Source organism: Ochotona curzoniae, unplaced genomic scaffold (genome assembly GCF_017591425.1).
Source record: "Ochotona curzoniae isolate NIBS_2020 unplaced genomic scaffold, NIBS_Ocur_1.0 contig_883, whole genome shotgun sequence".
NCBI classification, from domain to species: domain Eukaryota; kingdom Metazoa; phylum Chordata; class Mammalia; order Lagomorpha; family Ochotonidae; genus Ochotona; species Ochotona curzoniae.
Window position 1 is genome coordinate 20200476 of NW_024466599.1, and position 142220 is coordinate 20342695.

The 142220-nt window shown below is 47.8% G+C and overlaps 2 protein-coding genes across 2 annotated transcripts in view; one reads left to right on the forward strand and one right to left on the reverse strand.

Annotated features, from left to right (window-relative positions):
* The first annotated feature begins 11480 nt into the window (after nucleotides 1-11480).
* CLIP4 (CAP-Gly domain containing linker protein family member 4) lies at nucleotides 11481-89769 on the forward strand. Its single transcript, XM_040993972.1, has 16 exons — nucleotides 11481-11723; nucleotides 32244-32391; nucleotides 43396-43535; nucleotides 44490-44583; nucleotides 46705-46866; nucleotides 48917-49035; nucleotides 50484-50720; nucleotides 54982-55117; nucleotides 59736-59876; nucleotides 63334-63423; nucleotides 64078-64221; nucleotides 66643-66777; nucleotides 70891-71014; nucleotides 75306-75370; nucleotides 81960-82032; nucleotides 89448-89769. Exons 2-16 carry the CDS (start codon nucleotides 32259-32261, stop codon nucleotides 89767-89769), a joined length of 2115 nt encoding a protein of 704 aa, XP_040849906.1. The 5' UTR covers nucleotides 11481-11723; nucleotides 32244-32258.
* Nucleotides 89770-98067: 8298 nt separating this feature from the next.
* ALK (ALK receptor tyrosine kinase) overlaps nucleotides 98068-142220 on the reverse strand; it is a 667016-nt gene continuing 622863 nt past the window's right edge. The window contains exons 12-29 of the mRNA XM_040993973.1: nucleotides 139870-140032; nucleotides 131576-131726; nucleotides 126113-126244; nucleotides 124513-124657; nucleotides 123713-123895; nucleotides 122410-122508; nucleotides 121767-121919; nucleotides 120683-120787; nucleotides 118932-119118; nucleotides 118537-118627; nucleotides 118364-118428; nucleotides 117107-117236; nucleotides 113299-113396; nucleotides 110320-110412; nucleotides 108293-108394; nucleotides 101834-101968; nucleotides 101089-101179; nucleotides 98068-98789 (exon numbers count right to left, since the gene is read on the reverse strand). Of these exons, the coding sequence (XP_040849907.1) occupies nucleotides 98070-98789; nucleotides 101089-101179; nucleotides 101834-101968; nucleotides 108293-108394; nucleotides 110320-110412; nucleotides 113299-113396; nucleotides 117107-117236; nucleotides 118364-118428; nucleotides 118537-118627; nucleotides 118932-119118; nucleotides 120683-120787; nucleotides 121767-121919; nucleotides 122410-122508; nucleotides 123713-123895; nucleotides 124513-124657; nucleotides 126113-126244; nucleotides 131576-131726; nucleotides 139870-140032 (2843 nt within the window). The 3' untranslated portion in view covers nucleotides 98068-98069. The remainder of the gene's footprint in view (nucleotides 98790-101088; nucleotides 101180-101833; nucleotides 101969-108292; nucleotides 108395-110319; nucleotides 110413-113298; nucleotides 113397-117106; nucleotides 117237-118363; nucleotides 118429-118536; nucleotides 118628-118931; nucleotides 119119-120682; nucleotides 120788-121766; nucleotides 121920-122409; nucleotides 122509-123712; nucleotides 123896-124512; nucleotides 124658-126112; nucleotides 126245-131575; nucleotides 131727-139869; nucleotides 140033-142220) is intronic.

Below are 142220 nucleotides of genomic sequence, written 5' to 3' on the forward strand. Positions count from 1 at the left end.
TATGCAACACTGGAAGCCATTTAAGCATTTAAATGGATGCAATCTTTCTTTCAATATGGTTGTATTGAGTATCATTTACGTCATACACGTCAATAGTTCATACCTTTTTATTACTGAGTGGTATTCCCACATGATTAGCATTTAAATTATTATTATTATTAGAGAGAAAGCGAGAGCACTTCCACTCACTGGTTCACTCCCCAAATGCCAACCGTTGCTAGAGCTAGCTGGATTAACTTGACTATGACTTGCTGCTTCCTAGGGTCTTGCACTAGCAGGAAGCTAGAATCAAGAGCTGGAGCTGTGGCTGGCCCCAGGCACTCCAACACAGATGCAGCTATCTAAACTGGCATCTTCACCACTGGGCTGAGCCCTCACCCTTCATAAGCTTTGGATGAACAACTTGACATTTCTAAGAGGATTTGTCCAGAGAATGAACTAGCTTGCCTCTAGTGCTGACTAGCAGCTTTGAATACAGCCCTGTTACATCGAGAGAGTTAAATGCAAATTTCATTTAGTTCATCATTGCCTGCATGACACAAGATATTATGAACTTCAGTAATTGTGGATGAAATTACAAAAATCACCTTTTCCCTCCAAACTAGCCAAAGGGAAATGTAAAACACTAGCTAATATTCAATATTATTGTACCAAAGCCTTGCAAAGCTTCATCTAATTCACTTCATGTTTTGTGGGTGGAAAATAATAGTTATTCAGATTTAATTTCTATTGCTTTATTAAAGAAGATGTAAAAATAGATTTATTGAGGCTGGCACAGTGACACAGCATGCTGATCTTCCTGCAAGAGCCAGCATCCCACATGAGCACCATTTTGTGTCCTGGCTGCTCCACTTCTCACACAGACCGCTACTCATGGCCTGAGGAAACAGTAGAGGATGGCCCAAGTCCATGGGATCCAATACTCTAGTGGGAAACCTAGAAGAAGAAGCTCCTGGCTCCCAGCTTTGGAGCAGCTCAGGTCATTGTGACCATTTGGGGAGTGAACCAGCAGATAGAAGATCTCTCTCTGTCTCTCCTCTCTGTAAAATCTCCCTTTCAAATATAGGTAGAATCAGAGAAAAAGAGAGGAGACAATCTTCCATTTGCTTGCTCATTCTCCAAATTATTGTAACAACTGGGGCTAGGCCAGGAGTCAGGAACTCCATCTGGCTCTCCCGCTTGTGCCAACTTCCACTGCTTTCGCAGATGTGTTAGCAGGGAGCTGGATTGGAAGTAGAGCAGCTGGGACTCAAACAGGAGCTTGTACGGCACTCGTGCAGGATGCCAGGATTGCAGGTGGTGGCTTCACCACAACACTGCCCTACTCCTCCACCCTCACCCTCCCACCCCCTGACAAATTAATTTTATTTGAAAGGTAGATTAATAGAGAAAGACACACACACACACACACACACACACACACACACACACACACACACACCACGGTGGGGGTTGCAGAGAGAGGGAGAGAGAAAGAGAGAGAGGTTGGTCTTCCATCCTGATCCACTCCCCCAATGGCAGCAGCAGCTGGGGTTGGGCCAGGCTGCAGCCAGGAGCTGCTTCTGGATCTCCCCGTTTTGAGTGCATGGGTTCAAGCACTCGTAGCATCTTCTGTTGTTTTCCCAGGAACATTAGTAAGGAGCTTAGTCAACTAGGACTTGAACTGATGCCCAAATTGGAGTGCGGACATCAGAGTTGAGGGCTTAACCTGCTACTTCCAGGAACAGTTTTTTTTTTTTTTTCAATTACAGAGGCAAAATGGTCAAATAGAAACTTGTATGTGACTGCTCATAGCTGTATAGTCCATGGTAAAGGGGGAAGCAACCCGAACATTTACTGATACACGGATTAACAGATGGGGGAATACGAGGGAAAATGACCCAGGTTTATAGGGCGAACTTTGAAAGCATGATACTGAGGGAAAGAAGGCAGACACAAAGGTCACATTCCACAGACTTTTCCAGAATGGAGACAGAAAGTAGATTCAGGAGTGTTGGTGACTGAGTTGAGGGAGAAAGTTACTGCCAAGGTGGAAATGAGAATGTTGCCAAACTTGGTAGAGATTTGCAAAATGTTCTGCAAAATGTTCTGCATATACTAAATGCTGTTGGAATGTATACTTTAAAATGTTAACATGATAAGCTTTTTGTCATGTGGCACTTGGCTACAACAAAGTAGCAATATATACCGTGCCAACAAAATTATAAATCAAAATAAGCTGAAAGGGCAATAATTTTCTTTCTTTTTTTTTGATGGTCAAAGCCCAAGTTTATTAGTGGCATCAGACTTTGTACACTGAGGGTCATATGGGATAAGGGAGGAGGTATTGAGCTCATCAACAAACCCATCCACTGTTTCTAGACTCTTGTTTGGAACTCCTTTTGTTTTGTATGTTCTTTTTTTTTTTTTTTTTTTTTAATAATCTTAGTTTATTAGGGTACAAAGGGTCACGGGCTACAGGGTGAAAGTGGGTAATATCATTGTTTCCACACTAATATAATCATTTTGCCCTGTATGTAGGGTTAGGGGAGTAACAAAGGGGAAAGCCCCACCCTACCTCCCACCCATCCCCCATCCCCAACATGAGGCGCGCTCCAAGGGTCCTGCTCATACAGTTTTGATAGTTCATCAGTTCTGGATTGCTGCCAATCTCTCCGTCCCAACCGTAATGAAACCTATTCAGAGTCCACTGGCTGACAGTCTCTTGATGGTTGGGGTTCCAAGATCAGCAGTTCAGTTGGAGAAATATCCAAAGAAACTTCATCTGAGTTGATCCCAGATCTGATTCTTGAGTGAGTTTGCTAGTACAGACTCCAACACTGTTCGTCACACCAATCAGCTTATGCATATGCTGGTCGTTGCGATTACTGGGTCCGTTCGGCTTCCAGCCCTGTCTTCCTTGTGAACCAATGGGTGTTGTAGTCCAGCTCGATTCTACCCACTTCATACTCGGTCTTCATGCAAACCAGTTGGAGCTGCAGCCTAGTTGAGGCGACTCCCCAAAACCCCTACCAGTTCTGCCCCCTACCCTGGTTCCCATGCTTGCCAGTATGCACTGCAGGCTTGTCCAGTCTGTCCCACATCCCAAGTAGCTCTCGCACACGTCAATGGACATTGAAGCCTGGTTCAACCCAACCAACCTATTATCCAGCCCATACACCCACTGGCAGGTGCCTTTCTGTCAAGCCACCCCTGCTCCTAGCCTGGGTTTCCTGCTGTCCAGTGAGGGTGGTAACCCTGAGGGAGGTGCCCACTATTTCCCTACTAGGCCACACCCACTCCTAGAGTATGCAGTCTCCAGGTAGTTTTGGCATTTGACTTGTCAGAATTGGCTCCTAGTACCAGCCTCTGCCAGCTAATGCTGTGGCTAAGCCCAAACACCCCTCAACCCACTCTAATTTTAACTTGCACCAGTCAGAACAGTCAGCTCACCGTGAGGCCCACAGGTGCTATAGCCCTGCCTAGTCTGAACTGCCCCCATCCGTATTCACACTTTCCAATGGAAGTAGTTATCCAGCAGGGGTGCCCACGTTCCCCTGTTGGCTTTGCCTCCTCCCTGATTGTCACATGTGCTGGTTGTGTGCTGCAGCCACATCTGGTACGGCTCATCTCACCTTGGCATTACTTGTTGTGTACTGGTATGTGTTGCAACCGAACCTGGCTCGACCCACACTCTGTTCTGGTGCTCGGATTCACCAGAAGGTAATGTGAACAGATTCAGGCTGGTCTGCCCCCAACCCATGCCATGTGTATGCCAGTGGGATAATTTTCATTGCCTGTTTTGGGTTGTTCCCTATTGTGCTTGTTGCGCTTACCTGCATGGGACTGTGTCCTGCCAGAGGAGTTGCCCGGGCTCCTCCACCAGAACCTGTCCCAATGCCAGTTTTCGCGCATACCAGTGGGTCCATGAGCCAGCACTACTCAGTTCGCCTGCTATCCTAGGAGGAACAGTGGCTTTTCCTGCCTGGCCTCCGACCCAAGCTGGTTCTTGTTGTTGGATATTTCAACCCAGCCATGGCTCTTCCATACCCCTACCAAGCTCACACATGGTTCAGTAAGGGCTGAGACCTAACCTAGTCTGTCACACAACCCTCCCCGGTCCTCCAGAGCACCAGATGGTGTTGGAATTTGGCCTGGCTTGGTGCTTCCCATCCCAGTCCACAATTGTGCCAAGTGAGATTACGATCGTATCCTGATCAGAATGTAGCCTCAGTTCCAGCCCATGCGCTCCTTGGTGGGAAACTCAACCCAGCTAGGGTGTCCTGTTATTTCCCCAACCGGGCCTCTGCCCTGCCATAGAGCAGGTGTAGGCCGGTGGTTGTTCTGTCTCTGTTTGGCAGAGCCCCTCACTTGTCGTGGCCCCTTGGATGCTGTGGCTTAGTGCCTCTGCCTCACACAGATCAGTATGTGCAAGGACCTACCTGGCATGAGCTGTGCTCCAACCTGATTTCTGTTGTTACTTGTGAGTTAAGGTTTGTTCAGCCTTGCCCCTTCTGTCCCCTTCCAGTGGCAGCCCGGCCCACCCCACATCCTGTTTAAAGATGCACATTTGGGTGCTGCTGCCTTGACCTACCCTGACTGTTGTGGATTCCTTTACCCATGAGTGATGGCAGATGTCGTGGTCACACCTAGCTTAGACCATTGCAACCCCAGCTTGGGAACTAACCCGGGGGATTTGTATTCCAAAGGGTTGGGCCCACACAACCCCACAGAACCTACCCCCAGCCCAAGTTCTCTTGTGTGCTGGAGAGTGTCTTGATTTGCCAAATGTGACCACTCCACAACTCCAACACTCAGTCGGGCAATGGTACCCAACACTGCCAAAGAGGCCCCCATCCATAGCTTCGGTGTGGGCTAGTATATGGTGATCAGTGATGTTCTATACTAATATCCCATTTCTGTATTCATAATTGAGCTGTTGCATCTGTCTTACTAAAATTATCTTCTGGACACTTCCCCCAAACCACTAGGTCTTGGTCCCCTTGCCTGCTTGTATCTTTCATGACACTGTCACTGAGAATACCCGAAAATTCACTTTGCACCTACACTCAACCTAGTCTTAGTCATGAGTGACCCAGGCAGCAATTATATATCTTGAAAACCCCAGAGTTTGCCCTTCCGGGCGGCCAGCAGGCAAAGCCTGGCACCACTTGGTGCACTGGCCGCCCTGGGGGAGGCCGAGGACTCGTTCACTGCCTTGTGGCAGTGTCTTTGGCGTGAGTCCCCCGCATTGGGTCCGACCCGGCAGGGGCACCCCCCACAGTCGCCACACTGCAGGGAGCGTCAGTTGCCCCCAAGCCCAAGGACCGAACTAGGGCAATAATTTTCTAACTCATTTCTGTCTCAATACTGGACACGTAATTTATAATAACTAAGTTTTTCTCTTAATATGCCATCATTTATATTCATCTCACCAAATATTCTTTACATCATTTTTAATGACCACAACATTCCATTGAAGTAAGGAAAGATAAATTTCTTTGGCTAGACAGTTATTATTGAACATTAAGATTACATGTATTATAAATAATTCCAAAATACCCTTGTAGGTAAGTCTTCCTTCCCCTGTGCGATTATTTTCTCAGGACAAATTCTGGGAGGCAGAATTGCTTAATCAAAACTTAAACATAGAAAAAAGTTACAAAGATTTTATTTTTCAAAAACAGTTCTAGATTGCACAAAAGTACAGTATTTCCCATTCCTGCTTGTCCCTGCCTGATTGCTCTGTTATTAGCATTGCCTATTCCAGCAGGCTTTTTGTCACAATTCGGGAATCTGTGTTGATACATCACTATTAATTGGTGCTGCTAACGCTATTCAGATTTCCTTAGTTTTGGCGTAAGGTGCTTTTGGGAGAAATCCAATGGGTCACATCTCCTTAAGCCCCTGGGGGGCTGTGACAGTTTTGCAGACTTGCATTGATGACCTTGGAATTTGGTGAATACTTATCAGGTGTTTTATAGAATGTTGCTCCACTGGTGATTTCCTCCCACCATTGGATTGGGCTAATGGTTTTGGGGGAGGAAGCTGTGGAGGTACCATGAAGCCTCCAGCAGCTGAAATCGGGGGTGCTTACAGTCAGCACGATGCACAGCTAGAGGTGTTGCCCCAGTCACCTGCTACAGCCGCCAGTGTCAGGGTGCTCCACTCTGCAGCGACTCTGCCCACCCCATCCTCCCAGGCTGTGGTCTTCTGGAAGTCGGTCACTGTGTGCAGCCACACATAGAGTGGCAGTTAAGTTTCCCTAAAAGTAAACGCGGACAATGCTTTTGCCACAAATTGTGCTATTCTTCTCCAGAAACGGGAAGGGGGGCATATTCACTTCCAGCAGCCGTGTGAAAACGTGTTCACTTTACTGCACGCTTGTCAGTGTTGGACACTGTCCTTTAAAAAGATTCCTGCTCATCTGAAAGGGGGAAAAAATGGCACTTTATTCAAGTTTGCAGCCACTGGTTAATTGAAGAGTTTATATTTAAGTAGAACATGTTTTGGTGCCAGCATTGAAAGCAGCGGCTTACACTGCTGTTCCACAATGCTGACATCCCAGATTGGAGCTCTGGTTCGATTCCCTGCTGCTCTACTCCCAGGACGGCTTCTAAGCTAATAACTGCACCTGGACTTTAGAACTTCGCAGTGAACTGACTTCAGTTGTGAAACAATACGGGGCCACCCATTAGTGGCCCCCCACATGTGACACAGGCAATTGGAATAGACAGAGCACCCTGGAGCAGGATGGGGAATGTAAATGGACCCGTTTTTCCTCTCTGGTGTGCCTTGAGTGCCTTTCTTCAATGCCCAGGCAGCCACGGTTATTGGTTAGAAGCCGCTCCAAGAATGATGGAGCTTTAGAGCCGAGAGTTACCGTTGGTGTCTGATGTGTAGCTACACCAGGACCCAGGAGCAGAAGAGTTGGAGTGGGGGAGAAGTGCAGAGCACAGCCACACGTCAGACCTAAGTGTGGGCCCCCTGTGCTCTCAGTGCCTCCTTTGAAAGTGAAGGTGCTTGAGCCTCTGCTATTAGCCACAGCTGAGGCTGGGGAGACACAGACCAACAGACCGGCAAGTCCTGGGGAGCAATGCCTTCCACTGTCTTTTTTTAAAAAGTTATTATTTTTTTATTTACCAGAAGGGCAGAGAGACACACCGAGCAAAAGAAAGATCTTCCATCTATAGATTCACTTCTCAAATGTTCTCCAAAATCCAATGTTTAATCAGGCTGACATCCAGGAGGCAAGAACAAAATACAGGTTTCCCTTGTGGGTGGCAGGATGATTCAAGTGCTTGAGCCACCATCACCTGGGTTCCACCCGAGGTGTGCATCAGCAGAAAGCTGGCGTCAGGAGTAGGGCGTGACCTTGACCCCAATATGGGATGGGAGCATCCCAAGTGGTACCTTGGCCACTGCCCCAAACAGCCGCCCTGTTTCCCATGTCATTTTGATATGGTAGAGCAGGAATGGGGTCTAGACACAAGATAATGTGGTGCAGGTCCCCACAGGGCATGGTGGCATGGGAGGGCACCCATACTGTCTTGAAAGTTTCCATAGAGCATAAAACTCAGCAGCTACAGGGGAGAGCCAGTGAGCTGGCCCAGAACAGCACTGCACTCTCAATGGGGAGACTTTGAGAATCCCTTTGGGTCCCATGGACCATCCACCTTTCAGTGGGGTACCTGGCATCTGTGATGGCCAGAGCCAGACAGAGCAAATTAAGACCAAGAAGCAGATGGCCATCTTGGGTAGGCCCTGGAGAGCTTAGATTCAATTTTAGGGTTGAGGGGGGGAGGAGATCAGGAGACCAAAGAAAGAAGAGTTTTCAGCTCAATTGTGGCTGAATTATAAACTTGAATGGAGTAAGAAAAAACGGAATTTGAATGAGTTTATCTGAAAGTGACTGGATTAAATTCTCGCTGCTTTGAGGCAGAATGAAGGCTCCAGGCGGAAATTACACTCAATTATAGGAGAATAGAGAAAATCACATTTTTGCACACTGAAGTCAGTGACTGTGAAATTTATAACTGGCTCCAATAATTATAGGCAGCCAGGTGTCGGTAAGATCACGAGCCTGGACCCAGGACTTACCGTGTGTGTTCCTCCAAGTTATTACCTGACCAATGACTGGGGCTCAAGAGGTCAGCACACAATGTTTTATCACCAGGAATCAGGATGAAACTTGTTCACATTCCTGTTGCAAATATCCTCTTTGTGTCAGAAAGCAGAGGCTGGTCTGGGGAGACAGAGAAAGCGCACCGGTCAGCGAGAAGCCTAACCCCGGTACTAACCCTACGGCCAAAGGAGGAAAAATCACAGTTGTTCTGGATGTGAGATTTTTTCTTAGCCCCTGCAGCTTCGCTCCTCACAGCTGTGTCCCCACACGTCTCTCTGTCCTGGGAGCAGCTCCCTGTGGGCAGAGCTGTGCAGTCAGTATATTTGTGTTTATTCAAGGTGCCCAGGTGTATTCCCCAGTTGGGAATGTTGAGAGGTGGGGGCACTTGGGGAGGTGGGGAAAAGTGGCAGGTCCTTGGGTCATCATTGGAAGTGTGAGTTTTTCTCCCATGCAATCCTCTGGTTGTTCCAGAGGGAGGGCCGTTGTCAAAGGAGCCAGTCTGGCTGCACCTGTTCTTGCTGTCTGCTCCTGATTTGAGATGCGGCCTCCTACCCTGACATGGGCTCCCACCACTGCTACCCACCACCCACCATCATGAGATCCTCACCAGTACTGAGCCGATTGGTTACTGTACCCTTGAACCTCCCAAACTGTGAACTAAGTGAACTTCTCTTGTCTTGTAAATAGCCTGTGTCAGGTATTTTGTTGCAACACAAAGCTGACCAAGACAGAGGGTATCATTGGGCAGGCAGGAGTAAATTAGGGTGCTGATTCCCACATTCTTTTTACACCATTCTCATAAAGGACCACAGTATCCATGAGGGACCCCTCTCCACATAGTCATCCCCTCTGGGTCCTGAAATAATTCTCTCTCTCATCACCCCTCTTCAGGCTGGGGCAGGGTGACATATGCTGTTAGCACTGCCTTGCCCTTGGTGGCTTTCCCAAGCTTTGAAAGTCATGTCTTTGTTAGATCCTTCTCTAACTACCTGTAGAATCTACTATGGTGTTCTTGATTCATGTTTTGGGGACCATTAGAGAGAGATGTGCTGCGTGCATGGACATGGAGATGTGGATCATCTGTTGAGCAGACAGTCAAGTCAGCATCTCTGAGTGAGAGGACCCACAATATCTTATGTGACATCCCAACCTAGTACAAGTTCCAGCTTTTTCTGGGGTGTGTGTGTACAATTCTGAATGTACTTTGAGATAAACTTTTTAGAGTCTTTGTTACAAACAGAAATTATTGTTATCGATATAAAAAGAGGAATCACAAATTCATTGCAAATAGAAATGATTATAATCAATATAAAAAAGACAATAGAAAATTCTAGAGATTATAGGTTAGCTAGTTTTTTTTTTTTAAGATGGAGCAGTATAAGCTTCTAGATTACATATTTCTATTACGCAGACAATGACTCAGAACTCAAGTTCAGATTGAAAGAGGGGAGGGAAAAGCCACTCGGCACCTGTCACTTCTATTTCTGTCACAACCAGCAGGGTTATTTTAGTAGGAACTGTGATCTTGCCAAGCTCTTCACTAGTGGCTTCCCATTCAGAGTCCCTGCAGCTCCACCCTCCCTCACCTTGATACGCCCGACAACGGTGACATTTTTAGATGCTGGACTCTTTGCTTGGCATATGCTTGCAATGAAAGAACCTCAACTGAATTTGATCTGTAATACTGCCAAGAAAGTGGGGGAATCCACCATGGGGGAAGGGTATGGGGAGGGGTTGGGGGAATCCCAGAGCCTATGAAACTGTATCACATAATGCAATGAAATTAATACATTAAAAAAAGAATTTGGTAATAAACGAATAAAAAAAATGGTGACATTTCTCAATTTCTCCAATGTTTCTTTTGCCATTACCTCAATACTTTTTTATGTTTAAGCACATACATGATTCTGAAAATTGGAATTTTAAACCAGAAATTGGACATTGATGAGGTTTGCAATTCATTAAGAGCTGGAACCACACACTGTGCTAAGGATGTCAGGCATACTTCTATAGTGCAGAGGAAAATGCTTCCGCAGGTCCTCTGCAGCTAAAATGAAGGCAGTTAGACTTTCCCAAGTCTCACCACAAGTGGAAGAGCATCCAAAAGCTGTTCTCTCATGGCATGAAGGGTGGCTCCTGCTTGTAGAAGAGAAACTCAACAGTGACTCCGCAATTTCTGTGGCCCCATTTTAGTTCTGAGGGTATCAGCAGACAGCATCGTTTCAAAGCACACTGGACCCACTTACCTCTTATTAGAGAAATTCCTGCAGCCTCATCCTAATTGAAGTGGCCATTTAGGCAAAGATGAAATAATTTTGCCCTCTAAAATGGTGCCTCTGGTAGTAACAACATCATAGCCGAAAATACCTGGTTGTGAGGGTAATTCAGAGTCCATGGAACATGACATTAAAAGAGACATTTATTTTTGGTGCAAAACATTTTGAAACCCATGCATATGTAGGTTCTTCAAATGACCATGGAAAACTCGTATTATGAAACAACCATGCATGGGTATCAACATTTTATTTGCATCAAATAAACTCATCTTTTAATGCTACTTTTCCACCTGTTTTTAAAATAATAGTTTCCTCTAAAAAAAAATTTTACTTACTTATCTGAAACAACTACAGTGAAAAAGAGAAAAAAGGGAGATTCCATCCACTAGTTCATTCTCCAAATGACTAACTGGGCCAGGCTGAAGATGGGAGCCCATGTCGGTCTTCCATGTGGGTGGCAGGGACCCAAGTTCCTGGACCATCTTCAGTTGTTTCTCCAGGCACGTTAGCACAGAGCTGGATAGGAGGTACAGCAGCTGTAACTCAAACTGTTGCTCAAATGAGATGCTAATGTCATGGTTGGTAGCTCAACACAGCACAATGCGTACACCACAGCGCAGGCCTCTACATTGTTTTTGACATGCCCTCATGTCTTGGGTGGGCTACCACTCCCTCAGACTTTGCCATTCAGGATACCATGATATGATATTATGACTGTGTCCTATAGGATCCAGGACACCATTGGAGCTTACTTCTTAGTGACGGAACACCCAGTCTTGGAAGTCATTTTTACTTCTCCCACTCGAAGAAATTAAACAAAGCTCTAGGAAAGCTGACATGGAAGGAACTCTGGATTGGGATTCAGGATGGCCAGGGGCCTTAATGGCTTGGGACCTTAGAGATGTCTCCTAGAGCTCTCTGGGATTCTTCCTTGGCAGGGCCTGACTCCACTGATGATTTTTCTTCCTTGGCCATTGCTGCTGGCACTCTCAGAGGTAGGGTAGGGTAACAATGACTGGCCTCTAGCCCCTTAAATCTGGTATCCATAGCACTGAAGGTCATGTCATTATTATGTATTTGCTGCCTGTTGGACCCTGACTGGCTGATGCACTTAAAGGAGGACTCCATCAAAGGGAGCAAGCCAAAGCTACCACTACCACTCAGGCTTTCCCTGCTTGGAATCTGGAATCTGGACAGGGACTCCAGGCAGCCCATAATGAAAACCCATACATTCCCATAAAGCAGACAATGCCCTAAGCAGCTGGTACTGTTATTCAGAAAGACCCATGAGGGCCTGAGTGTTCATTTCCTTGTGACACTGAGAAGACAGTCGCAGGATTTGGGTAAGTCTTACCGCGTCGCCCTCTGATAGAACTCATTCCCAACTGAGAGGGTGCTATGTGTGCTGATTGGAGCACTGGGTATTTTAGAGATATAAATATGGGTCGTGGTCACTGGACATTTACCCAAAGGCCATTTAGATGTGTCTGATGGAAACACATCCTTTTCTACAAAAGAACCTGACCACAAGGTCAGCACAGGGCTACAGATTCGAATGGTGTGTTAAACATACGTCACAGTTCACATTTTTTTTCATTTGATAATCAATTGATAGATTACTATTAACTCAAAGCCATATCCTACCTTAGGGTTCACTCTTGGTGCTATACATTCTATGGGTTGTTTTGATAAACGACACCCATGAAGCCCTGTACCACTACGGGCATAAACAGACTCAATTCTCTGACCTTAACAATCTCTGTGCTCCAATCACCCACCCCTCTCTTTCTCTAACCTCTGCAGCCACGGATTGTTTCACTGTCCCCATAGCTTTGCCCTGTGTAGAATGCCTTAAATTGGAATCCTATGGTATGGAGTCTTCTCAAACTGGCATTTTCCAAGTAACATTTCAGAATTTAAGATTCCTTCATGTTTTTTCACGGCTTGAGCACATGCTGCTTTTTTTTTTTAATCAATGAATAATGTACCATTGTAGAGATGTATCAGTTTATCCATTCACCTATGGAAGTTGGTCTTGATTACTTCTGGTTTGGGAAGATGATGAATAAAGATGCTATTCATGTGAAGACTTTTGTGTGGATCTAGGTTTTCAAATCGCTTGGCTAAATGCCTAGGAGAGCAATTGTTTAGGATTTCAGCCATTTCAGTTGATACATGGTGATATCTCATTGTATATTTATAGTTCTCTAATGACATATGATGTGAGCATCTTTTCATTTGCTTATCCACCACCTGTATGTCTTCTCTGGTAGGATGCCTATTTCTTCCACTCATTGTAAAGATCTACTCATTTAAAAAACTGAACAAAGCTTTTTGGATTTTAGCAGTTCTTTGTATATTTTTGGATGACAGTTCTTTATCATGTATGTGTTTTTACCAGAACTTTTCTCTTTGTCCTTTTTTCATGATCTTAGCAGGATCTTTCCCAGAGTATAACTTTTTAATTTTCATGAAATATAATTTATCAGTTCATTCTTTCATGGATTGTGCCTTAGGTGTTCCAGCTAAAAAGTCACCACTATACACAAGATCATCTAAATGTCACCTTCTGTCATATTCTAGAAGTTTTACAGCTTTGCATTTTACATGTATCGCTGTGATTCGTTTTGAGTTAATTCTGTGAAAGGCCTAGGGTCTGTGTCTGGACTCATCTTTTTGTTAATGGTCCCAGAACCATCCTTCTTTGCCCACGGAGTTGCTTTGCCCCTTTGTCAGAGGTGCATTAACTGTGTTCCTGTGGCTCTGTCCCAGGACTCTGTTCTGTCCATTTGGTTTATGTGGCTCTGTTTTGCTGGTACCACACTGTCTTGATGACTCTGGCTTCATGCCCACTGGTGCCAGTCCTCTAATTTTTTTTTCTTAAATATTGTGTTGGCTGCTTTGGATCTTTTGCCTTTCCAGTTTTTAGGGAAAATAGTGAGGGATGGCTCAAGTCTCTGGGCTCATGCCTCCCACGTGGGAGATACAGATGCAATTCTAGGTCCCTGGCCTCTGCCTGGCCAGCCCTGGCCACTCTTGGTCACTTAGGGAACGAACCAGTTAATGAAGAACTCTCTCTTTGTCTTTCTACCTCTCTCTATCACCCTTTCAGATAAATGACATAAATTTTTCAAAACCCCATTTCTAACTTGTAAAATGTATTTTTTTTGGCGGGGTGGGGGGAGTCCAACATGATACATGTATGCATTAGGTAATATCTCCATTGATTTTTGATTCTTTCCTCAGAATTTTAGAGTTTTCCTCATATAGACCTTGTACATATTTTGTTAAGTTTGTACATATCCTTCTCTTTTTTTGGTGCTAATATCAACGTGGTATTGTGTTTTTAATCCTAAACTCTAGTTGTTTGCTACTGGAATATAATAAAGTGGTGGACTCTTGTGTATTATTAGTCCACCTGTAGAACATTGCCTTTGCCTTTTTCTCTTTTTGTTATCTTTGGTCTCTAAAGACACTTGGGAATAGATGTTAAACATTGCTAACGTTGGTAGACTTATTGTCAGGCCTACAGGAGAATGGATAACATAAAGAATTCCCATAAGTCTCTCTTAATTGTTAATAACATGCGTGAGTGTGATACGTGTATTGTGACTTTAAATTTTAACTCAGATAATAGGAAGGGAATATTGAATGCTTTTGGGCAAGCACAAGACATATCTCCTCTCTCTCCCCCATGAAGTTTACAATTTAAGACAGGACAGAATATTCCCAATGAACAGCTAGGATGAAGCAGGAAACCATGGGTTTTTACTGTGTCTCCCTCTGCACAGGGAGGAATCCTGATGACTGGTAGCAGTTAGGGAGTTCTTCATGAGGAAGTGGAGGGTTAGGATTTGGACAAGTGCAGGTGGCACAGAAGAGGACTGCTGGAAGGATGGGCTTTATCACATGGGACAGAAGTGGCAAGTGACCTTGAGGAGCAAATAGGAAGTAGGTCTGGATGTTGGCGAGTAATCAGAACTTACTAAGTTCTAAGCAGACCATTTGAGTCTGGTTGTCCTATGAGCACTGGGTTTGAGTCCCACATAACAGTAGAACTCTGGACAGATGTTCTGCACCAGATGATGCTGCATTGAATCAAACAAAAGGTTCATGCCCGAGAGTGTTCTAGAGAGAGGTAGTGCCATCCTGGTGGGAAAGCTACCAAATGGAATCATGGCTTTTTATTTGTCTAAGATTTTGTGCCACACACATTAGCAAGAAAGCCATGCATTTGGGAGCTCACAAACAGCATCACAGCCCTGCCTAGGGGAGCTGCCCTGAGTTCTTGGGTACCTTGCAGGCATTGCACGTGCTGTCTTAAAGAGCTTTGCTGCTTCTGGTGGTCAGGAGAACACTGTGGGGCTTCTCAAGAGGAGGACAGCCAGGAGAGAACTAGAGGAACTCTGTTCTACCTTAGGAAGTGCGAGGAAGGCATTCGATGCCCTCTCTTTTCCCCTCTGTCTCTAACTTCCCTCTAGAGGCCTCTCCAATCCTACATGTATTTGCTGACATTCAGGTCATCACTAATGAGACTGCAGGGACAGGGAAAGTTCTGGTAGTGAAGGATGTATTCCCATTCAGAACGGTGGCGGTGCCTTCCCTGCCACACACCCCTCTTTCATTGTAGGTCTGTGTGTTTGCCCTTTGTCATTTCACCCGAGTTCAGGCCTCTGTCTGACGACTGTTAAGGCCGAGACTCTAACTTCATCTCTCTGGCTGGCATCCCTCTCCCAGTGGCTGGATTCTAAATGATTGGTGGCATCTTAGATCCCGGCTTTTCCTTTGCTCCCAGCTACTTTCCCTTTATATTCCCTCCTTGCCTAAGACCCCCAGAGCCTGGCCTCTGAGTCGCCAGTGCATGCTGCATGATCATTTGATGCTTTGGATCTTAGGTCCTTCCTCTCAAAACACAAGGCCCCTCTCTGTGGTCACTGCTGCTCATGGTTGTTTCTTTGCCTTTATTCCACCTCGAATGAACAGTTCAAGGACTACCTTCTATCTTCTCTATCATGAGTTGCCATTTTTAGCAAATAAAAATATCATCTACCTGGTTAAATTTTAATTTTAGGTACTTTTAAAAATAGTGGACACAATTATACAGAAATTACTTATTTGTATAATTTTAAATTTAGTTGATCAACATGTATTTTATCTGTCAATCCTACTATGGAAATTTTTCTTTAAAAAATAGATTTATTTATTTGAGACAGACTGACACATAGAGGAGAAATGAAGACAAAGTGAGATAGAGAATCTTCCATCATCTAGTTCACTCCCCAAATGCCTGCAACAGACAGATCAGGATGGACCAGGCTAAGGCCAGGAGCCATGAACTCCCTACCAGTCACTCACATGGACGACTACAATACTTGAGCCATCATCTGTTGTCTTCCAAATGCATTAGCAGGCTGCTGGAGAGCAGGTCAATCACAGGAACTTGAATATGGGATGCAGGCTTCCCAGAATGCAGCTTAAGGTGCTACACCACAATGACCAATCCAGAACCTTTTCATAATGATTCAATTTTCTCTGACCTTTTGTTTTCATCCACTTAATTTAATCTTTATCTTTCTCTCTCTCTCTCAAACACACATACACACACATTTAAAGGGCTTTATTTATTTATTTGAAAGTCTTAGAGAGAGTGGGCATGTGCGCCAGAGAGGTCTTCTACCTGCTGATTCATTCCCCAAATGGTTGCAATGGTTAGGCTGAAACCAGGAACCTGGAAATCCATTCAGATCTTCCACATGGGTATAGGGGCTCAAGCCCTTGGCCCAACCTCCCAGGCATTAGCAGACAGCTAGATTGGAAATGGATCAGCTGCGACTGGCACTGGGACTCACATGGTATACTGGCTTAGCCTAACAACACCACAGCACTGGTCTCTAAATATCGTATCTTGCACTTATTAATCATACACATGTATTGATCACTTTTATTGAACAGTTATTTAGTATGAGGCACTGTGCTAAGTTCTGTTCGCATGACTTCATAGAATTCTTATAAGACCCCATGTGATAAAGTAGGTACTACTGGGATACCCATTTTATAAATACAGGAACTGAATTTCTGATGCTAACTTACTTAATTTTATCTATTCATAGTCCCGCAGTTAGTCAAGAACTTCAACTTTTGTCTGCCTAGAGGACAACCAATTAGTTCCACTTTGCTTGGTACTGTTCTCTTTTTTAAACCAAGTCCCACTTTCACTCCTGACTTCGCAAGCAGGAATCGAGGCTTCCCTTGCCACTCACACCTCTTCTTCCTGGGTCTCCAGGTTGCAGGAGCGGAGGACCATGTGACTCTGCTTGCTTAGGGTGGCCTGTCTCTGCTGAGACCCCATCAGGGCCTTTGCAATAGAGGCACTGAGTATTGCGTACAAAGATGCCAGGTGCCTGGGGCCAATGTGGGGGTGTAACAGGGTAATACTGCATCTGCCAGTGCCAGCATCCCATATGGAGGCTGGTTCACGTTCCAGCTGCTTCACTGCCTGATCCAGTTCCCTGCTTGTGGTCTGGGAAGGCAGTGGAAGATGACCCAAGTCCCTGGCCCCCTGTATCACATCGGAGACTCAGAGGAAATTCTTGGCTTCTGGCTTTGGATGGACTCAGCTCTAGCCATTGTGGTCATTTGGGGAGTGAACCAGCGGATAGAGGATCTCTCTGTCCTTCTTTCTTTGTAACTCTGACTTTTCAAGTGAAATAAATAAATCTTAAAAGAACTATGCCAGGCTCCTGCTGCCAGCAACGGGGCCTTTGACTTAGTGGAAAAGCAGGTCTCTGGCAGACATGAGGGATTTCACTGACCAGTACACTTGAGTGACTCCCTGCTGTGGAGTCTGAGGTTGGGCATTTAAGATGCTGGGAAAGCAGAAGCTGGGGTGGGGGGTAGACATTCGTCTTAGTAGCTACGATGCCCATGCCCTCCACCACCAGTCTCCCTGCATCTGCTTTGATACCTGACTTCAGCTCTCAGTTTTAGCTTCCTGCCAGTGCAGACCCTGGGAGTGAACAGTGATAGCTCAAGTGACTGAGTTCCTGCCACCCACTGGGAGACCTGGGTTGAAGTCCTGGCTTCTGACCTTGGCCCAGCTAAGGTGGGCATTTGAGGCATGAACCAGTAGGTGGAATCATTCTGTTTCTCTGCATCTCAAATTAAACTAACTAACTAACTAAAACAGCAAAAATTCATCTTAGAAGCTAAGGGATCAAGAGAAGCTGGGCACCTTGAGTGGGCAGCAAGCTGGATAAGACAGGAAGTTGTATGGCTGTTGTTTGCTGGGATTTGCTCTTGTCAAAGGACTCATGTCCCAGATATGGTGCCTTGTTATATATTATGATGTAATAATCAAATGATTAGCAGGATGCTATATGGTTGTTACTGTTAGCTGCTAAGAGATTAATGAGGAGTGATGGGAAAGGCAGAAGCAATGAATTTCCACCCACTAAGGGCTTCTGTAGAACTTGTCTCAACTTCATTTTGGATGTAGATTGTTAGCTAAGCTGTATGTGGAGAAATCACTTGTACAAATCATTTTCTATTTTGAGAAGGTCCAAGTGGAATTGGTAAGGAGTAAGAATCTCAAGGCAAATTTTTCAGCCGACAATTTTCATTGCAGGTGCTTGGAATCTCATGTAAGAATCTCAAGATCAGAATTTTCCTTCCTTGAGTAGGGGGAATAGGTATGTGAGGCCTAAAGTTCAGGCAGGAAGTTCAAGGTGGGCGGTGCTGGAAGGTCCGCCCGTTCCTTCCCTCTTTGGGAACTTGTGGTGGCTTCTCCATGTCCTCACGGCACAATCTCAGAGCATCTTAGAATGACATTCGAGGTTATTCTTTATTGAGCCCTCTTGTAGCTTTCCAGCTGCTCTCTGGCTTAGCTGCTTACTGACAGCTCCACTCCAGCCAGGGACTGAATGCTTGTCTTCTTCTGGCTTCAGATGTGTGTTAGCCTCCAGTGTTAGGGTCTTAGAGGTGGGACTCCCTATGAAAGAGAGCCCAGAGAGCTCCAAGGATGCCAGAAAAGGTTGCTTATAAACCAGAAGGAAATTTTGCCAGCGCCTTGGTTGCGGACTTCCCAGCCTCCAAAATGAATCTGTGTTTTGTATAAGTTAGCCAGTTGCTGATGTCCTGTGAGAACAGCCTGAATGGACTACATCGCAGCCCTTTCATGTCCTCTAAACACATTGGCCTTCTCTGCCCTCAAGCCTTTTCTTTTGCAAAACATCGATGCCACAAAGTTCATTTTTGGACTCCAAAGATGGCTCAGGCTCAAATCCTGGTTCTGCAAATGACTGTGTAATCTCAGGCACACTAACTACTCTGAGCTTCAATTTTCTAACCAGGAAGATGAATCCGAATGGGTATTGATCTTGCAGAAGAAATGGAAGAATGAAAGAACTTAAACTAATGCCCAGCACCTACACAGCATCCAGTGCATGCTGGGTCCTTGCACACTAGCTCTCATTGTCCTTTCCATTTAGCTGCAAGGCCTTTCCTGGCCACCCTACCTGACAGTGTGTCCCTGGGAAATCCTGTGTCCTAGGCTGTCTCTTCAACAGCTGGTTGGTCTCCTTTTCTGCTGCTGCCTTAGCAGCACAGCTACTTGTCAGGTACCTACTTTGAGTCAGGCCTGTGCTGGGTGTTCAATACCTCGATGCAGGCAGGTTAAGTGACACTAGGGTTGCATGCAAACTAGTGAGAGATGAGTCAAAGCTCCTCATTTCAGCTGCAACTGCAGCCACGACCTTCTTATTCCTCTACCAGAAAACAGAGAGAGCCTTACATGCAGTTGCAGTTCCCATGTTGCCCATCAAGTAGGAGCATGCAGCATATTTCTGGGGATTTGATGGATAGTAGCAGTTTTGTTGCCTGACTCAGTGCCATTCAATGCCTTATGGCTATGATTATCTTCGTGATAATAAAGCTATCGCATGATATATTCTGATGAGCCTTCAGTGGATAATCTGTAGCTAACTCATCCTTCTTGTGTTAAACCCCGTGGGACTCTACAAAAGCAATTAACATTGATTTTTGCCTTGACCAGTCCCTGCTGTTTCAAATATAGTTAGATAAGGAATAACAGGAACAGTCTCACTCTCAATGCTGTCTTGGTCACCCAGGAGAGCCTCTCGACTCAGTAGCCGTTAATTTGGCTGTCAGTGGCTTGCTTTGGTGTGGCGAGTTATTTGGTCCATGGTTGACAAGGTTTGAGCTGCCTTCTACTCACTCAGGGGCAGCTCCAGTGGGTCTGGCATTCTCTCAATCCCCAATCATGATGTTATTAAAGCTGCTGATGGTTTACAGGAATCTTGGATAAAGTGGATGGGTTTTGTTCATAGCTGCTGGGGAGACAACTTGATGGAGTTTTGTGGTGCTGGAGACAAAGCCTTGCATGTGTGTGATACAAAGTCAGCTTCTAGGATTTCCCAGTTCTCTAGACAGAACATTCCATCTCACTGAAAAGGAAATTGTAAGAATCTGCCCTATTCAACCAAAACATATTTGCTGGATTCATACTAGGCATTTGATGCCCTTCTAAATACTTAGGATCTAGCAGAGACACAAATAGGACAAAACTCTTGCCCTCTCAGGACTTTTTATTTTAGGCAAAATTTTATTTTGGAAAAAGATTCAAACTTCCACTTTTTTGGGGGTAATATTGATGGATTTCATTTGATAGCAGAGTTACAGAAAGATGGAAAAAGAGAGAGAAGCAATATGCTGGTTCACTCCCCAAATGACTGCAATGGCCAGAGCTGAGTTGGTCCAAAGCTGGGAGCCAAGAGCATCTTCCCACTCTCCCGTGAAGATATAGGGGCCCAAGGCCTTGGATCATCCTCTGCTGTTTTCCCAGGGCATCAGCAGAGATCTGTATGGAAAGTGGAGTAGCTAGGACTAGGATTGGTGCCCATATGGGAGAGCAGGCAGAGGATCAGCCTGCTATGACACAGTGCTAATCCCCCAGCAAATTTTCAATTTGTTTATGTGCATCCATATGCAGATAAGATGTGTGCATTATGGGCTAGGGATGATACTCTGTGTCTCTTGGATCTGTAATGATTTCCCTAAGCTAGCTTTTTGTGGTTGTCAGAACCAGGTTGACTGTTCCGTAGTGATTTCCCTGGTTTGGACACGGATGATTGTGTTTTCCTGGTATCTTTTCATGATAATCCTTTATGCTGCACATCTTTTACAAAATGAGAGTTATATTAAGGAGCTAGGTCAGAGGCAGCTTCAATGGAAGTGACATCATCATGGCAACTGGCTGGGTGAGATTTTTCTATGTCACAGAAACTTTTGGACTTTGTAGTCACGTATGAGAAACTTGGGTTCTTGTACCATAGTGGCAATTAGATTCTGGAGTCATGAACCATTTCTTTTTTTCCTGTTTTCTTTCTGTTGACCTAAAAAAACCATGTCTACTAGGAGTGGTGTCTTGTGATGCTTAGGAATGGCACCAACTGGAGGGCCTGGGAACTAGCTTGGTTTGGAAAACTCATATGTTCATGTTTTCTTAAGAACGAGGTCTACCAAAGAAAAGAAGTAAAGAAGTTAGGGGATAGTGTAACTCTAGGGTGTCTTGAGGACTTGGTTTGCAAAATACAGAGGGTGATTTGAGTGTGCATCCATGTAGAGAGCAAGGCTTGTACAGTCCACCTGAGTCTTCTGGGGTTTTCTGTCCCCTCAGCAGGAGGTCAACCTCTGCAGCCTTGAGAAAGAGAGGACATAGGTGGGTAGACAGCAAGCCCAAGGACAAACAGTAAGATGGTCCTGGCTTCAAGGGCCATTGGCTTGTAAGAATCCTTGAGGCCCTAATGATTTTTCCCCAGAAACAATGCCACCATTTTTAAAAAGACATTTAAAAAATTGTTTATTCATGAGACAGGGAGAGAGCACATGCTTCCCTCAATGTTCCCAAGGTCACTCCCCAAGTGCCTGACAGCTGGGGTCGGAGCCAGGAGATGGGAACTCAATTCAGATCTCCCCTAGGGGTCACCATCACCTGCCCCCTCCCAGAATGTTCAACAGCAACAAGCTGGGATCGGGATTCAAGTTGGGAATTGATCCAGGCACTGCAATACGGGATACGATTATGTTCACAGCTAGACCAAATGCCTTCTCAAACTTTTTATTTGTAATTGGCACATAATAATATTACATGAAAATATTACATATTCATGGAGAACAATGTGATATTTCAGTATATGTATACAGTGCCCAATGATCAAATGAAGGCAATTAGCAACTCCCACTGTGTGCATCGATCATTTCTTAGTGTTGGGAACATTCAAAACCATTTCTTCTAGATAGTTTGAAACACATAATAAATAATTGCCAATTGTAATCACCCTGCTGTGCTAGGGAATGCTGGTTATTCTCCTGTCTAATTGTGTTTCTGTATCCAATAACCAATTCTCTCTTTCTTTCCTCCCCAGGCTCTCAGAATCACTATTTTCCTTTCCATTTTTTTTGAGATCAATTTAATTAGCTTGCACATATAGGTGAGGGCATGCTATATATTTTTTTCTGTGTCTGGCTCATTTCACTTATCATAGTCTTCCAAGTTCATTCATGCAGTTGCAAATGACAGGATTTTCTTTTTTTATGACTAATTTTCCATGGTGTAAATACGTCACATTTTTGTTATCCATCAACCCCTGGATAGTTACCTGGGTTGATTCTGCATCTCAGCTGTTGAGATGTTTTGTCTTTTAAAGGACAAGGACCTTAGTTTGGGGAAATCCAGAAACAAAAGAAGGAAGAAGGAAGGAATGGCTCCACTGAGCTCACAGGACAGAGCTGCTTTTTACTGACCTGAGAAAGTGATGGGGAAGGGTTCTGATTCAAATGTTATACCCGAGATGAGTTCTGTATGCTGTAGAGTAGGCGGTACGTAGCAAGCAGCTGAATATTTAGGGGCAATTCAAAAAGTTCATGGTCAATAGAATAAAAAGTCCCTGTAGTCTTATTTTATAAAGTGAATTCTGACCTCCTTTCTGTTGAGCTCCTCTGCTACACCATCTTGCCTAACTCTGTTACACGGATATTCACTATTGTCTCTGGTGGATGTGGGCCACTTGACACCACTCTTCATGCACTAGGCCAGTTTGCCTCAACACCATCTTCAAGTAGCTTGCACCTTCTCATGGGTTTGTGGCATCACTTTACTCCTCTGGAGGTCCCATTTACATGTGGATCTTCTCTGAGTCTTCCACTCTGCCACAGCTCTCTCACTTCCTGCAATGGCACCATGGCATCATACTGTACCTTCTTCCACGTGCCTTCCTATCCCAGTGGTTGGTTCAAACTCTTGTCCCCATATCATTGCCCAGCTTCACTCTTGATAATTGGGAAGTGCCTAGCTCTTGGACATTTCTGAGGCAGGAGGTTGTATTCCAGGAAGCCTAGCTGCCATGAGTGCAGGCATTCTTGACAGTGGTTGATGGAGTAACTTTAGGTTTTGGAGAATTTGCCTACGGACTGTACAGCGTTTGGGTGTAGCAGAAAAAGCCAGTGGCCTGACTGGTTCCAACAGGGGCCTTCATTGTAGACAAGAACGTAGCTCAGCTAGTCACACCCTGACCCCTCCTAGTAGCTGCAGAGGGAAAATTTCAATCAGCAACAAAAGCAAACTGATGTGCTCTGGACACTTTGCCAGGAGCTCCTTCTGTTACACACTGGGTCTCTTTTACAGGTGCTAGCACTTCGTCAAAGGCAGACTGGCTTCCTGTTGCTGGCCAGTGAGAGGGGTGGGCGGCTCAGAGCAGAGCAGGGTGTGATGACAGCAGGGAAAGGTAGAAGGAAGCATTGTGTCACCTTATCACTCTTGAGAACGCATGAAAACGTCAGGCCTGCAGGGACAGAGAAACTGGCTGCCTACCAGGGGCGTGGGATGGTCATGTTATTTCAGCATTGCATAAACACTGTGGGGTTGAGTTGACAGCTGCCCCACCCAACTCCACAATGTGATGTGACTGCAACAAGCAACTATGCAGGTGTTTTGCGCCATCTTTCCAGAAGCACAGGGCTCAGCAAGAGGTGGCAGCCTCTCTCCTCTGCATACTCACTCCTAAGCACCATTCTTGGGAACTCTAGACCAGCTGAGCGACAGGCCCTTGACATGATGGTGAGTAGGGCTGTGACCTGGGTGGATAAGGAATGGGCTGTGTGGGTAGGGAATGCGTGTCCCTGATTCCTTGCAGTCCAGCTTCACCTGAGAGCCCCTAGGGTAGAAAGAGAACTCATGGAAGAGGAGAGTTAGGGAAGACATTTTTTCCACCAAAAGTCTCGTAGAAGACAAAGTGGCTGCTTTAAGGGGTGAATGCATTTCTTGTTACTGGAGCGGTTTAACCACAGCCACTCGGTGGGAAGTTGTTGTAGCAATCAGGCAGCTGGAAGAGGTCTTTTTCCAGTCTCTGGATCCAATGTTTCTAACCTGAAAGCCCTGGTGTGGGAGACCATTCACCTCTACTCTTAAAGAGACCCTCATTCATTCATTCATTCATTCACTCATTCAGTCATTCAACTTCCGATGCCAGGCTCCGTGCTGGGTGAGCAGAGAGGTGCAGCAGGCTGTTGGTGATTTGTGGGTCTGGCCTAGAGCGCTGAGGGGAGTGACATGATTGATTCAGGGCTGCAAAGTTCAGCGCTGATCTACTCTTTGGGTTCCCCCAGTAGTGGACTTGGCAGGCGTCAAGCACCAGCGGAGGAAGAACCAGAATGTCAGTGTTGGATCTGGCGGGGTGGGGGGCAGGTTTGCCTCCCAGTTCTTGGTTGATGGGAAAGGGGCTCTGCAGGGAGGGTGGGTGAGGAGCGACAGGAACTGTTGACTCCACCTTGGCAGTCTCTGCCCCCGGCAACTTAGGCATGGCATCTCCTAGGCTATGGCAAGTGCTGCAAACAGGCATCGAATTGAGGGACCTGCTCCAGCCCTGACCTCCTCCCAAGAATCTAGAAGCAGCGACTCCAGCGCAGGATGTGGCACGGGGACCTGCTGGCTTGGAGTTTCAGGGAGGGTGAGGGAAGGGTATGCGCACGGGTCCTGGGCTGCTGTCACACGTCCCAGTCCGCACGGGTCCTGGGCTGCTGTCACACGTCCCAGTCCACACGGGCCCTGGGCTGCTGTCACACTGTCACACGTCCCAGTCGGAAAGCGGAGGAGGGTTTCTCCGGCTGCCTGCCAACTGCCTGCCGCCACCCTTTCAAGGGTAATCCGCGAAGCCCACCTGGCGGCCGGCGCCTTTGCTGGGGGCAGCTGACCTTGCACCACCTGAGGGGTGCGCGGCGGCCGAGTTAAGAAGAGGGCGCACGCTGCGGGCCTCCGGGGGCCCCACTCCCCGGCGCGTGCGCGGGGCCGAGGCCGAGGCCTGCGCGCAGTCCCGGCGCCTGCACTGCGCGCGCGCCGACCTCGCGCGGGGCCCGGCTCCGGCGCGCGGCGCGGCGCGGTGCAGAGGCGGCGCGGGAGGGGCCCGGGCGAGGTCGGGCTCCGCGCGGAGGGAGGCTCGGCGACGGGCACGGGAGACCGGCGTCGGGAGGGCAGCGCGCCTCCGCCTTTCCTCCGCGACCCACGTCCCCTAACCGGCCGCTCTGACAGGACCCGGAGGTGGCAGGTGCGGCGCGGGCGCGCGGGCCTTCCCCGGGTCCCTGCGGGCGGGCGGGTTCCGGGCCCGGTGGCGGCTCCAAGGTCGTTGGTGGTTTGGGGAGGGAGGAGCTGGGGGATCCGGAGGCCCGACCGCCGCCTCCCATGGGTGCTGGGGTCGCCGGCCACCCGGAGGCCTCCCTGGGCTGGCGCAGTGCACCGGGTGGGGACGCGGAGATGTGGTTTCCGTTGCTGGCGCGCGACTCGTTTTAGGATCAGGTGCGGTGAGGTGAGCGCGACAGACAGGTGCCAGTGCGGCGATCCTTCTGGCCCACGCAGTGGTGACCGCTGCGGACATCCTGGGCGTCTCCTGCGCAGAGCCGAGCTGCGCACTGTGCGCGTGGGCTTTGCCGACGCTGCCCGCTCCGAATCCTCCCGCGTCTCCCCCTGCTGATTAAGTTGTCGGGAAGCCTTTGCCAGTGGGTCCTCTCCTCAGGCCTACCCGCAAACGACCTGTCCTTTGCCACCCTGAGCTTCCACAACTCTGCCCCGTCCTCTTGGGGAGTGGCAGGCTCATCGCCCAGACCCGCCCTGTGCTGTCAACCTCTTCCCTGCGGGATGTAGGACTGGGGGTGCTCGCGTCCTTTGTAATGGGGTGTCAGGTGCTTCCTCCAGAGCCCGGACGTCCTCTCTGGAGCCAGTGTTTTGCTGTGTATCCGAGGATGATATTCTCACAGGGCGGTAACTTGCTGTCTACTGCCAGCTACACTGTGGTTCGAGTGTAACAGTATCACAGGATCAAAGATTGTCTTTAAGATGTGTCAATAAAGTAACCCCCTTCTTAGAAACATTGCCGTTTACTTTGCACTTTACCCTCATCTGACATTTTCCCCTGTGACTCTTCTAAACAATTCAAGTCCTTTAAGTAGCAGAGATCTGTTAAGGGTCATGGGGACACTGCTGGAAGAAATGCAGGGACCTACAGGTGACACAAGTCTAGCTTGTTACGTTCTTAGGCTGAGCAGCCCTCTTGGTTCCGTCTTACTTTGCTAACATAAGTAATGTTATTATTATTATTTTTAAGTTTAAAGAGAGTTTAAAAGTTTCCATAATTATTTGACAGATTTTCTACGTGCTAGTTTACTGCCCCAACTGCAAAGCCAGGAGCTGGGAATTTATTCTGGGCTTCCCACGTGGGTGGTGGAGACCCGGGTACTTGAGCATTACCTGCTGTCATCTGGGATGTGCATGAACAGCAGGTGTCTGGCATCTGAAGCAGAGCCACTACAGGAACCCTCTGGACTTGTGACGCAGGCTTTCTATACCACCGGGCCGAATGCCCACCTCCAGATGATGCGTTTCTGGAATACTTTTATTTGGTTATGGACTGTCTGGGCTGTGAGAATGAGACCGGGAAATTCAGTGTCTTTATTTCTGATTTGTAAGAGATTCAGCTCATGGCATGCAATGTATAGGATTTATTTGCATGGTTTCTAGTTTACCACAGCCATACCAGTAAGATCTTTATAAAATAGTGATTTTTATGTGGTCCATTTTATTGCTGATGACAGTTCCACTTCTGAGACCTATACTAATGGTGTTGGGGTTATAGTCAACCTTATTCCTTCTCCCTGTTGAAACTGGCACACATGTGGTTACTTTTAGAGCACTGTTCTTTTGTTAGTTGTTGATCAGTAGCTACTGCTGTGGGCTTGCTGATCCAGTGGGCCTGTTATAGTTCTTGTTTCAGGCATGCACGAGCTGTTTTCTTGTCTGGAGAGTGGGCTGCCTTGTTTTTCTTCAGTGCTTATTCAGCAGAACTTTGTGTAATGAGGGACCATTCCTTCTTCACTGTGTGGTGCAGCATCTGAACTTTTAGATGGGGCTAGAGCAATGGGAGAAGTAATTTCAAAGAGAAATAGCTGCGTGTAGCTAGCAGCTACCCGGTAGGATGTCTCAGTGTTAAATTATGAATTCTTCAGGAAACTTGCCCTGAGTTTTACATATTTAAATGATGCATTTATTTCAGAGGCAAGAAAAAGAGGGGGAGAGAGGGAGGGAAGGGGGAAGGAGGAAGGGAGGGACGGAGAGAGAGAAACAAGAAGAGGAGAATGCTCCACCAAGCACCATATGGTGGTTGATAACCCTAGATGTGTGTAGTGGCTGGGATTGATTCAGGCTAGGCCAGGAGTGGGGAACTCAACCCAGGTTTCCTACGTGGGGGCAGAGTGGAGGAGGAACCTGGCTGTTTGAGTCAGCCCTGCCTCCCAGGGTACACATTAGTAGGAAGCTGGAGTTCAGAGCAGAGCCACGTGTGTACCCTGGTGCTGTCTGATATAGATGCGGGTGTCTTAACCACTGAGCTAACTGCCAGCCTCACATGAACTGTTGAATCTGTGCTCTCCTAGTACTTGGCTGTCAGTTACAGCAAAATGCTTTTAGACTCTAATTGCTGCTTTGTTTTGGTAAGAATACAACACTGGCTATAATTTACATGAGGACAAGGACATGTCTGTTTTTAAAGCCACTTTTTATTTGAAAGGCATAGTTACAGGGTGTGGGAGTTGGGAGAGGTAGATCCTTCCCTGTTGGCTCTTTCTGCAATGCTGGCAACAACGAGGGCTGGGCTAGGCTGGAGTCAGGAGCCTGAACCTCCATCCTTGAAGACCAGTATCATCCATTTGATATTCTCTCTAGGTCTGTGGGCTGTTTAGTGTCCCACAGTATCTGTAGATATTTCTACTTGTTGAGTGACTGAGTGGATATTCTGTTGGTAGCAAAAGGCTAAACTTATGTTAGACTCATGACAATCAAGACTCATGACTCACTGTGTTAGGAAACTGAGTGAAAGGACCTCATGATTGCAATGAAGGTGGACATGGCTTGGATTTTCTGTTAGCTGAGCAGCTCAGGGATGCTGCTCTTGGCCTCAGGGAGACCCCTTTTTAAAAATAATAAATTCATTTTATTTTTGATGATGTTTGCATAGTTGAGAGGAATGTATGTCTGTGGACACCACTGATTAGGGTGGGGAAGATCAAGGAATGGGGGAAAGTAGATGAGGCAACTGCTTTCAATCTTCTATTTCTTCCTGTACCTGGGGGAAGTGGGGAGAGAAGGAGAGGGGGCCCCGCTCAGCAGCACAACTGTATTAGCAGCCGGGGAGGGGGTGGGAGACGGCCACCCAAAGTCATCCCAGTGTCCCTGATGTGGAGCATGTTCTGAGGTTCTTAAGTGGTTTTGATAGTTTTGAGTTGCTGTTGATTTCATTGTTCCAAGGTTGGGGAAATCCTTCCAAGGTCCATTGGCTGACATAGTCCACCTTAGAGTCTCCATTCTCCCAGTTACTTGTTGTCAAAGCCTGACCGGGAGAGTTGTCTGACTTGTTCTGCCTTCCATGGTACTAGATGTCCTCTGCAGGCTTCAATGAACTGATTGTCACCAGGGAGGCCCTTTTGTAAGATGCTGAGCTACTGTGAAAAGGTTGGTAGATATCTCCACAACAGTACTTGGTACTGTTTTGTGTTAACTCATGGACCAGGGGTCTTTGGAAAATCACAAGATGTGAGAGCCATGTCACAAGATGTGGTTGCTCAAAGTTGACTTGGAGTGCTGGAGTAGGGTAGAAATTGATTGTACTGTAATCATCATGACATCATTTCATAATAGTTAATTGGGATTGATTTTTCTCTCTCAGGCTTACTTAAAAAAAGATTTAGCTATTTATTTGAGAGACAGAGAAGGAGAGACAGAATGGTAAGAGAGAAAGAGGTGGAGAGAGATTTTTTCCATCTTTTGTTCACTTCCCAATTTACTGAATTGGCCAGGGCTGATCTAAGCTGAAGTAAGGAACAAGGGGTGTCATCTTGAGTCTTCCACATGGGGGGCAGAGGACCAAGTCTTTTTGTCATCTTCTGCTGCTTTTCCCAGGTGCATGAGCAGGAACTGGATCAGAAATGGAGCAGGCAGGACATAAACTGGTACTCAAATGGGATGCTGGCATCTCAGGCTTAACCTGCTACCAATGCCAGACCCTATAGGCTTAATCTATTCATCACGGGATTGGGAAGGAAGTAATATTCAATCTGTATCTCTACATTTGACCAAGATTCGAGGTGTCATGACCCTTCAGACCCCAAATCACTGTTAGGGGAGGATTCTGAGACTCTGGCAGCTTTTATAGAGAGGTATAGCATGCTTTGGTGGAGGACAAAGGTGAATGTTTGAGTTTTCATGAATGAAAGGAAATGAGACAGGGAAAAATGCAGTGAAGACATAAGATACCAAGAACTGTCCCTCTGTTCAGATAATAGTGCAGCTTCTCAGGACATGAGGTGTCCAACATGGGAAGCCATGAAGTGGGTTGAGTCTCACTGCACAGCTGCTCTCACCACCTGGAGTCTGTTTTGGTACTTTGTAGTTGTGTAAGTTACAGCTCTTACCCTGCAGGATGCCAACACTCTACAAGGACGTGGAAGGTGCTTGGGGAATCACATTCCAGAAACCTTGGGGATGGGAAGCTTCACCCTTTGGAAGCACTGACATTTACTGGCTCCTGTTAATGGACCTCTAATGACTCTGTTGAAGGATGGAGAGTATAAAAAGAAGATCTATTTATGCTGGATTAATCTTCTCCAAACATAGCTTTCCTAGCACCATTTCCCAGTGCCTATAGAGCCAAGTGGTTTGATACTTGGTCAGGTGTCTCAGTACTTTTCAGTATAGCCCTAAAAATCCATGGTAGCGGTGATTATTTCCCAGCTTGTGGCCGGTCCAGCCCTGCCCCTTTTACAGGCTCCCCTTGAGATCTGTGTGCCTGTCTGTCTTTTGGAACTTGTTTCAGGCATCACTTTGTTCTGCACAGTTTGTGGAAGCTTGCAGCAGCTGCTCCTTTTATTTCTGAGATGGAACACATCCCATTCTGGCCTGTAACCTGCAACTACCTGAAAATCCTGAGTCGTCTTTATTCTTTATTCTTCAGTTTTGTGTCCTCAGCTACATCTAGAATAGTGCCTTGTGTGGGGTGGCTCCTTAACAGATACTCAATGTTTCTTTTTAAATTTTTATTTTATGTTGAGAGGCAGAGAGAGAGAGACAGATGTATTTTCTATCGATTTACTCCAAATGGCTACAATAGCCAGACCAGTGCTGTGTCAGGTCAAAGCCAGGAGCCCAGAATACCATCTGCTAAGTGTTTGACCTGCCTCCCAGGGTGCACATTGGCAGGAAACAAGATTGGAGGCACAGAGGGTCTGGGACTGGAGTTGTGCACTGGAAATATGGAATACAGGTGCCCCCAGTGGTGATTTTGTGTATCAACCATTCACTCCTTAAATTTTATGTCTGTCTTTACTTCTGAAGGTGACTTCATTCTTCCAGGAGAACATCTGCCCAGATTTAGTGCTGAGTGAGTGAGGGCCGAGAGGCAGGAGTCCTGAGTGAGTGAGGGCCAAGAGGCAGGAGTCCTGAGTGAGGGAGGGCCAAGAGGCAGGAGTCCTGAGTGAGGGAGGGCCAAGAGGCACGAGTCCTGAGTGAGGGAGGGCCTAGAGGCAGGGATCCTGAGTGAGGGAGGGCCTAGAGGCACGAGTCCTGAGTGAGGGAGGGCCGAGAGGCAGGGATCCTGAGTGAGTGAGGGCCGAGAGGCAGGGATCCTGAGTGAGGGAGGGCCTAGAGGCAGGAGTCCTGAGTGAGGGAGGGCCGAGAGGCAGGAGTCCTGAGTGAGTGAGGGCCGAGAGGCAGGAGTCCTGAGTGAGGGAGGGCCTAGAGGCAGGGATCCTGAGTGAGGGAGGGCCTAGAGGCAGGAGTCCTGAGTGAGGGAGGGCCAAGAGGCAGGAGTCCTGAGTGAGGGAGGGCCGAGAGGCAGGGATCCTGAGTGAGGGAGGGCCGAGAGGCAGGGATCCTGAGTGAGTGAGGGCCGAGAGGCAGGGATCCTGAGTGAGGGGTAGCTCTTGTAACTCAGGAGGACTGGCTTTGTGATGTTGCCTGACTGCGTGAGTGGTTGAAGAAGAACCAGTTCTTTGACCTGGTCAGGTCTGCATTATGTGACAGGGTTAATGTCCGAAGAATTCAGAGTTTTGAGTGGCAGGTAATTTTAGTGTCTGAGAAAATGTTGTCTTCAGAATACTAACAGTTGGGATTAGGTTATCCGGACTATGAACTGTCCATGCCGATTAAATAAATGCACACTGAGAAACAAGCATATGAGTCTTTGAACAGTTGCTGCGAGAGTTGACAAAAATATGTGGATTCAGTTTGGAAGAATCCAGTTGGCATGGAGAGGGGACTCAGCTTGCAGTGGAGTGGCCATGGTAAAGATAGTTAAGGTAGCTTAAGGTAAGTTAAGAAAGCAGAGCATGCATGGAGTAATATGCATGACCTTGTGTGTCAGCTGCCAGTTTTTTTTTTTTTTCACTTGTTCTTTCTCTGAGAAATCTGAGATAAATTGTATTTAATTACATAAGATGTTCTGCTTATATTTAAAGACAAAGCTTCACAGTACTTTGGGCTTTAAAGATCTGGTATAAAAGAAACTGGAAGGTTTTTAGCATTATAATTGGGCATTTTACCTAGTTTTCTCTGCTGTCCACATTGTTTGTAGGTTGCAAAAGTGTAATTTAGAGCAGGTTTGTGCTGGATGCTCATACTTTCTGGAAAAGAGAGGTAAGTGGAAATGATATGCTTTGAAAGGCCAGGAAGGAATCAACAGAGTTAGAATGTTAAGTGGAGTCCCAGGACACTTTTAGATTGAGCAGAATGACACGATTAATTTGCAGTCCAGTTTTCTGGGGTGTCAGAAGATAATGGAAATGTTCTGAAGCTAGATTGTTTTCCTGTGATGAGTACATGGCTTGAGCTGCCGCATGAGAACCGGGAGTTCATCAGTATGATGAGATGCTTGGGTTCAGACTGCAAGGAGTTCATGCACCTGCCCTTTTGTGTTATCCTGAGTAAGAGGATGTCGCCCCATTAGATGTGCTCAGCGTGTGAAGATGTCCTCACCTATTGTTGGGAGAGAAATGTGTGTGCCTGTTATGGTTTGTTATCCCCAAACATTTTGGGAGGACCCCAGGCTCCACTTGCTGTGGCAGAGTGTGTGAAGCGCTGTGCAATTCCTAGCCATCATGTACTAAAAGGGCCTTTCTTATTCCCTAAGAGAGATTGTTGAAGACTGAAGTCAAAACGGTCAGTAGGTTGGTTGCCTTTGTGACTGAAGGTGAAGAAGTCCTTCTAAGTGTCTCACTGGCTGAGTGGAAACCCCTCTTTGCCCTTCCTCAACCAGGTGGCTTTCTAGAAGATGACCATAGAGGACCTTCCAGATTTCCCACTAGAAGGAAACCCTTTGATTGGAAGATACCCGTTCCTGTTTCCAGGCGCTGAAGCACCAGTTATCTTCTCCATCTCGGCAGCACCAATGCCTTCCGACTGCGGTATGTCAAGTAGCTGTGCTTACGCTCTCACGGCTGCTGGCTTTGTTTTGTGAGCATGTGTGTATGTTTGTGTTTAAATATACATTTGTTTTTGTAAAGGCAGAGTCGGGGGTGGAGAGGGAGAAACAAGAAAGACAAAGATTTTCCATCTGCTGGTTCATACCTACCAGCCAGGTTGGGTCAGGATGAACTCAGGAACTCTGTCCTGGTCTCCTTACATGGGTGGCAGGGTCCCCGTTACTTGGGTCGTCTTCGGCTGCCTTCCCAGGCATGTTATCAGGGAACTGGATCCAGAACAGAGCAGCTGGCATTCTGATGTGGGATGCTTGGTGATGCAAGTGCCAGCTTAACAAGCTGTGTCACCATGCTTGTCCCTGAACTGGTGGATTCTGTCTTAGGCTCTTTATACTTTCATAATTTTTTTTTCCCTAAAACTATTGGTTGTGACTTTTTTTAAAATGAAATTGCCAAACTTTTTCAAAACTACAATTGCCTAATGCCTTTTCTGCTTCTTAAGCTAATATGCCTTGTTTTTGCTGTCAGCATTTTTATTATGTAAAAAAATGTTCATTTTAAGCATGATGATGGGTTGAGAAGACTTTATTTTTGGAACGCAGTGCTGCTTCGGCGTCTCACATTCTTCTGCTGTCGACATGTTTATTTTGGCTGAGTGTACTAACCTGCCAGAACGTGATGGACTGAGGCGGTGAGGGGAGGAAGCCTGCCCCCTTGAGACGTGGGAGGAAAGCAGTTCAAATTTAAACTGGACAGTTTAAATCTCCTCCTTAAAGCTTCAGTTCAGAAACACTCTCTCTCTTATTTGTATCAACTCATTTCCCCAGGATGGTATTTTGATAGTTGATAAGCAAATAGAATGAAATAAATTTGAGAGAGACAAATCTGATAGAATTGAGACATTTCCAATTTAATTAGAGTTTTCCAAGTAAGATATTGGGTCATTGTTTCAAATCATCTCTGGAGGTAGAGCTAACAGACTTTTAAAACATTAGTAGATGCAGAATTATTGCCTAGGGAATTTGTCTTCTTAGTCACATCCGTCCTGGTAAGTCATCATGGGTCAGGGCCCTGCGTTTCGGTTCGAGATTCTGTAGTATCTTACCTGGAGCCATCATCTGAAGTTCTGTGGAAGACCCGTACCTTGATTTTAGGAGTTATTTGCAGCTTTCCTAACAATTGTCTGGATTTATTTTCGGGTATAACAGAGTAGTTATGCCAGGGAAACCTTGAGCCAAGTACATTGTACCTTGCTTCTGACACTTGTTTTACCTTGAATTGTAGTTGCCTTATTTGCTTTCCTAGACTACAGTTCTTTGGGGGGTAGACTAGCAGTCGCATTCTATTTTTGCTTATTTCAGAAGGCTAACATAGTTGTTTTTTCAGTACCAGTTGCTCGGCATTTGTTGAGTATATACATCCAGAAAGGTGATGACAGATAGTGACCTTTTTGTGTCAACTTAAATATCGCCCGTATTCTGAGAATTACAGCTTCATAGAACTTATATGGACTCATATGGAGCTCACTTTCCCCTACTCATCTTCCAGTCTGCAAATCCTCTTTTCAGAATCTCTAACAAGTCATCATCGAGCCCCTTACAAATCTTCAGGAGTAGAAAAATAATGAAATAGTCAGTTTCATTGCTGAAGAGATTTAGTAGTAACATGATTTTTTATGTGTGTGAGCTCAAAGTATGTCTCTCTGAAACTTTGACCAACTTTAATGCATGGAACAAAGACTTCATTATGTGGTAGCCTTCAGATAATTGAAGACCTTTATTTTGTCTGTGCTTCCTAGTTCTGGTTCCTTCAGACCAGTCCAGCATTGTCAGAACTTCCTCACCCTCTAGTCGTTGTGTCTTGGGCAGTGGCATCAGAGTCCCTTTCCCAGAGCAAGTGTTGACCAAGGGCCTCTTAGCTGCTGAGGACTGCCCCGGATATTGGGGGTGCCACGGCAGCCAAGATAGATGCTTGAAGAGAGAAGACAGAGAAAGAATCAACAATTGAGAAAAATGTAGCAAAAACAGATCATAATGAATTGCTTGGGGAGAAGAAGCAATGAACAAGAGGACAGAGTGGTTGGCTGAGATGGGCGGTCACTGGGAACATCAGAAGGTGCTTGTAGGAGGACCCAAGGAGAGATGTTCCAGGATGAAAGGACAAGATAAGGCTCCGAGTTGAGGAAGCTCTCTGGTCTATGTTGAGAATGACTGGCAGGCCCAGTAGCTGAGCAGTGCAATGGAAGGCAGAATGGGAGGAGTGGAGGTTGAGAGGAAGGCAGGAGCCTGGTCACGTGGGCTCATTGAGGGCTTCAAAGACTTGTATTGAAATGCTATTCATGTAAACCTATTCATGTAAACACCTATAAACCTGTTACATGTATGTTATATATAAACATTGTAGTACATTATTTATAAGTTTGGTTAATTTGCTTGTTGAATGATGACAAACCTTTTTTGTTTTAATTGCTGATGCTCTTTATTTGTGCGAATCTAGATTACCGTATGACACCATCTTCCTTGTGCCTCAAGGATTTTTCTCTAATGTTTCTTACAGAGAAAATCAGCCAGTAATGAAATTTTCCAGTTGTTTTATGCCAGAAAACATTTGTATTTAACCTTTTTTTTTTGAAAAATATAATTTTTGGCTATAGCATTCTGGATTGGCAGTCATATTTTAAAAATTTCTTTAAAAATTTCATATTTTAAAAAATTTCATATTTTAAAAATTTAAAAAATTTCCAAATTAAAAAATTTGGAAGGTAGGGTAGGGGGAGAAAAAGACATATACTTCCCATTTGCTGATTTGTTGCCCAGAGTCCTGCATGGGCTAGTGCTGAGTCCAGGAGCCAGGGTCTCCATGCAGGCTCACCATGCAGATGGCAGAGAGCCAACCACTTGAACCATCATCTGCTGCCTCCAGTGGTGTGCATTAGCCGGAAGGTTGAATTGGGAGTGGAACTGAGACTCAACTCCCAAGAACGCCAATACGGGATGCAGGTGTCCCGAGTAGCACTTTAATTACTGTTGGAATTGCCGTGGCCTAAATGCATAATTGTTTTCTTTCTGTTTTTCTTATGATTTACTTGTTTGAAAGAGGCAGAGTGATAGGGAGGGAGGAAGGGAGAGATAGTGAGAGAGATGTAATCTTCCTGCTGCTTGTTCACTCTCCAAATGGCCTGAACTGATCCAGGCTGAAGCCAGGAGCCCAGAACTCCATCTGAGTCTCCTTTGTGGGCAGCAGGAATCTGAGTCCTTGGGCCTTCTTCTATTCCTTTTCCAGGTACAGCAACAGCAAGTTAAAAGCAGTGCAGCTGGTGTTTGAACTGGCAGTCTGATAAGGGATGTCAACATTGCAAGTAGGGGCTTAACCTGTTGTGCCACAAAGCCATCTCCGATAGTTTGTCTCGATGCTTTAAAAATGTTAGCTGTCATTTTGGGTGCCGTGGCACAGTAAGCTAGGCCTCCGCCAGTGGCGCCAGCATTCCATATGTGCACTGGTTTGTGTCTTGGTTGCTCCACTCTGATCCAGCTCTCTGCTTATGGCCTGGGAAAGCAGTGAAGAATGGCTTAGGTCCTTGGGACTCTGTACCAATATGAGAGATCCAGAGGAAGCGCCTGCCTCCTGGTTTTGGATTAGCCAAACTCCAGCCATTGTGGCCATTTGTGGGGGAGTGAACCAGTGGTTAGAAGATCTCTTTGTCTTTCCTTCTCTCTGTAACTCTACCTCTGAAATAAAAATAAGTCTTAAAAATGTTTCCTGTCTTCCCATTGTATTGTTTCTGATGGGAAATTTACTGACATTTTCTCTGTACATAAAGTGACTTTATTGTTTTTTTTTTTCCTGGCTGCTTTTAAGATTTAATTATTGTTTTTGAGCAATTTTACTGTGATGTACCTGGGTATGATTTTCTCAATTTTTTTTCTGGTTTTTTTTTTTTTTTTTTGATTGCTTGCAGGGGTGTCTGTTAACTTGTTAAATGTTTGCATCTAGTTTTCAAGTTTGAAAAGTTTTCACTTCAGATATTTTTCTGGTTTTCCTTCTTCTCAAAGACTCTAGTTGAATGTCAGATGACTTAAAGTTTCCCATGGTTCACCGATGCTTTTTGTGTTTAGAAAAATCCTTTCCTCTCTGTGTTTCATCTTGGGTAGCTCCCACTGCCATGTCTTCACTTTCATTAGTCTTCTCTTTGGCAGTGTCTAATTAGCTGCTTATCCAGTGCAATTCCTATTTCAGATGGAATTTTCATCTTAATGTTTGAATTGGATCTTTTTTTTTTTAATGATATGTATGTCTCTTTTTAGCCTTTGAACATGTAAGACACAATTGTCATGGCTGTTTTAATGTCCTTTTCTATTATGTGTGTGTAAACTCTCCATCTGTTTTGATCTGTTGTCCTCTAGATTTGGGGCCATGTTTCCCCCTGTGTTTGCATGCCTGATATTTCAATTGGATGCCAGACATTGTGGATTTTACCTTAGCTGCTGGGTATTTTTGTTTTCGCTTCCCAATATTTGTGAGCTTTGTTCTGTCTCTTCCTCACCACACGGCTGGAGGAGGCCCCACTGCAGAGTTCTGGGTGGGAGAGGAAGTCCTCTGGTCATGCATGCCTCTTCTCCCTAGTGCAGTGCCTGGCCACGCTAGTGACCTTGGTTTTCCTACATTCTCAGCTCTGCCTCAGGGAGTCCCTGGGCCTTTGTCTGGGTGGGCTCTAGGCCGGTGTGTGGTCTCTAGGCCTTCACACATGGCACTGTAGTCTAGAGACCCTCCCAAGGCCCTTGGATATGATCCCTCATGGACCAGCATCTTTCATTGTCTAATATCCGGGTTCTTGAAAACCACAGTATTTCCTGGGTATGGAGTCATATTGGAGGGAGTGACAGGTTTGGCTGCCATTACTCTATTTTGACTTAAATCAGACATCTTCTGTGTTTTCTCTCCCCACCCCATTTTCTTTAGATGACGAATTTGTGTGGGAGTTTCAGATTTGCATGCAGTTAGATATGCTCATGTACTGGGTGACAGCATAGAAGTGAAGCTGGTGAGTCAGTCTGTCTGCAATCCTGGCTCACCCACGTATCAGCCGTGTGGTTTTGGGCAAAGTGCTTATTTCCTCGATCCTTTTGTTCATTCATTAATACAGCGAGAATACCTGCCTACCTCATGGGGTTGCTATGAGCACTAAATAAACTCATGGAGTTTCTGGAAGAGTCGTTGGCATCTATTAAGCACCAAGCATTCCCTAATTACCACTATCATTTAAATCAAAGCCGTGTGCTGTTTTGCCATTACCTCAGTGTTTACTTGCTAAAGCGTTGTTACATGTTATTATTATTATTTTTTGAACAAACATCCCTCCCTGTTTTTTCTTTTTTTCTTGTTTTCTTGAATTCTTACTTGTCTTGTTAATCTCTGCCAGAGTGTGGTCCTTAGTGCAGCAGTGTTGGCGTCATGGGACTCTTGTTGGAAGTGTGAGCTCAGATTCAGCTGAGGTGCACTGGATCAGACTGGACGTGTAACCGACTCCCTGGGGGGCTTCCTAGCCACATTCATGTTGGGGGATCTCTGGTTGCAGTGAACGAAAGAATATATATATTTTTTCTTATTTCCTCTTACAGAGAAATCCTGGTGAAGCTATGATTCCATTGAAGTTATTTAACCAAATAAATTAATCTTGGGAAAATTGACAGCTGTAATATCTTCCACTCCAGGAACAAAATGTATCTTTTTTCATGCAAGTTCCCTGCCCCATTCCTTCAGTTTGCTCTTAAATAGCTTCATACATTTATTGAAATTTCATTCTTAATGTGTGCAGGATCCTTTTTTTCTCATGTTTCTTAAAAAAAAAAAACCCTAAAATATAGAAAGTACAGTGATAGCAAACAGATGAATCCAACATACCCATCAGCAGAATGAGCCAGTCAATGTTAGCATTTCATCGTATATTTAGCTTCTGTTTTCTATTGAAACAAAATAAAAGCCTCCATTTTCCTTTTTTCTTTCTTTTTCTTTCCCTAAGATTTGTTCATTTATTTGAAAGGCACAGTTATGGAGTTAGGGGAGAGAGAAGTCCTCCATCTGCTGGTTCGCTCCCCAGGTGGATACAAGGGGTGGAATTAGGTGTTGTGCCGCAAGGCTGGATCCTCCCTCGTTTTTCTTCCCACTAACTCCCCCTGCTTCTCAGAGGCAGGTGCTATTTATTGTTTCCTGTGACTCCTCCAGGCCACGTTGTCAGATGTACACCCCACGTGAAGGTCTAGCGAGAATACACGTGTTGTTTATTTCTAATTTTAGGTGGAAAATTGGTAGTCCTTCAGCTTGTTTTCTTCACTTGTATGTTTCTCGAGTTCCAGTCTTCTGTGTCAGCAGATCTTTTATTGCATTATTAAGCTTGGAATCCAAGTTCTTGTTTGTGTTGCTGGGCCGCTCACAGATTTTAACTTGCCAGCCTTCTGAATCATTCCTTTTCAGAGACATACCATACCATCCACACATCTTCTGATATTTGTGTTTCTTTCTTTCTTTCTTTCTTTTCTGAAAAAAGATTTACTTATTTTTATTGGAAAGTCAGATATACAGAGAAGAGAAACAGAAAGACTTCTAGCTGCTAACCAGATTTACAGAGAGAAGGAAAGACAGAGAGAATGATGTTCTATATTGGTTCACTCCCCAAGTGGCTGCAGTGGCTGGAGCTGAGCCAATCTGAAGCCAGGAGCCAGGAGCTTCTTCCAGGCCTCTCATATGGGTGCAGGGTCCCAAAGTCTTGTGCTGTGTTTCACTGCTTTCCCTGGCCACAAGCAGGGAGCTAAAAGGGAAGTGGAGCTGCCGGGACATGAATCTGTGCCCATGTGGGATCTTGGTGCATGTAAGGTGATGACTTTAGCCGCTAGGCTACCAGGCTAGACCCTGTTATGCTTTTTAAAAAAATATGTATTTTTATGTATTTGAAAAGTTGTTAGAGTTTGAGAGATTTGATCTGGGAACTCACTCCCCAAATAGCCTTGTCAGCTGGGGCTGTGCTGGGCCAGATCCAGGAGCCAGGAGCTTCCTGCAGGTGTTACCACGTGCCGTTAGGGGCCCAAGTACTTGGCCCATCTTCTGCTCCTTTCTCAGGTGCATTAGCAGGAAGCTGGATCAGAAATGTAGCAGCCCGGTCTCCAGCTGGTGCCATGTGTAGTGTTAGTGCCACAGGCAGGCATTTAACCAGGAAGCCACACCACTGGCCCCCTGATATCCATGTTTCTGGCTGTTGTCGCCTTCTGGCTCAAAGCGACTGAAGTGGAAACAAGTTCAGTGTCATCTCCTTTAGGGACTTAATTCATCTCCCTGGGCTCTGGGATACTGAACAAGCATCCCTGGGCTGCGCAAACCCGGCAGATGTACCTTTCATCCTGGAATATTCGGTTTCCACCAGGAGATCCATTCTCCTGCATGAGCATGTGCATGGGAGGGGAGTAGCACAGAGCTCGTTTCTGGTCATGGAGCCCAGCGTCACCCCCAAGACGGTATCCTGTGCGTGACCCTCTGCAGCGCACATGACTGCCAGGGCCTGTCTAGTTCCCCACCACTGGCCAAGCCGGTGCCAAGAGGCTGAGTTCTGGGTTCTGTGGTGTGGCCCCTCTGCAGTGCTCCTTTTTGCTGTAACTGTGCACCCCCTTCAGGGTGATTGTCAGGTTTTTTGGGGAGGAGGGGAGAATCTCAACAGCCTGAGCGCTGATAATATTCTTCATTCTCACAGAAGGCGCGACAACCAGAGCGTGAAACCCATTGTTATTCATGCGTGATGTACATGCTGAATTCATTGATTGTGAATAAGCACAGAGTTCCTTCTATGAAAATACCACATTTTTAAAATCTGATCTTCTATTGGAAAGGCATTGTTGGTTTTCACTCTGTTATAACCAATGCTAGATTTGGAATAAGTGTTTTCAGGCAGAGGTCTCGTTTTGGACAGATACTGAAGTCTATTTAATAGGTGCATATTTAATGAATGTATTTAATTGGATGTTATTATTTATCCACTGCTTATTTATTATCATCATCTGTTATTTAATAGATTTATTTAATTGGCTATTTAATAATATCCAATGCCTGGAAAAGTGATCAGATAGTTAGTGGATGGATAAATGAATCGGGCCAAAAGAAAGCCCATTAACTGTGCAAGAAGCACACCCTAACCTGTTTGTGAGACCTCATTCAAGGTGCTTTTCCATGATGGATTCTGATCGTTTTTCTGGTTTTTCTAAGTTGAACTGAAGGTGTGACCAACTATTTGATGTTACTCTTGCTCATTGCATGCTGTCCCTTTCATGTGGACACCTGAAAGACCAGCCAACTAGAGCTCCAGTAGGATTTTCTGATCTTGTTCATGTTGCTTTGTTGTTTGATTATCAGGGAGAAAATTGCCAAGTCAGTAGCTGCTTAAAAACATTTAAGACCCAAGAGGATAAAATGCATGAAAGAAATTGAGAGCATTACTCTGGAAGATTACTCTGTGGGCATGTCTAGAGGCAAGGGCCCACTTGTGCAGATTTAACCAGCCGAAAAGATCCAGTGGGTTAGAATCCAAGTCAGGTCTTGCTTTTTCCTGTCTGGTCTGTATTGCTCTTCTAGATAACGAAGAATTGGGCTTCAGTTTCCCCCAAGTTATTTACATGGCTGCAACATGCTATTCTAGTAATAATGCGTACTCCTCCTTGTTAAGCCAGCGCATGTGCAGCGTTAGGCTGTGTGATGGTCTCATGCGACTCTGGCTGGTGAGTTGGCCGACTCTTGCTGTGCCAGTGCAGACCTGCCGTGGCTCAGGTCTTGTCCACTGAGGTGTAGCTGCAGTCCTTGATTTGAGGCTTTCGGTGAGCTAAGTCCCCAGCATTGCTTTCTCCTGGAAGCAGATTGTAGAAGGTTCTTAGACCTGGTGGAAGCGTGTCTTGCTCCACTGCTAGTGCCTACACTACTGATCCGTGTCAGGATGATTCAGGGCAAGGTAATAAGGATGACACCTTTCTCTTTCTGACATACAGTCTGGGCGTCTGTAAGCCTCCGTGCATGGAGGTCTCTGTGTGGTGGTAGGCGTCCCGCCAAGGAAATGAGAAAATGAAAGTACTTAGAACAGTGCACCATATCTACTAAGCACTCAGTGAACAAAAGAAAACAAATGATTTGCTCAATTTCTGTGTGGTGTTGATTTAACTCAATTTTTTTTTCACAATTATGCTTGAATTACTCGTGAAAATTTCATGAGAGACCAGGTGAAGCATCGCCTTACATTGCTTCCTTGTTGAGACATTTTGTATCATAGAGATAACACGAGCTTACTTGAAATAATAAGCCCAGGCATAATGAAAGCTGTGTGTCTGCGTTGTGTGTCCTGTTGACAAATCTGAAGGCAGAGCCTTTGATGTTTTGCTAAGTTGACAGTGTTTCCCCACAAGAACTTGAAAAGGATTTAAGCCAGTACTAATTTTTTTTCCCTGAAATTCCTAGAAATTCTTAAATCATATAAGCACTAGTGTTTGCTTACATCTTTTGAACACATGCACGTGTGTATAAACATGCAGGCAGGCAGCAGGCAAGAACCTGCAGCTTCTTTCCAAGTTTAGCCACGTGTCAGGTACAAGCATAAACTGACTGGGTTGTGAAGGAAACAGAATCCAAGCAGAGCCTGTAGCAGGGAGAGCAAGCCAGCAGACCTGTTCAATTAGCCAGCACGTTCTCATTTGCATAGTCTTAAGGATTCTTAAGCAGTCTCTTTTTGTTTCTAGATGCTTCTGCGTCCAAATCACAGAATGCATCCTATCGTCTCTGAGGGGGTCAGGACCCCTTCTTTTCTGAGCCACTCCTGAAAACAGATAGGTAGCTATCTTTTTTTTTTTTGAAGATTTATTTATTTTACTAGAAATAGTTGCAGAGAAAGAGGGAGAGACAGAAACAGAGATCTTCTATCCTTTGGTTCACTCCCTCCATGGCCGCAGCAGCCAGAACTAGGACTGTCCAAAGTGAGGAGCCAGGGGCTTTTCCCAGGTCTGCCATGTAGGTGCAGGAGCCCAAGGACTTGTGTGTTGCTATCTCAGGCCATTAGTAGGGAGCTGGATTGCAAGCAGAGCAGCTGAGATTTGAACCAGCACCCATGTAAGATGTGCTGCTGCAGGCAGAGGATTAGCCTTCTGTGCCACCATGCTGGACCCCTGAGTACTGAGTAGCTGTCTTATGCAAGTTAGCTATTCTCCAAGTGGCCAGTGGCTCCAGATTATCTTTTGTAAAGTTCACTCATTTTTTTTTTTTTTTTGTCAAGGTGCAAGATGCTAGCCCAAAGTCAGTTCTGGATCAGGTAGAACCCCTCTGTGGTGTTAAGAAATATTTGAGAGGTAGAGAGATGGAGACATCTGGATTGATTTTCCTGTTCTTTAGCCTGACCTGGTCCACCCTGGGCATTGTGGGCACTTCAGGAGCAGCATATTTCTGCTGGTCCTGGCTCTGGGTTTGAGAACTGCTTTAGGTAAACATATTTCCTCTAGCACCTAAAAGGATTTGTACTACTTGAATCCTGCTCTTTTTTTTTTTTTTAAAGAAAATTAATTAATTTTACGATACAGTTCCAAAGGCTCTGGAACTTGCTCTCTTTTTTATTTATTTTTAAAATTTTAAAATCAGATTTATAAAGAAAAGTAAGATCTTCTGTCCACTGGTTCACTCCCCAAATAGCTGCAATGGCTGGAGTTGAACCGATCTGAAGCCGGGGGTCAGGAGCTTCGTCTGGGTCTGCCCCGCGGTCTGGGGTCCTAAGGCCTTGGGCTGTCCTCACAGGTGGGAAGCTGGATGGGAAGTGGAGCAGCCAGGATACAAACTGCACCCAAATCAGATCTCGGTGCATACAAGGCAAGGATTTTAGCCCCTAAGCTGCACCAGGCCTGGGACTTGCTTTTAACTGCTTATGATTGTTGTTATTTTTTTTGGAAACTTTTATTCACTATTTTTTTTTTTAAATTTCAGAGTTTTCTTTCTTTGATCCTAATGATGCGTCATGCCAGGAGATTCTCTTTGATCCCAAAACTTCAGTTTCCGAATTATTTGCCATTTTAAGACAGTGGGTTCCTCAGGTCCAGCAAAACATTGACATTATTGGAAACGAGGTAAGGAGTCCTGGTGGCTTAAGCTTTGCGTTGTCAGAACTGGTAGCGTGGGAAGATGGTGATGGGGGAGAACCCACCCCGCCAGCTTCTGCTGTGTGGCGTCTGGGTGTTGTGGCTGCTCACGGGGCTGCGTGCTCAGTCTGTGCATGCTCAGTCTGTGCGTGCTCACGGGGCTGCGTGCTCAGTCTGTATGTGCTCACGGGGCTGCGTGCTCAGTCTGTGCATGCTCACGGGGCTGCGTGCTCGGTCTGTGCGTGCTCACGGGGCTGCGTGCTCAGTCTGTGCGTGCTTCTGGCTGCGCCCTCTCGTTCCATGCTTTCTCCTAGATCCTTGGTAGGAGCAAGGGGAGACAGGAATTCTTTTGTGTGTGCTATAATGACGAATAAGAATGCCCCCATCTTATCGTCTGCCTAGGCACCAAGAGCCTCACACCCCCGCCTGGGCCAGGGGCAGTTTGCATATTTGCTTCTTTGTACAAATGAGTTTGGCAAACTTGATTGCCATCATGGTCTGTCCACACTTGAGGATGGTTTCCTAAAGATCTCAACTTACATATAGTTTTTAGAAAAATATTTGATTTCTTGCAAGAGAAGGTTCCTTGTTGAGCAAGCTGTCATTCTGTGCGAAGAGAGCACTTAGCCTTTATTCCTTAATATCGTGATACCCACTGGAAAGAAAATTGCGCTCGTTCTGAGAGGAGCGTGCGTCTTGGAGTGCTAGATTACCTCGCAGGGATCTTTCAGAACTCTCTGCCATCTCGTGACAGGTTCAATTTTCATTACTGTTGCTGAGTGCAGACTTAAGATTTTGTATAGACAGAAGTCAGTGTCTGTATAGATCACAGGAAAGTGAAGTAATTGAGATAAGTAGAGTGACTTGGTTCTCATCGCTGATGTGAAAGTAATTGATCCTTGAGTTGTCACGTCCTAAATCTGTTTTCCTCGGCTCCCGCAGATTCTTAAGAGAGGTTGCAATGTGAACGATAGAGATGGCTTGACGGATATGACTCTTTTGCATTATACCTGCAAATCTGGAGCTCACGGCATTGGTAAGTGTGTGGCGGGTCTGCTCATTGCTGGATCGTCTGCGTTTGTGCTTGTATAATCTCAGTGTGTGCCAGTCAGCATTCCTGGTGATGGAGACAGTACCCAAGTAGGTGAGGCTTCGGAGCCTCCTGGCTGGCTTTCTCAGGTGTTTGCTCATGCCCGCCTGGCTCCTGGCCTCTCTCCTGGGACAGTCCCCCTGCCTGATAGCTGACTAGATGAGAGTGATTGACTGCACCCTAGAGACTTCCTGCCAACCCAGGCTCAGTTTTCCAGGCATGCCAGTCCCAGTGGCCACCAGGCCTGCTGTGCGCATGTTTTACCTGTAGGCTTAGACTGACTGGTCCTACATCTCCCAAAATTGGCTTTCTCCTGTGCTTTACCATTTGATAAACCCTCCTCTCATCCTGTACTATGTCAGCATTTTTTTCTTCCCGTTTGCATTGTTCAGGAGAGAGTTTTAGGCCCTGCGCAGTGGCCTAGTGGCTAAAGTCCTCGCCTTGCACACACTGGGATCCCTTATATGGGTGCCAGTTCATGTCCTGGCTGCTCCACTTCCCTTCCAGCTCCCTGCTTGTGACCTGGGAAAGCAGTCGAGGATGACCCAAAGCCTTGGGACGCTGCACCTGCATGGGAGATCTGGAAGAAGCTCCTAGCTCCTGGCTTTGGATTGACTCAGCTCTGGCCATTGTGGCTACGTGGGGAGTGAAGCAGAGAACAGAAAGTCTTCTCTGTGTCTCCTTCTCTCTGTAAATCTGGCTTAGAAAAAGAAAAGAAAAATTAAAAAATATATATAGAGAGAACTTCTTAAACCATGGATGGAGAAGGATTTGTTTTCTTTTTTCTTCTATTGATGTTTATTTACTTATATTTTTCTATTGATATTTCTATTTATTGATTTCTATTAATTTCCATTGATGTTTATTTACATATTTATGTTTCTGTGATATTTATTTCTTCTATTGGTGATTACTGGGCTAGTAGTTTTTTTTTTTTTTTAAAGATTTATTTTTTATTATTTTTTCATTGGAAAGGCGGATATACAGAGAGAGGAGAGACAGAGAGGAAGATCTTCCGTCCGATGATTCACTCCCCAAGTGAGCGCAACGGGCCGATACTATGCCGATCCGAAGCCAGGAGCCTCTTCCGGGTCTCCCACGCGGGTGCAGGTTCCCAAAGCTTTGGGCTGTCCTCGACTGCTTTCCCGGGCCACAGGCAGGGAGCTGGAAGGGAAGCGGGGCTGCCGGGATTAGAACCGGCGCCCATATGGGATCCCGGGCGTGCAAGGCGAGGACCTTTAACCACTTGCGCCACCGCGCCGGGCCCATGGTCTAGTAGTTTTATAAAATAAATTGTAAAAAATGAAATAAAGACATGAATAAAGGCCCTACGTGGGCCTACATGTTTTATTATTTTTTTTAATTTGAAAGGCAAATGCACAGAGAGAAAGAGAGAAATATCATCCATCCACTGGTTAACTCCCCAAATGGCTGCAGCGGCTGGAACTCAGCAGATCTGAAGGCAGGAGCAAGTAGTTTCTTCTCTGTCTCCCACATGGGTGCAGGGTCCCAAGGCTTTGGGTTATCCAGGCCATAAATAGGAAGCTAGACGGGAAGTGGAACAGCTGGAATGTGAGCTGGCACCTGTATGGGATCCTGGCACTTGAGAGGGGAGGATTAGCTAATTGAGCCATTGTGCAAGACGCTCCCCCCTCCCCCCCCCCAATTTTTTAAGGCTTAAAATAACCTTGAAAGTAATAGAACAAGAAGGAACATAAAGAGAGGGACAAGAAAACACAGATGACAGCTGGGCTGGCAGTAGGTGCAGGCCGCACTTGCAGCAGCCCTGGCGTCATTGGTGGTGGCTCCTGGTGGTCCATCGAGAGGACATCCAATGTGTCTGTCCCACGTGCTGCTAACCAATGTGCTGAACTCTGCTCATAACAAACAGCGGGGAATGAACATCTGTCTAGCCTCGTGTCTACATCCCTGAGAATCAGTTCCTCCACGTGGAGTTTTGGGGTGTAAGTGCACACTCAGGGTGCTTTTTGCTTGGGTTTTTAACGATGAGGTAGTAGAAAGCCGACATTTGCACCCAAGAAGACTGATTTAGGAAATCCTCTTCAGGTGACGTTGAGACAGCCATCAAGTTTGCGACCCGGCTCCTGGACCTGGGGGCTGATGTCAGCTTGCGCAGTCGCTGGACCGACATGAACGCCTTGCACTATGCTGCCTACTTTGACGTCCCTGAGCTGATTGGCGTAGTACTGAAGATGTCAAGGCCAAGAGGTAAGTGTCCCCATGCGGCCGTGAGACACCGAGGGGTCAGACCCTCCGGCCGGGACGTGAGCATCCTGGTTCGAGGAGCCTTTGCCTGTTTTGTGTGTCTTCCTGCCCCCCATTTTATTTCTGAGATAGTTTAAACTTTTCCTTGTTGAAGGACTCTTCTTTCACAAGAGGATTAGTGCAAAAAGCTAACAAAAGTGAGAAAGGATTTTCTCATATCACTGGACTCTCCAGCATTCACATGGAGCTTTGTATGTAATTGATTCCGTGGACCTCACAGTGGTTGGTCTTGTGTGGGTGCCCAGGAGTTGGGCGAGGAAGCTGGGAGCGAAGTGGTGGAGGGTGTTTGGTTTTGATGGCATTCAGCTCTGAAATTCTGCGATCCTGCGTAAAGATAGGGCTTCACTCGGTGGTGGCCACTGTCTCTGTCTTGATGGTGACGTCCTGCATTGGAAGATCAAAATGTTGAAACATCAGCCTGGTATTTTGCCTTTCTGTCTGGTTCTGTTCTTGAGGGCCAGTTTTCTTTTGATTAAAAGAGGAAGGCATTGCTTTCGGTTAACCATGGTGCTGTATTTCCTTTACTAAGGAAGACACATAGTAGAGACCTCATAGGTGGTTTTGCAGAACATTCGTTCAAAAGCTCTGATTTCCTTATTTGTCCATTTCTTCTTTTAAATCCCATCTTTTCTGAGTAATGTTGGAAAGAAAGTTCCTGTTTATGGTTCCAAGTCCAGTTTGCCCTGAGTGTGTCTGGGTTGTTTACAGTTCTAGATAGGGTGTGTGTGTGTGTGTGTGTGTGTGTGTGTGTGTGTGTGTGTGTGTGTGGGCAGGTGCTGTCCAATAGGTTAGAGTAGTATTTGTGAAATCAGAGGAATAGTAATCTCTTGTAATAGAAAACATTCAAAATAGGATTCCCAGATCAGGGAGATATTCTGAGTTTAAGTGTGAGGTGATAATGACCTTTTTTTTTTTTTAAAGATTTATTTTTATTATTTTTATTTTTTGTTGGAAAGGCGGATATACAGAGAGGAGAGACAGAGAGGAAGATCTTTCGTCCAATGATTCACTCCCTAAGTGAGCGCAACGGCTGATGCTATGCCGGTCCGAAGCCAGGAGCCTCTTCTGGGTCTCCCACGAGGGTGCAGGGTCCCAAAGCCTTGGGCTGTCCTCGACTGAGCTGGAAGGGAAGCGGGGCTGCGAGGATTAGAACCGGCACCCATATGGGATCCCAGGCGTGCAAGGCGAGGACCTTAACCACTTGCGCCACCGCGCCGGGCCCGATAATGACCTTTTGAAAGTTCCAAATATACTTAGAATTGCAAGATTCCTTTTCTTATTGTACAGCCCAAAGTAATTCATTGAGTATTATCCACCTATCTAACTATCTATGTAAACATTTGCATGTTTAATCTACAGCTGATCTGGATATTTTGATTTACTAATCAGAGATTGGCAGTCTTTCTCTGGATAGGGCTAGATAGTAAATATTTCAGAGGTTTTTGGACTATGTGGTCAATTTTACAACTACTCAGTTCCATAATTGTGATGTGAAAAACCTGGAGAGTGTATGCCAATGAGTGAATGTGCTTATGTCCTGGTAACAACTTCTGACAGCCAATTGTGAGTGATGGTAAGCTGCTGGGTCATAGAGTGCTGATTTTGGACCTAAATTAAACTACTTCACTTTAGTTGTCATGGCAAATATGCATGAGATGTAATGAGATTATAGTACACAAGCTTTGTAAATATGAATTATTACCATTATTTGCTTTAGAATGGTTTAGTTTGTGGTAGTGGAAAACCCACGATATCACTCCATCTTGTAAAGAATTTTATTGCACAAAGAATATAAACGGATTCTTCTAACTGGGTTATAATACAAGGATTTTGTCCTATTGTGAAGTGGTGCTACTAGTGGGTTCATTTATGTGATACCAGCAGCTAAAAATAAGACGCTTTTCTCCCCTCCCCCAAGATCCCCTGTCTCCTTTTAAATTACAAGGGTTAAATTTAAGATTTTAGTTGACATACTTGTGCTATTTAATTGCAGATGTGGATGCCACTTGCAGCGACTTTAATTTTGGAACGGCTCTGCATATTGCTGCATATAATTTGTGTGCAGGTGCTGTAAAATGCTTATTGGAGCACGGAGCAAATCCTGCATTTAGGGTAAGAGGTTTCATTAAGACTGCACAGCACTGAGAAGTCTTGTTCCCAGTAGAGAGTCGGGTGCGGTGTTACAGCTATGTGGGCCAGCAGTTGTCACTGGACTCTGCTTTGATAGCCACAACTTTTAAAGAGGACCTGATGCCATAACTGACCACAGAAAGCCTTCTTAACGTTATTGTCACTGTCATCGTTGGATGGTCATTACCCCTGTTTCCTCTCCTTACTAGAAGTTCTCACTTCCCAATGTTAGGATGATAACAGAAGCTGGCTCTGAGAAACCAGGGCAGAGCACACGTCTACAGTTAGATATTCCGGTATTATATGTTATTGGTGCAGGTTTAAAAGATTTTTGTTTTTTAGAGATAATTTCCCCCCCCCCCCATCTCTTGCTCTCCATTCTTTGAAGAGTTAGAGTTACTGCTCTACATTTTTTTTTTTTTAAATATAGTTTGTAGTTTTTGTTTGAAATCTGGGGTAAAAATCATCCACCACCATCCCAGCAATCTGATGACAGGTCTTCCTACTGTGTTTTTACTTGGAGCATCCTGACTTGAATTTTAAAACCAAAAATGTGAACCAATGGCAAGCTATGAGTCGAGTCCCCGGTCATCCACATGGAGGCATTTGAAGATGAATCAATTATGGAGAAGGAAGAAGAAAAGTCTGTTGGGTAGCAAAGGGATCTTAGTTTCTCATATTGAAAGAAGATGTGATATCTAGACTCTCATGAAGGTCTGAGTCTTTGGCCACGAGAGTAAGAAGGAAGGTGACGGGACACGAGCAGGGCAAGTCCAGTGGGTTTGGTTGGCGTGCAGATGGCGTGGGCTGCCCTGTTATTTCCACCAGCAACCCTGGAAGTGGCTCTGTATTACGTCACTGGCATCTCCTCACCTGATGTTCCCAACTGGCTTTTTGGAGAGAAAGTTAATATTATCTCGCTTTCTGCAATGTTAACTCTGAAAGGGAAAGGGCTTTCTCATCTGTTTTTCTCTTGTTGGGAGAACCACATGGGATAATCTCAGTGGCAGGTTTCTGATTCCTTAAACACCCCGGGGGTGACATGGGCTTGGATCCAGCCCTTTGTCCCTCTCACAGGCTGAAGGCCTTTAGAGTGAGCACAGGACTGTCTTCATTAAAGCCACGGTTTTAGGAGGACCTTGGTGCTCTGCAGAAGCGTGTGTTGCCATTGAGCCTTCCCTATGCCCATGTCTCCATTCCCTTCTCTGATTAGTTCCTGTGTTGTCTGTAGTCCGTCTCCCACCAGAATGCGTGCTGTCCATGGCCTGGCCCTCTTCCTGTGAAGCCTTCAGAACCTAGCCTGGTGTCTGGCGGAGAGAGACTTTAAAAGTGACTAGATGATGGCTTCCACTTATAGGCTCTTCCCAGAAAGATTTTGTGTCACTGCGCTGGAAGACAGCATGAGTTGAACATTGCCTTTTCGTCCGCAGAACGACAAAGGACAAATCCCCGCCGACGTCGTCCCAGACCCCGTGGACATGCCCCTGGAGATGGCCGATGCCGCGGCCACTGCTAAAGAAATCAGGCAGATGCTCCTGGCTGCAGTGCCCCTGTCGTGTAACATCCCCAAGGGCCTCCTGCCCAACTACGATCCCGTCCCCGGCAGGACGATGCTTGCATCACTCGGCCTAAAGTTGGGGGACCGTGTTGTCATCGCAGGACAGAAGGTACTGTAAGTAGCTGCTGTCTCACAGCCAAATCCAAGGCTATCATTCCATGGCCTGCCTTTTCAAAAGCATGCAGGATTAGTATTCAGCTTCTGCAGTTTTCCTGTACTATGTCTGAGAATGGATTTCGATCAGAGTTATTTTTGTTTGTATTTTGAGTAATTAGAATAGAGGCATATATACTGATTATGTATAAACCAGTCATCCAGGTTTAACTTTATTGATCTTGTTTCATTTTTACTTCCTCTCACTCTATTGCTTGTCTTTTTAAATTTCATAAGTATTTTTTTTAAAGTGTCAGTTTTGATTTTTGTTGGCATCTGATTTATCAACATTTTTCTTCTGTGGATTATGTGTTTAGTCAGTGTCTAAGAAATATGCTGCATTCGGGCCCGGCGCGGTGGCACAAGTGGTTAAAGTCCTCGCCTTGCATGCCCGGGATCCCATATGGGCGCCGGTTCTATCCCGGCAGCCCTGCTTCCCTTCCAGCTCCCTGCCTGTGGCCCGGGAAAACAGTCGAGGACGGCCCAGGGCTTTGCGACCCTGCGCCCGCGTGGGAGACCTGGAAGAGGCTCCTGGCTTCGGACCGGCACAGCATCGGCCGTTGCGTTCACTTGGGGAGTGAATCATCGGATGGAAGATCTTCCTCTCTGTCTCTCCTCTCTGTATATCTGCCTTTCCAATAAAAAAAAAATAATAAAAATAAATCTTTAAAAAAAAAAAGAAATATGCTGCATTTAAAGTTTGTATTGACCTTTGATTTCTGTTTGCTTTGGAGTGGTTTTTTTGTATAGAGAATTAAGTGCAGACTGAAGTTTGCTTTTCCAGATGTGGTTATCTATTTTTCAACAATTCATGGAAGAGACTATTTGTTCTCTACTCAATGACTGTTGTACCTTTTCCAAAATTCAGTAAACCAAGTATGGCGTGTGTCTTACTCTAGCGATTTTGTGATTATCATTCCTTCAGTTGCTGCTGACCATTGCTGATAACCAATGGCTATGTACTTAAGTCTTTAAAGTCAAATAGCGTTCATGGTTTTCTTTTTCCAAAATCATTTTACTTTTCCTTGTGTGTTTCAAAATCAGTCTGTACATGTTTATTTAAAAGAAAATCCTGCTTGGATTTTAACTTGTGTTGAATCCATAGATCAGATTGGGGAAAATTGTTGTCTTAAAAATACCAGGTTTTTTTTTTTTTTGATTCACAAACGTAATATGCCTTTAATAGTTCTTTGGTTCATTTCATTAAGATTTTATGGTTTTAAACAAATAGCTGTTGGGCATGCTTTATTGGATGTTTACCTACATTTTTCATGATTTTGGTGTTATAAGTACATTGTGTTAAAATTTAAATTTCCAGTTATTCATCACTAGTGGTTGATTTTGATGCATTGAATGTATGTCCTGCAGTCTTAATAGCATGTATTCATTCTCTTGGCTTTTTTTTTTCCAGTTTGTGCCCTGACTGGGCTAGCCCATGTAAACAATCATGCTGTCTTTGTAAAAAGGCAGTTTTGCATCTTTCTTTTTAGTCTTGGTGTACTTTATGTGTTTTTCTTGACTTATTTCCTTGTCTAGGTCCTCTAGCACAATAAGGAATAGGAATGACAAGAGCCAACTCATTGGCCTTCTTCCAAGTCTTAGGAGATGAACATGCAAGTCTTTATAAAGTGTGATATTTGTTAGTTGTAAACTGTATAGATGATCAGATTGAGAAAGTTCCCATATATTTTTAGTTTGCTGAGAGTAATTTAAAAAATTATTATCATGAAAGAATGTTGAAATTTGCTATTTTTTTTTGCATTGACGAAGATAATACGTCTCCTCCCCATTCAGTCTGTTGATATAACAGAATACATCTAGCCTAGCTCTGAGTTCCCATTTTCAACCTCACTTAGTCATGTCTTAGTGTGTTGCTTGATTTGACTTTGTTATTTTATGAAGACTTGCTTTCTGTATTCATGGGTAACTATTTGGCCTTTAGTTTTCTTTTTTAGTTATGCCTTTCTCTGTGATGTTAAGGTAATTCTGACTTCATAAAATGAGTTGGGAATTGATCTTGCCATTTTTATCTTCTAGAAAAGCTTGCATAAATTTGAAACTTTTTTTTTTAATTGTTTAGTTCAATTCACTGGTGAAGCCATCTGAGCCTGGAGTTTTAGTTTGTTTTATTTTTTAATTTTTAAAAGACTCATTTATTTTTATTTGAAAGGCAGATTTACAGAGAAAAGAAACAGGAATATCTTCATCCACTGGTTCACTTCCCAAATGGCTGCATTGGCCAGAGCTGAGACAATCCCCAGCCAAGAGCCAGCAGCTTCTTCTGGATCTCCCACATGGGTGCGGGGGGCCAAGGTTTTAGGTTATCCTCTGCTGCTTTCCAGGCTCCAAGTAGGGAGCTGGAAGGAAAGTGGAGCAGCCTTGACTTGAATGCTGGTGCTTATAGGTGCAGGGTTAGCCTGTTGAGTAGCTACGCTAGCCCCTGGAGTTTTAGTTTTTAAGAACTTTAAATATTCATTTCAGATGTGAACTTTATAAGTTGTGTCTTTCAAGGAATTTGAACAGAGAATTGTTCATAGTATTTTCTTTTAAAAATAGTTATTCAACTGAGAGATGGGCTGGTAGGAGTGGGGAGGAGGAGAAAGGGAGAGACAGAGAACGCGGTGGTCCTACCTACTGGATCACTTTCTAAATACTGACCACAGTTGGGGCTGCGCTGGCACGGAAGCTGGAGCTGGGAACACAGCCCAGGTCTCCTAGGTGGGGCACAAGAACCTAGCTGTTTGAGCCATCCTTGCTACCTCTCTGATTCTGTGTTGGCAAGGAGCTGGAGTGAGGAGGCAGGGCTGGGAGCTGGACCTAGGCATTTTGCTGCTGGATACAGATGTTTTAACCACTTCACTAAATGCCTGCTCCTGTTCATGTCTTTTCTTATGTCTTTGTAAATGACTGAAAGTCTGCAGCAACGTTCCACTTGTATTTGTGATATTTGTTTTGTTTTTTTGTTTGTGAGTTTTTAATTTGTATCCTTGATCCTTTCCCAACCCCTTTGTCTCCACTAGAAGTATGTTAATACTTTCCTTGTAAAAGAATCTGCTTTGGGATTGTCTTTTTTTTTTTTCTCCATTCTCAGCTGGTTTTTTAATCTATTATTCCCTCCTTTTGCTTGCTGCTTTGCCTCCCTGCTTTCCCTTTGCTTGTCTTGAGGTGGACATTTAGATCATTGATTTGTGATCTTTTCTAACTACAGACATTCAATGCTATATGCAAGTTTGTCTCTAAATCCTTCATTTGTTGCATCCCACCCATTTTGATACATTATCATTCTTACTTAATTCAAAATATTTTTTAATTCCCCCTGTGATTTTCTTTTTTGCTCTTTTACCTATGGGTTATTTAGGATTATATGATTTAATTTACTGATATTTGTGAGATTTCCATGTATTTGGGGCACTAGTCTCTGGTTTAATTTTTTTAAGAGTTATTTATTTATTGGAAAGTCAGATATTCAGAGAGGAGGAGAGACAGAGAGGAAGATCTTCCGTCCGATGAGTCATTCCCCATGTGAGCGCAACAGCCGATGCTATGCCGGTCTGAAGCCAGGATCCAGGAACTTCTTCCAAGTCTCCCATGCGGGTGCAGGGTCCCAAAGCTTTGGGCCATCCTTGACTGCTTTCCCAGGCCACAAGCAGGAAGCTGGTTTAATTTTAACATGGTTTGAGAATATGTTTAATGCTTTTTTTTCTTCTCCATTTTTATTGTTAGATGGAGTATCACCCATTTATAGGGGGGTAATAGTCTATAAATGTCAGTTGAGTCAAGTTGGTTAGCTGATGGTTTTCATTTTTCGTTGTCCTTGCTGATTTTCTGTCTCCTTGCTCTGCTGGTTACGGAGGGAGAGGTGCGATGAAGTCACCAACTGGAGTGTGGGTTTACGTATTTCTCCCTAGGTGTCTTGATTTTACTTTGTGTGGTGGCTCATTTGTTGGGCGCACACACACACACACACACACACACACACACACACACACACACACACAATTTGGGCTCCTTCTGTCTTCCTTATGGATTGATTCCATTGGCATTATTTGATGGCCTTTTTTATTATTGCTGATGCCCCTTGCTCTAATGTCTACTTTGAGAGAATAAGATTTATTTAACGTTCATGGTAAAGTTATAAGTAGGACCATTAGTTATTATTATTATTAATAATACTTAAAAACCATTCTTATATATATATATATATTTTTTCTTTTTAGGTTGGGACGTTAAGATTTTGTGGAAAAACTGAATTTGCTAGTGGACAGTGGGCAGGCATTGAATTGGATGAACCAGAAGGAAAGAACAATGGAAGTGTTGGGAAAATCCAGTACTTTAAATGTGCCCCCAAGTATGGTAAGGCTGGTACTTTTTGACGTAATAAGAATTAATTAAAGAGAAAAACCCACCAAATTATACTGTTTTTATAGTTCTTCAATAAAAGGTTTCTCTCGCTTGCTTATGTGATCAATGGGGGGATATGGATTTAGGGAGAACTTTTTCGAGACAGCAAATGTTTTGTCACATTTCTCCACATTGCTGAGAGCAGTAGGATACAGGATATAGGATACTGGAGAGAGAGAGAGAATGTGAGAATGTAGGAGAGTGTGGGATTCAGGGACCAGGCTAGACATGCGTTAGGGCAGGTTTGCCCCACCATAAGGAGGGATGTGCTGGGGATACGAGGTAATTTCTCTTTGATGGTTTCTATTTTCTCAGTAAATAGGAAGTGAGGTGAGGAGGTTGTTAGTTGACACTGGAGGCGGGAGGGGTGGATGGAGGTTTGAGGGGAGAGAAGGAGTACATGGCCCTGTGAGGCAGGGAGAAGGCGCGCAGTGCAGAAGGTGGTGAAAGACGAGCGCCCCGAGGCCCCATTGGGAGACTGCGGTCATAGGTGCAGGTGAGACTAGTGGATACGGTGAGAGCCTTCCTCAGCTTGGGTATAGATGCTGACAATGCGGAGAGGTCATTTTCACTCAGGAAAGTGGCAAAGGAGTTGAGGATGTCTGCCGGGAAGTCATTAGATGAATACGGAATGTAAGTGAGCTGGGCAGGCAGATGAGGGGCATGGTGAAGGGAACAATGGACCAGGAGGAAGTGATAGCGTCAGTGTTTCCTGACAGGGCTGAGAAGTCTAGGAAAGCATCACGGATGCAGGAGGAAGCTGGCCGCAGGGTCGGAAGCGGTAGATGCTTGTAGGGCCAGTGGTGATCAGGTCACAGTTATGATGAGATGGTTGTAGGGACACCTCCTTGGTGGAGACAGACCCAAGGAGCTGCCAGCCAGGGTGAGTGTTACAGGAGCACCATGTGCCAAGGCACGGGGAGTGCAGGAGAGAAAGGCAGGATGCCAGTCTTATACTGCAAGTTTCCTATGGACAAGGAGGTCTGACTTCCCCATTTGGCCGGTGCCCTGTGCCCCACACCAGACCCTCACCAGAGAAACCATCGCTGCTCTGCATTTGGCCAGGGCGGTGAAACAGATCAACAGGGAACCTGCTCTGTCTCTTCCAAGCCAGGATCAGCTGATGGTGTGGAACAACCTGCCATGACTGCCTGGGAATTTGGGAGAGCCGGAGTTCAGCTGCAGGAGGAGGGCAAGGAAAGCAGCTGTATGAGAGACCCTGCGTTTCCCAGGGAGTTTCAGGGTTGGGAGGGTTACGTCAGGGTGGTGGGTTTAGAGAAGCAGCTGATTAAAGTCTTGGGCATCTGGTAGGAAACAGGGCAGGTGTGGGAACTGGAACGATGGTCTTGCTGGTTTTATTGGGAACCATCCTCATGGTTGCTGTCTCGGGAGGTGATGAGGACAGTGGGGAGGGACCTTCCCATCCCTCGCTTGGAGAAGGCATCCATTCACTTCCCTTGAAAAGCTCCTCCCTCAGCCATGAGGATGCCACAGGCAGAGGCTTCACTCCCAGGGAACTGCAGAGCTCTGGACTCCACTTAGAACCCGGAAAATCAAAGCAGTGAGTGAGGCTGACCTCCTGCTGACTACTGTGCTGGCAAATGTCTTAATTAGTGAAACTTGTTCTCGCACACATGCTGGTGTCCACATGCACACATGTGTTTACATGTGTGTGTCTGCATACCCTGCCACATACATAGGTCTGGTTTTGTCCCTTACTCTGGGTAGATGGATAACACTGCCCTGGGTCACTGTCTTTCCTGGGTGCACAGTCTGTCCTCTCTCAGCTGTGAGAACAGCAGTGATGATAAGGGCACCAGTGTCACTCTGGCTGTACCTGCTACCTCCCTGCTGTGTGGCCTGCACCTATGACAGACTGGGAGCCAGGAACCCCATCGCAGGGACCCAACCACCCGAGCTGCTGCCTGCCAGGGTGCAGGCTGTAGAAGGAATCTGGCGTTGACAGTGGTGCTGGGACTCGAACCCAGGCACTCCTGTGTGGGATGCAGGTGCTCCACTCTGTTCCCTCGCCTCCCTTAGTGCTTGGGAGGTGAGAGGCTGTCAGTGAGACCTGGAGTGTGGCAAAGCTGAGCTGTACCAGGCCAGAGGGCAGGCTTACCTGGCCGGTGTTGGGCTTAGTGGGCTTGGCATCTCCGCAGTGTCCCCTCAGCCCTGTGTGGTGGTGACAGAGCCACAGGGAGTGGGTAAGTGCTCCAGGCTGTGTGCTGGTGCAGCTTTGCAGGGCCGGGGTGGGGAGAAGTGTCTGACCTTTATGATCGGTGTTGGAAAGTCTTGCCAGCTTCTGGTTTTGGCCTTTTTCTTCCTCAGAAGCTCGTACAATTTCTTTTCTTTTTTCCTTTACCATTTTTATTCTTTCTTTCAGTGATACTCTGGGAGGAGATGGAGTGAAGCACATATGTTCACATGGGCCCCGTTTGTCTGGAACGTTGTTGATCTCTTACAGCTGTCCTCCCTCGTGTGTTTAGTCGTTGATCTCATGTTTGGTTACAGTGACAGGTGTCTGGAGTCGGAGCTCAGCTGAGTCCCCCAGCAGCCCAGCGCCCTGTGTACCAGTTCTCCAGTCTTAAATGGTTACCCTGGATCACGGGGGCCTTTTCTGGAAAGGCTTTGAAATAAACACCCCCCCCCCCCGCTCCCAAGATTACAAAGAGAAGACATTATTTCTTTTCTGACTTTCAAAAATTGTTGTCTTCTATAACATTAAAAACATTATTTCTTAATGCTACAATTCAGATTTCAAAGATAAATTGCACTCTGATTAGTCTCAGAGGTATGTTCTAGTTTTCAGGTGTTTTTTTTGTATCTGTATATCTACACATACCATTTTTCACAAATGTAATAATGTTAAATATGTAGCTTAGAGCTTGCTTCCTGGATTTGTTTTCCATGTTTTTGTATGTTTCTAAAGACTCTTGTTTTACTCATGGTTGGTGGCACAGTAGTTCATAGATAGTGATAATTCATCTGTTTACAGTCAATCCATTATTTTTTCCCCATATTTGTGAGCAATTTTGCACTAGGAGCATATTAAGATGTGAGGTCTTTCCCTCCTATTGGGATTATTTTCTACTGATAAATTTCCAAAGGTGTGACTGTGGCATCGAAGTAGCAAAAAGATGAGGACGGTCTAGTAAATAAGAAACTGCCTTGGCTCTTGAAAACTTTCTTTCCTTTATAATCAAACAGAAACCTGTAATCTTTGTGTTTCTATAAATGCAGTGATATCCTTATAATTCATTAGAAGGGGATTGGGTCAGAAGTTTTGTGTTTCAGAAAGGCTATGCGCACTTCTGTTCACAGAATATAAAATAATCTCTTTCTTCAAACCCTGGGCAATGCCATACATCATGCAATTCCCATCCCCATCACCCTCCTCAAGCTGTGGAGTGTGTGTGTGTGTGTGTGTGAGGCCATGAAAAGAATTGAAGGAAAAAGAAAGTCAAGGAAAATCTCATTGGGAGGAGCCAGGAAAGAGAACATTGCAAGTAAGTGAAGCAGAAGAGATAGGGTGGCTGAGATGAAGCCACACTGAATCTAAGGGATGGGGCGTGGGAGGGATTGTTTTGAGATGAGCTATATCATGTTGGTATGTTCCAGCTGTAAGGAAGCACTCTGTTTTGTTGGAGTCTTCAGCGTTTCTGTCCCTTCGAAGCCAGTTGTTTTTGCTAGATGAGGTTTTAGTTGTCACGTGTACTTGCTCAGCATGGGAGCATAAGGGGGCACTTAAAAATATCCACGGAAAAATGGACTTAGGTGATAAGGCACGTTCTCCACGAAGACCCTGGTCTGCTTACCATGACTTCGGTGTCTATTTTCAGACGCCTTAGCCACACAGGCGCGGTGTTGGCAGCCTCCGATGTCTGCGTGCTCTAATTGACGCCGGATGTTTGGCCACCTGCACGAGCGCCTTCTTGGTAGAGCTGTGTCTTCCCCGCTGCTGTGGATGAGCCCTTTCCTGGGCCCCAGCCTCTCTTGAGTAGCACACACTGTGCGTTTCTGGTTGGGAGGAGGAATTGAAGGCCTCGCCTTTAGGAAGTCTTGTAGTTTGTCCTCAGCATAACTGAGTGCTTCCCTGCCGTGTGCAAGGCGCTGTCGCTAGGCAGGCTCGGGGAGTATGAGCAATGTGTTGTGTTTTGTTTTTAAAAGGCGTACAGTGTGGAAGAGAAAGGAGACATGGACATAAACAGCTGTAATGGGGGGGGGAGTGTAAGTCCTAAAGAAGTCATAAAGTGACACTAAAGAATAGCTTTAAAAAAACTATATATAGTTATCACTTACCTTTAGCTCAGAAGGAACAGAAACCCACAATCCTGTATCTTTGGTGTGCTTCTTAGACTATTGCATGTGATGTTCATCTTGATAACTGGATTGTCAGCTCTGCAAAGGGAAGCTCTGTGTCTTACTTGATTTTAGTTCTGTCTCTTCCTATGGTATGTGTAGTGGACACTGCAAGAACTTAAGAAGATTTATACGACTAGATAAATTGCACTTGCCCTTGTATTTGAAATGGCTTTCATTGCCTGACTCAAATTTTGCATTTCCCCATTAGGTATTTTTGCACCTCTTTCAAAGATCACCAAAGCAAAAGACAGAAGGAAGAATACCACTCATGCAGCTTCCACAAAAGCTGTCCCTCTCACCCGGTCCCAGAAGGTAGATGTCACTCACGTCACGTCGAGAGTGAACACTGGTAGGTGGAACCACAGAGCTCCCTGTCCTGTTTCCCTACTGGAATCCCTGGCACTTACACTGCCTCCCTCTTTCTTCTGGCCAGCCCAGTGCGAGAAAATGCTTGCATCTGCTGCTCTCATCCCTCCAGTAAGAATGAACAGTTCTATCACCCTGTAATCTTGTCTCAGAGCCAGATTTGATATCTCCAGTAAGTCTTCTGGAGTAAAGCCAGTTTTTGGCCCCTCCTGTTTAGTGGTTTTCATTTTGGAGTTCAGGGAAGTCCCAGACCTTGTCATATGTGGTCAGAGCCCTCTGGTGTGGTCGTTTCCTGCCTCCATCTTTGAATTCTGGGTTTGGGGATCGCTCCCTGGTATTTTGCCTCTGTTGTTCTCACCCCTTGCCCAACCCTGTGTCTCACAGTCCATCTCTGGGTGCAGAATTTGACTCTTACCTTTTGATGTGCTTGCCATTCCATACGGGAATCCTGTCCCTCCATGCAAACATGCCCCGTCACGCAGGTTCATTTTAATCTCTTCCCTCTCCTTGCATATACTTAAAAAAAAAGCCGTACTACTCACTCACTTGCTATTATCTTGAGTTTTGTTCTCTGGTTGCTTACTTGTGCACTTCTTCCATTCTCTCAGCCAGTTTGTAAGTTTTAGATGGACCATAAGGGTGTTTTCTGCCTTGGAACTCACATAGCACAAAATAGATTCTCAGTCAAGACTTTTTAAGGCGTCAGTAACCGAGGCAGGAAGGCTTTGGGCATGAGGAAAGGATTGTGTCCAGAACGTGCTTGGCCGTTCTCTTCTGTCCCTCCCAGCCGTCTGTTCATACATTAAGTTTGCATCTCATAATTACTGTAGGTTTACAAGAAAACAAATTCTTGGTTTTGAGAAAAACTTGCTGCCTCATTTATGAACATTGTCTTGCATGTTCTGTAGCCCATATAAATCACACTTTCATATACATTTTAGGATAAACTGCTTACATTTCTTTTAAAAAATTCTGCCGGGTTGTTTTCATTGGTACTAGATTTAAGCCTTAAATTGTTCTGGCAAGAACTGACATTTTTATCATAGTCAGTCTTTTAAATTATAAACTTGAAGTATCTGTCATTTAATTAGACCCTTCAAAAATACCTCAGGACTGTAGGATTTTTTTTTTTTTCTACAGGTATTTTGCAGCAGGACCTGTTGGGTTAGGTCTGTCTCCAGGTGCAATATTTCACACTTTCCCAGACTATTCTACATTTTGCCCCTTCCACCCAAAGCCCGGATGTGCACAGGACATGGGTGGTGTCCCTAGTGGGCTGCCTTCTGTGTGTTTACTGCTCAGCTCCAGGGGACTGTGCGGCAGAGCAAGGAGGCTGAAGCCCCAGGTTCCACTCCAGTTAGAGGGACATCTTGCTGATGAACATGTCAGCAGATCAGGAAGCAGGGAGACAGTTCAGAAAAGGGACCTCAGCATGCTGACCATGAGCTCCCAGGCCCGCTGCCAGGTGAGCGCAACCTGGATGTGACCGAGGACATTGGTCTCCAGCTCAGACCCAGGCAGTCCTGCAAGGGCTTGGAAATGTGAACTGACACAGGAAATGCAGTCTCAGATGGTGGCCAGGGTCTTCCAGCCTGAGCCTGTGCACCTTTTAAGACAAAATGGTAATCATTTCCCAGAGGACTTAAACAAGATTTAGTGCCCCATAACATATTTAAAATATGAAGAGCTACTCGAAGTAGAACAAACCATGGAGATCTATATCTTGCAAGGAAACAGGCAATCCTGGGGTGACACAGATGTTTCAGTGAACCCATTAAGCTGTTAAAGCTATCTTATATGCATTTTCCAAGAACCAGGACTGAGGCCTTTGAAACAAATGGGAGGTTTCAGAGACACAGAAGGTCTGAACAGACTCCACTGGTGGAGGTGTGCACCCTGGCACATGCTCTTATGTGTGCACATCAGTAAGATTGGTGAACTATGTCTACATTAGGGTCTTGCTTGCGATGTAGTGCTACCATTTTGTAAAGTGCTTGCCTTGGGGGCAAGTGGGCAATGTATAAAGGTTGTCTCTGTGTTATTTTTAATCATCATATGTAGATTTTTGACAGTTTTGGCCATAGGCACCATTGAAAAGGACTCAGTGGATATTATAGAGCTGAGGAATGTGAGCTGGGATTCAGAGGTTCACTCTACAGGGAGCCCTCCTGCAGCTGCTCCTGCACCCTCCTGCCCATGCTACTAGGGGACCCCCTCTCTGCTCCCCAAGGCTTCTAGCTTTCTTGGCTCTGGCTTCTCTTTAAACCTTGCTGTCCTAGGTATGTTGTTAAGCTGGAACTGTTCATCGCAGTCCTCCTCCTCCAAGCCCAACAGACACTCTGTACAGAAGGGTTCTGGTCCACTCAGTGGTGTTACTGTCACCTGTCTCCATAGCTTGACTTTGCCCATGTCTGCAAGTACCCTGTCACAGCCAGGCCCCTGCTTGCTGTTCTCTGGGACCCTCTGTATGATCTTTTCATCCAGCCAGAATCCATACCCACCAGTGTTCTCTGGAACATTCTGAATGTCCAGCTCAGTATGGGCTCTGGCTGAGGAGGCCTTGGTCTGTCTGTGCAGTCGCTGCTGTCCCTTCTTCCTCACATGCTTGTTATCAGGATGGTGATCCCCTCTGAGTCACTTATACCTTCCTTCAGGGCTTGGGTCCAGTCCCATTGCTGCTTGTCATATTCAGTGCACCAAGCACAGTTCTTCACCCAAAATGCCTTGTGGCTGAGTGGGATTGGAATGGGTGCCTGGTGGGCTTATAGTTGGGTGTAGTCCATCAGATTTCTCCTGTAAATGATGTGGTTCTTAAAGAAAAGTCTTAGTAAGGCTGTCCATGATCTCAAAGGCCTTTTCTGTTTGTTTTGTTTTATTCCAAATGAGATTTTTTTGTGGGAGTTGGGTATGGCAGGAATGGAGTGGTTACATATCAGTGGCAGATGATGTGGGGCCTCTTAATTGAATTCTTGGAATAAAAAGTTGCTGTAACAATAAGCAAAAAAAAAAAGTTGCTGTAAGTACATTATCTACACAAAAAATTTGCTAGAATGAATCGGAAGGCACACACCAGTGAACTCATGTAAGTTGTTGGTCGTTCCTGGCAAGTGTGTAGCAGCTACAGCTCAGCTGGGTAGATTTACCTCACTGGCTGGCACGTTGCAAACCCAACCCAAGTGGTTAGTGTCAGTCAGGCCGGGTGTTTTAAAAGTCTCCTATTATTTAGCAATGCTTCGTTCAACATGTAGTGATGTTTGGAGAAATAGAGATTTTTCAGATGAGAGTGTGTCCCTTGCTTTTCCTCTTTAAATCAAGTGCTGATCCTTGCTGTGAATTTATTATACCAGCATGTTTCCAGACGTGGGTAAGAGTTTGATAATGCATGTACTTGGAAAATTGGAATTCTCTCTTGCCAAAAGTGTTTTGCTTCTATGTCCTAGGATTGATGACATACAAGAAAGACAGTACATCCGAATCCACACTTTCGTTGCCTCCTGGTGAAGAATTGAAAACCAAAACAGAGAAAGATGGTAGTATAGTTTATAACATCTACTTCTCAAAATGTGACTTACTGATAGGGCTTTAAAATAGTGGAAAGGCAGCTTATATAGAAGTTAAATTGGTAAGGGGAAACTCATTATTGTAGAAATTACCCTTGGAAATCCACTAAGAAACTCATAATAGAGTAGATATACAGTTTTTTATTTTAAAGAAAATCCTCTAGTTTGATTCTTATGTATACATCAGAACCACTGGACTAGGTGAAAAGAGTGAATGAAGGAAAATCCATAGTCTAGATGCCTTGGCAAAAATTTGCAAGCTGCCTCTAACTGTGAGATCGCCAGGCAAATAAGACATAGTGATTTTTGCTTCAATATTACTCCAAAGCACCTTAGTATTAAGCAGTTTGGGTTTGGTATGAATCGGGGGGGACTCCACCAACGCATGTGGAGTGGGAGCTGAGTGACTGTGGTGAGGTTCGGTAGTCAGCCTACGTGGTTTGCCGGGGTGACCCCTGCCATGTGAGATGATGACCTCTGAACACCACTGCGTATGTTGCACAGTTTGCGTTTAAGCTGGCGCTAGCTAATCCACAGCGGGGCGTGCCTCCCAAGGGTCTACCTGGAGATGTGCCTCGCTGCTCCCTGTACCCCTGCATGTGCTGACATATTCTTTCTCCTCAGCCACAGTGCTCGGGTCAGCCAGCTCTTCCTCCTCCACGTCTTCCCTGGAGCACAAACAGAACAACCCCAAGAAAGTGAACACCAGCGGCCGGGCCAAGAAGACCTTGAGCAAAAGCCCATCTCTGTCTTCTCGAGCCAGTGCTGGTATCTATGGCTTTTTCAACCAGGCTTTCTTGGTGTTTTTTATCTTAGTTTCTTTGTAAGTAGATCTGCTCTTTTTAAGTGTGTAGAAGGAACCCTTTCCTCCAGGCACTCCGATTTGCTCATGTTCTCCCCAACGCCCCCAACTCCCTAGAAGCCAGAAGCGAGGCCTCCCCTGCTTGTTTGCGGATGTCCAGTGGTTTTATTCTGTCCTGAATTTGCCCTGATTTTGGTTCTCCCACCTGAGCCTTTTGGACCTTATTGTCTTCATGAGGTTTAAAAACAAACAAACAAACAAACAAAAAACCCACCAAAAAACGCTGCTTATAGCTGTGCAGGAGAGAGCCCGGTTTCGGGGAGGGTTTCAGCCGGCTGGCTGGATCCCTCGGTCCATGTTTCTTTGGTTCTGGTTTCATGTGCAGGTGTGCCAGACATTCCCAGGCTTGCCAAAATCCTCCGGGGCTGAGTCCCTTGCAGCTCACTCACTTATCTGTGGAGTGAACTTAACCGTGGAAGGCAATGAAGGTGTTTGGACAAATTGTTCTGAATGATCCTCGTGTTAATGATCAGGTTTTGTTTCTTGTATTTCTAGTGATCACACAGAAGCAATATTTTGCCACAGCAAATGTTCAGGGCAGGAGTTCTTTCCTTACAAAAATACTTTTTTGAATGGGGCTGGGGGCAGCGCTCCATGGCAACAATGATGTGATCAGCCTAAATGTGGGACCCTAAAAGTTGGATACCCAGAAATTTTGCCTGACATTGTTGACCTGGGGTATTAATTCTGGAACAGCCACCCCTCCTCACACCCCAACAATGCAGTGAGGAGCAGATGTGGAGCAGGTGCGATGAAGCGGCAGTCCTTTTTATGCTCATTTGATTTATGGGTCAAAGGCCTCTGCATTTAGCATTTGAACTGTTGACATCCACTTGATTTTAAAAATTTATGCTTGAGCACAGGTTGTTATTTTAAAAAATGTTTGGTAAGAAGTAGTTATGTGTGGCTCCGTATGTCTCTTGTTTTTCGTGAACTGGAGGGCTGCTTAGCCGTGATAGTCCAGGTGGGGACAGGTACAGAAGCGGGGGGTTGCAGGACAAGTAAGTCCTTGTTTACAGTCCCAGAGACATTTCCTGAGCACGTTTTCCTAGAGCAAGTAGACATCTGACCTTTCCCATGGATGATGATGCACTTGAGGGAGATGTGGGCAGTCGTCGAGTCAGGCAGAAGATTAAAGAGAAAGAGAAGAAAGAAAGTCTCAAGGGAACCAGCTTGTACTCGGGGCCTCAGCCTCCCTGGGCCCCAAGGTTGCACTTGCTGTCTTGGGACCACTGTCCACTGGCAACATGGGGACACACTGGGGTTTCTGACCACTGGTGGTGAGTATGCCACCTGTTAGCTGTGGCACTACATCTTTGGAGGTGCTGAATTTGTTTCTTGTTTGCCGATGACAGTTTTTATGTATCACACTTTGGGAATGTGATGTGCTAGTCATTTGAGTATTAGTGACTCTGGGACCCAGTTCAGTTGGCTTCTAGCCCGGGTTTCCCTCCCTTTCATGTGTGGCTGCGTTTCCAGTTTGTCCACTCTTCACAATATGTCTTAGCTTCTGTCCCACGCCCTCACCCGGGCTCCTAGACCTTACCAGATGGTTGAAACCACCGGTGGGACAGGGCTCAAGGACTCATCAGCTCTCTGTTGGCTGTTCTGCAGTAGCTTCCGATGTAGCATTTCTGTGGGACTTCAGTGTTCACTCTTGGGCATTGTGAGGTTTACTTATGGATAAAGTTGAGTGGGGAGTAATTCTGTTTTTGTATGGAAGCCAATTTGGGGTTATTGGCCCCTGATAGCAATTTTTACCTTCAAATCACATTCCTATATATAATATTAACAGAGTCCGGGTGAACCACTGTGGTTCTGTAGAATTTTGTGAGAATAGCAATTGGTGAATCTGACTTCCTCCCCCATCTGTTGCACATATTTACTAATAAAGCTTGCTTAGCACGTGGCCATGTACATGTTTTAAATGGGTTGTGTGTACCTGCTGTAGCAGCAGAGCTGTGATGGGAACAACATGGCTGGCAGAGTCCATGCTTCTTTACGACAAAGTCAGCTAAACTCCAGGCCCACTGCTGTAACAGGTGATGCCGGCAGAGTGAAATTTCCCATGGCAGTGTTTTTCTTGGGGCCCTTACACATCCCCTTTGAATGTCTTCACCTTGTGTGAGAGAAACAATGGTAGATGCCGTATAAAATAAAGACGTTGAACGATGAGCCGGAGTATCCAGGTATCCAGTTAGAGTATGTAGTTTGAGATTTTTTTTTTACTAATGTGCCTTTTGAGTCTTTCCCCCCTTTGTGTTCTTTCTGCTGTTCCTACTCCCTTCTTTCCCACTCCACCCCAACCCTCCTAATCCTCCAAACAGGTTTAAATTCCTCAGCAACATCTGTAACCAATAGCTCCCGCTGTGACGGGGAACTCCAGCCTGGTGACAGAGTGTTGGTCGTGGGTCAGAGAATTGGCACCATCAGGTTCTTTGGAACAACTAACTTTGCTCCAGGTAAGTCCTCTGTATATTCTTTGTTCCGTTGTTGTCCTTCCGAGTACAAAAGGTGTCAGCCTCTATGTGGAAATGCAAGTCTGGGCACAGAGCGGTAGCCAGCTGGGGTGGAAGGGGGATGGAAGCAGACTGTTGTCACTCTGGTTGACTGTTGTCACTCCGGCTGACTGTTGTCACTCCGGCTGACTGTTGTCACTCCGCTTGACTGTCACGGGTCAGTGTGTTAGCACATCTCCGAGCATGCTCAGTGACTGGGAGAACATCTCAGGACTGGATTTTTTTTTTTTTTTTTTTTGCCAAGGATAATCTTTAAGACCAGAAGACCATGAGTTAACTCTTTGGATTCCAGCAGAGTGGTTTGGAAAAGAAAACACAAAAGGATTCAAAGGAGCTGGGAAAAAGGTTGTGGGTGACTTGAGCCTTAAAAAGCACATTTTGCGTTTCTGTATTCATTGCACTCAGTAGTTAATATTGTGTTTCTGAAGGTAAAGACTGTTTCCCTTTGTTTTCAGTGCTTATCATTTTAATTATTGTTTTAAATATTTAAACAATTATTTTAGGGGACTGATGCCATGGTATAGTAGGTTAAGCCTTTGCCTGCAGTGCTGTGCCACCCCCTATGGGCACTGTTCTGGTCCCGGATGCTCTACTACCAATCCAGCTCTCTGCTTATGGCCTGGAAAGGCAGCACAGGATGGCTCAAGTCCCAGGGTGTCCCGGGTGGCATCCCTGTGTTGTATGACTGTCCCCCACTTGATTGAAATCTTGAGTGTATGTTTCAGATAGCGTTACCCTATTTTAACACATGGTGGCATTGTAGCATTTTAGGAAAAAAAAAAATTACCTAGAACATTTTTTCTTAGAAGAAAAGTTGGTCAGATGTGAGCTTTTTGCTCTAGTAGCAAGCCAGCCAATTAGCCAGCGACAGGTTCTTAGCTGTGGCTAGACGACGAGACAATTCTGGGTCAGACTCTCAGTGACAGCAGCCAGCAGAGTCCCCAACCTGCCCCTCGCTGCAGGGTGCAACCAGAGGGCCCAGGGGGCTCCTCCACACCCATTGGAGTTCCTGGAGAGGAGTCCTGAGAGGGGATCAGCACGCCTGTCTGCTCCAGGGGCAGGCTCCCCTCCAAGGCTGTCCACTGCACGAGTACCTGTGCAGGTGGTCTGGGGCAAAGGCAGCCGGAGATGTGCAGGGACAGAGCTGGAGGGCATTGGCTCCAGCACATTCCTGTTTCATTAATACCACTTTAAAAAATGTTTATTTAAGAGGGAGAGCAGGAAAGAGAGAGAGCAAGCGAGCTTCCATTCACTGGTTTGTTCCCCAAATGGCTGCAATAGGTGGAGGCCTGGCTGGACTGATGCCAGGAACCAGAAAGTACGCCCAGGTCTCCCTAATCGGTAGTAGGGTCCAAGTACTTGGGCCATCTTCCCCTGCCTTCCCAGGAACGTCAGCAGGAAGTAGAAGCAGAAACAGAGAAGCTGGGACTCAGACCAGAGCTCTGGTCAGGGAGGCTGGCTTAACCTGCAGCATGGGAATGTCAGCCACTTGTTAACACCACTCTTCATTGCTAGCCAGCTTGTTGCCTGGCTTATCTGTCTTAATAATTCGTGACTCTGTTAGGCCTCCCATTTGTAACTGAGATTACAACAGTTGCCAAATGAAAATGTGGGCATTCCACAGGTAGGTTATTTTCCACAATTATTGGATACATTTGAGTTCTCTCTGATTATATGACACAAGGCTGGAATGGTTTAATTCTTTGGATATAGTTCATCATTTGGGGCAGACTTAATTTGAAAATTCTTAATGTAAAGCACTCAGGTAGTTGTGGGAGTGTGGGGGGAAAGTACATACTGAAATAACTTGGAAACTTTTTTGTAAGGTCATTTTGTCCTTGAAGGGAGCATGGGGTATGTATTTCTGTTGGCATCCAAGTTTAGATCAAATCAATGCTTTCTATAGAACAGCGGCAGACTTTACAAGAGGTCTGGATTTGAGAGAGATCTGTTGAGCCTCTTCAGCATTTTTATCTGTGCCACCTCGGAGAAGAAATTAACATTTAGATGGGTGGCTGTCCATGCACACTGCTCCTAGAGCAAGTATAGTCACTGTTGGCCAGCCCTTGTCACAATGTGTTTCTGCTGAAGCATGTTTTCAAGTTACATAGTAAACATGTAACATTCACATGGCCAATTCAAATGGGACAGTGCAAAACCTGTGCAGGGAAGCATCGAAGGACAAACATTTGGAAAATGACAAATGTTGCACTCCCAGGAACAGCACTGGCAATCAGGCTGGCATGGTTCAGGGTACTCTCAAATGTGTTGTCTTGTTTGAGAACCTTAGTGTGGTTAGCAGCAGGATGGCAGGTGTTTCTTGTCCTTTTAATGTTTTATTTGTGAGTTTTCAACCAGAGAGAGGGAGAGAGAGGGAGGGAGAGGAACAGGGAAGAAGAGAGAGAGAGAGAAAGAGAGAGACCTTCCAATTGCTGGTTCCCCTCCCAGGCTCCAGCAGCAGCTGGGGTGGGGTCAGGTAGAAGCCAGGAGCCCAGAACTTCATCTGATCTCCCCCATGGGTTACCTGAGCATCATCTCTGTCTCCCAGGGCTTTAACCAGCAGGAAGCTGGATTGAAAGTGGAGTAACTGGAACTCGAAGCAGGCACTCTGATCTGGCTGCAGCTTAACTTATTGTACTGCCATGCCTATCTACTTCATTAAAAAAAATTCTGAATTCTTTTATATTTTTAGTGTTTTTGTTTTATTTATTTGAAAGAGAGAGAGAGAGAGAGACCGTTCATCTGTTAATTCATTTCCTAAGTGCTTATGATAGCCCTGGCTGGACCAGGGTGAAACTAGAAACCCAGAGCTCTACCTGGGTCTCCCACATGGATGACAGGGAACTGTCATCTGTTGCCTTCCAGAGTGCAGGTCAGCAGGAATCTGGAATCAGAAGCTGCATTGGGACTTGAACTCCAGGACCGATACGCAGGCAAAGCCAGCGGCATCTGAGCTGCTGTACCCAAGGCCTGCCCCTAGACATTCCAAATGTCAGGTGGTAGAACTAGCAGAGTGCAGAGGGACTGGACACACCCTCATCTCTACAACCCCTTGGACACTGGCCTCTGGAAGTGGATCCAGGCATGTCCACTTTGTAAGCAGGAGAGGAAAGCAGAAATTAAGAACTTGTAGGTTGACTTTCGAGAGGTTCCATGATTGACCAGGAGACCAGAAGAATGTTTGTGATGCTTCTTGACATCTGTTTGATATCTATGTCCTGTTTTACTTATTGGAGAGCTGATTGTAAGAGATCCAGTGCTGTCACGGCCATCCTCCCCTCCTAAATCACACAGGATGGACTTGGCTAGTGGGGGAAGCCCTGCTGTGTCCTTTTTCCTTATACTGGTGGAAACGTACTCCAAGCAATTTCCCCACTTTAATTTGAGGCTCTACAGATGAGGAAATCCTATTATTTCCCATAGAATGGCCCTTTTGCATATTGAAAGCATTTCTTTCAGAACATTCTTATCGGCCAACCCAAGTCTTCATTTAGGTCAGAAAAGATTTTTCTTGTTAATCTTGGGTTGAAAAAAAGAGAAAACCGAGTCTCTACGAAGCCTGGTGGTATTTTCTGTGTCATATTCAACCTCCTTTAATTATTTAAGAGCTGCTTGTGATGTTCTAATATTGGGAGAGTGAGATGAAAAGATCGCATACCCCTTTCCTGATTTATGCATCTTGATATCATGCTGTATTTCTGTCACCCGAGCATACTCTATCACCCAGTCAAGGACAGTTTCTTACTCATTATACTCCCGAATATATTTCGGTCGTCTGCTCCTTGCATAATGACTAATCCTTGCTGAGTTTGTGTACGTGCATCTTATTTTCCCCGCCTGATGCACTACCGTGCAATTAGGCTTGTGCGATGCTGCCCCCACCCCCCACTTTTCACATTTTGTAATGTTATCATCTGAAACCCTAATGATCATGATCTTCCATCATTCCGGTCATTTGTGAAAAATGTTAAGCCATCCAGGCTTTGGATTTGTATAATAGCAGAACAATTTTGAATAAAATGCGGATGCTTTTAAAACGCAGTGTTCACATTCCAGGCTATTGGTACGGCATAGAGCTCGAAAAACCCCATGGCAAGAATGACGGCTCCGTTGGAGGTGTGCAGTATTTCAGTTGTTCTCCAAGATACGGGATATTTGCTCCCCCATCCAGGGTGCAAAGGTGAGAAAAAGCAAAGGTGTGTTCACTTACAGGAGCCCTCTGTGCCTGGCCGGGGTGTGTCCGGACCCTCATCTACCGCTGGAGGCGGGCACTGGCTGCAGCTTGCGTCTTCTTGTAAGGGGTTAACCAGCCACCTTCTTCAGAGAGAAGGCTCATGGAAAGCTAAATTTGCTTTGCTGAGGATTTGCAATTTTAAAAACCTCCTTTATTCCTCATTTGCAAACCCTATGAGTATGTGTAGGCTATTAGAAGTGGCGTTTGCAGCTAGAACAGTAAGAACAGCAAGCTTAATCTGTCATGCAAACAAAAGTAAAAATGCTCTCTGATTGCCTCAGTCACATCCTAACTACATTAAATTTCCTGCCAGCAGGCACCCCATTCATTCTGCCGCAAACCTAATGGAACCAAAATGGCTTTTTTCCCTCTGATTTCTTTAGTTCTCCAAAATAGACAGACAGCCGATCTGGGAGGAACACAGGGCTTCAGGGATTGATATTTATAAGTCACCTCCTCGCCGTGCCTTCCATAGATAGCACACTTGTGTCCCACCTCACTCTGCTTTCCAAAACCAAGTTGAGCAGAAGCAAATCCTCATGAAATTTCAGGTGAAATCTGAAAGGGCCTCTCTTGTGTGCTGGAGAAGTGGGCTTGGTCTGCCTTCCAGCACACAGGAAATGAGATCGTAATCTTTAAATAAGAGATAAAATGCATGGCCTAATCACGTTTGTGGGAGTAGTTGCTGTTGTGATCAGAGTCACATCTCAGTCTCTGACAGCTAGACTGTGCACCTGCTTGCCTCTCGGCAAATTTAACTTTTTATATCCACTTTCTTCCCCAGTTTATTTTTCTTACTGTATAATGGCATACAATTTGTGTGTGTGTGTGTGTGTGTGTGTGTGTGGTGTGTTGATTTCCTCATTCTAGAATGTGCATGCTTTAATTCTTATTTTAGGCAATATAGCGTTTAGCAGACATTACTTTGTAGCTTAGAAAGCATCTTCACTTACATATAACTTTGTTTGATCCCAGGATTTGGCCAGGTAAGCTGGTTCACAGCAGCAGCTGTGGCTGAATACTTTCTGAGCCTGGAGTGAGTAGGTGGTGGGCTCTGCAGTGCCTCCCCAAGTTGGCCCCTGCAGCCACAATCATTCCAACTTTGCAGGTCAAGAAACACATTTCAAAGGAAAAAGTGGCTTAGGCAAATTTACAGACCCAGTTCATGCTGTAGCTGGTTTGTTACTTTGTTGTTTTTTTCCCCCCTAAGCTCTGGCTAGATGGTTTGTTCCTTTATGGAGTCATTCTGTAGTAAACACAGGGAAATTGATAGCTGGGAGTAAGTAGCTTGCAGGCATGCTGGACACTGTGTTTGGCCCTCTTCCTTGGGAGTAGGGCCGCAGGTGTCCCTGTTTCACAGTGAGAGGTCAGTGGGAATAGGGATCCAGGCCGTCCATCCCCGGGACGTGTGTCCCTCACCACACCCTGCCACAGTTATGGGAGCTTCAGGAACTTCAGGACCTGTGTCTTGAAAATGCCTGATTTGGGAATAAACCCATGCAGAGTCACCTGCCACAGTTCCGTGTTCTGTTGCTTTGGGTGTGTCCTGCTGCTGTCTCTGAAGGTTTATTCATTTACTCGAAGGGCAGAGTTCAGAGCAAGAGAGAGGCATTGAGAGAAAAGATTTATCCATCCACTGGTTCACTCCCTACATGTCTGCACTCAGCTGGGCTAAGCAGGCCTGAAGCCAGGAGCCAGGAGCTCCGTCAGAGGCTCCTCTGTGAGTGCAGGCAGAGGCCAAGCACTTGCTGTATCTGCCACTGCTTTCCCAGGGAGCCAGATTGGAAGTGAAGCAAGTGGAACATGAATCTGTGTGCCTGTATGAGATGCTGGCGTGGAAGGTGGTTGCATTGCCATAGAGCTGGCCCCATGCCTTAATCTCTCAAAGTGTTGATTGTTTCCAAGTCATAAGTACCTGGATTCAAACCCCAGGGAACAGGGTTTGGCATATATTAAGCACAATAAATATTGATCACATTGGATTTCTGCTTGTTGCTTCTCACACTGGTACAGCTGGCCACCCACTTCTGCACGGCTCTTGCTATGTTCTCTTTGTTTTGTTAAGGGAGCACTGGGCCTTAGCTTTTTTTTTCCTTGCCTTCCATTTGGTCTTTAAGGTGGTGCATTTAAAAGCAGCCCCCCCCCCCGCCTTCTTAAAAGAAGCCGGGCTCCGTCTGAATGAACTGCTGCCTCCAACAGCTGTCTTCCTGGCATCTTCTGATTGTCTCATTCATCACCATAAATACTATTAAGTGTGTTTTAGTGCTTTGTGCTGCGTTAGGCATTCTACAAACAAGTAAAACATACATAGACCCTGCTTCGGAGGAGTCTGTAGCCTATACCAGCTCAGAGCCCTTTGAAGGCATTGCTGGTCCATGCTCGGGCAGCCTGAGGACTGTCTTCACCAGATACTGACCTGCCACAGCTTCACCTGACTCCTCCTCGGAGCTGTGGCTGGCCTGCCCCACTCTCTCCCCAGTTTGAAGATGTTGCCTCCTGTCTTTGCGCACAGCATTCCTTCTGCTTGTTTGGATTTTGAGACCCACTTGTCGTCACTCTTTTCACTTAATGCCTTGTCTGGTATTAGTATATCAGTCATTCAGTGTTCCTGTGGAAAACTCTGAGACAACCCAAAGGTGAAATCAAACCCACTCTCATACTCCTGTGCACGTGTGTGCATGCGCTTGTGCGTATACATTGCCCAAGTGACCGCCATTGGCACAGTTCACACCGCTTAAGTCGTTAATACCAATGAGCCAATCACTTCTAGAATCAAATTCCTCCTGTCACCACTTCCTTCACCTTGGATGGGCACCAAGCTGTAATGTTTGTGGCCATCAGCCTCTGATTGGTTGCTGTTTGTTGTGGATCGTGGGAGCTGGGCGATGCAATGGCAGGTGTTGCAAGCGTTGCAGGAGTCTTTGATGGTAAGAAAGTGTGCTTAGGGAAGTGATGGACAAAGCCCACGTTTGTTCTAGGTCAGTAAATGGTTGAAAGAAGATAAGGCTGACAGCGCTGACTTTTTTTTTTAAATAATGATTTGAATATGAAAAAGTAAAGGGAAACCCATCAGGAAAGTAACCTTTGTAGCATTGTGCCTGGAGCCAATTGCAAGTAAGACATACTGAATTGTGGGAACCATACTGTTTCCTCAGAAAAGTCACACATATACAGAAACTTTGGCCAAATATGTATGGTACCCGATGTAAGAATTAATGATGATTTTACAAGTATAGGCTAACATTGATTATTCTTGAATTTCACCTCTTGAGGTTAAGCTATATCCTTTTTAAAAAGATTTATTTATTTCTATGTGAGAGATTTACAGAGAGAAGGAAAACATAGAGAAAGATCTTCTATCCACTGATCCACTCCCCAAGTAGCTACAATAGCCGGAGCTGAGCCAATTTGAAACGAGGAGCCTGGGGTTTCCTCTGGGTCTCTCATGTAGGTGCAGGGTCCCAAGGCTTTGGGCCATCCTCAACTGCTCTCCCAGGCCACAAGCAGGGAGCTGGGTAGGAAGAGGAGCAGCTGGGACATGAACTGGTCCCCTTCTGGGATCCAAGCTGTTGAGATGGGAAGATTATCCAACAACACAGGACTCCCTCCTCTCCCTTTAAAAAATTAAAAAGATTTATCTATTTTTATTGGAAAGGCAGATTTACAGAGGAGAGAGAAATCCATTTTTAAACATGAAAAAAATTTATTTTTCACTTTGAAAGACACACGCAGAGAGACCTGAGCACAAGGCTTTGGCCTGTTACTTCACTCTCCGTATGCCCGCACAACCCAGGCTGGACCAGGCCAAATGCAAGAGCCCTCATGTGGGTGTCAGTGACTGAAGCACTCGAGCCATCACTGCCTGTCAGGATGCACATCACCCAGGCAGCAGGGTGGGAAATGCAGGAGCAGGGCCTCCAGCCAAGCTCTCAGATACGGTGCAGGTGTTCCAGGCCGTTCTACGGCTGTACCCAAGCTCCATTCCAGATCTCTAGTTTCAATGACTTCACTTTAAGTTGACTTTCTCCTTTAGAAAGTGATAACTTCTTTTATTTGCTTATTGCCTGTGTCCCAAGCTGCCTTAAAGGTCACCTCTGGATCAAAGGAGTGTTCAATATATGTTTGTTGAACGAATAAATGAATAACAAGTGACAGTTGTGAAGAATTCAGTGGCGAGCCCATCTGGGGGTCTGAAGACCAGCTGTGACTAATGAGGTACACTTTGTTTTCTTCACAGAGTATCGGATTCCCTGGATACTCTCTCAGAAATTTCTTCAAATAAACAGAATCATTCTTACCCTGGTAAGATCACACACTTTTGCTTTCTTAACAATTGTGCCTTCACTTTCATTTACTGGGAACATGTTTATTGTGGTGGGTATGTGTATGTAAAAGAGTAGACATGAATATTTTAAAAAGCACATGGGAGCAATGAATTAAAAGAGACATTTATTTTTATGCAAAAAAATGGAAATCTGCACACAGTTTTCATCAGACTAATTTTCTGAAGACTTCTCATCAAATGGTGTTTGTATAGTGTGAGGAATCATAGTGTAAACACCTGTTAGCTGTACCCACATCTGCAGGATACCTTTGCTGTGCTATAGACAGCCTCGAACCCCGTCTCCATCATCTGCCTGCTCATCCAATGGTCATGCTCTTGGATTTTATACCAATTATACCCTTGATTTTCTTTCTTTCTTTTGTCACGCACATATGGATGCATCAAACAAGTAATGAATGCTTAGTTTTAATGTCTGGTTGCTATCTTGTTAAACATCCTATTCAAACACATGAATCGTGTACGTTGATGGTTCTTAGCATTCTATCCAGTTTTGTTTTGTTTTGTTTTTGGTTTTGTCTTTTTGCATTGCCAACTCTGCCGGTGTACACAAGAGTAACAGTTTGTTGCCTTGGGGTAAGCGCCTCTTCCCCCTTTCTGTAATGCCAGCCCTTGCCGTACACCCTCCCATCAGCAGCAAGCCCATCTAGGTAGTTCTTCATTTCCCTTCTCCACAAAGCTAGTCCTGGTTAACTGAGAAGTCTTTGGGTTTAAATGTTCTCTCATGTTGTTCATAGGCAATGTATGTTTTCTCTTATAGGGAGTACCTGTTCAAGTCTCTTGCCCATTCTCTTGGGCGGGTTGCTTTTATCAATTTGCAATGAGTACTAGCGTTTTGTTGTATTTATGTGTTAATATTTCTTGCTCAGTTTGTGATTTGTCTCCACTCACCCACCCTCCCTTGCTTTTTGGAGTGTGTGTTGATGAGCACAGATTTTTATGTAATCAGGGTAGCAAACTGAAGTTTGTTTTGTTTATATTAAGAAACCTTTTCCTAAAACAGGAATCGTAAAGACTTCTTCCTGTTTTGCTTTCAGAAAAGTCTTGTGTTGTTGAGTTTCTCACATGTTGGTTTACCAGGAGATGATTGTGTATACTGTGTAAGGCTCTGAGTTCAGTCTCCCCACTCCCCGCTGGCCCCATCCCCAGGTGGATGACCATCTGTGAAAGAGTTGTTTCTGTAATGTCTGTCTTTAGATTTGTTGAGGTTGACCTCGTGACCTGTTTTTTGGCGTTCTGATGATACTGTTTTAATTAGAAGCTCCCCAGTGATGCGTGATGCTGTGTACCTTGGCAGACATAGACTTACAAGTCTGGGAGCTGGAAGCCCGCAGGCCAGCAGACCGTGTCCTCCTGTGTTCTCCTCATCCCAACCTCCTCTTCAAGTCCACGGGTTAGGGCCCACCCACTGGACTTCATTTTACCCTCATAACCTCTCTGGGAATCCTGTTTCCAGTACATTCACATTACGAGTCATTCAGCTTAGAACTACCGTGTGGCTTTCAGTGGCACAAAATTTAACCCATAATGGATGTGGCACACCTTTTCTTGTGTTTATTTGTCATCTGTGTATCTTTGAAAAAATATTTATTTATTGTCATCCACTTGAAAGGCAGAGCAAGAGAGAGAGCAAAGAGTGAGCCAGTTGAGAGAAAGAGATCTTTCAGCTGCCGATTCACTCCCAAATGCTCTCAAGCAGCCAGGGCTGGGCCAGGCTGAAGCCAGGAGCCCAAAATCCATCCAAGTCTCTTGCATAAGTAGCACAAGCACCTGAGCCTCCATCTGCTCCCTCCCAGACACATTAGCTGGGTTAGAAGTGGAAGAATTGGGACTCAAACTGAGCACCCTAACATGGGATGCAGGTGTCCCACATGGTAGCTTAACATGCTGCACCACAAAAGCTTACACCCACTTGCGTATCTTCTTTGCTGAGAATGAGCCCATTTCCAGGTTCTGGGGCACCCTTGCATGGAGATCGACAAGAAGCCAATGTGCAACCCAGGCAGGACTTTGCTGTGGGCTTGTGTTTGAACACAGAGTAGCAGCACACCAGGGAGAGAGTCTGCTGACTGGCTCCGTGAGAGGGGCTGAGCAGGGGTTTTCTCTACCAGGTAGAGAGGAGAGTGGTGGTTTCTCCTTGGCATGTGACATTTTGCTTTGTGCTGGTTTGGCATTCTGCCAAGGTGCTGTTGGGTGCCCCCAGCTCCCTGTACCTGACATGTTCAATATGGTGGTGTTACTCACCGTCATACCCAGGGAGGGTCACATGCTGCCCCGCCAGGCTGCTCTGAGCATGCCTGCAGATTGGGAGAGTCCCTCACAGGATGGTAGGGAGTCTTGCCTTAAGTCTTGCTCCTGGTGGGTTTGGAACTGGAGCCTGACGCATGTCGGGTCCTGAGGGGCTTCAACGATGAGTCCTGTTTCTCTCCTGTCTCATGAAAGACCTTTAGTCTTTTGCCTTTCCTAATACTGTGTGTGTTGTTCTCTGAATGCCGTGTTCTTCCTACTTTTACTTCCCAGACCTTTATCAGGTAGGAGTGTTGAAAAAGCTTCCTCTCCATCTGGGGCTTGTCTTGCTGTTGTCTTCATGGTGCCTGGCACAGAGCGGAAGTTTTCCATTTTAGTGAAGCCTGAAGTTAGCCAGTTGTTTTCCTTTCGTGGATCGTGCTTTTGGTGTTGTGTTGTGTCAAAAAAGTCACTACCAGTCCCAAGGTCATCCCAGTGTTATCTTCTACTTGTGTATTACATTCAGATCTGTGTTCCATTTTGAGTTTGTTCTGTGCTGGAAGGGTGCATCCAGAGAGGCTTCTTGCACGCTTGGGTCCACTTGTTCCAGCACAGTTTGTTGGAAAGGCCCTCCTTTCCCTGTTGAATTGCCATTGCTTCTTCACCATGGTTTGGTTGATCATACTTGTATGGATCGCATTCGGGGGCTCTGTTCTGTTCCATGGATCCATCTGTTGGTCACTTTGCCAGTTTCACACTGTCCTGACCATCGTGGCTTTGTGGTGCCTCTGCAGCTGAGTTGTGCCAGTGCTCTCTCCTCTATTGTGTTAGTTTTCCTAGGCCCGTTTCCTCCCCATATGAACCCCACCGTTTGTCAGTACCCACACCATCAGCAGCCAGGATTTTGATTGGGATTGCCTTGAATGCACTTGGGGGAACCAACATCTTCCTACTGAATTGTTCGTCAGTAAACTCAGAGCATCTCTCCTTTTCCTGCACCCCCCGCCCCAGTTTTCCCCCTTGGTATCTATGGTCTTGTTTGGTTATCTACTGGCAACGATGGTCCAAAAAAATACTAAATGGAAAACATCCCAGAAATAATCGATGGATGTTAGGTTGCCCACCATCCTGAGAAGCATGATGCAGTTGCTCCTGGTCCCTCTCCATCTCCTTGAGAGAGAGATGTGAGTCATCCCTTTCCTAGCATCTCCACCCTGCACATGCACTTGTGTCTCCAGGAACTGTCTGGGTTATCAGGTTGCCTGTCATGCTTTTGCTTATATGCAAACAACCTCTATTTTACTTACTGATGACCTTACAACACAAGAGTGGTGATCCCAACAACTCATATATGCCAGCAAGAAGGTGTAAAGTACCTCCTCTCAGTGGAAAGGCAGAGGTTTAACACACACGTGTGTGATCAGAAACAACCTGCACGGGCAGGATATGTTTGGGTACAAATTCCTTGTTTCAGGTGTCCTCCAGGGCCCCGACTACCTCCTGTGCAGGTCTCCCTGCGGATAAGGGAAGACCGTTTTTTTTCATTAGAAGTTTGTAGTTTGTAGTTCTCCTCAGCTATATGTGGTTGGTTAGATTTATAACAATGTATTTGCTTTTTTTTTCTTGGTGTTTATGTAAATGGCATTCTTTTTACAATCATTCTTTTTACCTTCTGCCAGCTTTTTTTGTTTTGTTTTGTTTAGGTATTTTCCTAACGTATCTTTTTCTGTATGTTCATTTGTAACTTTTTCTGTGTCCTTTTACTTTTAGAATATGTCCTAAATAGGACAAGGTTTGATTTTGCCCTTTAAAAAATATTGTCTGACAATGTTTTTTTATTTGAGAGAGTCATGCACTTGAGCTTACTGTAATTGCTGACATATTGCTGGTATTATTTATGCTATTCTGAAATTTGTCCTAATTTTTGTGCCTGGTGTTTTTTCTTTCTTGGCTTCATTCTAGTTATTTTTAAAAAAGATTTATTTATTTATTTGAAAGACTTACAGAGAGAGAGAGAGAGAGAGGCAGAGAGATCTTCTCTCTGCTGGTTTACTCCCCAGCTGACCTCAGTGGCCACCACTGCTTCAGGCTGAAGCCAGGAGCCAGGAGCTTCCCCTGGGTCTCCCACATAACTGGCAAGGGCCCACGCACTCGAGCCATTGTCTGCTGTTCCTCCCAGGCGCACTAGCAGGGAGCTTGACCACAAGTGGAGCACTCACCCATACAGGTTGCTGGTGTTACAGGTGGCGGCTTTACTGCTGTGTGCCACAATGCCTGCTCCCTGATCCACCCTTAATTTCTTTTGTTCCCCATTCCACGTGCTCCCTGTATTTGTGTAAAACCTGTACTCTATGAATATACATCTTAAATGATTATTTTGAAACTATTTAAATTATATGCTTAGCAAAATCGAAAGTCAACCATTATTACTGTTTCTGGAATGATAGACAATCCTTAGAAACTAAGTTGCCAACTTCAGTTTCTGCCTCTCACCTTGGCCAATCACGTGGTCTTCACACAATGATTGTTAGAATGTCCACCTGTGGCCCTTTGGTTTTTATGTTACATACAGCCTTTGCCTCTGAGAAGGAGCCTGTGGACAGCGACCCTCCCGGGAAATACTGTCTTCTCTGGCGAATGCCTTGCTGGGTACAGGGTGTCAGCTGGGAGGCTCCTTGCTCTGCACGCATTAGCACTGTCCCACTGTGGTCTCCTGACTCCGGCCACCATTGTTGGGAAGTCAGCTGCAGGCCTGGGAGTGCCAAAGGCTGTGGGCGCTCTGTCATACCGCTTGCCTGGGTGGAGGCCTCCTCTCTGGATGCTGTTTGTCATCCTGGGTCTCCTTTGGTTTGGAAGCAGATGAGATGGGCTCTGTAAAACTCTTCAGACTGAGGCTCTTTCCTCCTGTACTCCTTGCTGTTTCCTCCTGAAACCCTGCAAGGCTCCCGTCTCGCTTTCCGGTCCGCGTTTGGGTTCTGCACAGCCATCCCTCTGGATGGTTTCTGCTCCATCTTCACATTGCTCAGTTCTCTCTCTCAGGTGCCCTTGTTGCGGGGCTTCATCGAGCCACTAGTGCTTTCACATTACAGAATGCAACATTTGCCGATCTATGTGATGTTTCCTGGCATGGCTTGCACCCTGCCCGTGGTAACAGGTCTTTCTGTTAGGTCGTCTCCCGTTTGTGATGAGCTGCGGCCTTTCACTCAGTGTGAGCTGACTGAGGAGCTGGTTGGGAGTGTGACTCTCCCACCTGTTGATGTGGAGCGTGCCTGCTGGCGCTTTTCCCCTGGTGACTTGCTTACCCAGATTGGGACTGTGTGTGTGTGTGTGTCTAACTCTGAATCCTGGGTCGATGTCTCAGGGGAAACGCCGTTCCCTTCTGCCAGGTACTGCTGATGAGCACTGCTTTCCTGTGCCACCTCTACCGTGTTTGCCCGTGTTGCGTGGATGAGCTGATCGGGACGCAGTTTGGTGTGCAGGAGATTCTGCCTTCTGCTGAAGCTCGTGGCTTGACCCAGGCCACCTCCCTGTGTCTTCCTGTGCACTGGTTCCCGTCCCTGTCTGATTGCACCTTTCCACGAGCGTGGGTGGAGCAGGGTCCTGTCACTGTGCGGCCAGGCTGTGACCGGTCCAGCCTTGGCCATTGTGGGCAGTTAGGGAGTGGATCGGAGGAAAGGAGATCTCTTTCTCTATGTGTCTCTGTGTCTCACTTGTTCTTCTGAGTAGATGAACATATGTAAACAGACATTTATGTTTTTATAAAAAACCACATAGTTGTTTTAAGCTAGAGCTCTGTTAATCAAGAGATTCATTCAGCACATCTGGTTTGGCGTAATTACCAGAACTGGAAATCCGTTTAAAAACATCATTTTTTTTTAAAAAAAAAAAAAGTCTTTCTGAAGTCTTGTTGTTTTGTTTTGTTTTTTGTTTTTAACTGTGTTATCTGGAGATGCCAAAAATCTTAAGATTTGATGTATTGTTCCGTGTTTTAGAATGTTAATATTTTAACATTTGCTTTTCCATGTGATTATCAAAATGTTTTTTGATATTCTCATCTTTTTGAAAATCTTATCATAAAACCCTCCAGAATTTAAAGTCATAATCCTATATGTGCATAGTTTGATCAGGAAAATAAAGATAACATTTGTTAAGAAACCCCGGTGACTCTTACCTTCTGAGCGTATTTGTGTTAACTTCTATTTCCGAAGAGACACTTGATACGATAGAACTCCTGTAGCGGAAATGGTAACAGAGAACCCGTGCTGAGGACTGGGAAGCCGCAGCCGACTCTTCTTCTCTGCTAACCTTCCCTTCTGCCTTTAGGTTTCAGGCGAAGTTTCAGCACAACTTCTGCTTCTTCCCAAAAAGAGATTAACAGAAGAAATGCTTTTGCCAAGTGAGTATTAAGAAGATTAAAAAATTTTAAAAAACCACCTTTCAAGATGAGCGTGACAGGGACTCTGTGAAGGAAGAACAGTCAAATTTGGTACCTTGCGCACCACTCGGTAGGATGCTAACACTTAGGCAAGAAGGCGCCCTGGGTGCCTCGCGTTCTCTTGCCTTTGCAAGCCCCATTAAAAGTGTCACCAGTGACTGCAAATAACACACTGTGCAGAGTTTCTCTTCAAAGAGGTTAGTACTGTTAATAAAAGTTGGAGGACTTCACATGTTGGTGTTTTCATTGAGCAGGGTGGGTTGATTTTAAACTCTCCCTATTGAGAGCTGTGATTTAATATTGTCACAAGGCTTAGATGCATAGGACAGTCATATGGTTGTTCTTATTTTTTTTTTTTAAAAAAAGATGTATGGATTTTACACGACAGGAAATTAACAGAGAGTAGGAGAGAGGGAGGGAGGGAGAGAGGCAGAGAAAGAGAGAGATCTTCCATTTCCTGGTTCACTCCCCCAATGGCTACAACAGCCAGGCCTCAGCCAGGCCAAAGGCAAGCTTCAAAAACTCCATCCGGGTCTCCCTTGTGAATGTAGGAACCTAATCACTTGGGCCCTTCTCCGTTGCTTCCCCAGGCGTGTTAGCAGGGAGCTGGATGGGAAGTGGAGCGGCCGGGACTTGCACTCAGTGCTCACAGGGGATGCTGACGTCACAGATGCAGCATTGCCCGCTGTGCCACAGCACAGGCGCCTGTACGGCTAATTTGGCTGTGTTCCCCTGCAGCTCCCTGTTGAGTGTGCTGCTCCCAGAGAGAGATGCCCTTTTCTGTAATTCATTTGTATATGTGTTCCCCATATGCCTTTCCCTGCCCCTAGTGGTTCTATGAAACTGTTTGACACGATTTTACTTTTAGAGGAGCCAGGGGCTCTTCTAGACTGAATAAAGAAGTGAGTGCATCTTAGCCACCTGTCAGTTCCCCTGTGCACAGCGTCCTGGGAGGAACAGCTGTCCGGCAGGGAAGTGCACATGTTTGCCACGGTAGCAGAGCCCTGGGCCCCTGGAGGGGAGAGCTGGGCCCTGGCAGTCAGTGCTGAGCTGGGCCGGAGGCAGGTGGCACGTGCAGCCGGAGAGCTGAGATGGAGCTGAGAGCTCCGACTTGCCCTAAGTGGCCTTTAGGTGCTATTTAGAGTTGGGTGAGGGTTTGTTTTGATTTTCATTTTCATTTTTTCCCCCTTGAAATCCTCAGTAGTTTTCAGCATTATGGGATTGATCTGCTTGCCTGAGGAGCCAAGAGGCCCAGGGCAATTGCATTATGCTCCAGTTGACTGAAGATAGTCCAACATGCACACCCAGCCTGGGAGAGACACTGAGAAATACAAAACTCTGAAGGTGGTGAGGTGTCAGGGTGAGGGCAGTGCTGGCTGAGAGTGGGAGGACAGGATTCCAAGGAACCAGGGAGGGAGAGTGGGGGGCCCGGAAGTGCACGGCAGCACACTCCAGTTTCTGGACATGTCACCACCAAGGTTGCTTCCTGATGCTTGTGCACAGCGACACTGACTTACAGACAGACTTCTCCTGAGAATGTGCAATCAGTGCTTTACATTGTTTGTCTTGGTTTTACTTGCAGAGTACACAAGCACAACATTTGGTGGTTGCTGTTCTCTGGGGTCGGGGGAGCCATTTAGGTGCTAGCAGGTGCTAGGAGGGAGTACAGTGCCCTGGGCTGGCAGGCAGGCTGAAGGGTGTGCCATGAGGTGACAGAGGAAGTTGAGACAGCCATGCCCATTTACATGGAAACAAATGAGACTCCCAGAATGAGGTAGAAAAATGAGAGAGGATGAGAACTCCTGGGTGAGAAGCGGGAAGGACCTGGGTCAGAGTCCGTGTGCATCTGCTGCAGGTCCCTGGGAACCTGGAAGGGCAGAGCACTTGCCGGGTCTCTCCTTTGGATCTGGGGGTTGTTTCTCTAGGCCAGGGATGGCAAGGGTGGCAATGAACTCACTTCCTTCAGATGCAGAAGAAAAAGGTGGGCTGCTATTACTCTGACCTCGACCTTGGGTCTTCCTATAAGGCTGAAAATGGGAGTCATGAAGAAAACAAGCTTTTACTGAGCAGGCACAGGGCACCCTCCCTCCCATCATGAGGAACTCAGCTCCCTGCACAACACTGGGTCATCTCCAGGGAACCCGTGTTGCTGGCTTCCATTGGAATGTCTTCAGGTAGAACGCACGCAGTGACTACCTGGTAGTTTTTCTGCCCATCATAAAAGATTTTTCAATTTTCTCCTTCCCCACTCTGCAGCCTCCCACACCTGCTATCCCTGGACATAGGATGAGGGCCACGGACATGCACAAAAGGACATGCCTGAGTGGTGGCTCTGTGTCCCTGTGCCTCTCCAGGCTCCCTGTGTGGCCAGGCGGTACCCAGGAGTTGTGAATGCCCTTTGCCCCCAGGATGACTTCTGAGCTGGTGTCTTTCTGTTTGCCTCTTGGTTGGGATTGCACTAGTGTCACCACCATGCTGAAGTGGCCAGTGGAGACCTTGAGACCTTCCTGCCTGGGCTGTGGTTAGGGCTGCAGCATTTGCAGTGTGGGCCAGCTGTGAAGGCAGGTTCCAGTACCTGGCCCCAACACGGTCATGGCTAGGTGGCCAAGACGTGCCCGAGTGAGCAGCTCACTCTCAGGTTGCAGGCAACTCCATTCTCTGGGCATTTGAGCTTTAACATAATTGGAAATCAGTCTCATTAGAATGCTTAGTTAAACCATTAACATTTAATGTGGGGTTTTAAAAAGTAAGTAATTTTGAGTGGTAGAGGGAGAGAGAGGGAGAGAAATAGAGAGTGAACTTCTGTCTTCAGGTTCACTCCCCCAGATGCCTGCATTGTCTGGGGCTGGGCCGGGTAGAAGCCAGGAGCCAGGAACTCCATGCGGGTCTCCTTTGTGGGTGGCAGGGACCCCACCAGCTGATCTTGCATCTGCTCCGCCCTTCTTGCTCCCCGCCCAAAGGTGCCTTAGCAGGAAGCTGGAATTGAAAACACAGCCAGGACTCAGCCTCAGGGACCCTAGGATGTGCTGCAAGTGTGTCAGATGATGTTGTTAACCGCTGCAGCAAATGCCTGCCCTGGAATTAGTCATTTCTGATCTGGAGAGTGAATTGATTTATTACTTGTTTTTTTTAAAGGTATTGCTTGTTGAGAAATTTGCCTGTATAAAATGAGTTTTAAAAATTAAGACAAGGGAAATGCAGATAAAGATACATGGCTTTGTCATCCAGGTGAAATGATTACCATTTCTGGTATTTCCTTTTCTGTTTTTTTTCCCGGTGCACATGTCAGAACCTTTGAGCAGTTAGTAGAATCGTGCACTTGTCTGCCTTTCTGAAAGACGTTTATCCTGATGCACCGTGAGCCCACACCCTCGGTCTGTGGATAGTTCTCCCCACTAAGACTGTGTGTGCAAACACTGTGCTCTATTACCGAAACATTTTTTCCTAAATAGTTATTTGAACAACAGAGTGACACATAGGGAAGAAGAGGGAGGGAGGAAGAGAATGAATGATTCCTGTGTTGGTTAATTCCTCAAGTTCTCCTAGGAGCTAGGGCTAGGACAGGCTGAGCCCAGGATCCCATAGCTCTGTCCAGGTCACCGTGGGGTGGACAGTGGGAGAGCCGTCTTCTGCTGCCTTCGAGGCATGCATTAGCACCAAGCTAGATTGATAATGGAGTTGATCGCACTTCGGAGTAGGCACTGCAGCATGGGATATGGCAACCGAAGTGGTGCTTTAACCGGCTATGCCACAACACCCGTGCCAGAAGCATTTTTTTTAGGTCATAACATCAAAGGAGAAAATATCCAGTCATAATTTAATTGTAGATAGCAAGTATTTTAAGCAATGCCTTTCCTGTTCCCATTATCACTTTCCTCATCCATTCCTTCTTTGTTCTCTGCAAATGTGTGATTAGGTACATATCCATCTTTATTTTCATCTCTTTCCAATTTTTGTACCAAGTAATCTATTTGGAGTTTATTTTGAATCGTTATTCTTTTCTCCCAGATGGCTTTTTAAACATTTCTTTGAAAGAGTTACACAGAGAGAGAGAGAGAAGAGGGAGACAGAGGGAGGGATTTTTATGCACTAGGTAACTTCCCAGTTGGCTACACTGGCCAGGGCTAAGGCAAGACTGAAGCCTGGAGCCAGGAACTTCCTCCAGGTCTCCCACATGGATGCAGGGTCTCCAAAACATGGGCCATCCTCTGCTGCCTTCCCCAAGCCATTAGCGGGGGCTGGATCAGAAGTAGAACAGCCAGAATATGGACTGGAGCCTGTATGGGGTGCCAGCATTACAGATGCTGCTTTATCTACTATGCCTCAGCACTGGCCTCATGAACTAACTCTTCTGGTCCCCGTGGGTCTCCCTGGGTCAGTATCTACTCTTTGCATATATAGAGTGCTTCCACCCACTGGTTCATTTTCAAAATGGCTGCAAAGGCCATGGCTTAATTAGACTCATGCCAGGAGCCTGGAACCCCGTGAGGGTCTCCCACATGTGTGGCAGGCATCTAAGAACTTCTGTCTGCTGTTGCTTTCCCAGATGCATTTATCAGGAGCTGGGTTAGAAAGAGAACAGCTGAGAATGGAATCTATGCTCTGATAGGAAATGCCCACATGGTGAGCTGTGGCTTAAGTCTGCTGCCCCCGATGCATGCCCCACCTTATTTTTCACCCTTATTGCTGATCCCTGGTGAGGCTGTGAGCAAGTGCATGGTCCTTGTGCTGGGACGGCTGGGCCCTGAGCTCCATCATGTCTCCCTTTTGTTTTGAAGATTTGTTTATTTTTATTTGAAAGGCAGAACTGCAGAAAGAAAAGAGAGAGAGAGATTGATCTTCTATCTACTTTCATTCCCCACATGGCCTCACTGAGTAGAGGCTGAGGAGGCAGTCTGAAGCCAGGAACCAGGAGCTTCCTCCAGGTCTCCCATGTGGGTGCAGAGGCGCAAGGCTTTCCCATGGCATTAGCAGGGGGCTGGATGGAAATGGAGCAGCTGGGGCTAGAACTGGTACCCGTGTGGGATGCGGACGGTGCAGGTGGAGGATTAGCTGCTAAGCTGTAGCTCCCATCGTGTCTGTTATCCCTCTCGTAGGAGCAGAAGACAGGCTCATTTTTCTGAGCTTCAGTTCTTCTGTTGGGAGGAGGCGACAGCTCTGTGCTTGGGCGGGGTGGAGTGGGGTGGGTGAGACCATGTTGGGAAGTGTTGGGCACATGGTAAGTAGTTAGGGGGTGATCACCGCTGCTGTTACTGATGCAAAATCGCAGTAAGCATGTCAGCCACAGACAATCCCCATTTTCCCTGCGAAGTCCCAGGTCCCTCCAAATGGGGGGAGTTAACACGTCCGTGCTTCCGTCTAAGCAGGACTGCTCCATTCCCCTCTGTGTGTGCTTCCGTAGGCACTGCGCTTTTCCACGCAGGCATTTTGTGTTTGCCTGTTACATGTATTTGTCTGTGTACTTGCTAAGGCAAGTACTAACTTTAAAAACACTGAATTAAAATGCTGTCCCCTATTGGCAAATATGGCGTGAGACAAACCTTCGAGCCTTCTCCCTGGCTTTTCATAAAATCCCAGTTCTCCCTTCTTGGTTGTGGAGGGAGGTGTGTGTGATAATGTACTAAGGTACAGGAGGGAAAAAACCACAACAGTAAGTTGGAGGCAGAACTTGGTCCATGTGGTTTGAGTGACAGGTTCTGTATGGGAACTGCTGGGGCAGAGGTGGGGAAAGGCTGCCTCTGGAGCAGGGGCGAAGGGATGAGGGGCAGAGGCAAGAAGGCTCCAGGGGATTCCAGAGGTTCCTGGATAACCATTGTGGAAGGTCTTCTGTCTGTGGGTCAGCTCCTCCTGGTGGACAGAAGAGGGCGCTGTGATGATTTCCTTGCTAAGTGCCTGGTCCTTAAGTTAACAGGTGAGGTTGGAGGCAGGTGCCTGGAGGCGTAACTAATGCATTAAGGTTAGGGTCGCGTTGTGGAACTGCACTCGCTGTGACCCAGATCTTCTTCCAATGCAAGGATGGTGTCATACATGTTCATGTGTGGAAGGGAAGGTGTGTGTGTGTGTGTGTGTGTGTGTGTGTGTGTGTGACAGAGAGAGAGAGAGAATTTATCATTCAAGGTTGTGGATGAATGGTTTTTTCCATATCAATATTCCGAAAGTGAACAACAGGCAGTTTTAATTTACCACAGCCAAAATGCTAGCGGATCTTCATTTTGCTTTATTTGATGATGACAGCAGCAAAATAGGTACGTATATGTTTTCTTTAAAAATTTATTTGAATGGCAGAAACAGACAGATGCAGGCTTCCCATGAGCTGGTTCACTTGCGATGGCCGGAGCTGGGGCAGGTAAAGCCAGTCCCTTGGAACTCAAGCTGGTCTCCCACGTGGGTGGCAGGAAGCGCCCACCTGAATCGCCCTGTGCTGCCTCCTGGGGTGCAAACTGGCAGGATGCTGGAGTCGGAAGGGTTCCCTTAGATGCAGATGGCCCAAGCAGCAGCATTGACACTGCCTCATCCGGCATTCCAGGCCTAGTTTTATGAGAAGGTTGGTTTGATTTATTTGCTAGGCAGAAGAACAGAGGGAGAGACACAGGAAGATTCTACTCCCCAGGTGACTGCAACAGCCAGGACTGGGCCAGGCTCAAGTCAGGAGTCTGGAACTCTAGCCAGGCCTCCCATGTGGGTGGTGGGGGCCCAAGCAGCAGGGTCATTTTCCCTCATGTTCCCAGATGCCTAAGCAGGGAGCTAGATCAGAAGCAGGGTACGTGGGACTTGAATGGGGATTTGGATATGGGATGCTAGTGTAACCCATGGTGCCACAATAGTGGTATCTCACCCCTAATTCTTGCAGTTGTTGTTTTTACACAAACATAATTTTAAATTGCAGGAAAAATTCTTTTTTTTTTTTTTCTTTTTGGTTTTGTTTAGTTGAAACAGAGAGAACTAGCTCTCCTCCTCCTGGTTTTCTCCCCAGAAAGCAGTGGCTGGGGCTGAGCCACGATGAAGCCAGGTCTCCCACGTGGGTAGCAGCTGGGCCGTCTTCCACTACTGTCCCTGGCCATCAGCAGGGAGCTGGATTGGAAGTAGAGCAGCCAGGACACCCAGCTGGTGCCCACGTGGGATGCCAGTTTTGCAGGTGGTAGATTTACCTCTATGCCACCATGCCAGTACCACAAGTAAAATCTCAAATCTACATTAGGACAGCATTAAAATGGTCAAAAGCTGTCAAAGATAAATCTTGAAACTTAAAAAAGTATATAAATTGTCCTCTTCAGTGAATTCAAATAATGACTTTGAGTCTGGCCATAGAGGTGGATATGAAAGCAGTTCGTGGCTTTCTCAACTAACACTTCTTCATACTTTTCCCCCTTGAACAGGTCAAAAACCACTTTGCGCCGCAGCTGGAGCAGTTCCACGGCTGCGGGTGGCCTCGAGGGGAGCGTCAGGCTGCACGAGGGGTCCCAAGTCCTGCTCACGAGCTCCAACGAGATGTGTACCGTGAGGTACGTGGGCCCCACAGACTTCGCTTCTGGCATCTGGCTTGGCCTAGAGCTCCGAAGTGCCAAGGGCAAGAATGATGGCGCCGTGGGAGACAGGCGCTACTTCACCTGCAGGCCAAACCACGGCGTCCTGGTGCGACCCAGCAGAGTGACCTACCGGGGGATAAGTGGGTCCAAGCTTGTGGATGAGAACTGCTGACGTTACCCCCGAAGTGCTCAGTGAGCTGACATACACGTTACACGCACACAGACACACGAGTCCGTGGCAAACGGCTCACTTTATTTAGCCATCTTTTACATGCTGAAAACATGTTGTGATGTTCAGAGAATCCATGGTAACCATCTAGAGAGACTTGGGAGACAGGGTCCCGCTATTCCCGTGCCCATTGGGCACTTCGTGGTGGGTTTCCTGTGGTGCCATGCTTCTGAGTGGCTTCCTGTTCTTCTGTGCATTATTATTTGCAAATACAGCAAAAGGAGCATAGCTAAGGGACTAGTGGGCTTATTTTTTTTATCTTGATTGTTTTGGGGGGCGGGTTAAAGCTCTTTGCTCCCTGGGCCATGCCTCCTCTGGAGCTATGGTGGCAGTCCTCCGGGGTTGGAGGGTACCTGGAGTGGCCATGTTGTGGCCCTGAGGCCACATGCAAAAATCCCAAATCTCTCCCATGCTGGGGGCCGGCAGATGAGGAGTGGAACGTGGGTCTCCTGACCCCTGCCACAGTGTTCTGTCCCCTTTGCAAAGCACGCGAGCTCAGATGCTCCTTCTGCCGTGTTGCTGTCTCGTGGACATGAGCTACGAAAAGGCCACAGTGCAGGTTGATGAAGTTAAGTCATCATGGGAGGGTTTTTTTTTGCACATACTTGCTTAACTTCTCTTTTTTGGGGGAGGGGAGGACATTTTTAACACATGCACGCACACGCGCGCACACACACACACACACACACACACGAAGCACTTTTAAAACATGATGCACTTTCATCTCTGTGGACAGTTTGCCTGCCATCTTTTCCTCCTGGGATGTGAAAGGCATTCACAAAGAATGCATTAAACACAAGAGAGCAAATCAAGAGGTGTATGTGAGGTGTTTCAAGGTTTCTGACTTGTGAGGGTTTTATGTCTGTCTGCTTGTGTCACTCAAGCTGGTGTTGGCTCTGCTGTGGCTGCAGCCACTGCGTGTCTAGCTGCGGCAGGATTGTTGCAAAGCTGCAGGCCTGGGGTATGGCTTCATTCCCCCGTCTGGCGCACATTGACAAACGAAGCTTCCTAAGAGGGTGAGCCGCATCAACATTGTTTGTGTTGTGTGTGCACACTGGAGTTTATGTCCTGTCTGTGTAAAGGTTTCTCATTTGTTGTAAGTATTTGAACTACCACAAAAGACTGGAACAGTTTGTTACCTAAGATTAAAAGTATCCTTCGGAACGGAGCTTGCTTTGTGCTTAGGGATAACGTCAAACTCTTTTGCAATATATTGTTTTAAATCTAACTTCTGTCACTTTGCTGCCTTTTTTTTTTTTAAGGTGTGGTATTTAAAATATCGCTAGAGCTATTTTCCTGAAAGACATTTACAAAATAAGGCTGCTTTATAATCGAGGAATATTTTTATTGATTAAAGAAAATGATTGTACTGCAATTCAAAAAGTAAACTTATTTTACTATGGATATATATATTATTTCTTAAAGATATGTTTATACCTTAACATGAAATCCATGACTACACTGAACTTGGGTGTCCATAATTTTTTCTGCTAACTATGCAACACTCTAAGTAGGACAGTAGCGCCAACACTGGATTTATTTTTGAGGTCAAATTCCAACCCATGTTAACATGTTAAGCTTGCAGCAGGTTACATACAAACTAGGTGTTTTTACTTATGTTTTGCTTATTGAGTGTCAAAGTTTATTTGAGCATTAATAAAAAAGGGAAGCTGTCTGATTTTGGAATCTTGTCATTTGTCCCTTCTGCAACTCTTCTTTTCTCAGAGACTCGGGGTACGTAATTTCTCTGTGTTATTTGTCGTCAGAGTACTGGCTTGGATCCGTCCTGTGCCATCGCTGTAACATCTAAGAAAGCTTCATGCCTCGTGCCCCACAGGCCAAGCTGTGTCCTGAGCCACACTCTTGTTAGTGTTGCTTTGGTGAACAGGAAGTCACTTAAGAATGCATTCCTGCGGTTTTCTAAAATTGCTTAGCTTTCTCACATGGAGAGGATTCCACTTGTTTATCTTAGGCTAACACAGACCACATTGAATTTAGACTATAAATATGATGTATGGACATTCAGCTTTCCAGAAAGCTTTGTTTCTATATTTCCGGGTCGTTGGCGAGAATACTTTGACATGCTGGAAGAATGTTCAGACACAGACGTTTGCTGACTGAGCCGAGGACCTGCCTTCCTACACCCTCCTCACAACACCTGAGCATTTACTGTCCCTTGGCTTCCTGTCCTCCCTGTAGACGTTGGCAGTTTTATCCGTCACTTTATTCCCGCCCTCAGTAAGCCTCCTGGGCACTTAGCCGACACTCAGCGGATGTTTGTGGGTGAACAGAGGCAGCGACAGGCATGGACTGTTGACAACATGGATGCTCTCTGACTGGCATTGGGTAGGCAGCCTTGCCACATTAGGAACAGGAAGGTCCATTTCTTTACACGGGAGCAAAGAGGACAAGGAAGGTGTGACTGTAGCAGTCCAGCTGGAGCGCCCCCAAAAGTAAGAGTTAAAATAAAAAGATGGGGAGTGGTTGGGGCAGGAAGGGTTAGAGAAAGAACAGGAGCAATTTCTTTGTTGGTCCGATGGTCATTTAGGCAGCATGTCTCATGCCTGGTTCGTTGTAGTTCAGCCTAATGGGGTCCTCTATGGATTTCCTCTCAAACTCACTGATGACTGAACATGGTATTTTTCAAGTATTTTTCAGGTCAAATCAGACTGACATGAAAACCAATCATGTTAAAATAATATGTACAACTCGAAGCCCTTCTTTTTATTCTTTCTCTAATAGAACTTCTGAGATTCAGCTTATAACTCAGCTGGTAGTGTTAATGACACTGGTTGCCCCTGCCAGTTCTTGTTAGGAAATGTAGGCGTTACCATCCAATATCTTTGGGGAAAAATATCTTAAGACGGATTTAAAAAATGAATTTGAATCGTCATAAAATGACTCAGATTGATGGCAGGGGAAATGGATTTTGTATTATAGACAATGCCCAGATAGAGTATCATAAAGCAGTGAGCAAAGGGAAAAGTTATGATCACCTTCCTTGAATCTGCTAATAAAAGTGGATTTTGAACAGTAATTCTGAGAGATTATACACATCCATTATAGATAATGCTTCTCTCTTTGGTGAAGGGAACAGGTTTGGGAGTTGAGAAGTATTACAGATTCCCAAGAGTCTGCTGCCCTGCCGCCATGTCGCATGTCCTGAAGTGTGACAAAGGGAAACCCCAGATGTGTTCTGCTTCAGAAGCGCAGCTAGCTGCTCACCAGTATACAGATTCCTGTCTGTGAAATTCATATCTGAGAGCCATGAGATGCTATGTACACGTTACACTGAGAATAATGCAGAATTAAATCCCACTCCATCCCCAACTATTAGATGTAGTCAAATGTAGGAAAATCACCCATGGCTTTCAAAATCATCTTGTCGGGATGTCTAACTTTGCTGTCTTTGTGGATTCCCTGCTTCTAGATCCACCGTAAAACTGTATTATTCACAACAGGTTTCCCCAAATTGTGATCCAATTGCATTGATCGTGCAATAATCCTACGAAGAGGAAGTGTCTCCACTTCTATGGGAATTGGTAAAGAAGGTTCTTTAATGAATCGCCCGCCCATGATAGCTGAGAAAGGCCAGAATCCACAGGCACTTCTTGGTCACCAGCATCTTGCTCTTTGCCAAAGAACCTGCAGTGGTAGCAACTGTAGGAGAAGGGTGGTGTGAGTTTGAAGGCATGGAGGGTATAAGATGGACATGACTCCTGGTCAGAAAACCATCCTTTCTTAATTTCATTTTGCTATAGTAATAACTTTGTTAAGGTAAAAATTTGTTATCGTGACAATTTTATCATTTGTTAAGGAGCTTTTTGAACGGAAAAGGTTAAAGTGAACTGACATTAAACTTTCTAATCTGTGTTGATATAAAGATTGCCTTTATTTTGGCTCACTGGGATTGTGCACTTGAATTAATTGTCTGACTCTCAATGAATTCAGAGTCAGGTTCAAAGAAACACACATGCACGTGTACACTTCAGTCACCTTCTGATGGTTTTGGAGTTTATGTTGGACACAGTGAAGTCTTACAGAATCGCACACTTCCATAATGGAAGGGGGCCTAGAAACCAAGCCTTTCATTTTCCAAAAATGAGAAAGTGAGAGTTTCAGTAACTTGCCCGAGCCACACAGGTCAGGAAGCTCAGTCTGGCACCTGGATCTCTTAACTCCTGCCCGGAATGGTTGCTGTTTCCCAGAGAAAGAAATGAATGCCCAACTACCCAGGATGAGGGCACCACCTGACTTTGGACCAACCTGGTATTTATCCATGTTGGCAAAGAACTCCTCTTCAAATATAAACATAAGTATTCTAAGGAAAGCTGGTACCCTAGTTGCCAAGGCTTAATGTGATTTGGTTGGAGAAGACCGCCTTTCCACTAACACCAGCTGCCTTGGGCTTAGCAAAGAGACATTGGTTGATGACAACATCTCATGGCAGATAGTCACTGACATTGCAGAGGGGTGACCTGACGGGGAGGAGTGTGAGAAACGGACAGGAGCAGCGGTTGCCACTAGCACTATTCTGGGGTTCTACTGGGAATAAGGCTTGACATGTGAGGGGTAGTCTGTTGGTTTTCCATTGACTGAATGCTGAAGAGAAGGAATTTTCCAATTTAGTTTTGTAGTCATGGTTCATTTTAACTTCCTACTTTCCAGTCCCCACTAACGCGATGTGATTGTTCTTATCATGCCTTTCCAATGTTTTCAAGTTGCTAAGCTAGAGTTAAAAAAAAAATTGCTTTGTACTTGAGCAGTGCATTAAAAGCTATGAAACACCTACTCCGGATGCCAAATGAACACACCATCTTAGGAGAAACTGTACTGCTTGCTCTCAGAATAAAATAATTCTTATTTTAGGGCACCATGGTGAGGATTATGGGAATGTAGGTTTTGCTTTGCATGTTCACACAACACGGGGAACCATCTGCTGTGCTGAAATTAGGAGTCAAATTGTTTGTCCTCTTGGGATGCATTTAAGAAATCATTAGCTAAAGACAGATTGACAACACACTTCATGCAATTTTATGAATCTCATCGTGTTCAGGAGAGTCTGAATTCATAGGCGTCTTGTTGAGGTCTACAGAGCTCATTATGAATTTTAATCCTGCGATTACTAGGGAAAATGTATTCAAATAGCCCAGTCATTTACAGTTTCTTAGGAATGTGCCCTGCAAATTTGGAAATGAAGGGCCCACATTTTACAGAATGAAGTTAATCCGCAGTTATATAAGGTCTCACAGCTATGGGGTTTACCAAGCACTACATGGAAATGACAACATTGAAAAAAAAAAACTGATTAAACAGCTTTGTGTTTCTGATGCTTCTTTTTAACACTTAGAATTTCAGTTCAGTGGAGAGTCTTTGTATAATTCTTTTGAGCTGAGAAGAATTGAGACCTGGTAGGGCTTTGGCTGTGCTGTCACTGAAATGGTGCTGGATGAGGTAAAATGAGGCACCATGGGGAATTTAAGAGGGTTGGCTGCACACGGCTCAGGAGTTGCCTACAGCTGAGCGTGGACAGAGATGCACTGACCTGCCTGCCCAACCTACCTCCCCTGGGGCTTCCGTGGGTTGGAGGGGACTCCTTATGCTTTCACACAGCCTGTGATCTCCCAGAGGGTGGCAATGAAGGAAAAGTATTGCCCAGCCCCTCCTCCATGGAGATACCAACAAGTCAGACAGCCCCAAGGAGACAGGGGATCCAGAAGAGCCAGTCTTTGAACCACTGAGTGGAGTATACCCTTAGAACAAAATCAAGTTGATGCCTGCTGTTTTGGTTTGCTGGAATTGTGTGGTGCTCTGTGTTAATTGTTCATTTCCCACAAATGGCCGGTTTCCCAGTAGAACACCGGTGGATTGGTAGGTCTCCACAGAGACATAGGCTGGAATTGATTATGCTCGTTGTGCCTTCACTCACGTAGCTTCTGCACACATTAGCCATGCTTTGGGTGGAGCCTTCAATCATAGTTTGGGACGTGATCCCAGTCTACAGGATCGGTGCGAACTGCTGTAGCCACAATGGTTGGAACACGAGTTGAAAGGACAGGAGTCAAGTTTAATATGCAGATACCTGAGGGTTATGCTGACTCAAATGAAACATCCTGAAATCATCACAGCTCAGGGTGGAGTTTTTTATTTACTTATCCACATATACAGGCTTTTATGATGTGGCTATCATTACATGAACATCAATATCAATAACGACGATTAGAGAATATTGACAAACCAATCTTAGTGGCAGTAAGGCACAACCTGAAAATGTAATGCATTTGTAGCTGTTGTCTTAAATGGAAAGGGCCTAGACATCCTTCTACTGATGACAATAAAGAGTTGGCCATTTAGTCGTGTTTCATGCTCCCTGCTGAGCTGGTCACTGGTGTTACAGAGCTGAAAGTGTTTTCAGGAACCCACAACTCCTGTGTCACCATCCTCCAGGAGAGCGCTTTTTAAGTGAGATGCTTGAGTCCCTTGGGTTGTGAGTGAGAAAGGTGCCTTCACAGCTACACTACTTTGGTGAGTGGCATGAGCCCAAACTTGACCTGGATGGCTATTTCAAGACTGATGTATCTTCTTCGTGTATGTCTGATGAAGCTACTGTTGGCCGCCCAGCAGAGAAGGACGAGCCGTCCCCAGCGTCTCAGGACATCTACAGATGTTCAGAGCTTCCAGCTCTAGGGCAACAAACCGTCCTCAGGAATGGCTTAGAGTGGAATGGCTTGCCTGCACTCGAAGGGATGCTGTTCACATAGGTGAAGCTGAGAAGGGCCGAAGGGAAGAGACATCTGCTCACATGCGCATGCACACACAGGCCTTTGGCTTGGGAATGCTTGGACCCTAGCAAGCAAACAAACAAACAAACAAAAAAAATCTGTTCTCCTAAAGAGAGAGCCATCTCAGCACAGGAAAGAAACGGGCCGTGAGCACAGGGGAAAAGCAGAAAGGGCAAAATAGTGAAACTGCCCGCAGAACACGGGCACCTGAGTACACACGTGTGACACTGGGCAGACTGCCGACTTGTGCGTGTGTGTGGAATAAATTACATCTGGGAAAGCCAAGCTCAGGCCTCCCACGGTGACCTACCACGGTCACCCTCCACCCTCCACGCTGTCCTTAAGACCCTCCTTTGCCAACTAGAGGAAAACCACTTGGTCCCAGTGTGTCTCTGACCGCTGCCCGATGGCAGTGTGCCTAGTTGGGCAGGTCTGCACTCCGGCAAAGGAAGGTCACAGGATGAGACGAAGCATGGCAGGAGGACTCGGTGCCGGAGTCCTGGTCCAGCAGCCCTGGACGCTGGGTCCTCTCTGTGGCCAGCTTTTAGCCGAGGGCGGTCTCATGCATAGGGGTCTGTGCTGCGGTGTGCTCGCTGCTGCTGCTGCTGCTGTGGCGGCATGTGTTTGGTTTGGAAATGGTTCGGGTTTGTAATCAAGTCCTTTGAGATTTGGATCTGGCGGGCAGCCTCCCGTTCAGCATTTTGCCCTCTTAAGGCATGAGGTGTATCAGTGATGTGTTGGTATCTGAGTCTACACTGGTCTTTTCCGCCCACAGCGCTTGGGATGGTGGCCTTTGGTGGTGCTAAGTATGGAGATATATGTGTTCTGTTTAATCCTGAGGGTCCTGGTGTCCTTAGAATGAGCTGTGAATCTGCACACGGAGAGCGTCTACCCTCCCCTAGAGAGGCTGTCTGCAGTTTTCCTGCCCCAAGCAAAGAATGTCTTTCCCAGGCTGAACTGTTGGGAATAACTCCTTTATTATTTCTCTTCCTTCTCCCACGTGGCCAAGGGAAGGTGACAGCTAAGACTCCAGCTAGGGAACACAGAAGCAGCTAATTCGGACTACACTGAAGCTGAGCACACACACAGTTTGGAAGGAGCATAGCGGGGTGAACAACAACCATGCATGGAAGCCTCGGGCAACCGGATCCGGGCCTCGTCGTCTTTCTGTTCTCTTTCCAAATGAAGGAACGACTTAGCAGAGATGGACCCGTGCTCCAACCTTTCTTAAGCATCTCGAGAATACAGCGTTGGATGTGGCACTTGAGAACAAGTTGGCACGAAATGGAAAGTGACTGTCTGGTCTTTGGGTGGAGGAGTTGTGTGTCCCCCTCCCTGCTTGGCTGGGCTGGGGGGCGCCCAAGGGAGGGGGGAGAGAGAGAGAGAGAGAGAGAGAGAGAGAGAGAGAGAGAGAGAGAGCGAGCGAGAGCGAGCGCAAGCAGTGGTGCAGGGAGGGTGGGCTCAGGGCCCAGGCTGCTTGCCGCCAGCCTTGGCTTTCAGCACGGGGTCCTCGTAGCGGCCGGCCCCCGGGCCAGCGGCGGCCTCCAGCGGCAAGCCCTGCTGCTGGTAGCCGTAGTTGACATTCCCGCACGGGAAGTGGCGCAGCCGGAACAGCGGCACCTCCTTCATGCTGGCAGTCAGCGCCGCCGGCTCCAGGAGCAGGGAGCCCCCCGGGAGGCGGCCGGGGGCCACACCGCCGCTGCTGCCGCCGCTCGGAGGGACAGTACAGCTTCCCTCGTGCCCCGGGTGCCCCCGGTCCTGCGGCTCCTTTTTGGCCAGGGCATTGTTCTTTCTGGCGGGTTTCTCGGTAAACCACGAGCCGTAGGTCGGGTTCCACAGGCTGGTCGGCTTGTTTCTGGACGCCTGGCCCTTGGGCAGCTCTGACGGCACGGTGGACTGGGCGAAGGCCATGTTCACGTGTCCCCCCTCTATGGCTGACCCTCTAGGGCCTCGGGCGGGGACCTCGGCCGCTGCGGGTTTCTTGGCGACTCTGCCGGAGGAAGTGGCCGGCAGAGCAGGTGGCGCGGCTGGGGCGGGCACCTCCTCCCGCGGGGCCTGGGCTGGAGATACAAGCAGCGGAGGGACGCCCTCGGGGTCCTTGGGCCGCGTGGGCACCTTTTCTTCCTCTTCCACCAGGGGCCCGTATTCAATGGGCAGGGCGGTGTTGATCACATCAGGGTCCTAGGTTGGGAGAAAGGAGTTGATAACAAGTTTGCCTCCCCAGAGACTGGGAGACTCCTGGTTTGGATAATCTCATTTAAATGCATCCTTCAGAGGAAAAAACAAATACCTTCCCCCCCCACCCCCCCAGTATTTGTAGGAGGCCCTGGGGAGCAGGAAACGAAGGAGACAGTCTCCCTGTGGTGAAGATCTTGGAGGGTGCGTTCCAGGGGTGTTAGACCATGGGAGCAGGGGTGCAGCCAGGTGCTTGGGGCAGGAGACCTCTGGCCTCATTTTACACATGAATGCATTCATTGGAAACATACGTAGATTAATCTTCCATTTCAGTATGTTCCCCACAATTCTTTCAAGTACGAAAAATTAAATTCTATGAGTATTTGATATCTAGTGTGTGTGTGTGTGTGGAGGGGGGGATGGACAGAGCCACCCTTATGTCGGCTCTCCAGGGTTGCTTCTGCTCTCTTCCTAGCTGTCCCTCCCCCGTGTCCCCGTGATGTGCAGCTTCCGTGTGAGTGCAGCCCAGCCACGCATGGCAGGCAGTCCGTTGGAGGGGCTGCCTGCTGTGGAGGGCCGGGGCCCTTGGTGAGAGCGTGGGAACCGCTAAGTGCTTGGAGGAAAGCCACCTGTGTCACCTCCACCACTCCGCATGCCATCTACCTCACAGTAACAGATGGAGACCCAGAGGCCTCGGGAGAGAAAACCTGAATTTGGGAAATTTCGATAATATTTTGTGCAAACTGCAGAGGGACTCCTGTCGCTGGGGGTTAACAGAAAATGCACATGGGTTCAGCGTTCATTTTGAAGGGTTTAGGAATAGGGGCTGTGGCATCGGGGAAAGCCACCACCTGCGATGCTGACACCCCACATGGCCACTGTTCTGAGCACCAATTGTTCCAGTAACGACCGGGGCCCTACTAATGCCTGGGGAAGCAGAAAATAAAAACATAAAAAATAATAAAAGCCCAAGTTTTTGAGCCCCTGTACTCATGTGGGAGACCTGGATGTGTCTTCTGGCTTTTGGCTTCGGCCTGGTCCAGCCCTGGCCTCTGAGGCCAGCTGGGGAGACGGAAGACTCTCTCTGTGTCTCTCCCTCCCTCTTTCTCTGCAATGCTGACTTTTATTAAATCAATCTCAAAGAAAAGAATCGAAGTAACTGCCTCCTGATACTTTTTACTCTTGCTCACCATGAGCCATTTAAATGACCTCACAGACCCCTTGAACACCCCGAAGAGGGCACCTGAGGGGTCTTCCAAGGGCTGATGGGAAATGCATGTTATGGAAAAAACTTATGCATGGATTTCAGTGTTAGGCACCACAATAAACCTTAATTCCATGTTCCCTGAGCTTTTGGAAGTACCTTTGCGTACCCTATCTAAACTGTGACATAATAACCTAAGTAAGAAGTTGACAAAGTTCTCTGGAGTCACCGCAACACCTGAACCACACTCAGTCCCTAGCGACTGTAGGATTGAACACGGAAGTTGAGGATGCTGTGGTTTGTCATGTGATTCTTCCAGAACTCCCAGGCTTGGGATTAGAGAGCCCAGTGAGAAGAGAAGCATGGGAGACAGGCAAGGAGGGACGGTCACCTTCAGACAGAGCCTCCAGGGAGGGGTAGCTAGGGCTGCAGGCGGGTTGGGGATAGCCTTGAAGTAGAGGAGGTCGGTGGTGGGGGGACAGTGGACTGCCTGCTTCTGATGGGTATGGAACACCCAGAGGGGTAACTCGGGGAGTGGGTGGAGCATCCACACAGGTGCCAGTAGGAGTGCTGGGAAACCATGACTGGGCTGCCACTCTCCCGGCCCTAACTCCCCACCAGCAACCTGGAGGTGCTTCATGGGCCTCGGTGAACTGAAACACATGCTTTATGGGGTATAGAGGTTACCAGCAATGCTGGTCCTGGACCTTCTCCATATTATTTGGACCTGTAGTCCCGCAGTAGCTCTCACAGGGGTGGTTGGACATGGAGCTTCACAATTTCACGCTACTGCTGGTTATAAACTAGGGAAACAGATGTGTCCCATCCTGCTCAGAAGCTCTACTCCTGCTTACTCTAACAGGTGCCCAGCAGGGGTTGCATTAATAGCTGTGCAAGGAGCAGATTCCTAACTCTCACTGGGTGCCCCATGTCACATTCTGGTGAAGAAAAGTAGGAGCTGCCGGTATTGATTTTATCAATGGGGCAACAAAGATACCATCCTTTCATCTTACAGTTCTCTCCCCGACCATATATCTCATTCTCTGACTAGATATTTGCCATATAGAGGGGACGCTGGTCGGGGGGAGACCCTGTTTATACCTGGGTGCAGTATTCAATCCTCTCCAAGATGATGGCAAAGTTGGGCCTGTCTTCAGGTTGATGCTGCCAGCATTGAGTCATTATCCGATATCTAAAAGAGGAAGCATGTGAAGTAAACTCAGAAATCTGTGGTTGAAAACTCCGGGTCTCCCAGCATGCCACTTGGGGACCACCTGATTGGCAGATGCTGCCCCCTACTGATGGAACTAGGACTAGCGCTCAAAGGTGTGATACTTTGGGAGTAGCTGACAAAAACTAGCAGACATCCTGACATTATGTTAAACACAGCCCCCTTTATTTCCTTCCCAAATTAAAAAAAAAGCTTCAGCCACCGAATATACTAATTATATTTCCCATCCACCTTGCTCATGGGAAGGGGCTGAGGGCGCCAGGCCACAAAGCAGAAAGCTCAGGGAATGGACACAACTAAAGGAGATGCAGATCTATGGCGCAGGGGTGTAGGGTAGCAGGGCGGAGTCTAGAACACCAACTCCCAGGAGGTGTTTAAAGGTTATGAAACTGCTAAGCCCACAGCCTCTGGCCAGGCAATGGAGTCCCTTCCTGGGACATGTCACTGCTTTGCAGGGGCTGGGTGACTGGCCCAGCTATGGAAATCCCACCCCTACCCCTGTCTGGGGAGGCAGCTCTTTGCCCCTTCATCTCAGAGAAACACACGTGGCTCCAGACACTCTGTGAAAACAGCCACCGTGGGGAGGACCTGGCTGAGTTCCCAAACAAGTCATACACAGGCCCGGGGCAGTTCTTGGGCGGGTCCATCCGGCCTCCACTGGTGACAAACTCCAGCACCTCCTGGTTGCTTTTGCTGGGGTACGGCATGTATCCGAGGGAGAAGATTTCCCACAGCAGCACTCCGAAGGACCTGGGCACGGGGCAGAAGACACAGGTTTGGGTGGGGACACATATACACGAATTCCAGCTTTTGTCTCCTATGCTTTCTTTCTTTTTTTTCCTTTCCCCATAATAGAGAACTCTTAGACTGCAGGAAGAGTGAGAAAACACCACTGTGGTGTTCCATGAAAAGAGAACTATGGTTGGTATGTCAGTTTCTGTTTTGGTCAAGGTTCAAAGCTTAGATTTTTAAAAAATCACTATTATGGTCAGTAGGCAGTTTTGAACCTGGAGTTTTTGCACATTCCATTACAGAACACTTTCCATGCTAGTACATCTTGTAAACAGAACTTGAAATGGTTGCAAAAACTTCTGCTTAGCAGTTGTGTGACAATTTCCACGTTTTTTGCTTTCAAAATATTTAAAATACGATAGTGAATATCTTTGCATCTTTTAAAACAGGAGGATTTCCTTAGGATGAGCTCTTTGAGTTTCTAGATTAGCATAATTCAGTCAAACCTAGGGTACTTCTGCTATTATAACTAGATCAAAACAACATTGACATTGAACAATTCTTGCGTCTTTTATTGAATTTCAGCCACGCGATTTGTCTTTCTGTCTAAATTGATGGATAGATACAAATCATGATGTCTTTGGAGAGAATCTAGGTGTTAATATCTTGCCTCATTTAGTCAGTTCTTCCTTTTATTAAAAACCATTACTTTTATTCATTTGAGAGGCAGAGTAACACACACACACACACACACACACACACACACACACACACACACACATAGTGAGAGGGAGAGAGAGGAGGAACAGAGAGAAAATAATTTTCCATCTGCTGGTTCATTCTCTAATGGCCACAACAGCCAGGCAGAAGCCTGGAGCTTCTTCCAGGTCTTTTGTGTGGTTGCAAGGAGACCACATACTTAGGCCAGCATCCGTTGCTTTCCCAGAAGTATTATCAGGGAACTGGGTTGGGAATAGAGAATCTGGAACTTCAACCAGGATTCTCATATGGAATGCTGGCACCACAATCAGCAGCTGAATCTGCTTTGCCACAAAGCTGGCCCCTCCCTTTCTTTTCTGAAGAAATTAAACAGATACAACTAAGTGCCACCTCTGTTTCTTCCTTCCTCCCTCCTCTTCGCTGAAATCACACGGTATTTTCACATTTTCAAGCAACATGTGAAAGTATATGAAAGCATATGAAAGCATATGAAACCATAAAAAAGTCTATGTTATAGATTTATTTTCTGTTATGTAGAATTATCCACAAGTGACATTCTACTCCTTGTTGTACTTGGCTTTTTTCTCTGCTTACTCCTCTTTTGGATTTATCCAAGTTGGTACATGCAGACTGCTCTGCCTCCAACCCAGCTCTCCACTAATGTGCTAGGAAAGCTGCAGAGGATGTCCTGAGCACTTGGGCCTCCGCCGCTCACGTCTGAGACACTGATGAAGCTGCTTGCTCCTGGCCTCACTCTGGCCCAGCCCTGTTCTGTTCAAGCATCCGGGAGAGTCAACCAGCAGACGGAAGAAATCTTTCTCCTCTCCTTCTCTCTGCCATTCAAATAAATAAATGAATAAATAAGACTTGGAAAAAAGTTTCCTGGGCCTGCCTTGGTAGCCTAGTGGCTAAAGTCCTCGCCTTGTGTGCGCTGGAATCCCATATGGATGCTGGTTCATATCACGGCTGCCCCACTTCCCTTTCGGCTCTCTGCTTGTGGCCTGGGAAAGTAGTCGAGGATGGCCCAAAGCCTTGGGACCCTGCACTGTGTGGGAGACCCAGAACAGGCTCCTGGCTCCTAGCTTTGGGTTGGTTCACCTCCAGTAATTGAGGCCATTTGGGGAGTGAACCAGTGGATGGAAGATCTTTCCCTCTGCCCCTCCTTCTCTCTGTAAAAATCTGACTTTCCAGATCTTAAAAAGTTTGCTGTGATAGAACTAAAGCATACTCTGTTTTGTCGCCCCTACTAGCAGGTGGTCAGGCTGAGTGTGCTCCCTCTCCCCAGTCTCCAAAACCTTGCAAGGGAACATCACGTTCTGGCCCACATCAGCTTAGTCCGTAGTAGAGCTGAGGGCTGCGGGACATCCATGTGTCCGCACCATGGCTCCATTGCTTCACGACTCTCGGATCCTGACGGGCTTGGCTGCTGCTGCTGCAGGTGCTCCAGCCCTGGGGCATGCCTGGGTCATTTGAGGGGCCATTCCAACAGATAACCCATCCACTCCTGCAGTGTCCATTCCATCAGGCCTGAGAATGGAGCACTGAAAGAGTTCCCAGGCGATGCTGGTGTTGTTGACCACAGGACATGCTTCGGGATCCACCAAGCTGAGCTAAAGCCACAGCTTGCTGGCTCGCCCCCAGCAACGGCTCTTCTTGCTTGGCACCAAGCAGGAGCTTTGACCACTGCAGCTTAGGCTTGGAGCACTGGCACCTGTCGTCTCCCTGTATTTCCTGTGGCCCATGTTGTCTGGATTCCCTGAGGTTTCTCTCTGACTATTTTCTCCTCTTTACTCTCTGATTCCCTCCTGCAAGCTTAAAGAACATCCCCACCGGTGTGTACCGTCCTGGCTACGGGCTGCTGTGCATGCTGGGTCTGCACTCTTAGGGTCAGGGGCTCCTCTGGGTGCTGGGCTGCACTCCCATGGCCACGGGCTGCTCCATGTGGTTCTTTTTGTCCTTTGTGCTTGGCACCTGGTTGCTTTCTCCTGGAAATTTACATCCTGTTCTGGGAAATCTTTACATCTTTACATTCTTGCATTCTCTTCATTTCATCTGTTCTTTTTTCCCAGGACTCCCATTTTGTCACCTAATTAGATCTATGGGTCTAATCACCTTAATTTTCTTCCCTTTCCTGTCTATCCCATCCCTCTAGAGTTGCTTCCCTTTCTTGAAGATTTATTTAACCCTAAATATTCCAACCTTTCAGTTCCTTTTGCTTTTCTGTCATCATATATAACAAAAAAGAAACTTGAGCATTTAGAACAGCTCGCATTGTGAAGGATTTGTGAATACCGAGAGTTCTTGGTTCCTGCTATTTTTGGCATCACATTACCATGGTCCATTTGTCACAATTAATGACCCCATATTAACATGTTATTAGCAAAAAAGAAAAAATACTTCACTCAGATTTCCTTAGTTTTTGCTGACTTTTCTTTTCTATTCCATAATCCCATTAAGATTTCACAATGCACTTGGGATTCTGTGTCCTTGGCCTCCCTCTGATTGTGACAACTGCTCAGCATCTCTCCTGTTTGATGACCTTGATGGGCTTGAGGCAGATGGAGATTTGCATAGAAAATCCAGGAACCGGACTGGGTCTGCAGTGCTTAGGTTGGGGCTGTGCAGTGTGAAAGGTGAAGTGCCCTTTTCACGACATCTCAAGGGGACAGATAGGCTATGGCAGGATGGTGACCTCGACCATCCTTCTCCACTGTTGAGCTTCTCTTTCTCCCCTGCTTCCCCACTGACCCACTCCCCACCTGGCACCCCGTGCCGTGCACTTTGGAAGGGAGATGCCAAGTGAGCCCCATTTATGATTCGGGGACTATGCCCTCTTTGAGGGCTCCTATTATATTTCAATTTCTATTTCTATTTCTATTTCCCACAGCTCTTTCTCCCTCAAAGTCTTTTGTTTAAATAACCCAATTGTTCCTCATTTACAAGTGCAATAGTTTTTCTTATCTATTGGGGGATATAACAGTCTTAAAATTTTTTTAAGCTTACTTGCTCACTTTAATTTTATCTGAAAGGCAGACAGACAAGAGAATGTGTTTATGAGAGAGAGAGAGAGAACTCCCATTTGATGGCTCACTCCCAACAGCTCAGAAAAGCCAGTGGCGGGTCAGGTCAGAAACAGGAGGCTAGCACTCTGTCTGGGTTTTCCAACATGTGTCATGGGAAGTCTAAGCACTTGAGCCATCATCTGCTGCCTTCTGTGGTGTGTGAGCAGGGGAGCTTGGACTCAACCCAGTGCTATGGGATGCAAGCATCCCAAGCATGACTGCAGTGATGTGTCAAACACCTGTCCCACACGACAGTGTTCCTAAGTGGTCCTGTTTCTTCTTCCAAGTTCTTCTCTATAGGTTGGTTTGCTTCAGTCCAGAATTCTTAGATGTTTGTTGCTTCTTGGTAGTTTGTTCATGTATGAAGACTGGGACATGTAAAAGCTCTGGGGAGCCCATTAGACACGAGGATTGCTGGCTGGTGGTTGGCACATGTCCACACACCTGGTGGCTTCAAGATTCTCTAGGAGAGAATGTTTTCCCTGCTGCTTCTGACTTCCAGAAACTGTTGCTAGGTGGCTGCATCATCCCAGTGTCTGCATGTTTTCTGTGCATGAAATTTCTTGCTTATTCTCCCTTACAAGGACAAGGGTGATGGTGATTAAGACACCCAAAACTTGAGAATCCAAGTGTATCCCCCACCTTTAGATCCTCAACTTGGTTATATCTGCAAAGACACTTTGTTTTATTTTTTTTCTTACAAGGTCGCACTTATGAGCTTCTGGGATTGGACCTAGCACCTTTGGAGGGCCATGATTTGACCCATGCATTGAGAGAGCCCACTTGTGCAACCTCCTGCCTGTCAGTGTCCTTGGTGCTGAAGTGACAGGTGAACCATGCAGGCATAAGCAGGTGCACCTTAAAGAAATCCCTGCTTATCGCAGAACAGCTGACTTGTGGTGGGGTCTATGTACCCCAGACCAGAGTGACTTTGTCTTAGATTGTTTTATTCCCCCATTGGAAAGGGAGACACACACAGAGAAGGAGAGACCGAGAAAGATCATCCATCAGCTGGCCCACCCACTAAAAGGACACAACAGCAGGAACCAAGCCAATCAGGAGCCAGGAATCCCCTTCTCCAAGCCCTGCATACAGGCACAGGTTGTCAAGACCTGGTGCCACCTTCCACTGCCCTCCCAGGCCACAAGCAGGGAGCCAGACGGGAAGTAGAGCAGCTAGGACATGAACTGGCACCCCACATGGGATCTCGGTAAATGCAAGGCAAGGATTTAGCCATTAGGCCATCGCGCTGGGCCCCAGAGTGACTTTAGTTAAAGAGGAAACACCAGTCTCTTTTCTTACAGTTTATTTTAAAAATTTATTTGAAAGATGAGTTGCAGAGAGACTGAAAGATGGAAAGATTTTCCATCTGCTGCTTTACTCCCCAAATGGCTGCAATAACAAGGGCTACGCCAAGCCAGAGCCAGGAGCCCCGAGCTGCTTCTGCTGTTTCCCCAGTGCATTAGTAAAGAGCTGGAGCAGAAGTGCAGCAGCCAGGCCTCGAACTGTAGCCCATGTGGGATGCTGGCGTCAGAGGTGGTGGCTTACCCCGATACAGTTTTGATCCTAGAGGAGAGACCGCTGACGAGTTCTGAGGGACCAGGGGATGGCCCACACTACTTAGTTACTTGAGTTCTCCAGTGAACTTTCCCGCTTGCTCCTCCTCCATGTGCATTGGCAGGGCCTTTGGGGCTCTTGGGGAGAGGGCACAGCCCGCTTCTGGACCGAAGCCATTGGTGCAGACAGGAGCCTCTGGTCTCCTTGCAAAGGGACCGCTTGTCCAAACACTTTCTGGCTTCCTAAATGTCATCCTTACTGCCTTCTTTGTCCTTGTGGAGTTGAATACTATGAAGACTCCCATCTTGTGTGTGTGTGTGTGTGTGTGTGTGTGTGTGTGTGCTTTGTGAGAGAGCATGGATTCACATTGCTGTTTAAAATGACTCATGCTGTCCTTCATTCACCAAAGTTCATCAGCATCACCTGGGAGTTCATCAGAGATGCAGACTGCCAGCTGTAACCTAGAGCTTCTGGGTGGGGGCTGCTTTTGTTGTTAAGATTAATTTATTTTATCGGAAAGGTAGATTTATAGAGAGAAGGAGAAACAGAGAGTAAGATCTTCCATCTGCTGGTTCTCTCCTCAAATGGCTGCAATGGCCAGAGCTGAGCTGAGATTCAGAAGCCAGGAGCTGCACAGTTGTGGGTGCAGGGTCCCAAGGACTTTGACCATCTTCCTCTGCTTTCCCAGGCCATAAACAGGAAGCTGGATCTGAAGTGGGGCAGCTGGGACATAAAGTGGCAGCCATATGGGAATGCTAGCACTTGACGGTAGAGGATGAGTCAGTTAAGCCATCATGCCAGCCCCAAGGAACTGTGTTTTAGGGAAGCCTTTCTAATAATTCTTCTTGCTGATGATGCTGTGAAACCACTGTTGAGGTGATCTCTGTTCCTCTTGACCTCTTTCCTCCCAGCACAGGGTCCCCAGCAAGGGGCGATGGGTTGTCTGGCTCAAGAGCACCCCTAAGTCCACAAAGCTATGGAGGAGGGGAACAGAGAGACTTACCAGGTGTCTGTTTTGGAAGTAAATATTCCTTCCATGAAGGCCTCTGGGGGCATCCACTTAACTGGCAGCATGGCACACCCACCCTTTCTGTAGTAGCTTGCTCTGTCGGGAAGAAGAGGAGAGCAAGCTTGGACCTGGAACCGGCACAGAGCAGAAGCCGGTGGGACACCCATGAGAGAAGCAACAGCAATAGTGACTTGGTAGAGGGTGAAATTAGTTGGGGAGGGGTCCTGGTTGAAACTTAACAAAACAGTCCCACTTGAGGCAGGAAGGAAAAGGTCTACGCAATGACCAACATCCGGCAGCAGACATTTAGAGATCCCTGCTGGGGTTTTGCTCATCCTAACCCACAATGAGCAGCAACACTCAAACCATGTGAGTACTGTGTTCCTGGGGACCTGCAGGAATGAAGATTCCCAGTGGGCACACCAAGAGCAGGGCTTGAGTCTCAGTCATCCTGGAGCCTTTCCAGCACTCAAGCAGCTTACGCTTCCACCCAGGCACTTGACACATCATCTAGATGGGCTGGGGAGGGGGAGCTGCCTCTCCTGACACACAGCAAGGTGCATTCGTGGCAGTGCTGATAGAAGTGAATTAATGAACTCATCTGCCTGTTAGGGCAACTCCACGCCTAGCCCTGTATTCTCCTGTCTGGATGTGTTATGGGAGCTTCCTGCCAGCTGCCTACATTCATTAATTAGTTCACAGAGGTGCACTGATGGGGCTTAAGGACCAAGGAACTTACTTGGATGAACACTGCTGCCCAATGAGATTGGCTGGGTGTGTGGGGAACTGCGGGGTCATGGGCGAGTTCAGATTTGGGGGACTGCAAACTCTACGTGGGCGGCAGAAGCTTCCATGAGCCCAGCAGTGAGCACAGAGAACTGATGCAGCGCTGGGCTCAGCTCATGGGATCTGCTTTGTCCACACCAGGATGAGAGCATGTTGGAGAGCTGCCAGAGTCGAGGCTGGGAAGGAAACAGATGGCAAGGGACTCACTAAGTCCCATTGCACTTTTGTGCCTTAAATCGGAAGTAGTCGGGGAAATTCTGAGACAGGAGGACAAGCAGGGATGGAACCTTGGGTGGGGGGGTGGAAGGTCAAGTGGAACATGTGGGATGGACAGCCATGGAAGGAGACTCCAGAAGTGCTCTTCTTAACCCAAGTTTCCGAGTGCTGCTGTCCTGTGGTGAGGTGGCAGTTTCAGGACCCTGGGCCCTCCGGTTGGCTGATGAGGCCTTCCTGTCACCTACACTTGTCTAATGAATCTTTCCAAAGCGCTAGAGCCTTCCAGAGCCATCTCTCCTTGCTCTACCCCTGAAGGAGAGGAAAGTGGCTATTAGTGACCACGCAAAGGAGTAATGCACTCAGCTCAGGTAGCAAGTCTCTGTTGGGAATAACTAGAGAAGAGGAAACTAGGCATTGGGAAGAGAAGAGGGAAAATGAAACAGAAGATTTTAAAAAATTCAAACATTTTAATTCTTTTAAAAATTGCAGCCTTAAGACTGGAACAGGGATAAAGAAGTGAGGCTGAGCTAATGTCTGTGGGTTGGAGATACCCACCCCCACCCCCCCACACACACACACACACACACACACACTCATCCTGGTGTGGATAACGCAGACCCAGGAGCTCAGCCCAGTGCTCTGTCAGTTCTGGGGTGCTCACTCCTGTGCTCATGGAAGCTTCTGCTGCCCACCTAGAGTTTTTGTGGGTTGAGGAGAGGAGCTGAGGAAGCTAACACTTATTTCAAAGCTTTTTCCGTTACAAAGGCCCAAGCCATTCAGGGTCTCAGAACATGGCAGGGTTAGCGCATTGGAGCCTAATTAAAAACCAGGTGTCGATTGCTGCGGGCAGTGTGATTGTGGAAGGAGATTCCCAGACCAGAGACCTAATTAAGGCTTCTCGCATTCTGAAAGGGACTCTGATGAAATTTCAGGTTGAAAGCTGACAAAGGAATGGGGGAGGTGAGGTCCAAGGGGCCACAACCAAGGAGACAAGCTTGCTTGGGTGGCAACAATCTTACCTGTAGATGTCTCGTGCCATGCCAAAGTCTCCAATCTTGGCCACCCTTCCGGTGCCTGGACAGGTCAAGAGGCAGTTCCTGGCAGCAATGTCCCTGGGAAGAGAAAAAAGTAAGGAAACACGAGTGTTGAGCTTGTCCTGGGTGGGTGAGGCTACAATATCCACCACTAGGATCGTCACCTCCAATCTGCAGTTCAAACAGTTCTCTATTCTACTTGGTATTTCTTCTGTTCTATTACCCTTCAGTGTGAAATGGCTGTGCCAATTCTAGGCCTCAGACCTAGCAGGGAAACGGAAAAGGATTAGGGGAAATGATCGACAATGCTTAATAGGACAGTAATAAATAAAATGACTATAATAGGAACTAGAATTTATCGGCTTTTTACTATGTGGTAAGCATTGTTGTAAGTGCTTCGGATCTAATTCTCACAACAATTCTATAAGATACACGGAGCTGTTAATATCCTCATTTTATTAAAAAATTAAGCCTAAAGCAGATACAATACAAGGATGTCAGAAATGTAGTTTGGTCTTTGGCTGTCATTTTATTTTATATAAGCTAGAATATATTCCAGAAGAGTGGGACAGAGACAGAGACTCCCCCATCTGTTGATTCATTTTCCAAATGCTCATAATAGCTGGGGTGGGCCAGGCTGAAGCCAGCAGCTGGAAAGCCAATGCTGGACTCCCCCGTGGGTGGCAGGTCCTTGACCACCTAGCCGCCCCTACTGCCCCTGGGGTCTGCAGTGGCAGGAAGCTGGCACTGGAAGCAGAGCGGAGACTCAAACCTACGCACGTTGATACCAGCATCTCCGCGAGGCCATATGCCTAGCCCTGGCTGCTGTTTTGCACAGACCACTGTTTTGTGTCTGTCTATTGTTTAAAGGAATGTTCTGGAACTATATGACTTCCATGATAAATTCAAGTAGGTTAAGGTATTCTCCAGTATTTCTACTTTCTTGAAGAAATCACCTTTAGGGTTCCACTCCTTGGTGGAGAAAGAATTTGCAGGACATGCAATTGGCTGTTAAGATAGTATTATTATTATTTTTTAATAGGAGCTACAGGCCAGCATTGTAGTGAGGCCGGTTAAACCGCTACCTGCAAAGCTAGCATCCATATGGGCACTGGTTCAAGACACAGCTGTTCCACATGTGATCTGGCTCTCTGTTAACATCCCTGGGAAAGCAGCAGCAGATGGCCTGAATGTGTGGGTCCCTGCCACCCACACAGGAGACCCGGATGAAGTTCTGGGCTGCTGGATTCATCCCTGGCCTTGGCCATTTGGGGGAGTAAACCAGCAGATGGAAGATATTTGCCTCTCCTTCCTTCCGTGTAATTCTGCCTTTTGGATAAATAAATCTTTTTTAAAAAAAATTCCAGAGCAATGGGTTGGGATATGGAGTGGACGTGGTTAGTCACTCGCCCGACCCAGAAGGCTTAAGTTGAAGTTTGAGGGACTGTGGTGCATAAATGCTTCAAAAAAACCACCAAAAAATGTAACATGTATGAAGAAAGATCGCTGACTACATCGTCAGTAAATCTTGAGAGAAACAGTGCAGGAGGTTGGAAACAATATTTATGGCTCCAGAGAGACCTGCAAGTTGCTGGGTCTGGAGTGGTTGCTGAAAAAAGTGAGCTTAAGTGTAATGGTGAGAAAGGAGATGTGGTACTATAGAACATACTGAGAATCGCTAGCACGACCCATAATTCTTGAGGTCGCAGGAAACCCTGTTCAAGGAAAATAGCAAATGGCAGGGAGTGGGAGCCCAGGCCTCTGAAGAGGGAGCTGCCCTCCCAGTCCCCAGGGTGCATCTGTCTGGCCACATTGGGCATGCCAAGGCAGTGCAGTGTGGGGTGGAAGAGGCACTTCCGCCAAAGCGAACACACTCCCTGGTCTCATCCCTCCGTTTTCACTAAGGAGAGGGCCTGGCTTTCTAAACTCTAGGCTCCTGTGGCATCTCTGATTTTCTGTTTTGTACTCATGTATCCTAGCTGTTAGGAACAGGCCTTCTGCTGTTTGTGGACATGGGAGAGTCAGTGATTTTAAACAGGAGCTTTTGCTTGTTGAATTAGAAGCAAATCATCAGGAAGAACTTCGCGAAGAGCCCAATGATTTATTTCACTTTTCAGGTTTCAGAATCAAGGTGAAAGCTGAAAAAGTCACCAACATCCCCCAGGATGGAACAGAATCATGTGTGGGCCTGATGTCCTAGTCACACAGGAAGAAGCAATGTGTAAGAGTAAGGCAGAACTGGTGTGATGGTTCAATTGGCTAGCCATCTGACTGCAAGTGCCAGCATCCTTTACGGGCACTAGTTTTTATCCCAACTGTTCCAGTTCAGCTCCAGCTCGCTGCTTACGGCCTGAGAAAGTAGCAGCAGATGGCTGAAGTCTTTGGGACCCTACACCGCTTTTGGAAGACCTAGAAGTTCCTGGCTTCAGACCAGCTCAGCATTAGTCATTGCAGCCATTTTGGAGCGTGAAACAGTGAGAGGGACATCTTTCTCTCTGTCTCTCTGCAAATCTGCCTTTCCAATAAAAATAAAGAAATCTTTAAAAAAAAAAAAAGAAGGAAAACATTCACTCTGCTTTATTTCAGAGAGTTTTGGAAGACATTTTTGTACCCCTATTATAGATCAGAAGATAAATGGGCAGGGTCCTTGCCTTAGAGTTTTCCATTGTTGGTTGTGTGAAAGTGTGAACTCCTATAGTGTCCCATTTAGGGGTGTAGTTTTTAAGTGGGAGAACCTTGGCGAGGCAGGCTTCAATGGTCAGGTGACAGGCAGGAGCTCCCTAAGAGGCTGAGAATAGCGTTCAGGGCTCTGGATAGTTCCCTCTGCCCACGTGACTCAGGAGGCAAACGGAGCCCTGATTGAGTAAGGACAAAGCTGAGTCTTTCCAACAGCTCTGGAGAGACGAAGCCGTGTGGACAGGCAGGGGCGCTCTCCATGTGGAGAGCAAGACCCCTGGGACTCACCGGTGGATGAAGTGGTTTTCCTCTAGATACTGACAGCCACAGGCAATGTCCCGAGCTACATGCAGCAGGTCCAGCATGGCCAGGGAGGAGGGCTGATTCTGTGGGATATAGTAGCCATTAGTGTGGGGAGACTCTGGCATCAAGTTCCCTGAACGTGTGGCTCTTGCCAGCAACTTGGCCCTGGCTGCACACTAGCATTCACCTGGAGGTGCTGAGAACACATAGACACCTGGGCTCCCACCCAGACCAAGGACTGGTTCAATGGGGGTGGATGCTGCAGCGATGTGCCTGACAGCTTTACAGGTAACCATAAGCCACAGTGGAAGCTGGGAAGGCCCAGACAACAGGATCGGTCCACCCCTGTTCTCCTCTGCATCTGTTTCTAGCACAGCCTTCTGAAGCTGCTGATCATCCTTGAGGGATAACCAGGCCTGGGAGGCAACCAGCAAGGACCAACGTTGCTTTCGGAGTTCTCTCTTTACACCTGTGCAGTTTTTACATGTGAGGTTTTCTCTGAGAAGATCCATGTCCAAAGCGAATGGAGAAATATTTTTGGAAAGGACTGGGTGACCTCTACCTCTTCTGGAACAGGTGAAGCCCTTCCCTGCCTGGGGCCACACATGGGCATTGCTTCTGTCCCAGCCTCGCTGGGTACCAGCTATATTTTCTGAAGGTCTCATTCTGTCTCGGTCTCTTGTTTTGTTGCTGGGACCCCAGGGTCTGGCAGCTGTTGTCAGGCTCACAGGTGTGTCAGGACCCACACCAAGAGGCTCTGTAGAAACGCTCCACAGAGATATACAGCCTGGGGCTGTGGGATGGGAGGGCTGTGCAGGTCCAGGCAGTGGCTTCTGGGGTTGTGAGATAGATGGGAAGTATCCTGAGGGAGGCACTCAGGGTGCCACGATGTTGGAGGCATCTTGTTTCTCTCCAGGCAAAGGCTTTCTGCTCCTGCCCCAGAGGATCGAGTCCTTACCGTGGCAGAGCCATGAGGGAGGAGCTTATCCCCCAAGTCCTGTGTCCCAACCCATGTCCCTCGGGACACCTGCTCCCGGGCTGGCATTGCTTGGCTGAAACTGCTGGCAGAAGGTTCATGCTCCCTGCAGTGGGCAGTCAGCAAGTGTGCCTGTGTCGAGTGTGCAGTATGCTGTGTCTAGGTACTGCACGTGTCTGGGCTATCTGATGTGTGTATGTGTGTGTGGCTGTCTGCTATATGAGCATGGTGTGTGTGTGTTGAGTGTGGTGTGAGGAATGTATGTGTGTTGTGTCTGGATGTTTAATGTATGTGGTGTGTGTGTTTATTTGTGCATGTAGCTGCCTGATGTGAATGAATGTGTGTATGTGGTGTGTGGTATGCATATGTGATGCGTGTGGGTGTTTGGTGTGTATGGGTGTGGTGTATGTATTTGCGTGTCTAGCTGTTTGGTTTGAGTGAGGTATGTGCATGGAATGTATATGTGGTATGTTTGAGTGTTTGAGGTGTACATGGTGTGTGCATGTGTGTGTGTGTGTCTATGTGTAGGTTATGTGTTTGGGGGTATGGATGATGTGTGGACACTGTGGTTAAGCTGACACTTGCCCAGCAGCGTGGGTGGAGCTAGCCATGCACTTGCTGCTGTTTGTACGCACCTGGAGCACAGAACAACCTGGAATCAGGTTTCACTGCCCCCCTGCCCTGTTGCATGGTGCTTCCTCTGGCATCCCAATATTCCTCCCTCAGCCATGGACACCCGCCACGGGCACTTGGAGAAGGTCCACTGTTTTCAAAGCAGACTGTGGGATGGATGTGGGAGATTCAGAAGGTAGGGAGATTCTGGCTCAGCAAGTTTCTCAGGGACAGGAATGCCCCGAGTCTTGATGGTTATGTGTGCTGGCTCAGTGGCTTTGCCAGTATTACCTGAATCAATGAAATTGCTCCTAGGACCAAGCAGGCTCGCAACAAATATTTGCAAAATAAACTCTTGCATATGCAAACATTCTGTGGATATTAAAAAGGGATGTTCTCAAAGCAGTGAGGTTCTGGGACCAACCAGTGGTTTTGGTCTGTACCCATGAATTCCATTTCCACTGCAGACGTGGTTGGTCTGGGCTCCCATGCTCTTGATGTCAATCCTGTGCATCTCTGGTCTTTGTCAGGTCTGCAGAACTGTCCTGTGCCGGGGCTGGCAGAAAGTAAGGATAGCACCCTTGCTAATTCTGCTTCATGAACCTGGTGCTTTCGCACAGCAAGCTGCTCCGAGAAACTCCAGGTGACTCAAACAGAGGCCCTGGGTGGATGTCACGCCATTGGAACCAGTGCATCTCCAGGCACATCTCCAGTCGCCCTCTCGCAGTCATGATTTTTCCATCCCTGCTTGTCTCTTGGCCAGCTTTCCCTTCTTGGTTCCTTATGAGCCTCCTTTGACCACTGGAAACGACATTTAGCTGGATCCACATCTCACCAGGATCAGTTTTGTAGCCCATAGTTTCCATAGGGGAAGCCCAACAATAACCTTGCTCCTGCCCCACCACAAGCACATTTATGCTGTCATTCTGGAGGGTCATTACCCATCATAGGTCAGGCCCGTTAGGAAGGACCAGCTCCCCTGGGTCAGGTGGGTGTAAGGGGAGGCACAGAGAAGGATGACTGGGTTACCACCTGGAGTGGGCTCATGAAGACACAGGTGCATGGTTGGCAAAGGGACTCTCACAAAACACAAGCAGGGGAAGAGGAAGAAGAGCAGATTTGTGGGAGGAATACAGCCTGGTCTTTCCCAAGGTTGGGCTGCCTCCGTGTTGCAAGCATCCCCTTCAGGAGCGGGGAACTTCCAGCCCATGAAATCACGCAGTCTGGCCCTGCCAAGGTAACAGCTGGCAGGATTTGGAATTCAGTAAATTTACAGCAGGCTATTTTTTAAGTTGAAAATTACTGCCCACCAATGACTGTCTAAATATCCAACTGAGCATCGGCAGAGAAAAGGGTTCCTCATCTCTGCTGGTCCAGGCAGGGCCTGCTGATAGATGTCGGAACTTGGCAGTAGGCTCCAGCTCTGAACCTTCCCCGTCCCACCCACCTCCCTTTGCCCAGGCATGGCAGGGATGGGAGGGATGAAGGATCTGCCTTTCCCTGTCAGAGCTTGGTTCCTGTGAACAGTGTTTAAATCCTCTTTTATCACCAAAGTAGAGAGACACCTTTGTCTGCAAGAGAGAGAGAAGCTCCACTCCTCACGCCCATCTTCTCCCATCTCCAAAGTCCTTGGACTTGCTACATGATGGGTTCCTAAATTCCCTTCACAATGTCTCTCTCTCCCATGCATGGTATTTTTTTGCCTTAGTCCTTAGCAAAATAGAACTCATATACAGACAGCAAATAGGCGATTCTTTTCTTAGGATTTCTGGGTCCACTCCAGGGTTGTTTCCTTTCCAAGTGCTAGCCTTTTCACCAGCACATGCATGCAACCTCTTCCTAAAGATTTCAGCCCATCAGTTCCATGGCCAAACCACAAGGCTGGGAAGTCTGAGTGCTAGTATTTGAATTTCAGAGAGGGAGGACATCAGAGTGAGAGGATGACATGACTATTCACCCTGAATCAGTCTCTGGCTTCCCAGAGAAATGGAGCCTGGCTAAAGAATGCTTTGTGCAAGTCTTACACAAGCTCATTGTACCTGGGGGAACGTGATCCTTTCCATCCACTCTGTGTTGGTCATTCCCTCCTCTCCAAACCCAAGGGCTACCTTCATGGGTCCTAACCTGTCCTCCCTCCTGCTCTTCCTGGCTCCTGCTCCCATCTTTGCTCTCATCACCCCTGCAGCAAGTGTGGGTCCCACTCACCGGACGAGGCCGGGTCTCCCGGAGGAAAGACTTGAGGTCTCCTCCTGCCATGAGCTCCAGCAGGATGAAGCGGGGTAGAGCTTGTAGACTGACTCCGATGCAGCGCACAATGTTCTGGTGGTTGAATTTGCTGCAAAGGAGATGCCTGTGACCGACTGAACTGGGCAATCAGGGATAATCTTAAGTGGGGGAGTGGGATGCAAAATCATGTTTTCGGCTTGCATTCTGCCAATATGGGCAGCTGAGAAGGGGGCGAGGTCAGTGGGCAGGAGGACATTGGGTTGGAGGTGGGAGGAAACTGCTCAGGCACATGGCTAAGAAAGCAGAATCTGGACTGAAAGATGATCATACCCTGAATTAGAATGGCTAATTGCTCCCCTGTGGTGAAAGGGAGTGATTTAGGTCTCTGTCATATACTTTCCAAGTTTTAGTCAACACTTGCACAATCAACAACATGCAAAATAAATAAAAAAAAACCACATGTTATCTTTAAAGCGAGGTGCAGACCTAGCTGTGTGTCTGTGGCTGTAGAACCCCCCAGGCACATCAGTCACACTGTCCTGCTCTGTTACTCCAGTCACTCCCACCCAAGCACATGCCAGGCTGTGTCCACAAAGGGAAGCTGTGGTCAGAACAGGTGTTCTCATCATCAGTGAAGAGGAGCAGGCCAGCTGGCATCCTGCTCTGCTAATGTGAACCCAGAGAAGGGTGCTCCCAGCCTGGGAGAGGCACGTTTCCGTTGTGCCAGATCTATGTGTGGGATCAGTAAGGGGCCTAAACCTTGTACTGGGATTACACTTTGTGGCGTGCATGCATGAGTAAGGCTTGGTCCTGTGACACCGGCATCCCATATGAGGCCCTGTTTGAACCCTGATGTGCCACTTCTGATCCAGCTTCCTGCTAATGTGCCTGGGAAAAGCAGCTAGAAGATAGGCCAAATGCTTGGACCCCCTACCACCAGGTGGGGGAGACCCAGATGGAGTTTCTAGCTCCTGCCCAAACCCTGGCCATTGTAGCTATTTAGGGAGTGAGCCAGGGGATGGCAGATATCTCTGCCTGTCTCAATGTAACTCTGCCTTTACAATACATACATTTAAAAAAAGAAAAATAAGAAAGCAGTGTGGAGAATCCTGGGGAGAGCAGACATGGCGTGCTGGGGCCAGCACCGCTTCCCTTAGACATCTGTCAGCTGGAGAGTTCTCCATCATGTTTGTGGAAGGAAGGGGAAGAGTAAGGAGAATATCTCCTAGGCTTTACCTGATGATCAAGGCCTCCATGAGGAAATCCAGCTCGTCCTGTTCAGAACACACCTCCGGCAGGGTCTGGGCACAGAAGGGCAGGGTGGAGAGGAGGAACCGGCTGTGAGAGGAGAGCCATGGCCCACAAAAACTTTAGGCCAAGGTTAACCTCAAGATATAGCCACCTCTTACCTTGACAGCCACTTGCAGGGGGCTTGGGTCATTGGGCATCCCAGACACCTGGCCTTCATATACTTCCCCAAAGGCACCATGGCCCAGACCCCTGTGAACAGGATACACGATGAGGCAGATCCCATCGGACCACGACACAAGCTGGGTTTCCTGAGGCTGTGCACTGCACTGGGCGGGGGGGGGGGGGGTTAACACACACACACAGAAGGGCTGGCTGCTCAGAGAAGAGACTCTAGGCTCTACCCGTGGTAGAAAAGAGCACCATGAAGGGAAAAGGTGATTTAAAAAAATGCAGACACCTTTGGGTGGTACCGAGAAGGCTGGGGCACTTTTTTCTACTTTTGGGGTCTTGATGATCCCCAGCCTCTCTTACCAAGGACTGCTGTGGCACTGACCGGATGAGGGTGATGTTCTTCCGGGGCACCTCCTTCAGGTCACTGATGGAGGAGGTCTTGCCGGCGAAGCAATAGTTAGGGTTGTAGTCGGTCATGATGGTCGAGGTGCGGAGCTTGCTCAGCTTGTACTCAGGGCTCTGCAGCTCCAGCTGCATGGCCTGTAGCTCCTGGTGCTTGCGGCGGTACACTGCGGACAGACAGGGGGACAGTGGCTATGTGGCTAAGACCCGGAGACTGCAGGAAGCCCCTCTGGCTCTCTGTCTCCCCTCTTTATTCAGAACTAAGAACAAAAGGACTGCAGGTGTGAAAGTGAACCAAAGAAGAGATGGTTCTATTCTCTCAGACAGGGCAAAGCCACCAGAGTCGGGAGGGAGTCAAGCTACAGGTCTGACCCTGCGTGGGGAAGGGAGACAGCCAAGGTTGGGGACCATCAGCCTATGGACCATGCAGTGAGGTCTCAGCGAGGCTCTTAGGAGCCACGACTGGCCACCAGAGGAGCTCCATGTGCCCCAGCAAAGGCCCTGCCTTGGCCTCTAGATGCGCTCAGCCATTAGGCAGGGTGGCTGGAGTCCTGGTGAGTTGTGGAAAAACCTTCAAATGGCTGAATGATTGAGGTTTGATTCCTCCTCTTGCCCTTACAGGCTGAACGACCCTTCCAGGTCACCCACTCTCACTGGACCCCAGTTTCCTTTCTCGAGGGCAGGGACAGTAATTCCTGCTTTGTTTCCCTAATTGACCCCCCCCGCCCCACCCCCACCATCCTGTATTCCTCAGGACCATCATGCCTAGATGAATTTTGCCAACAGGAAAGGACTGTGGAAGTCTAATGCTCTCTGCCACATGAGTGACCATCGCCACTGACACTGGTACCCATGAGGCCTGTCCTGGGGCCAGGAGAGGAAGGAACCTAAGTAAGAGGTGGCTCCTGGGAACAAGTCTGGGCCACGTGCCGGTTTGTGATGTGTTCTCTGTGTGCTCTGCTCTCCCCTTGACAGAATAAACCAGCCGTGGCCATGTGGTTACTTATGGGTTTAATACCCTGTGATGTGGAAAATCACAGTGTGTGCAACAAGTGTTGCTGGCTCTTATTATCCTGTCCCTTTGAAGGATGGCACCATATGGGGACACGCACGTGCTGCCATCCCCCATCTGCCCCTAAGTCCCCTCACCCTGAGTGCCACTGGGAGTCTTTTTTCTCTGCCCTTGCATCTCTGCCATCTGTCCTGGGCATTTTGCTGCCAACAGTGAGGCTGGCTGCACCATGCCAAGCCCCCTGTGCTATGTGGACCTGCTCGCCTCGGCTCACAGATGGAATGGAGACACACTCAAAACGGCTCTCCTCTCCCTTTGCTAGAGTCCCGGGGGAAGAGTGGGACCTGTTACCTAGGGAGCTGCACCCCTGAAGCACAGGGGGCTCTGTGGAGCAATGGTGGGTACAGGCTCCTCTCCCTTCTCTTCCCTTCCTTTCTCTCCCTTCCCACCCTTCTCAAGCAGCCAGGAGGCCATACACAGGTCTGTGCTGCAGAATCTGAGGCTCCCCTGGGAGCTGCAGCCACTCTAGTGGGTGCAGGTTTGAGAGTTTCTAACCTGGTTTGGCCCGAGTTGCCCTTGCCACCACCTGACTCAACCCCAGGAACTTGCAGGACACAGTGACACCTGGGATCTCATGGTGTAGGCCAAGACTCCACTAGGGTCCTCCAAATGTGTGTCCTACCCAGCCAGGGGAGGTGCAAGGGTCCTGGGGTACTCACCAATCATGATGCCAGAGAAAGCCAGGACAAGGGCGGCCACTAGGGCAGAGGTGACCACGGAGAGGATCAGTGAGAGCGGCAGGTGGGGCTCTGGGGTGGGCGACACTGAAAGACAGGTTCCCGATGGGGTGTGAAAACCATGCTCTTTTGTTCTCCTCAGGGCTGGTTGCCTGTCAGAAATGCCTTCCACAGCCGCTCCTTCCTACCCTGAGACCCTGCCACATACCACCTCACACTCTTCCAGGGGAACATGGCACAAAGCAGGTTCCTCCTGGCCTTACAGCCTCCATCAGTAGCTTTTGGGTGGGGGTGGGGACCTGAGCAGGGTTGCAGGTCAAGTTCTGGATGTTGATCCAAAACATCACTGCGATTCAAGGCTGAGGATGGGCAGGAAGCAGGAAATCAGGGAATGACAGAAACCAGGAGCTGGGGTGCTCAGATGACTGTAGGCATAACATGATCATGCAGAATGAATGGCCAATGGTCATCTTGGCCTGAATGACCTCCTCAGAGCACCTGGCCAGGGGCACATGGAGAAGAGGCACTCCCCCACCCCAACCCCCACCCTGGGACCATGCTGGGTGGTGGCATTCCAGACCCCATACTTCAAAGGGTGCCTCAACTACTGGATCACACACAAAGAAGGGGCTCTTGGGTGGGAAGGAGACACCAAAATGCAGCTTCATGAACTTATCAGAGCAATTGGATGACTCAGTGTGGAAAAGACTTAGGGGGACAGAAACATTGCATGTGAGTGCATGAGGTCAGTAGGGAAATTGATGGAAATAAGCTCCAAGGGACAGGGTCCTGGCTCTGAACCCTCTACGGAACAGGTTGTTCCAGGGCAGGTGGGATGGCCCTGGATGAACAATGGGGCAAGGTGATGTAACCCTATCTTCAGGATCTTTTCTGCATTGTCCCTCTGCCCTGTCATCAGAACTCCCACCCTGTACAGACTGGCCAGGGACAGGACACTCACAAAAACCCACATGCCTGGTGTCCTGGAACCCCAGGCACCAGCTGGGGCTCTGAGCCAAGGTCCAGCTCTGGAGCCTTCCCCATCCCCAGTCTCCACTTCTCTTACCAATGCAGGAGACGCCATCCTGGGCCAGCACCGTTCCATGGTCACAGAAGCAGATGACCTTGTGAGTCTCGGGGTCCATGTGACACTCGTCTATCTCACAGTGACTGCAGTTTAGATAATGCTTAATATTCACTTCCCCATGGCCCTCCATCACTGTGACAAGGAGGGAGGGTCAGGCTTGGGCTGGACCTGGGGCCTGCACCCTGCACCCACACCCAGCCCGGGTTCTGTCTCCAGGGTTCTCTCTATGGCTTCTATGGTTCCTGTTCCTTCTTCCACAACTCAGTGTGGGGTGGTCCTCCTGGTGCATGTGGGCTGTGGCACCCATGGGTGGGTGTCCAGGAACATGAGAGGTTGTGTGTAGGGGGGCAGTGGGAATCCTCACATGTGCCTCTGAGGTTGGTGGGGACAGGGACGTGGGCTGTCCCTGCTGCATGTCCTGGACCTGTATGGCGGTTGGCATTCTGCCTCCCTGTGCACCTAAAACCAGATGTCCTGACCTCCAGGGATCCCGCCCAGGGAGATGAGCTATAGGAAGGCTTGCCTGGGCGTGGGGGAACCCCTCATTTTCCTTGATGTCCTGGGCTCTTGTCAGTGACCCTGGGGTGTCAGCTGGGTGGAAGAGCCTTGCAGCGGGGGGTACCTTTCAAAGCCGGGGTGTACAGGATGCCCAGTGGACTGATAAAGGAAATCCCATCTTCCCCATCCATTTCAGGGTCATTGTTTGAGGCTGCGTTGCCGCCTGTGGCAAACCAGAGCAGAGTTGAACACAAAGGGGGTGGGCGCCAAGATCTCAACATGCATGCGCGGCAGCGGGGCGTGCAACTCTAGGCTGGGATGGGAGTGGGTTGTTGGGGACTCGGAGGGGGGGGGAGGTGGGAGGGAAGGGAGGCCCAGGGCACAGATGCTGAACTTGGGGCAGGGCTAGGTGCTGGGTGCATGGACCATATTTCCCTCCAGGTTTGGGCCTACTTCAATAAAGGGCAAGGAGGGGGGCCTCCAACCAGTCTCTGAGGCCCTTCCAAGGAACGAGTCAATGTAAGCAGCAGTCCACAAAGTTCTAGAGACCCTGGAGGGGGTTGGGCACTTAGCATATGCTCTGAGCTGCGGCAGCCCTCCAGCCTCACTGGGTGAGGGCTGGGCTGTGGGGGCTTGAGCTCTGTGCCTGAAGGCTCCCGTCCCTCCTTTCGTCTGGGCTTGGGTGATCATGGGGCTCCCCGGGGTGTCCTTCCCTCCCCCTGGGGCTTGGAGGGGAAGAGCATGTAGTTAACACAGCATCTTACACACAGCGCCAAAGCCAAACACAGACAGGAACATCACGGTGCAGGCATGCATTGCATCCTAGTCTGGGGGTTGGGTTGGGTAGGGTGCATGGCCTCCCAGCCTCTCAGCTCCAGAAGGCGCCTGCTCAGCAGGGGCTTGGTCCACTGCCCACAGGAGGCAGCTGAGCCTAGGGCTGGCTGCTTGCTGGGGTCTGGGCTATAGTTGCCCATGGTGGCCCTCATATGGAGCTCCCACTGGAGCTGCGCCTTCTTGGCAGCTGGCGACTGGAGAGAGTCCGGAAGGGAGAAAGAGGGGTCTAGGCCTCCAAAGGGAGGCTTGAGGTTGGGCAGTCGGGGCTCTCCGGGGCAGCTCAGGCCAGTGAATCCTCAGGGGTGGCTCCAGGAAGCCAAGGTCCCCTCATCGCTGGCTTTGGGGAAGACCAATTATTCCTGTGAGTGCGGGAAGGACCATGACGCTGATGTTGGGGCAGCCTGGAAGCTGCGTGCTGGCTGAGGAGCCAGAACGCTGCCTCTGGCTGGGGGGTACCCAGGGGCTGGAAGGGGGCGTGCAGTGACATCACAGGCCACGCTGGGGCGGCCGGGATGGGAAGGGGTAAGGGGTGTGTGAGGTGCCTAGGACTAAGAGGGGGAGGGAGTGACACCTTGAACACGAATCATCTTTACCTATATATCCTCCGCCTCCTCCACCTGAGGAGCACCCCCCTCCACCCCCTCCGAAACCCCCTCTTGTCTCCCACCCCCACTTCTTCATGGCCTGGGGGCAGGAATGTCCTCCGGTGGCACCCTCCAGCAAAGACTTTCCGGCCCAGAGCAAGGAAGTGTTATCACTCCAGCCACCTCCGCCACCTGCCAGATGAGAAGAGAGCAGGCTTGTGAAGATGCCAGCCTGGCACCTCTGTCCCCCGTCCACCGTTCCCTGGGTCCAATGCGAGGAGTTGCCCCTGTTAGGGATGAGGTGGGAGGCCTGGCAGCTGGTTGTTCAGCGGTTTCTTTGCATTCCTGCCTGTCCAGCAAAGCGCCACGCCCCCATCTCCATAGCTTCTGGCAGCTATGGTCAGAACTGCCCATTTGAAATCTCAGACTTCTCGTCTGTAACTTGGAATCATGAAGATCCATCCTCAAGGGTGGTGTTGGGCAGTGTAGGGATCATGGGAGTTTGTCAGATAGGGCACAGGCGTCCTGGTGGCCTCACGCTTGGCTCTGGCTGCCTTGGGTGACTCGAGGACCAGGTGCTCAGGGACTTTGTGCAAGTCCAGGCCCCAGCTCAGCCAGGTGGCATCTGGGCACCCCAGGATGCAGCTTGTCCTCCTTCCCTGGATGTTAACACCAAGCCCAGAGCTCCCAGCAGTGGGCCCCAAGACCAAGACATGCTCAGGTACAGCTGCATCATGGTCTTGGCTTGAGCTGAAGTCCTCACGGTCTGCGGGAGACCAACAGGTCTTGGGGGTGGGGGTGGGCTTTACCTGCGGCTCCGGAATTGCCGTTTAGCCCCAGGACCGAGGAGTTGTTCTCGAGCCTCTCCGGGTGGAATGTATCTGTCTTGGCCCCATAGGCTCTGCCACCACCGCCGGCCGCAATGATCAGTGGCACAGGCACTCCATCCTTCATCTGGCATGCATTCAGAAATTGAGAAATGCCGGGGTTGCAGGGTGTCTGGTTGTTGTCAGACTAAGTGCTTGGTGAGCTGAGCCATCCGCACTCACCCTGTAGCTGTGACCCTTCAGCTCCTGCTCTACTGCCAGCCTCTCTGGGGGTCAGGGTTCAACCAGAGAGGTACCACCACCAGGGCATGCGTGTACATACATGTGCTAACACATCTACATGATGCAGATCAGAAGACTTCTAAAAGTGCACGTCAACAGAATAATAGCTATTTATTCTGCTGCAAACAAATTTGAAATCCAAGTATAGCTCCTTCATGATGGTTGGATGCCGCCGCCCAGCAGCGACACTACCTACGAGGCACACTCTTGAGGGTCTGGGAAAAGCTGGAACTGCAACTGGACCCCTCACTGCCAAAAGGGGCCGCGTTTAAACCCTTTTCTTCGCTGCCCCTTTCCCCACTGGTCTTAGCTTTCCTCCCCACTTCTCCAGCCCTCTCGCCACTATTTTTCTTCCCATTCCTCTCCTGGTAGCTCTATATTGCCTCTATGCTGCTTTTGTACCCCTCTCTGCCGCTTTTCCCCATACACCTTAGCTTTTCCACCCAAAGATTTTAGCCCCTCTTTCCCTCTCTGCTGCCCCATTCTTCCCGTTCTGTCCGTAGTTGTTCTCTTAGTCTTTCTCCTCGTCGTCCCCCTCCTTAGCTTTTACCGACTGCTTTTATATCATTCTCTACCAATCTCTTCTCCCCTTGGGTCCACTTGGTGCTACCTGATAGGCCAGTAACAATGACATAATCGCAGCGAGGGCATCAGCCTATCCCTGTGACTTCCTGTTTACCTGCTGGCAAGACCGATCCCACTTCCTGGCCCTGGGCCAGCCTCCATTCTGCGACGGCCTTTCCTATTCCGGCTTTCCTATTCCGGGGAGCAGCTTCAGCACTCCGCTCCCCACAGTTGAAGATCTTTCATCTGCCAATATCATCGTGGCACCTGCCCTGGCGTTTTTCCTTCCCTAAAGCTCCTCAGATGGGCCTGGGAGGTCTTAGATGTAGACAGTTAGCATGGGTCTCCTGGCTCTCTCCTTCCTCCCCACTCTTGGGCTTCAGGACCAAGCCCTTCTGTCCCTTCACTGTCCCTGTAGGAGGACCTAGTGGCAGAGGTATCAACCCAGCAGCCAGCCTGGCTGAGCTGATGTCAGATGAGCCCAGCTGAGGCCCCAGAGCTGCCCAGGAGGACACAGGGGGTCCAGCGTGGTGGAACTGGGCTGAATGTCAGCAAGAGAGGAGCTGCTCTGTCTTGGCCATACACACTCTATTTCTCTCTTTTTTCTCTGGGTCTCAGTTTGGTCCTTTCCTTATGGGGGTGAGCAGATGCAGAGGGTTTCCATCCCCGCCCAATACCACCGTGCATGGAGATCCTCCCTGGGGCCCCTTGTGGATCCTTACAGAGTCAACCCTACCTTAAAGACATAGGTGGCTCCTCCACCTCCACCGCCTCCTCCTGCCCACTCGTGCACACTTCTGTTCACACGAATCTCCTCCTCGATCACATTGTTCTCACCAATGCAGACTTTCTGAATTAACTGGTTTGTCTGTAGAAACAAGAAACACACTGGGCTGGGGCCTAGGCTAGGGTTCTCCACCTCCCAAAAGACAGACTTCCTGCGCCCAATGATGGGCTCTGGCTGTCTCTCTCTGACAGCTGACGATGCTGGAAGGCAGGAAATCCACACCGGTAGCTGTGACAGGCAAGCACACCACAGGTGCAAAGGCTAGAACAACAGGAGGGAGGGGGAGCAGCCTTTATTGCTGACTGGTGACCAGAGAGCACTGCCTGTAGGAGGTAGCATTTAGCTGGGCTCCAAAGGATAAGAACATGTTTTAGCACAGAGTAGGGGGAAGCTGAAGTCGCTGGAGAATGAAAGCTCAATTCAAGCCTCTGGGGAACGAGGTGAGCTAGATCTTTGGGGAAAAGCATCATCAAGTGTCTTTGGCTTACTTAGGTTCACCTTAGAACCAAGAGATGGTCCAGGAGGAGCTGTGGACCCATAGGAGGGGAGGACCAAGGTCCCATGTGCTGAGGCAGGGTTGGATGGAAAAGTGCAGGCAAACCAGCGCAGGAGGAGGGTGTGCTCTTGGACAACCAGGTCACACCTGGAGTCCTTTTTTTATTTTTATTTTTATTTTTTTTTATTTTTTAAGATTTTTTATTTTAACAATTTTTACATGGTTAATTTGTGCATAAAGGGTCAAGGGCTACAGGAAAGGTGGTAAGACTATTATTTCCCACCTGGAGTCCTTGGCTACAATCCTGGGAGCAGGACTTCCTCATCTAGGCAGGACAGGGCCAGGAGCATATGGGACAAGTTACAATTGAGTGTCGCAGGAAGACAACACAGATTCAGATCTTCCTCCCATCTCACCTTTGAGAAACTCACTCCTCCCGTCATGCCCCATTTCTAGCCTCTGGAGAACCTGGGTCAAGCCCCAAGCAGAGCCTCCGGTCGGCCATGTGGCTTTTTTTGCCTGTTCTGGGATGACTGCAGAGGGAATTGCCCAGTTCCCAGCCCTCTAGGATGGAAGGAATGGAGGGCAACAGCTCCATGGGCCAAGGATGGAATGTCTGTTATAGTGCCTTGCATCTGTGTCGGGAACAAATTGCTGTCATTTGATTTAGATTCACTTCTGAGCATCCTTCATGCGGAGCTGGTTTGAATCTGGGGTGCTCCAATTCTGATCTTGCTTGCTGCTTGTGGCTTGGAAGGACAGCAGAGGATGGCCCAAGTCCTTGGGACCCTGCACCTACATGGGAGACTCTGAGGAATCTCCAAGTTCCTGGCCTTGGTCAGCTCAGCTCCAGCTGTTGTAGCCATCTGGGGAGTGAACCAGTGGACAGAAGATTCTCTTTCTCTGTCTTTTCTTCTCTTTCTGTTAAATTTGCCTTTCAAAGCTCTGCATGATTCTCAAGATCTTCTTGCACAAAAATATGAATAAGCTTATCTTTTAAGTTCTGCTTTTCCCAGGAACTTTTTCAAGCACCCTTGTACTTCTGGTGGAGACTTACATGTCTGGGAACTTCTGGACTGGGCTGGAAGTTTCTGGAAGTTTCCAGAATCCTAAAAAGCCCCAATCAAGGGGAGCAATACTTTACGAATGGCCATCCCTGTTCATCAATCACCACAGCTTTGAAACAATCTCCAAACAAAAGCCTGACCTCAGAGGAAAATGACTTTTTTCATGCAGCGGGGGAAAAAAAAGCCAATAAAACATCAAATTTCCATCGAGTACTGCTGTGTAACCAGCCAGTGGACACGGCAATTCATCTTGAGCCACTCCTTATGCTAACGCATTCAGGAGTGTTGCCATTGAGCAGTGGAGAAATTTCCAGATAAATAGCTGAGATGCAATCTGTTTTATGGCATTTTGGATTTAATGATGGAAATAATCTGATATTTTTTAGAGTGGATTTAGTGTGAGTGGAAGGCTGTAAATCGCCCTTGTAGAGAGTTGCCATTTTTCATGGGCTTGTCCTCCAGCAGTTTGGAGCAGTCAGGAGCCATGAGGAGCAGGCCCTAGGCCCATCTGGTGGGCCAGGGGAGGCTATTAGCTGGGTAGAGCACAGGGTATTGGGTCCAGGCAGGGATCCTGATGGCTGGGTCAGGGATTCACTGAGCCCTCCCTGGACTTGCCTCTATCAATAAACCAAGGCATGGCCCTGTGTGAGCCAGGGGTGCCAAGAGGGCCCCCCGCTTTTGCTCCTCTCTTCTGACTGATGGCAGAAGTAACACCTCTCTCTGGAGATGTTTTCGGCTCTACAAACAGAACCTGGAGACTGCCCAGGTGGGGAAAAGGGCTCAGGGGGTTTAAAGATGGCTTTTTGAGTAGCTGGCACCTGGACTCATGCCCAACCACCACTGCCCCTGCTCTGGGTGTAGCTGTAACTTGAGTTGGAGGTAGGAAATGTGGGTTTTGGGTCTGCTCCAGGCTGGGCCCAGCAGCAGCAACGGGGGCTGATGCGCTTTGTTCTCCATGCTGCCAGAACAGCCCTCCTCTGCCACCGCCGGGAGTTCCTGCCCTCTCCGGCGCCTCTTCTCCTCTGACTCCCCTCCCCACATGTTGTACTCTCTCCTGTGTCCCAACCTTGGCAAACTCATCCTGTCTCAGTCCAGGTTCAGCTTTGTGGTCCCCACCCTGGACCTGCCTGCTGAGCCCCAGCAACTGCTCTCCCAGTGCTTATCTGAGGCCTGCAGCTCAGGAGGCTGACTCTGTGCTCTGGACCATGCTCACACACCTGCCCAACCTCAGCACCTCCAGTCCACAGTCCCATCACCTCTTGCCCAGGTGAACACAACAGCCTTAAATTCAGACTCTGGCTCTGGTTAAGCCTAGGTGCTTTGCTCTTAATGGAGCAGCCATAAATGAGCCATTTACTGCCTACTAGTTTGACACTTCCAGGCTCAAAAGCTTCCTGAGGCAGAGCAAGGTCCTCATGAGAGGCTAGTCCTGCGCATTCTCTGTTGTCCTCATTGGGGCTGCTATGAAAAGTGGCCATGCTCCCTCTCAGGGATGTGGCCTTTGTCTGCTCACTCCTTCCCTTCCTTGGAGGTGACATTCTGGAGAACAAAGACCTTTCATTCACTAATGCATCCCAAGTTCCTAAGACAGTGGACAGTGACACACAAAGCATCCTCATCATCTCTTTAATAAACATAAGTAGAGAGCGCTCAAGGCCATTCACGGTACTGGCCTTGACGGTGAAGGTGGTGATGGAATTGAACACTTAGACCAATGGTGCTGCTCCATGGAGGGCATGGGGAACTGTCTGGGGGGGCATTTATGCAAGTCCTGGGGGATGACAGTGCACAGAGTGGACAGAAAGCAGGGATGCTGCTCACCACCCTACAACACACAGAACAGCACCAAGAATTAGCTGCTGCCAGGGCATACAAGGCCACACTACTTAGAGGCCTTGACTTAGTCTCAAGCAAGCAGGAGGGCTCTGGCAGGAGCTGAAGGAGCAGGGCTAGGGGCTGAGTGGTACGGAGGATTCAGAAGCTGGAAGATATTGGGAGCTCAGGTGTGGCCAGGTACACAAGTATGTAGTTGAACCAGCAAAGCAGTTTAATGCACTCTCGTGAGGACTGTCTGGACACTGAGCTTCTGCCTTGGGACCACTGGAGGTGGAGGTAGGGTCTGACCATGGTTTGTCTTTCTGCCTGTTCTAGTGATCCTAGTAAACGGCCTGGTCCTTTCCCCTAGTGCCAGAACTATGCCTGGCCCCATCAGCAGAGGGGGCTGACTCGCATCCCTGGCTGGGAATTGCCTCTCTTGCTGGCCTGGGAACTCTACTGTGCATCTACAAGTATGGAGAATAAGCAGGTTGATTAATAAAAATGATAAAGTGCAGCAACCCAGAGGAACAAGTAGATTCCAATTGAATTAAAAAAAAAAAGTGGTCCTGTGAAAAGACATAACTGATTACAATCCAATCAAGTTAAAGTCCCCTGTAGAAGTCAATGCAATCGTTCTGCTCAGATGAAAGAATTACATTAGCACTCAATAAATTCCTGTGAAAATTACAGCAGCCTGGAATGTAATGACTTAATATATTGGAACAGGTTGGAAAGTCCTGATTATTGTGGCTAAATAAAAGTTGGAGTGGAGACATTTCTCATGCAAAGGGCTGGTCTTCTACATGTGTTCCTTGGAAAGGGCTGGGGAGGAGGACAAGGCCCCAGCTTTACCCTTGCTGTCTCACAAGTTTATTTTGTGGAACTGAACTGCTTTCTCAGTATCCTTGGTTCCCACATCTAACCTCCAGAGCCATGGGATTCTGAAATAAGCGCTCATGGGAGGAGCTGTCCTGGGTACTGGAACCCAGCGCCTGCAGCAGCTTGCCCTTAAGTTTAGCCAAAAGCTGTGCTCAGGTGAGGCTATAGTTTGGTACAACCTGGAGACTAGTCCTACAGGGGTGGCCAGCACTGTCAGGGTCCTGGCACACTGATCGCAGACAAGGCATAGTCACTGGGATGTGTGGGGTTGGTTCAGCTGCTGCTCCATTGGTCCCATTGCCCTGTACTCCTGGCAGTCTCAGGCTCGTCTGGGCTTTCTAGACACTGCAGCTTGAGGTCTCCCTCTGTGACTGTGGGGCAGAAACAGAGGGCCAGGGCAGCCATCTCTAGGGCTGTAAAGCCTTGTCCAGGATCTGCTGCAAGGGAAACTGGGGATAAAACCAGTTGAAACTGAGGTCCAATGAAGAGCAGGGACTTTGCCTGTTCTTGTTGTAAGTGACCGTGGCTAAGTCCTATCTTTCCCTTCTGGGAGGTGAGCAAAATAGGCCACATTCCAGTCTATGCTTTCATAATAACTGTTACTATTTAGCTTTATTATTATTAATACTCATTATTATTGACTTTTAATCACACAATTAGTAACTAGAATATGACACATACTGTCTTGGGCATTACTGATAAGGTACCCCCATCAGCCACCTGTATCTTTCAGAACTTTTTCTGAGTGTTGGTGCACACCAGTGCATGGCTGTGAGTCTGATGTTGAGCTGAACAAGAAATGTCTAAGCTGCCATTTTTCTGCTGAGAGTAACATGTCTGAAGAACCAGCACCCTGGGCTAGAGGTGATGGGACCTGGGCTCTTATGTCTGTGCCGAGAAAAATGATCAGAGGCTGCCCCTACAAGCAGGACTCAGTCTTTAGTGTTGAAGGTCACTCAGAAAACCCAGCTTGGACCCTCAGGCCTCACAGCACCTGCCTTCTTAGCCACCCAAACAACCCAGGAAGGGAGAAGCACTGGCAGGCAGACCAAGGGAGAGCCCTCCTGTTTTCCATCTCCCCAGAGGAGCAGGTCGGGCATCAGTATCCTCCTGGAGTAGCCTCTGGACCTGGGTGAGTGTTGGGCCACTTACGCTGGGACAGGCGTCCTCGCCCTGCTGCCCAACCAGGATGTAGAGTGTGTCGTCCTTTTCCAGGTTGAAGATGCCCAGCACAGACACACCATGGGACCGCATCATGGTGTTCTTTCCGCCTTTGCCGCCAGCGGCTCCATAGCCCGAGATGCTGCAAGGGTGGGGAAAAGCATGTGTATGTGAGCCTTCCTGTACTGCATGGAGTTGCAGCTGCTGACACAGCAGCTGCCAGGGCAGCATGCACATCCCATCACATTTCAGGGTCCTCGCCTGTGCCAGTCAATGGAGGCAGCAGGGGCCAGGCCAGTCCAGAGAGGAACAGAGAATGCCTCAGTTATAGAGCCAGGAAGGGGAAGGACCAGGAAGGGGTGAGGAGAGAGAGACAGAGTGTGTGTGTGTGTGTGTGTGTGTGTGTGTGTGTGAGAGAGAGAGAGAGAGAGAGAGAGGCAGCATCTGCATGAATAAGAGTGTTGGGGTGCTGGCTTTCTGAAAACCCAGGGTTTCTCATTGTGGATTTTCCTGTCGAAGACAAAGACATCACATGATCCAATCCCCGCTCCCCTCCCCACATGTGTCCCCTGGGGACATTAAGAGAACATATGTTAGGACAAGGACAGGAATTCAGACACGGAGACTCAGATTGTGGCTGCCATGTCCTAAGCTCTCATCATCACCAGCATCAGTGACGCTAGAGACAGAGGCGAGTGGGGGTTCCCAGCCCAGACTGCTTGCTGCCTCCCTCCCATGGCCGCTCCCTCCAGAGCAAATGTGCGAATACAGACGGCAGATGACCGACAGCAATGGAAACACACGAACAATCGATGGCAATGACAATACACGCACTCACTCCCCACCCACACACACAGCCTGGGGGTGAGGCATGGTTCCTGCTGCCCCCATGCTTGTTAGGAGGGAGTCAAGCAAGGATGGAAAAGAGCTCAGCTCGTGAACTGTGTCAGAGGAGTGGCATGTTCTGGCAGTTAACTGATGTCTTCCCAGGGATCTGCTGCCAGGGAGAGGCACTGTCATGCCCCCTCGCCCTGGACTTGGATCCAAGGCCCTTAATGAAGAACTAGGAAGGCAGGTAGAGATGGCTTTGTACAGGATACACACAGTGGCTTCTCCCATGGTTCTAGGGAGTGTCCTGTGTTGGGAACCAGCAAGGGTCCCCTGGGGGCTGTCCAGCGTAGAACTCAAGGACTTTCTGTGATCGGTGACAAACTTCTGAGGCTGCTCATTTGCTCCTGTGACAGGGAAGGGACTGAAGTCTCCATACCAGGTTAATGAGTCTCTGTTGCCCATGGCCCTGGTAGGTGCCCATGTGCTGATCAAGTGTCAGAATGGTCTCAGGCTGAGTGGACAAGAGGAAACCAAGATAGACACCAGGCCCTGGAAAGGCTTACAACGAAACTGAGGAGACAGAGGCACCAAAAGCAGAAGCTCGCTGCTCCCTGAAGAACACAAGGTGGTGAAGTCCCAGGATTCCTGTAGCAACAGTGGACCATCCTCTTTCACCCTGCCTTTCCCAGAGGCCTGGCTTCTTCAGGAGGATAAAGAAGAACCGCGTCTTCTTTTGTGAACTTTGGTGAGACTGTGATACTGGAAGGCACAGTGGGGTGAGAGCTCTGAGAAGCTGCAAGTGTCTGCCTGCAGCAAGGGCTCCCAGATGCTCAGTGGAAGACAAGGTGATGCTGAGGTCAGCCTCACCGTGGAGCTAAAAGGTGTGTCCCAGACAGGCGGAGAGCCATGAAGTGTGGCTTAGGGCTTGTGGACTGCTGTGACTGTAGCAACTGGCAGGGGTGGGAAAGAGGGAGGCTTGGAGATGCGCACCAATCGCTGGGTGTGCCCCCATGTTCCTGGTTTGGTGCTGGCTGACCTGCAAGCAGCACTCCCAGGAGCTATGAAGAGTGGACGCTGCTCATCTCACTGGACAGATGAGGATACAGGGATCAGAGGGAAGGGAGGCCACGCAGCCGGACAGCAGCAGACTGTGCTCCAAACAGCCCACCATATCTCCTCTCTGCCCTGGCTGGACACTAACATGCATGCACGAAGAAGGCCTGAGGACCTCCTGGACCGCCCCAGTCTGTCTGGCCTTCTGACCCAACAGAAACGGAGGTGGAAGGAGGACAATTTCAAAACCCAGGAACACAAACACTTTCTGGTTGGGAGGTGTCATAGTAGGGTCCTATATCTCGAAATAGGGAAGCCTGCCCAGGGACCAGGTGAAGGGCAGGGATGCCTGCCAGAGAACATGTAACCAATGGACAGCCATGTGGACTGGCTCCATCTGCCTGCTCATGGCTCCAGGTTGCTGGTGCTTGGTAAGGTTGCATTAAAAAAAGTGATCTGCACTTGAGACTTGCTTGGGCAACTTCTACTCACTGCTGTATGTGTGCAGTCTTCTTTGGGCATGCCTTTCTGCAGCCTTGGCATCGTCATTTGCATTCATCTGCTTCTATTACCAGTCACTCTGAACTCTTCCTTATACTTAAATGTAGCTGAATGGTTATGGATTAGAAGTCGTCTGCTCCTGGCTCAGGTTTCTTCCCCTTCCTAAGCCTTCTAGTTCTCCTGCCCCTACACCAAATCTGAACGCCATCATCCTCCGTGTGTTGACCCAGCTCTGGCAGTGAGATGCGATGAAAGGAGCCACAAGCTCAAAGTCCCCTGCTGGTTCTGGCGGTGTGTCCTGAGGCAACTTGATCAACCTCTCAGGACCTCAACTTCCACTACTGAGGGAGAAGATGAGCTACTGCCCTTGTGGGGATGTCCAGCAAGTCTGAATAAAAGAAGACTACAAACTGATGCAAAAGCGTCGGATTGGGCTCTGAGCCAGACTTGGCTCTTAGTGTTCTAAGGCAGACGGTGGAGCTGGCTTGGTGTGACTTCTCTTGGTGGTGGCCTCCCTAACCTGAACTGGCCTTGAGTTGTGGGGAGAAGGTAGTAGTTTTCTTGAGCTGCCTGGAGCATTGGGGTGTGTTTGTCGGGTCCTGGGATTTCACTATTAGAGCTTCATTCCTCTAGAAGCCTCTAGCAGCCACTGCAAGGCTGATGGTGCTTTTGGTGGATGTGCTGCAGTGAACAAAGCAAGACAGACAGCCCTGGATCAAACAGAGCCCTGCCACTCAGGGCCAAGTACCAGGGCAAAGGCACCTCCTTCTCTGCCCCACTGCCCTCACCATGGGCTAACCTGTCACTGGACTGACCCCCAGTGATGCATCTGGGTCCCAGGTGCTGAGCCCTTCCTGGTTCTGTCAAATGTGATTGTGCAGCTGTCTGGCATGGAGGAGGTCTCTGATCTCCTCTGAACCTGGCTGCTCACTTGGGCAAGAGGAATACTGCTTCTGTCCTTGGAAGACAGCTGTGAGGACTGAAGGCCATAATGTGTAAGAGGGGCTTAATTCAGTGCCCGAATTAAGAGGGTGACATATTCTGGCTGCTTCACTGCTAGCATGTACCTCAGTGGTGCATGACCAGGTGGGCCACCCCCATCTGTTCCTCTCTATGGAGTGACTTCTGGAGGCAGCAAGAGGAGCATGAGTGAGATTGGGGTGGTGGCTGAATCAGGGCAAGGCTAGAGGTACATGGGGTCAAACTGTCCAGTTGCACTGGGGGACCACCTCTGTAGGGAGTTGTGGGTGCACATGGCACCCTCATTGTCTCTCAGGACCCTGGGACGCAGTGGAGCACGCAATGTGAACTTGTACCAGGATAACACCACTATACCGGCTCTCTCAAGCCTTCTCCCCGTCTCTTGTAAACAGTTTATTTTTGATGGTTGACAAATGACAAGAAATTAATATACCTGCCACTCAAGTGGGGGAAAATGACTCGCTGTGATTCCAATTTGCTGGAAATTACAAGATGCCGCTCTTGACAAGTTGATGCTGCAATTTTTTTGTTTTTCCTCATCTCAATCCATGTCACCTGGTCAGAATGGATGTTTATTGGGTTTGTGTTTTGTATTATTGACTGTGAGCTATTGTTACCTGATGTAATTGAGTTGTGAATCTTTTTTAAATAAAGAATTAGCAGCAAATCAAAGTGGCTGCCTGCTGGATCCTGAAATGACAGCACAGCTGGTGTGCAGCCTGCTGGTGGCATCCACACCCTGCCCAGGAGGGGGTGCCAGGAGAGGCAGCAGATACAGGACTCCCACAAACACAGTGCACCCCAATTGTCTCTTGTACCACAGAGAAGTGGAAGACCTGTACTCCACTGTGGGCCCTGCCTCTCACTCTCAGTGGTACTTTGGGTCTCAATTTCCTCAGCTGAAATATGGTGACAGTCAGATGTACCCTGCCCATCCTCCCAGAGTCAGGGGTTTGGGGAGAATAGTCAGAGAATGCTCTCGGAGAATATGGGGCTTGGTCAGTAGGAGATTTCTGAGCAGATGCAGGGTTGTTTTACCCAGATGGGTCCTTTACGCCATTGGGTAACATCCCTAGGGACAGGACCCAAGGGGTTGGGAACAGGAGCACATGCTAACTGGACAGGCAGTCCCATGTTCCATTCCCACTGCACCAGTAATTAGGGCTCATGGCCCATCCACTGCCACATTCAACCACAGTACCTTCCTGGCCAGTGCAGCCCTAGGTGCCTGGGACAGCCAAGTGGCAACAATCTTGGTGATGCCAGCCTACAGACAACCCCGAGAGCAGGGAAGGTCCCATGATGCACTGGTGGCAAAGGTTAAGCCCAAACTCATTCTGCCTGTGGCTTTCCCTCTTCCACCCCCGCCTCTGAGTAGGTCATGGTGGCCTGTCTGTCCTTCTGCTCGTCTGCGGTGTCTCTTATGCTGTGCTTTGCAACCCGATGGCCACCAGAGGCTGTTACTGAACATAGCTACCCTTAGTCTTCCCAGAGACTGAGAGGCCAAAGCCTTGACCCTCTCCATAAGCCCCTCAGCCCCTCCCCAGCACCAGGCATGCAATGGGGGCTCCATGCTGCTTGTGGACTGGGTTGGATGACAGCACCATCCAGTGGCAGGTGCTGATCCCTGGAACCAGTAAGGAAGCAAGTGCTGAGACTCTGCCCCAGCTCGGGCCCAGGTCAGTGGCTCCAGCTCGAACCTGGGCCTCTTGCATGTCAGTGTCTGAAGGGTGGGTGACCTGTGTGAGAATTTCTATCGTGAACCATGGGCCAGATGTGTCTATATGTCATCTCTAGTCTGTGGGTGTGTACACGTGTGTGCACATGTGTGTGTGTTGGGCTAAGGGCTGGGAAGGATGCAGAAGCAGGAGCAAGTGAGGGTTGGAGAGGGTGGATGAAGAAGGGGAGAGATTGGGAGGAGCAATAGGTGGGAGCTGTATGGAGAAGGGTGCCATGCCCAACACTGATCTCCCTCAGTGCGCCCAACATTCTCTGTGGCTATCTGCTACCATTTCCTCCTGAGGCTGACCATGGCCAGCACAGACCTCATAATCCATGCTCCCAGTATGGCAATGATTTCCTGTGCTCTGCCCACTATGGCTACCTGCCCCTTAGGAGAACATTCTAGAAACCGTTGTCACACAGAACCATGGCCCAGAAATCCCCCTTGGCCAGGTACTGCTCTTTACTGCCCTAACCTTTGCCTTTCCTTCCCAGCCCAGCTCCTAGGATAGCATCTGCCTTTCACTGTCCCTGCTTCTGTAGCTCCACAAGCCAGGGGTGTGGAGGCCATCCTGGGAGTTGTTCCCAGCATCCACCTTGTGTGAAAACCAAGACCACTTGGCCCTGCAACATCTCCTGTCCTTTGCCAACACTGCTGTATTTCCCTGCCCCGGGGCCAGCCTTGCTGATGAGAGCTTCCCTTGGTTCTTCCCACCCATAGCCTTACTTTATCCCTCCCAGCCTCACGCCGTCAGCAGAGGGAGCTAGAAGCATTTGGGAGGTGGTGCTTTAGCCCTGGCCAGGTCCTGCCTCTTCAGCCTCAGCTCCACATACCAGCCAGGCCTGGCCCCAGCACTCTGGCTACCTGCCGGGAGGGCCCTCCTGCTTTGGTGCAGATGATCCTAGCTCAGTCCCCTGAGTGTGACACTGTCCCCGGGGCTGCAGACAGCAGCGCCTCAGTGCCAAGTGTCTCACAGCTGCATACGATGCTTCTCTGTGAAGCAGGACAAATCCAGACACCAGGCCACGTGGACTTGGGGGGAGGGGCTACGTCACCTGTCACGTTGTTGATGGGAGAAAGTGGCAGGGGACGCAGAGGGATAAGACGCGGGGTTTGGAGGCACACCTGAGCTCCAGGCCGGTGTGTATCTTCCTCCTGGCACCCCTGCCTCCCTGCTTTCTGAACCTCCCTCTTTGAGGTAAGCGGTTAGCAGAGGAGCAGTGTACGGGAGCCCAGGATGAGGTGAGGGTCAGTCAACCTCTTTGAGTCCCAGTGTGGTTGAAACACAGGTACCTGGAATGTCTTCTCCAGTAGTCTGGGCACCTCAACAGGAAAGTGGCTCTTTGTGGTCATTGCCGTGAGGCCATCATCAGGTGGGGGCTGCGGGTTGTGCCAGGGTCCCCTGGTCTCCAACAGCCACATGGAGTCATTTTCTCCATCTGAGCTGAGGTTACTTTAGTGCCATATGGCCATACAGGGGGCAAGCCATGCACATCAGAGACCTGACTCAGACCCAGCTGTCCTGAATAATAAATGGGAAGATTGAATGAAATCTTATAAGTGCAGTTCTTCAGGCAGGATACGTCTCAAAATATGGGGCACCATCTGTGGAAGCTGGGAGAAAGTCCTTGGAAATGGCCAAGTTGGGCACTGCTGGGGCACTACCTGGGGTTGGGGGGGATCTGCCTGCTGTTGCCCTTTTGGGCCTACGGGCCAGCAAGCACTGGGCACATGGGCATCCTGCTAGCCCCTGCGTATCACCTTCACAGCCAGCTGGGTAGCTGCAAGTGATCCTCTGTCTGTTATGGATGGGGACACACCATCTCCAGGGATGAGCTTCCCTAGGCAAGTTTGGCTCACAGTGCCCATGGGCATGGCAGCTCACAAGGGCCCCCTATGGGCGTCTCATGATCCAGTGTGTCACTTGTTCATGCATTTCAGATGAAAGGAGCCTAAAGTTCACTTCAGTGCTTTCTTCCCAGCATTGCTCAGCAGGAAGTGGGTGGGGGTTGGGGGAGGGTCTAGTTCGCTTTCAGTGAGGGGACTGGGGTGGCCTGGGCGTCTTGGGACATGGACTAGGGCTGTGTGGGTCTGGGAGTGGTCAATCTGATTACAGGCAGGCCTTCTGCACAGAATATCAATCATAAGGCACTTAGGGCTCTGCCTGGGGTGGTGATGGGAGGCTGGGCAAGAACAGGACAGTCTGAGAAGCCTTGCCCCCTGGGGAAAGAGTGAGGCTGAAGCCTTAGTGGGGGGAGGGTGCTGTGGGAGGGGAGGGAGAGCTGCCCTCCTGCCCCATGTTCAGCCCCTGGGAGCATGTCCCAAGTAGGGGTCCACCTTCACTGGTACTCCTGCCCTGTGCCCTGTGCCTGAGCTGCAGCGTGGGGGTCTCAGCCAAGGGGTGGCAGGCAGTCTCTGGATGCTGTGCCTGCAGAGAGGTGCCTCACTCTCTGTGTGTCCCTTTCCTTGCTTGCCAAAATGAGGATGGTGGCAGCGGCCTGGATGTGACACTGCACAGCCTCACAGGCTCACGAGCCCGGAAGGGTCTGTGAAACACAATGTTCTCACAGGGTTTCGTAGCATCACAGGGAGCTCGTGAGGAACGCACCTCTTCAGACGCACCTGGCCCTGCGGACTGGGCTGCCTAGGGCTGGGACAGCCCCTCTCCCGTTGCCATCAGTTTCACTGAGTGCCCTGGCCTCTAGGTGGTGCAGTGGAGTCAGGTGTCCCCCATCTGGCTTTGTTCTACTGGCATGCGCTGCCGGGCTGGGAAGGGGGCGGATGAGTGTTTGAGAGCAGCTGCTGAGCTTGTGAGCATGGAAGCCTGGGGAAGGAGGTGCCAGGGAAGGACAGCAGCTTTCATGTGAATCCAACGTTTGTTTCCCAAACATTCTTACATGCACCGCCTCATTTGAAGAACACCAAGTCATGTTCAAAGAACATGCTCGCCGTAATTATCATCGTTAGCAATCATCCAGCAGCTACCGTAAGCACACCTCCTTGAAGACAAAGAACACCTCTTCTTCGCCAGCTGCACTTCCCCACCTCCAGCCCTTACACCCTCGCGCGGCCCAGAGCTGGTCACCCTCAAACCTTGGCATGCTTGCACAGCCTGGGGTTATGCACTCACAGGCTGCACTCCAGCCCCTTTCAGGAGGGCAGTCATGTCCCTCGGCCTCCCCTCTTCTATACGCACCTGTAAGTGTCGGTGGCCGGCACTGTCCAGATCTGGATGCCTTTCAGGGGGCCTTCGCTTCCCACTACCACACTCTGGTTGGAGTTCTGGTAGGCGTTGTTGCACTGGGCCTGCGTGGGGCCATGAGGCCCGCTGGCCCCGCACGTGGTGAACAGCCAGTGAACTGCGGCACAAGAGGAGAGGCAGTCACTGGCTTGGCCTGGGCAACCTTCCTGCACAGTGTCCCTGGGCTGTCTAGACAGCTCTGTGCTCCACAGGTTAGCACCAAGCACCAACAACCTGTGCTGAGGATTTGCTCTACACCACATGAGGGGAGCTGCAGGTGGAGTGCCCCTTGGACTCAGCCTTCAGAATCCTACAGCCCCTGAGAGAAACCAAAAAAGACGTAAGTAATCATAATATAGGACATCGGTGGTATGGTGATGCGGGAACAGCTGCTGACCTGGAGGTGGAGGGTTCTGGGAGCGAGTGCGCCCCCTTCAGGTGAAATAGGCACCAGCAGCTGGTCTCCAGCACAGTGCCAGCAAGCCACAGGTACTCCACCTGCATTGTTGGGACTGTGTCTAAACTGCGTGGGAAGGCCTGGCATTGGGCAGGTAGGAGCCCCTTGCCTCAGCAAAGACTGGGAGAGTACACTGGAGACAGCATCAACTCCATGAGCCCCCTGTGCGTCTAGGTACCCATAGTAGAAGTTGGAGCAGGAAGCCTGGTATCCCTTGTCTATGGTTTTGTTTGTCAGGAACCCCCTAATAGGCCTCCAGATGGACAGGGATCCTTCTCCATGTTTAGCCAGGTTGCTGTTGGGGATGCGGTAGAAGCAGTTTTTAGGGTGTCTATGTAACAGAGATGACAGGAAACAGAACAGAGTGAATGTGCCTTTAGTGGGCGGCCCTCCCTTTCCTGCCTCTGTGTAGCGTGTTCTGTCTTCACCTTCTAGGGACATTACCCTTCCTCACCTTCTCCAGAACTTTCTGTAAAGGCCAGGGCTTTGAGAATTGCCAGATCTCATGTTGGCTAGAATTCTAATAAATTTACAGCCAACAGAAACCTAGAAGTATATTCTTAATAACTTACTTAGAACTCAAGAAGAAAAAGAGAGAGAGAGAGAGAGAGCATGTGTGTGTGTGTGTGTGTGTAAATTGAATTCTACCTACAGAAAATGATGGGAATGTTTATCTGTGTGCATGGGGCATTGTTTACTCGGAACATTAAAGTGATAACCTCATCAATGGTGGATTGTCAGACCTTAATCTAGTTCCTTTGCCTGTGAAAGAGAATGGGTTGGAAAATTAAAAGAAGCCAAACCCAAAGCTCTGCAACCATGACTTGTGTCGATGATGCTTGCCTACATGCCAAGGCTGGAGCGGCCCCTGATAACGAGGTACATGACCACGGTCATTTCTGTCCATTTCAGGGCCAGCAGCACATGGGAATTGGAACTCAGTTCGAGATGACAATGAAGACAAGGGAAGGGAAAATAGGGAAAGGTCAGGAAGAGAGTTGCAAAACAAACTCCTCCCAGCCCATGATCTGCAGCACAAAGCTGCTTCCCGGCCTGTGCCCAAGCAGGCAGCTGAGGTTTCCAGCAGCTTCTTTTACCCGGGGGCAGAAGAATGGGTGTTCACAAAGTGAATTCAATCCTGAAAGTGAGATAAGATTTGTGTAGTTTTCCCTTGACAGTGTGGTGGGGCAGAGGGCTGAAGGGATGGTGTGGCCCCCTATGCCAGCTTCTCCCCTCCAGTGGGTCTCCCTGCCACCTGCAGCCCAGGGCAACAGTGCTGTGAAGGGTCCAGGACAGTCCTAGGGGTTTGAGAGCTCCTCCTTCCTGGCTAGTGGGACAGAAAGAGGGCGTGGGCTTTGGATTCAGATAGACCCATTTTTCTCATCCTGGATTTTGCTCCTGATTCAAACAGTGACACCCGGGTTAGAGTACCTAACCTTTCTAAACCTCCATTTATTACCATGTACAAACAGAGATGATAAAACCTACTGCGTAGACTTTCTGTGCAAATAAAATGGTGACCCGAGCAAAATGCTTAGCACAAAAGCTGCCAGCAGAGATGCATAGTGAATATAGTTTAAAAAGTATGTGACTTCATATTCAGTTTTTGCAGATACTCAGTCTTGAAATTTATTTCCCTGATTCCACAAAGAAGGGACTTTGGGGCCATTTTTCAGTAAAGGGACTGGTATTTCCCCAATTCAGAGGACAGATATTGGTCTCAGGTGGTTCCTCTACTCAAAATTTTGTTTTCATTTGCAGCAATTTCAGATGGAAAGGTCCAGAGAGGGAACTATCTCTAAAGTGGATTCCATGGGAATGGAGAATTTGCCATCCCAGGTCAGAAGCA

Coding starts and splice junctions, on each gene's coding strand:
- CLIP4 (XM_040993972.1), top strand. CDS start 32,259: ATGACCATAGAGGACCTTCCAGATTTCCCACTAGAAGGAAACCCTTTG. Junction 43,536..44,489: donor TTGACATTATTGGAAACGAG/GTAAGGAGTCCT, acceptor CGGCTCCCGCAG/ATTCTTAAGAGAGGTTGCAA. Junction 63,424..64,077: donor AACCAAAACAGAGAAAGATG/GTAGTATAGTTT, acceptor CTTTCTCCTCAG/CCACAGTGCTCGGGTCAGCC.